The sequence below is a fragment of the Rhea pennata genome, chromosome 1 (genome assembly GCF_028389875.1).
Source record: "Rhea pennata isolate bPtePen1 chromosome 1, bPtePen1.pri, whole genome shotgun sequence".
NCBI classification, from domain to species: Eukaryota; Metazoa; Chordata; class Aves; order Rheiformes; family Rheidae; genus Rhea; species Rhea pennata.
The window spans coordinates 144,580,119-144,702,014 of record NC_084663.1 but is presented as its reverse complement, the minus strand read 5'-3'; the positions used below and the strand labels follow the sequence as shown (position 1 = coordinate 144,702,014).

Here is a 121,896-nt window from a genome sequence, read left to right as displayed (position 1 = left end):
TTAAAAAAAAAAAAAAAAAAAAAAAAAAAAAAAAAAAAGGGCAGGAAGCGTGCTCTCAAGCCTTATTTTGATTTTTTTTTTAATTTATTTTTATTTCTTGGTCTGGCTAGAAGCAGTTATAACCAGGTGAGGCATTTCATAAAGGTGGGTTAATCTACTCATGTATCTAGATGCTTTACTCCCTTAATTGAAATGGAGGAAAAAATAAGCCACTTTTGAAAAGGTGAAGTAAACACGTTGTAGGACTATGGTCTATTTAAAAGAAGTCTGTGGGACTCACTCATACACATGAAGGGGGGGGAGGAAGTGATCTTAAAATTCCTTTGCAGACCAGTAGTTTTACTGTATTAGAAACTGATTCTCTTATTGCTGACATTTAACCTGTAAGAATTACAGTTTAATCACATGAGGATTCATTATTTTTAAGTAGCTCTTAAAGCAGAAATCAGGCTTTATTAACCACTAACTGCAGTACCAAGCTTATGCCTCAGGTATATGAGATGTGTCTCTAACCCAATTATAGTCACTTAATTTGTTCATTTCCTTAATTGAAGCCCGAAAAAAGGGAAATGTTTGAGTGATTAAAAGTCAGGGTGGCAGACTGTTGTACAGAAAAAAAAGAAATGTTGCTAAAAACTCCGCAAAGCAGCATCTTCTAAAAGATAAATCTTGAAACAAAGCATGTGTGTTTCCCACTTCCACCTGGGTCCTACCTTCAGTGGCAGCCTTGCACATGCTCTCACCACAATGGAGACCCTTCCAGAAAGGCACCTCCCAAGCACAAAATCCTGGAAAAACTTGTGGTGGTGAAAGTTTGCTTACAGGCTGCCTGGCAAATCTCCACCCTCTTGTTTTGCTGAGGAATTTCATCTCATTTCTTCTCTTTCCTCAAGAGCTTTTCCCGCCCCACTCATACCTCTACATTCCTCATCTCCTGCTTACATCGCACCAGACACTCATTTCCACCCATTACAGGACTTACTTAATTCTCTTGGTTTGAAACCTTAAAAGAGTTGAACAGGAGAAAAGGAGATGCTAAAACCAAGCCATAAATTAGCATGAGGGAAGAAAGAAAAATCTGGTCCTCAAAGGGATGTGTCCATAGAATCACAGAATGGGTAAGGTTGGAAGGGACCTCTGGAGATCATCTAGTCCAACCTCCCTGCTCAAGCAGCGTCACCTAGAGCAAATTAGACAGGGTTGCATCCAGGCAGGCCTTGAAGATCTCCAGAGAAGGAGACTCCACAACCTCTCTGGGCAACCTGGTCCAGTGCTCTGTCACTCTCACAGGGAAGAAATTCCCCCTCACGGTCAGGCAGAACTTCCTGTGCTTCAATTTCTGCCCGTCACCTCTTGTCCTGTCAGTGTGTTCCTTGACAGTTTTGCACTGTACTGGTTAGAACATACCCAGAAATTCCACATCTTGGCTAAAACTTGTAATTAACTATCTGCATCTATTTAGCCCTTTTATCTGCATCTATTTAGCCCTTTTATCTTGGTTTTTGATAAGATAGTGACTAAGCTGTTTGTTAGGATCAACACAAAACTATACAACACCCTTGAAAAAAAATTCTGTAACAACCTGCAGTAAGAAAAACAAGAGGCCTTAAAGCTATTAGACTCTTACTATTTATGGCTGGACATGTGGCTTTAAAATGCAAGTTTCACAGTTGCAAAGTTTTCCAAACAATTTTACTGATGCAGTGTTCGCATAATACAGTAAGCGTAATTAAACAAAGTCTCCATAAGTAAATCATGATTAATCTCAGTAAAGTTTATGTTCTAGGATAGATTACACCTCTTCACTGTATTCAAGAATCTTCTAAGCAGGAACTTCTTATCACTTGTAAACACGTAATTTGGTACACAAGTATGTATTTCCAACCAAAAGATAAGTTATGGTATAAACGTTCTCATTAGGAAAAGGCAAAGAGACCCCATTCTGATCTATTAAATAATTAATTACTGCCTTTTAAAAAGCTCAGAATACTATCAGTTAAGTAATTTTAAAATGATCACTTTAATTAGCCTTCATTTCCATAATTACTGATAACATTACAATAGTTTTGCAAAGAGGAAAACAATTGACTACAAAAATTATTCACAAAGCACCAGCGGTGGAGTTTTTTTTTTTTTTCCTTTTTAATAAAGGCTAATTAAGCAATTAATGCTCTAATACAAACAATTAGGAATTGATTTCTAAAAAATTTTCTACAGAACCCAGTTTCTCATCCTCCATAGCTATTTTGATAGCCGAGGTGGAAAAAAATGCCAGTCCAGTCTGAAATGGCCACCTCAGTACAGGGAATGCAAAGAGATTTCAAAAACAAACCTTTTACATCTGCAAGTTTTTAATCAAAGTATATAAAATCTTAGTCTAGAAAAATAAGTACGGATTGTATACAGTTACTGTGCTTAGAGACTGAAAAGGGCAAAGCACCACTCAAATGGCACAGCTATACTGAAAAAGGCAGATGAGATTATTAAAACTTGGTTGGTTTTTTTTGATTTTTGTTCTTTTTTCCCCCTTTCTCAAACTTTTAGCCTAAATAGGTGCAAAACCCATTGTAATTAAAATAAAAAGTGAGAAGTCTAGTTGCTGGCCAGGGACTGATGAATAGGTGGCTGGAAGCAGCGCACATGTTCCACAGGTGTACTCTCTCCATCACCAGACTTCAAATACTTGTCCAAAATAGCAATTATTTCATCGTTCAGAATCTGGAACTTGCGAATTCTCTCCACCATTTTCTTCAAAGGCTGCAAAACATCAAAAAAACCCAGACAACTAGGAATTAACTTTAGAGAGAAAAAGCTTTAGACAAAAGAAGCACCAAATTCATTACCTCACCTCTCAAAATGTTGTTTCCCTTCTGCTGCTAATCTACTGAAAATCCAATGTAAAAAAAACCCTCAATGAGCATTTTGGTTTTTGATAGTGCTGCTTTTTGTACAAAAAAAGGGCAATTTAAAACAACCTTGTCCTATCTGAGTGTATGCATATGAGATGGGAGGTGTTAAGAAAAATATCTAAGAAATTAAAATCTTAACTGCCCAGTCTTCACACTCCAGCATTAACGCTTTACTTTTTTTCTTACAAACTCCAGTATTTTTAATTTCAACTTTTCATTCTAAAAAGTGATTGTTAAAGCTGCAATGCAGCTAAATACAAACAGGTCTTTTTTGTTGTTATTACAGTGAATATAAAACAGATGTTTTCAACATACCACATTCTTTATGACCTCATCTTTGCCATCATGCTTTTGGACTTTCAACAAGTGGTAGCAGAAATCCAGCACATCAAAGCGACGCTGCTGCCCTAAAAGCACAATGATCATACAGCCAGCCCAGTGCAAGCCATCTCCAAAGCACTGTCTGTAAGAGAAAACAGACCACAAGAAGTGCATATTTTACCTAATTTATTCAAAAGCCTATCTATAGGAAAAGTTGAATACATCAGCCATTATGCTAATACACATGTATTTTTATATATATGTGTGTGTGTGTGTGTGTGTGTATCACTCTAAAATGTCAGACATTAATCTGTAAAATCTCCCATAAATTAAGTTCTCTTTCTGCAGATACAAGTGCTACAAATGGATGCTTAACAAAAAACAGCCTCCCCCACCCAATTCTATATGACTTACTGTTACTCCAAAAATATTTACCTCCCATTGGTCTCCAGCAGTGTTACCATTACAAAAGAAAACAAAGTAGGAATTTATCACTACTATGCCCTTTTGGGCTGCAGAGATGAAAGGCAGTAGTAGTCCTACATTGTTGCCACCATAACTGGGCAATAAAAAGCACATTACAGCTCAATGTTTTTTCAAAAATAAGGATACTACTAAAAACTAATAAAACTTAGGACTGTATCATACTAACATCCAAGTGCTCATTTTTGCTCCTAATTCCCAGAAGAAAATATTTGTCATAAGTATGTGTCCACATGTTCAGCATCTGAAATGGTATCAATACCATTGAGACACACATGCCAGGAGATTTTTGTCAAGGGATTATTCATTATACCCTGGAAATATTAAAGCAGATGCTTTTTCCTTTAAGGATACAGTAGCATTTGTGTTCAGGCATTAAGGGCCCCTCCCACTGTTGGCAGCGCTTCTCCTTGTTTTTGCACTAAGCTATTGCAGATACAGGAACAAACGCCTCGACCGTGTTTTGCAACCCCCTTGCAGTTACAGGAAAAAACACCGAAGGGCTGCTGCACCCAGGTGCCTCACTGACAACCAGCAATACGTACTCCACAGTAAACTCGTGCGTCCCCACAGGGATGCAGTAGACAAACTGCATCGCGCTCCAGAGGCGGTGGAACTCCACGCACTCGTCCACGTGCATCACCCCGTTGCTGGGCAGGGGCCCGCGCCAGATGGGGTCGTCCAGGAAGGATCGGATCCTCGTCAGGATGACCTCAAACATGGACAGCCCACAGCAGAGGCGCTCTTTGGTCAGCAAGTCCCCTTCCCTTGCGATTGCGATTTGCTAAGGTTGAGAGGAAGAAGACAAAGCGTAAAATGTTGAAACACTGGTCACGCAAAGCGTGCTCTCTGTTTATAGGCCTTCTTCCAGGTCCACTTCTTTAAAAGGGACCCCTGTGAGCTAAGAAATCAGACAGAAGGAAAACACAGCACAGTTTACCTAGGCGCTCCTACTCTCATACTGCTCTCTGCTTTGGAGCACACTGACTGGGAAACCGTGCAGTGCGAGCTGCTCAAACGTGGCCTGATAATAGCCACTTGACCACGAGATTTAATTTTTCAAAAGACAAAAAGCATCCCCTGCATTTGGCAATTTCACTCATTTTATTCTATGAAAAGTTTCTCCTGGATTTAAATGAAGTCAGAGGCCTGTAGCCCTGAGTCCTCTGGGTTCAGTTCAGTGGGAGAAAAATTCAGAGGAAATTATAAAACACTTTTCAAAAAAGTAGTTTGGCCATTGCTCTAGTAGCGTACAACTACAACTGCAGTAACGCTAATCCTGGACTAGTCCCAAAGAAGTTTAAAGAATTCTTTGCCTGAATGGAGCCAGAAAACAAATCCCAAGTGTTCAGCTCTCTGCTGCTCGTGCAGGCAGTAGAGCGGCTCTTTCCTGCACTCTTCTCGCTGTCTCCCTGGGCTGCTCTTGTTGGAGACAGGTGCTGACTGAAGCTTTCCTAAGACCAGCAAATGGCAATGCCCAGATAGCACTTGCCCCAGCTTGTCACACTGCAAGCTCTCTCCTGCAGTGCAGCAGCACCTGCCTAGCTGCACCGCATACTACCGTAAAAGCCGTCTGAAGCCTTTGCTTCAGGGCACCTGGCGCTTAGTGTCTGATACTCAATTCAATCACTTGTCAACCGCTACCATTCACTGGGAGTTAATATACTCCTCCCACGGTGAGAAAGGAAAACAGCACTGAAGCTGCAAAGACAGTTCGCTAACAAATGCAGAGGAGAGGGAACGTTTTCTTTGGGCTTTATGTTTCCAGGGAACTCTATTCAAATGACAGCTCATTTTCAAAGAGTTTCTGATTTATTGTCCAAGAAAAAAAATCTTAAAAAAAATGATTGCACTACACACAGAGAAAACCGATTCCCTTTGGTGGATTTTGTGCTAGGAACTCACAGGCTGCCTCTTATTTTTTAGATAAGAGGAAATCACATAACAAACAAAAATTAACATTTCCCCCAAAACATACCACCTCAATCCCAGTCTCCAATATTCTAGAGTTCTGAGCTTTAGCAGCTTTACTGAATTCACATATCTAATCCTGTTGCATAAACAACTTTGCTGTGCAGGTTGAAGTTCTGACACAGGTAACAGCACTATGTGGAAGAACAGGGCTTTCAGGGCTCAGAAATTTCTTGAACTGCCTCATACACAAATGAGTAGTATTACCTGTGGTGTTCCTAATCTTTCAATCAGAGGTACTAGATGTAGCGGAGCATATTTTGATTCTAGTCTCTTCATTTTAGCATCAAGTCTTTCACCCTCTGAAAGGAAAAAAAGAAAAAAGAAAAAAGGAAAAGAGCTCTGTTTCATTTAATTGGTAGCTGACTTCATGATTTTATAAATTGGAATTAACAAAAAAAATCCTTATTTTAATACAATTTGTATTCCATACAAGATAAAACTTGGCAGGCTGTTATTTTAAGAGGTAATTTCAGTTCTAAGTAGTTGGTTAATCCTCAATATACTTTTAGAAAAAACAAGAGTTTGAAAAGTTATATTGTATGTTCAAACAAAAAGCAAGATTTGTCGTGGGATACATTAAATTAATTAACTGGATTCAAGACAGAAAATAATGTTCTGTTATGTTGTTCCTAACATATTTGACTCCCACTTGTACTAAGCCAACTAAATTATCCTAATCATACATGAAATGCTTGGCTCTAGAAGGTGGGCTATGAGGGTGGAATTTTGTATATAGCAAAAAGCTGCTTAAAAAAGCAGCTGGCACCCACTCATCACTGGCAAGCAGGAAATGTTCTCCAGTGAGGGGGAGAATACTATTTACAATGGTCTGGCTGCTTTTATGCACAGAGCAAGTAGCTACAGCGAGTCTGAAAAGCTCGAAGTCGTCTAGCTGCTGGGAATGCTGCGAGCTGAACAAACCAGCCGCTGCGGCAGTGAGAAAGGAGGGGAGAGGGAGAGCGGGAGGGGATCTCACTTTCTGATAACGAAGGATGAGAAATGCAGATACAGCAAGGAAGCAAGCCTGCAAACGTCCACCCCTGTATTCCCAATTGAGGGCGAAAGCATGTGAAAAGTAAGTCTACAAGGGATTGCTTGTGCTTGCTTAACCCGCTAACTCAGGAAGACAGTCATCGGACACCTTGCACAATCAAGTCTACCCAATTTAACCGAAAATTATGAGCGCTGAACAGCATCTTCTGAAAAGCCTCTCCCCATAGATACCTACTGCCCCAGGCACCCCCCACCTTGGCCCGTACCTTTGACGTGAACTCTCGGCAGAATGTTTTGGAAGGGCGCCGCGTGCAACAGGTCACACACTTCCTCTAGCGACTAGGACAGAACGGAAACGAGAGGTACTTAGGAACAAGAAATCTTCAAACCACAAGAAAAGCAGAAAGCAGGTTTCCAAAAGCCCGCTGACGCTACCGCGGAAACACCAGAGGGCAGCGAGCTCCGGTGCCAGCGCTGGTGCGGGACTGCTTCGAGCGCGCCCTTCACAAAATTCCTTCCAAAGACAGTTGGATCTCAGCAGGTTATCTTGGATTCACAACTAAACTCCTGCCCGGAACTGGCAGTTCTTAAAGGACGGGGTATTTATTAAAAAGACTAATTCAGAGAGAGTAATTTCAGTGTGAAAGGGGCAGACGGATCTCGTGCAGATAAACAGAACTGCGAAGATGACTCACCGCTTGGTTATTTTTTTTTTTTAACCAACACTATTGCCCCAAGCTGTTCGCATGTCAGGAACGATACCCAGCAAAAAAGGCTGGGACAGGTGACGGCAAAAGCGAACCACCTGTTAGGAACAATTTTACGTTTTTAAGTTCCCTCTCCCCTTCCTGGGGAAGGAAGGGAGAGATCTTTTGGCTCTTTGCTCAGGTATACGCCGAGAAAACACAAAAATGACTTTGTTGTGGTTCCCTGTTTATTTCTGCACCACAAGTCGTCATCCTCTGTAATCACCTAGTGGGCTGGAGACATTTGACGGCCATGCCCCTGGCCAGGCCGGGCACCACGGTCGGGGGGGCCACCCTCAGTCCGAGTCCTGATGTCACTGCAAGGCCCACCACCAGCAGAGACGCACAGCACGCGTAGCTTTGCGCAGGGGCAAAGTCTACTTTAGTTACGATACATGACTACCGTGGAAAAATACTGAAATGTGTGACAGGACCTCACGGCACCTTCTAGGACAAGAACAGGAGGCGCGTCAGCAAGCAGGGGCCTATTACTAGAAAGCGTCACCAAGACAGTGTGCAAAAGAAGGCAACTCCAACACTGGTGTCACTTCAGGACACCCTCAGGAGGTGTTGAGGGCTTTCACCTCCCTGACCTTTCACCATGTACCCTGTGAACTTCAAGCCCATACCAGTAATTGAGTTTCTTTTCAGTTTCAGTTATCCCGTTACTGAATATGGTGTCACATTGCCTGGCCCTCCTATTACTCACTAAACCTCAGGCAAGAGCTTCTGAAGCCGAGAAAAAGACTGAGGAACAGTATGTCTTCATTATCTTACCCAACGTTAACAGTTTTAATACTCCCTAGAGAAGAAGGAGTCTTACGTTCGGATTTATTTTGGTGCCAGAGCAGGGCCCCAGTCAGCCTGCTGAGGAAATGATGCAGCTGGCTCGCAGTCAGCACAGACGGACTCGGCGTGCCAGGCCGCCCAGGCAGCCCCAGCAGCAACGCGTGCCTGCACGGCACGGGCACAGGCACGGGCACGGGCGAGACTCCTACCCGAATCTTGAAAGGCATGACCCAGGCTGAGAAAGGGAAGACAGCATGCTTTTCTGGCCCACAGGCGATGCCCACCTTTCCCTTTACAAGCACAAGAAAAGCATGTGAACAGGAAATTACGGACCTGGCAGATTTGTTTGAACAGATTATAAAAAGGAGAAAGAAGCTTGAGAAAAGACAACGACGGGAAAGGCTAAATAGCAGTTGTACCACAGTGTCTCCAGCAGCAGGCTGCTTTGCATGCTGAAGGATAGAGGCTAGGTGTACAGGAAGTTTTAACAGCTTCATTCAAGCTCAGAGAGATGCTGGATGTTTGGCAGAGCAATCACCCCCGGGACTGTTTTAAAGAAACACATCATCTGAAGGAAGGCCTAAAAGGATAGAAAAAATACTCCACTCAAGAAGATGTAGGAGGGCCATCACTACAGACCAAGGACAAAACTACTGAAAAGCCAAATAGGGCTAGTCACTGGGGCTCCAGCTGCCACTGCAGCAGGCTATAAGCAAAGTCAGTGGTAGCTGACACCCACACCCTCACCACAACAACAACAAAAAAAAACCATTTCAACATAAAAACTTGTTGTTCCATCCTGACTGTGTGATTACTGCAATCTCAAGACACTTTCAGGGGAAGGTACTCAGATTCCTTGACAAGAGAAAATAAGAACAGAAGAAGAATCATTACTGCATAGAAATTGTACCAATTTCTAACAAAATATGTATGAAATATGTTACGTACTTGTGTTTTCACATTTAGCTACAATGGCTCATTCGCCTGATGTTAAGAGATAAGATGCACTACCATCACAGTAAATGAAACTGTGTAGATCAAGAAAGGATGCTGCAGGTCCAGTGAGGTTCTTCCCTGCATCTTGTCCAGTAGCTGACATTTCTATTTAGCTCTCTGCCCCCTCTGCATTGCCCTCCTGACACTACAGTGTAAAGACACTGCAAAAAAAGAAAACCATACAAAAACCTGTCCACTCACTTTGAGCCTATTTTGTGCACGTAACAGACAAAAGGAGGAGTGCAGAGGTGCTATTATTTAATTCTTCAAAGCCCAGATATATTTATTTCTCCATATTACAGGTGCCCAGCCTGCACTCTGTGGGCCATGTCTGGCCCTCCAGGACAATTAACCTGCCATTAGCTCCTGGCTACCCTTCCTTCCCAGGGCTTTTTCGACAAGGCACAGCCAACTGCATGGCAGCGAGAAGGCCAAGGAACCGGGGAAAGAGGTGGCTGGCAGGAGGCTGCAGCCTCTAGAAGAATTTATTTGGCCCCCAGCCCGCTCCCTGTTTCAGGAAAAGATGACTGCCAAGAAGCTCAAGGCTGCCCTCTTTCCTCTCCTGCAGACCCCTCAGACACAGGTAATCGCGCACTCTTGCGCTTCCCTCACACTCAGATCAGATCAGCTGCAATAGTCCAGTTACCGAAAGAGTCACAACATTCGATCCTCAGGCACCCTACAAGAGGCAACGGATCTCACCCAGCAAAGTCAGGCATCACTCACAGACATCAAAGCCCATGCAAGGCTGTAAGAGAATAAAGCAGGAACAATTTCTATACACCTGTACATCAGCTTTGGCAAACCTGAATATTTCAACCCTGTTATTCATGACATTAGTAACCAAAACTTGAGAGTACCTTATGAGACATAGATGGATTTTAAACCAGCACTGTAGGCACCTACCAGACTCTGTTCAATAAGTAGGCAAAAGAGCACAGCATTTCCTACTTCCCGCAAGTTCTGGAAACACACTGTCTTCAGTTCTGCATATTCAACAATGTCCTTCAACTGATGGTGAAAGAATTCCAAGATACCTGAAATCAAAACAGAAGTGGAAAAAAAAAAGAAAATCTTAGGAGCCAAAAAGTAAAAGTAATCCTTCTAGTGATTATTACACAGATGCATTTGCTAACTTGTAAATGCAGGAAAAAAAATTCTGGTCATATGCATAACACTTATATGGATTTGGACTACTTTTTCTTTCTGTCACAAAAACATATTTTTTTTAATTAATTTAATTATACAAAGTTTGCACTGAATATGCATAAGTATACTGTATCTCAGCACAACAAACCAAGGGTGTAAGTTTATAGTCCTCTCTTCATGTCCCAACACAAGATTTTTTTATTTACACACATGCATCCTACAGGAAATTGGATAGAGCAGTACTTAAATACATTAAAAATTAGAAGGTTATTAAATGTTAAGCCAGTGGTGTGCTGACCTTAGCAGCTTGATAAATCATGCAAAACGAAGTGCCTACGTTCTCGTTCCTAGCTCCCTGAAAGGGAGCTAGTGTAAGAGGTTAGAAAATAATTTCCAGAAGCAGGAAGACAAAATAGGGCCCTCGTTTGCTATTAAACCTGTTCCAGCCTCATATTCTTGATTCTATTTCTGTCTCACAACCTGCTGCACCACCCGACATACTCAATTCACAGCTGTTATTTTTCAAGCATGACAGAACCAGCAAGGAGCAGAGAGCTAAAGATAAAGAGAACAGGGGTGGCGTCAGGACGGGACTCTGTTAATACCACAGACGCCCAGAGACAATCCACAAAATATCCAAACAATTAAATACAAAAATCCCAAGGCAAATGCTGCCAGCAAAGAGATGTCAGATCCTGCTGTCAAGCACAGCAAGAACCTTATTTCAAAGTTCTCCCATTGTTAAAAACTAGCTACAATTATGTTTGCCAAAAACATGTAATTTTATGTACCATTGACTTTCTCCCAAACAACAGTGAAGCTTAAATCCACCCTGGTGGATTTTCAGCTCTACCTCCTCACCCTGCAAAGCAAGGTTACATAGACCATTGGTTACAAAAATCAAGCCCAGTAATGCCAAGGTGCAGGCAGCCTCTAGAGGGACATGAATTGGTCAGACATTGAGATTGAAGCGACGTGCGAGATGGACAAGAAGGACTAGAGAACTGCAGCAGGTCAGACAGCTCTCATGCTTTTTACAGCTTATTTCTATCAGTATTTACATGCATCTTCCATCTGTTTGCACAAGCCTGTCCCTTTTAAAAAGCAATACAAAACCTCAGAACTGTTGACAAAAGAAAAAACACAGTGCAAATTTATGAATGATACACTATACACAGCAGCTTCCATTGCATTGAATTAAGAAGTCCAATGGTTAAATCTCAACAGAATCACATTCAAAGCAGGGTCGTATTTAAAGCAATTTAGAGGAGAAAAGGAATGAAAAAGCACATATACCCCCCTTCCTTGGACTCAACTGATGGGCACTTTCTACACAGAAGATTAGACTTCTGTATTTACCCAACAAGGCAGTGGCTCAGAGGGAAACATAAACGTAAAATACAGGCTGGAGTGCACCTACGTCAAGGAAATCCTTCAAATTCAACAGTGGAACTTGGAAATTCACAACAAAGAAGGATCCATACAGCTAACCCACACACTTCTATAGAAAGCCACAAAACATTACATTTAGTAACGCAGAACATCAATAAAACTCATGGTAAGGGGATTCAGGGCTAACTTTGTAACCTCTAAAAGAACTATTTGTCAATAAAAAACTGTCAGCAAATGAGTGTTTCTATATGTATTCAGTGGAGATAAGTTTCAAACCCAACACTATTCAATAATTTACCTTACGTGACTCGATAGAAAAAACAGAACGGAAAAAATGATGGAGACAGGTCAGTTGTAATGTGTGCTTACTGACCCGACATACTGAAAGGAAACTGCATTGAAATGCAGCTAAAAGCAAGCAGGTCATACCAACACACCAGCATCTCCTCCCCCTAAGACTTAGGCAACAGAGTGAAAACCAACAGCTCTGGAAAACACTGTCAGCGTGACAAGACCAACTCCAGTTCAGTGCTGCAATCAAAAGGCCAACTGCAAGCCTTGGATGTTTCAGCAGGGGAGTGGTGGGCGCTTGTGCTTGTTGTTCAAGCTCTCTGGCTCACAGTGATGGCGACTCCAGAGATGCTGAAGTACTGAGTTCTGGCATTAAATACCCATGTTTTAAAGACGAGGTTAAAAAGGCAGACTGATAAAGCTGAAAAATTTTCACATGAATTATCTGCCGCTAGCAAGAAAGGAGGAGGCACGCTGAGAGAATTAGAGTTCAATTTGTTGAGTTTTCTCATGTACCCACGGTGTGTTTTAGTTACACTGCATAGGTATTTCCTCCTGTATTTTTCCCTCTATCAATGAAAGGTCTTCCAAACCTAGCAGGAAATGTCTTATAAGGGTCAGCTGCTAGAAGTGAAGTCAAATGCTCTCTCATACCAAGACTGGACGTCCGTCTGAACGCAAAAGTCCTGTATTTGAAAAGCTTTGCTTTTCAAAACTGCTATTTAAAAAACCTAGTAGACAAAGAAGTTAAGGTACTTTGTGTGCAGGGGGCGAGGAGGTGAGTTGGAAATGGGAAATCAGAAGCGAAGATGGAAAAGAAGGTAAGAAACAGACTCCAAACACTGAAAATTAAGTTCCTAATCCTGCAGACATTTAAGCAGTGGCCCAATTTGACTTGGAGTAACAGTTCTCTTGTCGTTCCCTTGAGAATGGTACAAAATCAGCATGTTCTTTTAAGATGTACACAAGCAGCACCCGGGTTTACCTATTAGAAATTTAAAATGCAGTTTTAAGCATTCTCCTAACCAAAAGAGAGAGAGAGAGAGAATCCATTAGTGTATTTAAAATCCAAGTCATTGTGGATTATTTTATATGTATATAAAAAATTTCCAAAACAACCTGCTCACGCACTCAAAAGAACATTTTCAGGAGTATCTGGGAATGGTTTATGAACAAAAATCTAATGGGCAGGTACAGCATGGCCCAGTGACAGTGGTCTGGTGAATATATCACACACTATGCGTTTTGATCACACTAAGTGGAGGTAGCAGTTTTCTGCTAGGAAAAATAATTTAAGTTCCTTCACTTCTTAACACAGTCAGTGTCTAAACTCTAAAATTCTTCTGAAAATTTCCTGATAGTACTATTAAACCATGCTTAAACTAGGGAACTATCCTTCCCTACTCACATTGGTCTTTCCCACAGCTACGGACCACCTTTGAGCAGAACACTGGTCTAGAGCCAAGATCTTTGATTATACTGGTTCAGACTATATTTGCTGAAGACAAGATATTAATTTCAGTAATTTGAAGATGATAAAATGGGAAGCAAAGAACAAGCAGCATATAGGTTAAGATAGATTACAAAGAGTTAAATTACAACAAATACAGGCTTGAGAAGGAAGGATACTGCTTGTAAACTGTGATTTCCTTTTTCCTCTGTGAAAAAAATGGGCAATGCTGAAAACCTTAAGAGCAGAGTAGTAGGTCTATCTGTAGCAGGAAGCAGGAGATGTCCTGAAAATCCTTTGTCTCACCATATGCTCTGTAGACATGGAAACCAAAGTAAAGAGTAGGAAAGTCGATAGGACAAAAGGCATTTTATATGGATGAGGAAAACGTCAGATTAAAGGAGCAAAGAGAAGGTGGTCCATTTTGCTCTTACTCCTAAAACCACTGCCATCATTGCTGTGTTATTGTTTAGAAAATCTGACACCCTGTTTACTGTGCAGTTGTTCCAAATGCCAATACCAATACTGCACTAACTCCCCTTAGATAAAATCCTTGATTTACTGGCAGAACAGACAAAAGTTTACAGAACTACCTAGGCAAGCTTTGAGGGAACAAAAATGACACTGGAAGCATGAACAGCTCTGCAGTGGAGCCCTGTGGCAGAAACACGTTGTCAAATTTTCATTAATGCTTGAGCAATGTCATCTCAGACTACACCTAGCTGTACTGTACTGAGTACAGATCTGTACTTTTGTGAAAAACTAAATACGCATAATAAAGCCTTGAAAAAAGAACAAGCATCTTAGAAAAGTTAATTAATTGTGTGTAGCCTTCCTCTTCCCCGTAATTGAATTTGTGGGTGAAATTTGTAAATGGCTGAATTACCTATATATGTATGGCATTCTGCAAGGTAAATTAATTAAGGCTTTTTCCTCCTCCTCCTGTCTCAGGAAGCAATTTTAATTAAATCCTTCTATTCCTGCAGATTGGATAAAGTTAGGTGTAAGAATAATCCAATATATAATCCTCGTTTCTGATTTGCACATCTCTCAATAAAAACAAATGCTCTTTATATAAATAGATCTAGTAAAGTATGGAAGATTAGTAAAGGATTACAACCCATCTCTGCTTCCACATCCTATCTTAATGGCACTCAAACAGCAGATGCCAAGTTTCAGCTGCGCAGTCTGTTTACTAATTAATTTAAGAAGTCAGATCAAATCAACACATGTGACATGAAACTATTTGGATCTCTTCACTTTGGTCACCTTTCATTTTCTATAAAACAATCTCAATTCAGACTTACATATTCAAATTAAACATGTTCCAGAGCTCAAAATGATTCCGATACCTAAAAGATTAGGACAAAAATTGGCTATTAATTGTAGACCTAAACTGCAGACTAATGACAAGCTTTATCTTGAAAAAAAAAAAATGTGTTATGACTTGTTTTCTGCAGTGTACTGATTTGACTATTATAAAGTGAAATCTGCACATTTGCCTCAGTAAAACTGCTCCCAAGAAACTGGGTACTGTAACGACCTTTAATGTATGTTCACTTTCATGCAAATCTTCAAATGCTAGCTACGATCATTTCTTTGGCTCACAAGACATCATTAAGTCTGTGTGCCAGCAGTCACGCCCTTCTTTTCAACAGAAACATTTGTAATATTTAAGCATATACCTGTACCTGGGTATGATGACCACAGGCCTTGTGCCTACTTTGCTAGAAAGAAATACACTACTGTTTTTCACAGCTAGTATGTTGTTTACTGCCCTTTTGAGATCATCTAGGTTTTTATGAAAACACCATTTAAACTTCAGCAGTGCTTCATCGACAGCAAATTAGGATTATTTCCATTTCCATTAAGTACAAACATCTGAGGGCTATCTCCAAAGCCACTGGCATTCCTCAGCTATATTTTTTGCAGCTGAGAGGCAAATTCCAAATACTAAAGCAGCTGGAAGTAAATATGGTATAGGAATCTTTAGAAAGTTTGGCTTTGGTGAGTAAGCCAATGTTAGATCTTAAAAGGGGGCTCCTTGTTTTTCTGCAACTCCCTCAATGGTCAACTGTGTTTTCCTGCTTTGTATCTCCCTTTACCCCCAAACTCTTTCAAATAGTCTGTGATTCCCTCCCAAATCTTTCCCCAAAGGACAGGTTCCAGAGCATCCTATGAACAAATCCCTTTCATATCCTTCCCCAAAAGGATTCAAGTCATAACCTCCCTTCCAACAAATTAGCTTATTTTTTTCTACAGATTCAAGTTCCTTCAAAAACCTGCACCAGAAGCATTAACAGCTCTTCTGCTATGCCCCAAGCTGCCCTTCCCCAGCAACCTCCAGCCACTGCCACCCTCCTCCTCCCTTCCCAGCCACGGCTGCCTCTGGTTCTCCTTAGACCCTGAACAGGGACATTACAGAAAAAGAAGGGGGAAGGTAGTTTTTTGTGGGGTCACTGCACTGGAAAAGCTCAGACGCTGTGGCCAGCAGCAGAATCAGCTCAAGGAGCAATGGGACCTAACTGGAACCACAGCTCCGGGAGAGCAGCGTGCTGGGAAACTTCCCCAAACTGCCGTAAACACACGCAATTTCAAGAGATCAGGGCCTGGTTTAGCATATGTTTTACCCTGCACCAGCCATTTGCTCGCTTTCCTTCAAAAAGGAGAAACTTTGACGATGCTGTACTTAAATTAGAAGAGAAAGGAGCCTGATTGCCTTTTGTTTGTTTGTTTATCTTGGTGAGCTCATGGATTTTCTTCTAAAACCTTCCTCTGTGGGGTGATGCAGCAATAACATCACCCCAAATCTCATCCTGACAAACTAATTTCCTCCCCACGTCCACAGACATTTCAGAATGACAGGACGTGAAATACTTCTGTGCATCAAAAGCAGCAAAGCTGTACTCAAACACTAGAACCATGCCAGAAGAGAACATTACCTTCGAGATGAAATTTCACGTTTAAATGTTTATAAACTAATATTCTTTTAAGCGCTTTAGAGCCTTTACAAGGTCCCTTTAAAAATCCTTACGTCTGAAGTATTTTTAGACAAATATTTTTATGATTACAAGATGAGCAAGTTCCGCATTACTTTAAGAATGTTTCTATGGAAACAAACCCACGGGTGCGCAGGAGTCCTGAACAACTCCAATACCACTATCTGCTCTCTGCACCTTTTAGCAAGACTAAATCACTGTTAAAAATCCACAAGTCCAGCAGGGTGATTACACAGGGCTGAAGGAATTACGATCAATGGGGTCCAAACAAAGCTCTCCAGACAAAGTCTGAAGCGCATGAAATAGCTAGAGGCTCACTGAGCATACTTAAATCACTTTGCACATGGAGAATGGACTCAGGAAGTCAATTCTGAATTGATAAATGCTATTACATCAAGTCAGTCAAGAACCTATGTATTTAATCTGTAGATCAGAATCAGCTTTGGTCTTTATGCTTACACAGTGGCAATTATAAAGCAGCGATTAAGTGATTTGGTGTGTATGAAAGAAAAGTGGCATGCAAACGCACCCCGTAACACTAAGGCTTACTACTAAGATATCACTTCTGCTGAAAGCTTTTGGAGGCGGAGGAGGGAAGAGACAACCGTGAGCGTGTATTTGCTTCAGTTTTTCAATGCGAAGCAAGTAAACAAGGACAAAGACTGCCATAGAGGAGAGCTTAGCACAGGAGAAAAAAATTAAGGAGGACAGCGAGGTAAGCAAGGCGTGAGTTAAAGCCCTCCTGCACAATGGCAGTTCCTTTAATATGCCAGATCAGGGCCACAATCTCCAGCTTGTCCCCATCAAAGAGAACATCTTCCTTCATCAGCCAGAGCTATGCCAAGTGCAGGCACCTCTGTGACAGGAAGGCTCCAGACACAGCAACACAACTCTTCAGTGATGTTAGAGGGATTAAAATGCCCTGGACTTCCACAGCTGTTTTCTTTTTAGTATCTTTAAAGGCTGGTTCTGCCATTTCTTGGAAGAGAATCTCTGGGGAGATGTTTAAGAATCGAAAAATATACATGCCAGGACAAAACCTCTGTCAGGAACAGAGGCAGTGGAGGAGGACAGAATGAGCTGGGGTTTGTTTTTGAGATCCATTCCAACTCTAATAAATATGATCTATCATAAAACCAAGAACTACTCTGACCTCTCAGTATAGTAGGCATCTAGCCATATGGGATTTCTTTTGTAATAGTAAATATAAGGCCCAAGTAGTTTGCAATCGTCACAAAACAGGAAAGTGATGAAGGATTTAAAAAGGTTTAGATCCTGCAGGAAGTTTTTCTCGGGTTTTTGGATCAGTTCTGTGAAGACTGCCATTGCATAAGTAAATTTTGCCTTTCCTGTAGGAGGGATTGCCTTACAACCTCAGGAGAAAGTATCTGCTTGGATCCCTGGGAATCTTCTGCCAAATGCTTACTCCTTACAGGTGAGAAGTCCTGGCAAGGGAATATGAGTTTCTAATTCTACCTGCAGCATCACTGTCCCTGATGATGCATAAAGTATATTTTAGAGTACCTATCGCTTTTGTGGTCAAACCTTAAAGGGCACCTGAAAACTTCAGACTGATTACTTTTATATGGCTAACCACCATGATTCATCCATTTCTATGCTTCAGGGAGAAAAACAGGAAGGAAACACTTAGTAAGACCTTGATTTCGTTTAACATTGGTAATGAACATCAAGCAAGCTGTAGGAAGCAGAAAAAACAACCTCATTCCTGTTGGAATAGCATTTAATAAACCTAAGAGACTCTAGGAAAAAAAAAAAGACACACTCAAGAGGTAGGTGGCACATGGAAGGATTAATTTGTGTTAATTAGAAGTTGTGGAGGAGGAATATCTGAAGGAGGGGGAGTAGTTTCGAAATTTCAGTGAATAATATGATAAATACTAATTAGCAATTATTTCTCCATAGTGGCAACCAGCTTTCAAAGACATTTCTTCTGTAACTGTCACACCTCCTGTTAAGTGGCTAAAATGCTCCCCACACAAGCCTCAGACATAACTCTTCTGGTAGGACCAGTTTGCTTCTCACTAGCAGTATCATTCCTTGTATCTTACATCTGATACCAGTAAAAGAAGAGGGAATAAAGGTTTTTCCATAGAAAAAAAACTATGATTACTTAAATTACAGAAATTTAAATAGAACTAGTATGAGAAGCTACCTTGCAGAGGGAAAGCTCAACATGGCTGTGAGAAAGACTAGAAAAAGAAACTGATGTGAAAATCCCAGCTCAAAATCAATTTGGGTCATAAAGCTGCATACACAGTGTCATCCTTTTATTTGCCCTAAGCACACCAAGTCTAAAAACTCTTTCCAGTCATTTATTAAGTACTTTCAAAGCCCAACATTCAATCATTCTTATTAAAAAATAAAGAAAAAAAAAGAAAGTGACTAAGTGCTAATTACATAGAGAGAGAGAAAGAGAGAAAGGGACAGAAAGAGGACACATGAGCCAGATGCCAGTAAATAATATCATCTTATTAAGGCTACCATGGTCACATCAAACATGAACTAACCTGGAGAACCATACTCATGTCTTGGTAACCTACAGATTTTAGGCATCACTTCCATTAGAGTCTTGACATACTGAAGAATCGTCCCTTGTAACTAAGAAAAAACAGATGTTTATTAAAACAGAATTATTGATCTCTGTAACTAAGAAAAAACAGATGTTTATTAAAATAGCATTATTTATCTCAGAAACTTTACAACAAATTGCATTCAAACTACCTGTGAATTGAACAAGCTCCTAAAGTCTTGCATATACCTTGCATATAACTCTGTCAAACTCCATCCTTAAAAGGGGAAACTGAAAAAGGAATTGTTGCATTTTACTTTGTACAGCACTAGCTGCCTTTTGGTACAGAAAAGTGGCACAACAACTAAGGCCAGGAGGGAAAAAGGAAATACAAGAAGCCATGTACTTTTCTTGCAGTTAAGATCCTCTCTATTGTCCAACTAACCTTTAACTTCGCTTTTGTCAAGAAAGTTGCATTTCAGTGTTTTCAAAAGCAACAGGACAAAAATCTCCAGCATTAGATATCCCTGTACCAGATTAAACTGGCTATTCTAGACACATTACTCAGGACACACACCAAGGTTATTGTCACAGTCTACCTTCCTTCCACCAGACACCCATTTCACACCGATTTTCCTACATCTAAGCATTTGTATCAGGCATCAGCCGAATACCTTTCTGCAGGCATTTCAGCTTCCTTTATAAATGTCAAGTATGCCAAATTTCCTTTAATGAATCAAGTTGATGTGCAAACGCCCCTTCTGCCAACCCAACCAAACAAACAGCCCTCCCGTCAAAAATCATTTAAAGTATCTGGGTTTGCATCTTCCCCTGAAGATTATAACATAGGGTCCCTTTAAGCAGGCCTCATCCTTTCTAGCATTTTAAAAATTTAATTAGAATATTGTGGGAACTACAATAAAATAGCTGCCAAATATGCCAAGTATGCCAATATGCTGAAGTAAGACTACTAATATTAGAGCTATAAAAGTTGGATTATTTTGCTCACATTTTCCTTACAGGGAATAGGGATAGGGAGGAAAAGACCATTTCTGCAGCTTAAATTGAATTATTAAGCTTAACTACAATGCATTATGACTGCATACATAGATAGTGATAATATAGTGAACAAACAGTCCCTCAACCTCCTCCTAAAAGCCCCTCCTCCTACAAAAGCCCATGTCTAAGACCAGATACACAGGCTACATAGATAACTTCTTCACCATCTGGTCTGAGCACTTTTCCAAATAAGTTTTATGCTACCCACTGCTAGATCAAGCATAGAGATTAAACCTTCCTTGTTATTAAGGGTCATCTGTCAATGACAGTATTAATGAAAACCGTAAAGTCAGAAGGCAGAAAACACCCCAGCTGTTCTCAAAAAAAAAAAAAAAAAAAAAAAAAAAAAATGCAGAGAAAGTAAATTAACAGTAAAACTTGTAAGTAGAAGTGAACTCATTTGAAACATTTATGCTTTTCCAGAGAAGTTTATCAAGGACCTACTAGCATAGCTCTCCACAAATTCAATTAATCTCCAAAACAGAAACTGAGATTTTCAAAACACTGCACAGATTATCAAGGTACATGCCCTACTGCTTTCAGAAGATACTGAGTGCTCTCAGACACAGCTTATATTGAACTTAATGGAAGTCATGTCTTAACTGGTATTATATAATGTCTTACTTTCCTTAGAAATCTTAATTTCACTTTACTTTTCATAAGACATTTCCTATCAGAAGCCACATGAAGAAGCAGAAAATGAAATACAATCACCATACCAGGCTCTTGACAACTTTCAACAACTCCTCCATCACGACAGCAATACCCTGATACCCAAGAAGTCTACAGATGACTTTAAAATGAGGGGGGCCAACAAAATTCCTGTAGTTGTTGTAGATGGTGGAATATGCCAGATTCAAAGCCTAAAAGGAGAGAAACAGATCTGATTAATAAAAATTTCATCTGATTGCATCCTTATAGTAATCTCACCACAACCAACATTTTAAATACGTTAAAAAATGAACAACAACTTTTATTTTGCTTTCAAAGGAAGTCAAAATACATAGCTTCCCCTTTTTAAGAAACTCCAACAAAAATCTCCATTTTAGCAAGAACAACTTCTAAATAATTTTTGCTCGTCAGGCATATTTCACTTACTATTTGTACAGCCATGAACGTTTCCTCTATTTCACATTCTTCTGCTTACAGAATGCGGAAGTAGAGAAGGATAAAAGTAGTCCATGCCAATGTTTATAGATTTCTAAATTTACAACACAGCTTCTACCCCTATTCAGTCCATTTTACGTACAAAACATCTTCAAAGAAATGACTTCACTTCTGATTTCATGACAGCCATTTCAGCTCTCTGAAGACTCAACTAAATAAAAATAGCCTTCTGCAGTTACTTCTCTTTTCAACTAATTAATAAGGATCTCGCCTGCTCAAACCCTTAGCTGTCCACGAGATCAAAGCAAACCTGAGTCCAGGAGGTAACCTCTTAGAAATTATTCTGGAGCTGCATATATAGGATCAGGTGCTTGGCCATATTATTGAGTATTTCTTCAAAGTGAATAGAACTGTACAGACTGATGTTGCATAGGGATTTAGAAAATGTCTGTTTAAATTGGGGATTAAAAGGGAGCTTGCCAATTTAACAGTCACTATTTGTATAAAGGGCTGTTTTCCAAAAATCCTGAAATTTAGTTTTAAAAAGGAATCTTGTCAACCTATCTTGTAGAAAGTACTATTCCCTTTCCTTCTCCACAGTTATCATTATCTCTAACACAAGTACACAAGGCTGCAAGACCTTCAACTTGGGAAGTCAGCTGTGACACACAAAATCTTCCTTCATCGGTATCTAGGGAGAAAAACACAGATTTTTCTCCCCAGTATAGGTCCTGCCCCAGTTATCCATGCAAGTCACTATTAGATATTGCAATACCTACCACCTGGCATTGCACAAAGCAACTACAAGGAATTTAAGTCATGAAATTCTACCAAGCTCTTAGACTACTTTTGTCTTATACAGGATTTATAATGTGTGCTTGAGGGCCAAGAACAGCAACTGTATCTCATTAGGAAGAGTGTTGCCAGCAGGTGGAGGGAGGTGATCCTGCCCCTCTCCTCAGCCCTGGGGAGGCCTCATCTCGAGTACTGTGTCCAGTTCTGGGCTCCTCACTACAAGAGAGACGTGGTCCTGTGGGACAAGCACAGCAAAGGGTCACAAAGGTGATTAAGGGACTGGAGTATCTCTCCCATGAAGAAAGGCTGAGAGAGATATGACTGTGCAGCCTAGAGGAGAGAAGACTGGGGGGGGATCTTATCAATGCATTTAAATATCTGAAGGAAGGGAGTACAGAGGATGGGGCCAGACTCAGTGACAGCATCAGAGGCAATGGGCACAAACTGAAGCACAGGAAGCTACATCTGAACAGGTGGAAAAACTTCTTTACTGTGAGGGTGACAGAGCACTGGACCAGGCTGCCCTGAGAGGCTGTAGAGTCTCCTTCTCCGCAGATACTCAAAACCTGCTTGGACATGGTCCTGGGCAACTTGCTCCAGGTGATCATGCCTGAGCAGGGGGGTTGGACTAGCTGATCTCCAGAGGCGCCTTCCTGCCTCAACCTTTCCGTTCTTCTATGAAAGTCTGTTCTAAGGATGGTGTATTTGTGTTGATTTTGCAGAGGAGCGTTGTTTCTCTGGGAATGCAAACTAAAATAGATGTTTGATTAACGATGAGAACCCATATGTGACGCTACAGCCTTGCTGTTAGATCAGAGCTGACTAAACAGCTAAATTCCAAACAAATATCACCTGGCTGACTGCCTAAAGCTGCAGTCCCTCAAGTACAACATAGGTATTTCTGTAGCTTTCTGTTTACAGAAAGGGATCTGGGATATTAAATGGGGAGAGAACTGGTAAAACTTGATGAAAACATGTCCAGACGAATGCCTGGATATACTGAGCATTTTGTAAAGTTACCTCTAAAAGGTGAGATTTCATCTTTTGCTTTTGATATTTCAACCAGGTAGTTCTAAACAACAAAACTATCCGAACTATCTACAGAAAAGTTACACTGTAAAGAGTATTTTATTTCAATAAAGTAAAGAAAGGTACTGCCATGAGTTCTTCTCACTCTAATATAACGTAGGTTAAGAGGAGGCAACAGCCCTTCAGACAGCAGAAACTTGTCATAGAAAAGCAAGCCCTGAAACCATTATTTCTGTACAACAAGCTCACCAAATATAACAATAAGTCAATCAATCTAAAAATACATCTTTCATTAAAGCAAAGTTATTGCGGAAGCACCTAAAATGGTCTACCTGTAAATGCTGGATTAGCGGAGTGTCATGAATAGTGACAAGGGATTTAGGAAACGCCACCACATCCCATCACCGCCTGCCCCCCGGGATAGACAGAAACATCAAACTCTTGGGGAAGAAGCCACTAACAGAGCTGGAGGGGAGCAAGGGAATGATAGAGAGAGGGAGGTGGTTATTTTTTAAGCTATGCTTTTGCTCCCTCCCCTATTTTAAAAAGAAAAAAAAAAGTTGCTAGTTGCTGATGTCACTGCAGTGCTAACATTAATCACTCGCAGCATCGCTGGTACACGCAGCAGAGCATGTACCAGGGGCGCTGAAGCAGCACGCTGTCCAGCAGGAGGTAAGTGAGGGAGGAGGAAAAACACATTATTTTCTCCTGTATTTTCTCTGAAAACCAAGGCAACAGCATCTTTAGGCAAGACGTGCTCCTGCGTGAATCTGAGCAGAAGGGACAAAGAAACGATGCCATCAGCAGCCTTGCAGGAGAAAAGCCTGAAAGAATTAAGCAATGAGAATTCAGTCGAAGGAATGCATGTGTGTGTGGGGGGGGGGCAATAATAAATCAAGCAAACTAGCAAACAGAGATCAAGAATGTGCAAAGGGACAGAAAATCTGGTGTTTATTCCATTTTCACGACATCACCGTATGAAAATTCTGTTCTGAACTGTGTATCAGGAAGTGAAGGTGAGTACTGACTTTATAATCTATAAAATACCAAATGTATTTCCCAAACATTAACATGCCATAATTACACATCCTCTAATAATTAATGTTTCATGATAAACAAAAAGTGTTATTGTTATTAATTTAAAATCCAGACACCCCCTAACTCTATTTACAAAATGCCATGAAGTTATTGTTTTTTAGACAGTAGCAGAAAGTTTTCTATAGAAAAAATGTACATATTTGTAAGTTTAAGTAATCAGGATCTCTCAGATAAGAAGAGAAAAACAAGCAAGTAGATGCTCTGGTCTACTAACGTGGCCCACTTAACATCTACAAAAGTTGGGCAGATGTCAAAACGTGTCCATCTAACAAGTTTATCTGACAGCAAACTCAATTCCTTTATATTGCTGCTGTATCAAGAAGGGTGCACTCCCCCATGATCAGACAGACAGCCTCTACCTAGATCACTCGTTTCTGAGATTTTATACTGTAATGAAAATGCACATGCATCTTTTTCTCACCACATCCCCGTAAGTATAATCCAAAAGCCATAAGCAACATTTTCATATATAAGTATCACAGAATTCTTATTATTAATACAACTATCAAGATCCCACTCAAGTAATACAGATTTTGCCAGCCTTCTTTCTAGTTAAAGTACACTAGAAGTGTTACAGAATAATTTCAGAATATGTTATGAGCAAATTTGATGAGCTCTCTTTATCAGAAAAATTTTCCATATTCAATTGTTAAGTCAGGAGATTTAACATCTTAATACTGAGCATAAAACCTCAAAAAATATAATAAGGTCATAAACAATAAAATACTGTGTTACTGTCGTAGGCATTTATATTCATTAAAAAAGGAATATTCACAGTGGAAAACACTTGCATAGTAGTAGTACTGGAATCTGAGAATTAAACCAAAGAGAATCAGATTAAATTGCTTATGTGCTTTTGAAAAAGTTACACTTGCAGCAAAAGCAAAAAAAGAAAAAAAAAACCCAACCCATTAAAAAAATCTACTGCTTCTTATTATGGGTTGTTTGTTTTGTTATCAAACAACCATTTTAATCAAAACATCTACTGAGGTTGAAGCTAACCTTTTATCTTGTGACGAAGATAGTCTTTAATAGAAGTGTTTAGAGCATTGCAGAAAATAGATATTTTCCTTGTACTGCTTATAGTGGTAACACAAACTGATAATCTCAAAATATTAATAATAAAATACTAACACTGAATTTATTATGAGGAGTATTAGACTAGTGTCTGAATTCAGGACAGATAAGACTTTGGAATTACATACAGTCTCTCAGCATAGAAAAGAGTATTAAAGACAGTTATATATATATTAAAAAAAAAAAAAAAAACACGAACACAAACATGATTTACCCAAAGGGTATGGTATCAAAAACCACCTAAAACTAATTTCAGAAAGCTTTTCGAAGAGACTGACTAGCAACAAGACGAGACACTGTTATTCCGATGCCAACAACGTACAGTCATCACAGACACTGCTTTGGATAGTGCTGGGTACAGATGTGCTTATTTTATTAGCAAAGAATGGAGAAAATCAAGGCATAAACTAACGTAAAAGGATATTGAGATAAAATAGTATCTGGCGATGCTTTCATACACTGCTTTGCTTTTTATTAATCTGGTCAAAAATCAAGAATTTATAGAGAATTTATCCCTCAGGATCGCACCCTTGCTGACCCTCACTTGCTGATTAAAGAAAGAAAATTCATTGCTCACAAAAGCAAGCTTTGAGATTATGGAGATTATTACACAAGTAAAATAAAATGCTAAGAATACTTGGACTTAAGACTGACTTAAGACTCAGATTTAAGCACAGAGAAAACACGTGTTTCTTTTGGAAAAAGGAAAGAAAAGAAACACTTTTCAACACACTCACTAGAAAGTATTCCTTGTGACAGGCAAAGAGTTAGTTAGTTGGATGGCTGGATACTTCTATCTGTCTTTAAATTAAAACCAAACTAGACAGTGTTTCAATACAGTTTAGAATTTAATGTCATTTTTTTCACGAGGGTTTGGCTCAAAATTATGTTAAATACTAAGTTTTCCTACCTAAAATGTTTATTCTACTAAACAAAATATTCCTACCTTGCTCCAAAGAGGACAGTATTTATTAATGCATCTCTTTAAACTTCTGACCATTTATTTTTCCCTGTTGGTGCAGGCGTATATCTCTCAGAAATACAAGGGACATTTATCTCTCTCCTTTATAATCCTGAAGAATTTTTTTTATTTCATTTAATGCTATCTACATGCAAATTTCTTAAAATAAAACCAGCCACTGACTTTATTCTAGGGTTTGTACCAAGATGACGAAGAGGCAAATCGGGGGTGGGCTGAGGGGGGCCAGCACAGCTCTGCTCCCCGCACGAAGGGCACGGCAGGTTCCGACAGATCTCTGCAAGCAGGCAGCTCCCCAGCTCCAAATTCTGCAAAGCGCACCGTCTCTCGTGGAGACGGGATGCATGCGGTCACCTTGCGAGGCAGTGGCGCCTGCTGAATTTCTCTAAGTATGTATTTAACCTTTTAATTTGGCAAAGAAGTATACTCCAAACTTCTGTGAACAGCCAGCTCCCCCTTTAACAGAGCAGTACCACATATAAAGCACACTGTTTCCTAATAATTTCCTTTTCTAAATTACAGACCACTACTGATAAAGACCCACACTGCATCCTCAGTGCTGAAACTTCTTCAGTGAAGCAGCAATCTCCTTTTTCCAAAGAGGTCACTGCTGGGAAAGAAAAACTACCTAAGCAACATCACGATGGGAATAACCATCCAAAACATCACAGGAAACACAGCAATGGTAATTTGGCCAAAAATGGCTAGCTGTGCCGACAGCTTTTACAGCGTCATGTACCACCCCAACTGGAACAGCATGCTATCGAGTTACTCACGGAAGAGCTTTCAGAAGGAGGAGAGAGTGCCCACGAGTCGGTCTTCGTTTGTGGTCGAAAACCTAACTCCACTAACAACATATATTCTGTGTGTGACCTGCCAGTCTGCAAACCCCTCCAGTGACCAGTGCAGAACTTTTCATACGCTGGAACAAGACCCAGCATCTGCAAGCAACACCAAGAAAGAGCTAGCGCTGGGCATCTGGCTCACCAGCAGCGTCCTACTGCTCATCATTGCTGGGATCCTCCTCTACGGCTGTCTCCATCTGCTGTGCCGTAAGAGACAGGAGCAGCAGGAAGGACAAAACAGGACCTCGGCAGGCAGCACCGGGGAGACGTGGACTAAAAGCACGGCACAGACCTCAGAGGAGTTTGGCAGGCAAAGCCAACTGATTCAGGACACCGAGGGAAAGAATCGAGGTGGCATCCAGCTGGCCACGATAATAGCGAATCCTTTAACTTGCAAGAAGCCCATCATGCAGACCTCCAAAAGCCAGGAACCAGTGCCAGTGCCAGGGCAGTATTCTGCTATGAATTAGAAATCTTTTATCAGGAAGCAGGATTACTACACACAACATCCAAACTACTTCAAACTCATCAAGCGCTTTATCCTTTCTCAGTTCATATCAAAAAGTTCTGGTTGCTCCCTGTAGCACTCCCATCTCCACCTTTAACCATCATGACCCTCTCCAACACCCACATACAACCAGAGGTACTCAGATACGACAGTTTAGACTCTCAGGAAGTGAGTACTCCAGCTGCACTTTGTTACTGAAAAACAGAGCAAGTAATTGCTTGCTATTTTGAGGGGATTTTTTTGGTTGCTTCTCTTCACTCCAAAACAGCAAATGAACATGAAACCAAATGAAAACTGTGGCCAGGAAAACATTTGCGCTAACACAAATGAAAACTGAGCTGAAATTTTCAGGTGGGAACCAGGCTGCTATTCTGTAGGCAGCTGAAAACTACCCTGAGGTACAACGGTTTTCTGATACGAATTTTATTCCCACGATTCAGATTGCTTGATCATGATGCTCTCGATAGTTCCCATTCTGAACTAGTTCAGTGACAGTATGTAAGCTAAACTCACCAATATTTTAATGGTGTACTTTTACCTGTCTTTGAATATTCCCTTTGAATATCTCAGTCTAAAAATAATATTCCAGATAATGACCCTCCAAGGACACTTCTAACTAAACTAAGGAAATAGTTTGGATTATCTTATTTTGCAGTCTTTCACATCCACCATGAGCCAGCTTCTGCACCACAGGGGAGCGAGTCCCTGCAGCAGACAGGGAGTCCAGGGAAGCAACTCCTGATCTTCCTCTCTTTCCTTTTCACTTGTAATGATAAAACTCACTCATCAGCCGCAAATTTCTATCCAGTTATGAAGTAAGTTTTGTATCATCAGGGACAAGGAAGTAAGAATACGTTAAAACACATTTTATTTTTGGAAGAAACTTGCTAATCATCTAACTTTGCCTTGAATTTTCTGACAAAGCACCAAGAAAGGCCCTGTTCACCCTCACAAAATGATGCATCTTGTCTGGTTCACACACATAAGACAACTCATTTTTAAGTGCATTTTTTCTTAGGTGCATTTGTATTCCGTAAATTTGTACTAACTCTTAGTATCACTGTATAATATGGTATTTCTAAAAAGAAAGATGCACTGTGACTGCATGCATTTTAAATTCCTATCAGTAAGAACAAATACTTAAAGTCAGGTCTTTTTGACCCAGCTCACTGCTAGTTAGGCACTTGCCGTCAATTTTCGTTGCATTCTGGAAACCAAAGTGCGTTGGTACAATTTTGGTAAGAGAGCACCTGCTGAAATACTTCATTCACAACACTGTCTTCGCAGCTACTGCATTTTAGCAGCATTTCCCACAATTTGTGACTAGCTTCAACTCTCACATAGTTGGAAATACATGAGCTCACGTTTGATGCGTTTTCATTATTTTTTTCTACCAGAATAGGTAAGACGCAGTGCGAGTATTCTTTTTAGGAAACACTTCAAAATGCGTTCAATTGGTTTAAGTTAGCGTTTCCTCCAGCTGCCCTCTGGGCAGGCTCTTCTGTTTTTTATATCCATCCTCAATAAACTGTAAAGATGAAAAGAGCTTACTGTGGTTTCAAACTAAGGTATCTCGTGCAATACACACTGAGGAGTTCTCTTCAGAACATGATGCTAACTCTACAATTTTACTTCCAAAGTGAGGGAGAGGAGAGAAAGACATAAAAAAAACACTTTTAAATGATCTTGCAATCTAATAAACTGTAACACTTCTCTGACTAGAAATTCATAAAAGAGAGAAAAGATTATTTTAATGTTAAAGGTATAGAATCAAGAGACCGATAAATTCCCATCTCTGCCAATACCTGGAAAAGATTATTCATTTTTCCTTATTTCTTATTGTGGGTTTTAAGTTAGTTCAATATATGCATTTACATGTTACACACACAAACATACATACCATACTGAGAAGCCAAGGAGCAGTTTGAGGCAATTCAGCTACTCGATTTTTTAGATTTTTTATAGACAAATGCATGTACAGAAACACATCTCCATACATCATACTGAGAAGGCAAAAAGCTACTGCAGAAGTGCTCCCAGGGACAAGACTTAGCTCATCTAAATATAAAGCTGAATTCCACCCAAGGAATTTACTGTGCACTACTTGGATAAATAATTGTATCATTTCACAAGCAATGATTGTCTTGAACTTGCTGCAAAATAGTGATATATAAAAAGTGTCATTTAAGGGCTTACATTAGTTTTGAAGAGCTCACGTGATTACACACACAAAACTACAAGAATCTTCTTCTCTTGCTCAGAAAGTTTTATGACAGGTTGACACAGGATTAGAATCAAGATTATTGAATTGTATCAAGCCTTTCAGTTAGCGTCCAATTTCAGGTTCATTTTGTCAATCCAGTGTTTCGGTTAGCTCACCCTCCAGTTTTAACCGATCTATTAAGGGGTAAGCATTTTAAGTGACTACTAATCTGGCAACAAGAGGCAACACAGTGCAAATTGATGCTAATACGTACACCAGTAATAGATAAAAATCAGTATATTTTCACTGAAAAGTAGTCTTTTGACTTTTTTCACAAAATGAGTTAGCATCAAAAATGCAGAAGACACCCAAACAGAAAAATGTTGTATAAGCCAGAAAGCAAGCTCTTAAATTGTTGGTCTACAAAACCTCAACAAAAATCAGGTACTTACTAACACGCAAATACAGTTTCAAATCTCCAGAAGAGACTCTTTCTTATACATACATTATGAACTATTTTATTCATCCATTCTGTGCTCCCTTCTTCTCTATAACCAAATTTCAAATCTCCTAACATTCATTTTATTAATCCTACAGATATTTCAACAGAGTAAAGGCACTTCAATGACCATTCTCAGAGAGCGTTCAAAAAATGCCAGCTCACTTAAAAGGCTGACAGACAGCTCCGCTCCAGAGTCAGCCAGGAGAAGTGAATTGCATCAGCTGCCTTCTGCTTCACTAAAAGGATAAAAATACTGCTTGGAAAATTTTAGATGCAGTAGAGAACATAGACACAACTGTCCATGCAGAACATGAATATAAATAAATACGGATCAGATGCCTTGACTCATTTAGAAATATCCCTTATTATGTGAAGTCTTTGAGATCAGAACTAAGCATTTCTTTAATTCCTCTTAAGTAAACACATTGCTTGTAAAAAATTCTGCAGACAGTGTTTAACCATTATAATCCAAAACAGTCATGTATGAGCGCACACATGTGCAGGAAACCACGATGCCTTCACCTTTACTAAAACAAGCACAATGGATTGTTTAAAAAAAACAAAATAAACGTATTTCCTGGATATATGATAGATACTAATGATCATCTATCCAATGACATATATACGATCAATACCTTGAATATCTCAAATAGTTCAAAACTTTAAAAAGACAATAAAAATATGTACATGTAACTACTCCATAATTCACTATTATCCTGTCACAAGGCAATTCAACATCAGAACAGTTAAAGGACTCAAATACTATAGAGAGGGGATATGCTCGGTGACGAGCCTGGGTATACAGTGCACAGAACAGTAATAACTCATGCTGGAATTTCTAGCCTTTGTCACATAAGAATTACAATTTGTTACTTGTTACATACAGTAAAAAAGTCCTCTTAAAATTCCATTCAGATATACTCAATTCCAAAATACACTAGATTCAAGTTTAAAAATTGACTTCTGTAAAATTTAAAAGCACAAAGAGTATTTAGTAATACAGAAATAGCTCGTTACAGAAGTTGCAAAAATGCATCTGGGAACAGATTGCTGCTGTTCATAGCAATATAAAAATAATCAGATTTCTGAAAACGTAGAGCTTGCAGAATAAAGGTTACTAAATTTATTTTAATAATGTAGCCTGAATGATGCAAAAAGGTTTCCCAGTTTATCTTCCCCCACTCACACTACTTAGATAAATTAAGTTAGCAATCTCTACTAATTTCTGTGGGGTTTTTTGCTCTTTACACTGCATCTGGTGAGTTCCTGAAAAAGTAAACTCTAATACTAAAGAGCTTTCTTATACTGTTCCCTAACTGTTGGAGAATTATATAAAACTCTAATCACAGTACCAGAAATAATTTGTTACCTTTCCACATAAAGAAATGTGAATCCTGATGACTAATGCCATTCTAGTAATTTCTATGAGTTGGCTCTGCCACAACAAGCAACTTTGCAATGCAGGCTGGTTGAAAGAAATAATTATTTTTAGCAGTGCCAAATAAGACATATCGTCTGACTAACCATTTGCACCTTGGCTGAAACATACAGTAATGTTCATAGTAAAGTCAGAAAAAAAAAGCATTTATTGAATTTAAGATACTCTCAAAATGTATTTAGGTCCATTCTTTGTAGTAACATTCATATCCCATAATCTCTATAATTAAAAAGACACCTTTAACGATGTGCAAGCCATAAACATAAAAGGAATAAAATCCAACCTTTGATCCATAGAGATACTGGGGCTGTGCATTAGGCTGCTTATCTCTCTGAAACTCCTGAGAAAAGGGTAGCACAGTTCGAACAAATCTATAAAAATAAAACAAAGAATTCATTAATTACACTTATGTTATTAGGCAGGTACATAATGCATCTAACCAGGTATAACAGTGCTTTTGTCTACATCTAAAATCAAAGCCCTTCACAGAATGGTCGAGGCTGCAAGGGACCTCTGGAGATCATCAGCTCAACTGGAGAAGGGAAAGCACATAAGTCTGCACTGCCCAAAAACCTGGGCACAAAACAGAATCCAACTTCTCATCACTTACTGGCACATCGTTCTTCCCAGCTGTATGCAGGGTCCAAAAATACTTCTCATCTCTAACCTAGCCCAGCCCAACCAAAGGAGAAACAACCAACAAAACAGTAGCCTGTCATAGCGAGTAAGCAAGTTCCTTGTGCTTCCAAACTTAAATGCTTAAGGATGAACTACCCCTACAAAAAGAAAGTGGTATCTCTAATGCTGCTCTGCAAAGAATTCATGACAGGAGATGCCTTCAGATTAATACCTGAACAAAATTAACATGAAGGGTATAATTCTACGAAAATTAGCGTTTGTAAAGTTTCACCATACTTTAGTGTGAGCACGTACCAACACAAACCATGTTTGGTGAACAGCTTTATACTGTCTAGTGTAAGAGACAGAAATGGGAACTATGAACATACGGAGTACTGCAAAAGATACGATCAAACAGCTCCCTCCAAATCGAGTTTGAGTCCAGACAACAACATTTGAGCAAAACTCTGCACCTCGTATTCTGTATTCTCATGAAAAGGATGTACCTATCTGGTTCTCTGATATTGCCAGTTAATCTTGTATTAATCTTGTATAATTTACTTTTCACTCTTCACCCAAACATGTAAAAATTGCACCAAAATTACAGTTGTTTACAATTAGGTCCACTGCGCTTTAAGACATTATTCTTTCAAGATTCTACAGCTTCAAGATTTGTTTAAGTTGCTCAAAAGCAGATATACCAACAGTTTCAGCTATCATTTATAGGCATTTTAACCATTTTATCCATGTCTTCAAGATAATTGGTTCTTTTTAATCAGTGTTGATGAACCCACAGCAATTTATCTGTTGTAATCAGTGTGGGCTGTAAGCCAAGAAGATTAAGTAGATGAAAAAGCCTGCTGGCTAACCACAGTTTCGCAACAGTAACTGCTAAAACACAGCACCAGCCCCAAAACAAGAATTTTGGAGATCAAATCAAATATGTCAGTGCTTCTGTAATGTTGTTTGTCAGGAAGGAGATAACAGTGAATCAGAAAAATCACAGAATGGTTGAGGTCAGAAGGTATCTCTGGAGATCATCTAGTCCAACCCTCCTGCTCAGAGCAGGGTAACCTAGAGCACATTTCTAGCAGGTTTTGAATATCTTCAGAGAAGGAGACTCCACAGCCTCTCTGGGCAACCTGGTCCAGTGCTCCGTCACTCTCACAGGGAAGCAGCTTTTCCTCCTGTTCAGGCGGAAATTCCTGTGTTTCAGTTTGTGCCCGTTGCCTCTCGTTCTGTCACTGGGCACCACTGAAAAGAATCTGGTCCCTTCAGACACTTGCGCACATTGATAAGCTCCCCCCTCAGTCTTCTCTTCCCCAGGCTAAACAGGCCCAGCTCTTCCTCATGTGAGAGATGCTCCAGCCCTCTGATCATCTTCATACCCCTTCACTGGACTCTCTCCAGTAGCTCCATGTCTCTCTTGTCCTGGGGAGCCCAGAACTACACATAGTACTCCAGATGAGGCCTCACCAGGGCTGAGGAGAGGGGCAGGATCACCTCCCTCAACCTGCTGGCAACACGCTTCCTAATGCACCCCAGGAGACCATTGGCCTTCTTGGCCACAAGGGCACATTGCTGGCTCCTGGTCAACTTGTCGTCCACCAGCACTCCCAGGTCCTTCTCTGCAGAGCTGCTCTCCAGAAGGTCAGCCCCCAGCTTGGACTGATGCATGTGGTTATTCCTCCCTAGGTGCAGGACTCTGCACATGCCCTTGTGGAACTTCATGAGGTTCCTCTCCGCCCAACTCTCCAGCCTGTCCAGGTCTCTCTGAATGGCAGCACAGCCCTCAGCGGTATCAGCCACTCCTCCCTGCTTGGTAGCATCAAACCTGCTGAGGACGCACTCTGTCCCCTCATCCAGGTCATTGAGGAATAAGTTGAACAGGATGGGACCCAGTACTGAGCACTGGGGAACTCCACTAGCCACAGGCCTCCAACTAGACTCCATGCCACTGATGACACCCCTCTGGGCTCTGCCTTTCAGCCAGTTCTCAATCCACCTCACAGTCCACTCATCTAACCCACACTTCCAGAGCTTCTCTAGGAGGATGTTATGGGAGACAGTGTCAAAAGCCTTGCTGAAGTCAAGGCAAACAACATCCACTGCTCTCCCCTCATCTGCCCAGCCAGTCACGCCATTCTAGAAGGCTATCAGGTTGGTTAAGCATGATTTCCCCTTTGCAAAATCTATGCTGACTACTCTTGATCACCTTCTTTTCCTCCATATGCTTGGAGATCACATGCAGAATGAGCTGTTCCATCACTTTTCCAGGGATGGAGGTGAGGCTGACTAGCCTGTAGTTCCCTGGGTCCTCCTTCTTGCCCTTTTCAAAGGCTGGAGTGACAATGGCTTTCTTCCATTCTTCAGGCACCTCCCCTGACCATCATGACCTTTCAAAGAAGATCAAGAGTGGCCTAGCAGTGACATCTGCCAGCTCCCTCAGCACTCATAGGTGCATCCCATTAGGGCCCATGGATTTGTGGGTGTCAAGTTTGCCTCAATGATCCCTAACTCAATTCTCCTCCACCAAGGGAAAGCCTTCCTTTCTCCAAACTCTCTCTCTTGTCTCCAGGGTCTGTGATTCCTGAGGGCTGGTCTTAGCAGTAAAGACCGAAGGAAAGTATAAGAGATATATATGATACAAGAGACATGTGTAGTGTGAGAACTGGCATGTAACGGCTTCAAGATAAACTAAAAAGAGATACTTCTTCATGGAGTACACAGCTCTACTGCAAACTCCTCAACTACAGGATGTCACAAATGCCAACACTTTACATAGCTTTAAAAAAGGACTAAATACAGTAATGGGAAAAAAATACATAAAAGGTCAAAAACGCATTAAAATCTCATCATTTTTGTTTACAGGAACAATTTGATCATTGCTAGAGGTTGGCAGTGTTTCCTCAGAGAAGTATCACCACAAATCTGCCTTGCTGTAAGGGTCAGGATGCTGGACTGGACAGGCCTTTGGCCTGATCTGCTACAGCAGTGTTTGCACTCATGCTATTATCCACAAGTTTGTTCTCTTTCTTTCCTGGTCTACAACAGATACATTAAAAAAAAAATATTGGATTTCACTGCTAACTCACATCTGCTGAAGTCCTCTCGCCCATCTCCTAATTCCTTCTCTGCAAACTGTCTTGCTAGCAGCTATGCTTGTGTTTGGACATGGTTGCACAGTTAGCTTTGGGTCATGAGACAAAAACTCAGAAAATAAGCAACTGCAATTATTAAATTGTTAAATCCACTTTTAATAGCGGCCTCTTTCATGGTTTAATCTCAATACATTATCAGATACAAAAAAATTACTGAGTCTCAAATAATTAAACATGCAGCACGTTTCAGTACTTATGCAGGAAATAACCTCAGCCTCTGAACCAAACCTGAAAGTTCTGTAAATGCCTGAATCGTTACAAATTTGTAAACAGTTAAACATAGAGATAGTTTATCAATTTAAAGCTCACACCTTGCACTTTAACAGCAGTTACCTTTCTCAAGGCAGCAATCTATACAACAAATATGCTTAAGAACTGCATACAGACCATCTTTCCTCTTCCAGCAAAAAAATTGATGGGGACCATATGGTGGGCGTACAAATACATAATCCTCTCATGATGCTGCTGTTTTTAAGTGCGTCAGGAACCCACTTTTGATTGAAACCTGAGCAATTCTGTGATGAAAAACGTCAGGCCGCACACATGGTGCAGATGTTGCCTAAGATCTGCCTCGTTTTACCATCTCTTAAATTAATTATCCTGAATTAATTATCCCACAAGCTTGAAGATCAGCCTAACTCAATTTGAGCATGCACCTTCTGGTGCATCATCATGATGGTGAAACATCAACATTTGATTGAGATTTTTGTTTAATATTATGCTTAGGTGATTCTTAATACAATCACACTCTACATACATTAACAATACTCAACATGTACAGTGGCCTCCTCAAAAATGTGCAGACAGATTCACGTAATAAAAGCTTTTTAGCAAGAACTTTACCACACAAAGTCATGCTTTTTTGCAGACAAAATCTGAGATCTAAAATGCAACATAACCATCACAAATCATGTAAGACAGGGAAAACTGTCCAAGAAGGCAGTGAAAGATGAGAACATGGTTCCTCCTCTTCCTACAGTCCAATATTCAATACCACTTTACTGTCTCTTCAAGATGATTTTATTGTAACAATGTTTTAACCAAAATCCAAGCAAAAGCTACATGCAGCACAAACCCTTGAAACAGAGCACAAAGCAGGAAGTCCAGAAATATAAAGTGCCAGTACTGTGCCTTCCACTGATTCAAATTTTAGATTCTCACTCTCTCCTCCTATTTCCATTACTTCCTCTCCTTAAACGCTGCAACAGTAGGAATGAAGGCTACCTGGAACAAAACTGTTTTTGCTGATACGCTATAGCTTTCTGCTAACATCAGCCAAATGACACAAGCAAAGCTTTACATTGAAAAGACAAAGTTTCAAATACAGCACAACCATCTGAGGAAAAGAATGACATACAATATAATTTATGGTTTCACTGAATGATCACTGCAGATCTATGACAAGTCTCCTTTGTGCCAAAAAAGAGGGGACACACTTTGAAGTCACACTTGCCCTTCCCTAGCTAATGAAGGCTCAGTAAAAAACTGATAGATGTGAGAGAGCCAGAAGATCTAGAGACTCGGAAGACAGCAGCAATGCAAATAAAATCTTATTCAACACACACTGACCACTTCCCTTATCCAGTAAGCCATCCTTTTTCTTCACATTAACACAGAACCAAGGGATATAATTTTATTTCCATCTCTCACACCTGAAGCTCTTGTTTACTAATACTTGTTTATTTCTTGATATGCAGCTTGCTGTGTTTTTGGATACACTATTTTTTAGCATATGATAGCTAAAGTATTAAAATAGCATAGCATTTTGAGGATCAAGTTACATTAGACTTCTACAGTAGACAAATAATAGGCTTTCATACATTTGACAGTACTTAGCAAACTGACTCATTCTTCTTTGTTTCAGGTAAAGCTAAGAGGTGGAAAATATACTAAATGAACAGAGATGGCCTTTCTCAGCATTTATTAGGAAAGAAGTTGCAGGCAAGTCAGAACTGTTGCAAACAAAAGGCTGCCATGCTAACCTGTTAGTGGATCCGTTGTAGCAGTAGTTTGGAAGGAAATCATAATTGAGTTCCCAAAAGACGTGAAGGGTGATTCTTCCATAAGGGGCTGACACATTGTGATTAGCTTCTCTGAACATGGCATCAAAGCTGTCCAAGGTCATATACCTACTCAGAAGCTTGTGAGTCATTTTGTTTATCTCTATCAAGCCATCTAACTCCTGCAAAAGAAAAAAAAAACAGTGAAGAACCAAAACTAAGTACATAAATAACCTTGACCAAATAGGAGGCTAGAAAGAACTCAAAAATAACATTTGATTGTTCCTCAGTCTGTTACTTTAGTGTCACATCTGTTCTTAGTATTGTTTTAATCTGCCACCACAACCCTTCAAGACTTCAGGGATATTCATTAGGATCTGTCTGCACTGCAGATGGGTCTCTGCCAAACGCAGAGTGGGGCCAGCTCTTTTTTCATGGAGCGAAAGTTAAAACCTCAACATTTAAGCAGGCTCGGAAACAGGCTAAGGAACAGCTTCTGCATTTCTTGTTTTACAGACTATCACAAAGTAATTCCTGCTGGGCAGGGCAACCGGTGATCTAACTTTTGCAGTAGCAGTAGTACTAGTAGGGACAAGGTCACATTTACCATAAATCCTTTTCATAGTTTCCGCTTTCTTAAGAATATACTAAGATTCAGTGCAAGACTAGACATTTGCAGAGATAATAAAAATCACATTCAAACAGATAATAAAAATCTCAGAATCACTAGTCACCAGCTACAGACTAGTATATACATATAAATGTATATAGGCACTGCTTATCACAACATATCTCCTCTTGACAAGACATTTCTTAGTGTGGTTTATTGCACTTTCCTATAGAATAAGAACTACCTATTTCTGATATCAGCCACTGAAAACAGCAGTAATTGGAAACAGTATACTGGACAGGTTAATGATCTGACTTGGTCTTGCACTTCCAAGGCAACTCACACTATGGCATTTAACCAGTACGTTCCCAAAAGAAAATAAGACGAAACAAAGAATCCCCAAATCCTCACAAAAAACAAATTTTGCTATTAAAAATAGTTGTACAATGACATTATTAAAGAATTGAGTCTGATCTGAGGGCAAAAATAGCTCATTTTTTAACTACCTTCATATAATTTGAAAAGTAGTTGAAATTATTTTTCAGTTAAGCTATTAGTATCAGTATCCCATGGAGGAAAATAAGCAGTTTTTAGCAGGAATGATTTTGCTTTTTCAAAAAAAAAAAAAAGAGCCAAGGAAAACGGAAGATTAAGAAAACCCTGCACATTACAAAGAAAAACTACTTTTAAGTACTTCAAAAGGCAAACATCAAGGACTGAAAACTCATGAAGAGCCAGACTCCTGCCCACCTCCGTATGCCAGTATTTGTATTATGTTCAGTAAGGAATGAAATTAATACGGACACTTAAAGTAGTTACTGCATTACAAAACCCCCGCAGGTAAAAGACATATTAGAGTAAGGCCAATGGTAAATGTTCTTGCTCAACTTTTGTTTTTTTCAGTCACACTGAACTGAATGTGACTGATCTTTTTCCTTGTTGAATGCGTATTTATTTGTCAAATACACACTGTCTGAAATCAAATTTGTTCATTAACATTTTAATCAGGAAATTAACTCAAAAAGACACTATGGCATTACACAGATGCTCTCCTTCCACAGGCATGAGTCAGATCTCATTCCTTTACAAAAAAATTGCCAGCATTTTGTCAGTTCTAGAAAATCAAGCTGTCTTGTTAAATAAACTCATTTCAATTCTACCAGGCATAGGGTTGTCCTGTTTTCGTCTGTAATTTATATATAAGCCTAGATATAAATGGACTTAAAAAAAAAAAAAAAATGTTAGTCACAAGAATACTCATTTTCCCTGTTTTTTCATAGCTCCTAGTACAAGCCTTCTCTATGGCTGCTGTTTACACCTGAATACTCCCAAGGCTCTGGCCTGCAACTCATTTGGACGAGAAAAAAGCTCAAACATCCTCAGTCTCAACAGGACTAGGACTTGCACAGTCCCACATACTGCATCAGGTCAGATCAGGTCAGGTCAAAGCACTGATTGAATGAAATTACAGGTTAAGGTATGGGGGGAAAGGGGAGGAATTCATAGCATCCCAGAACCAATAAAACCCACAACATACTACAAAGGCAAGAGAGGATTTGCCAGGATTTGCTGCTACAATGTAGCTGGAGCTGGTTCACTACACTACAAAAGAATGCCTTTTGTCAGAATTAGCTACTTCTTCAGTAAAGGGTGATGTCAGTCTCAGCTTCATAAATGAGACAAACTTCAACCATACTACTTGATTTCACAGTTAAGGAAAAACAAAAAGCAAACATCAGAGAATTTTTTTTAATAAGATTGCTTGAATTCTTTTCCATTTGTATTTATTAAACTAGCTTTTGGACAAAACAAGTTGGCAGGTTAGTCATTCAGCCTCTTCTCCTGTCAGGAGAAGGGGGGAATGACTGTACAACTATTCACTCAGGGAATATCAAGAGGACTTCTAGCAAAACCTGATAAAACTTGATAACACTGCTTTATAATTTAAAAAAAAAAAAAGTCTAGATGTCAATCAGTCTCATTTCAGACAAAATCTTGTAGTCAAGTACGAAAGAAAAGAACCAGCACTCCACAGCCCTACTTTCACTGTCGGCTCCCTGGGAGGACTGCAGCACAGCACTCACCACAATGGAAGTCAAATCCTCGCTTTCAAAGCGACCAATTGCCAGCTCCATCGATCTGTACATGGCTGCTGAAATCCGCTGAGTGATTAGTCGGTTCAAGTCTATTGACCTACCAAGAAGCTGAAGAAAAAACATTTCTGAAGTTTTGAACCGGATGGCAAATTACGAGACTAGCCGTACAAAGATTATCAGATTTCACATATTAGCAGTCTCAAACATAGTGAAATTGTATTTCAAGCACACAGAAACAACAGCTGGATAAAACTTCTAAATCCACGAATAAGTTACGTTTTACATTCGAATTCTTACAAAATGGAAGAAGTAAAATTACATGTTGCGTTTACATCTAAGTATTTACATTAGCATTTTATACTTCTCCAGCATTGTGCTGACAACTTTTTAGAACGCTGGTTGTAAAAAAACAAAAAATGAAAAAAACCACACATTATCAGGTAGCCAATATTACCACATATGATGTTCCTATTTGGCTTGTGTTTGCTTAACTACAAAAGATATTTGAATTAGAATAGGATCTTTTCAGTTTATTGTTAGTTTACTCCTTCATAAGATAAAAAACCCTATGCCAAATGTCAGTTATGCTACTTAGATCATCGAATATAAAGAACACAGTCTTGCTTATTTACATAAATCAACACCACTGAAAAACTGCAAAGCAACTCAAATACAACAGAATGGAAAGTTTACTCACCTGGACATGCCTTTGTTTCAGCAGTGTTTCGTAGCGGTTGGACTGTAGTAACTGAAGGGTTGCTCCTTGATTCTTGCATTCTGAACGCAATCGTTTATCTAGAAGCAGGCTGTTAAGAAAGGCAGAAAGTGCTTAAATTACATCAAATGGGCAAAGAAATGCACAAATAGAAGTTCTCACTACAGTAATAGTTACCTGCCAGCCATTGCCTTGTAGTATGCAAATATTTGGTCCGCCAGCTTGTAGACAAATTGGTCAAAACATAGGTTTACCTTAGGGGGAAAAAAGAAAGGAACTTTATAGGTACTTAACACTAAAAGAGGAAAGCTTATTTAAGATGCTCCATTGCTTACCAAAAATAACTAAGAAAGCTAACACATACAAATTTTCTAGCCCCTCACAAGGGATGATGACATTCAGTCTTGAGCATTAATGAAAGAGGTTTTGCACAGATCTACCTATTTCCTTACAATGCATCACCTAGAGTTACCAGTCTTTTGTCTTTCCTCCCATTTTTTTTCCTTTATCACCATCAGCTCTGAATCTCTCACAATAGGTCTCTGACTTTAGCATGGTTTTCACATTGAAGTACAGACTGTTTTCCTCCAGTAGGTAAGGTTACTTTACCTCTGCCTCAATCTCGTCATAGAGGAACTGCTTCTTAAACTTGGTAAGAGCATAATGAGCACTGTCATTATAAAGGTCCAAAGAATACAGAACATACCTGAATGAAAAAGAATTTAAAAAGTTACACATCCACAGAAACTATGGTTCTTCAAGATGCTGCAGTCAACAAATTGTGAGCTTGTTGTGAGCTACATGTTTCATGCAAACAGGATCATTTTGTGGTTTGAGTTCACAAAAAAAAATCGCTTTCGCTCCTTTAAAAAAGTCCTTAGTTAGTTCAAGAATCTGTGTAGATGACTTGTAGTCTGAAACTTGTTTTCCAGTAGTTTTCCATCAAAATGGAAATATGCCCTTACTATTATGGATTATACTTAATATCTTTGAGTTTGTAAGGAGATGTACTGAAAAATAAGCCTTGAAGAACTCATCCAAGGAACAATGTATTTGGCTGGTACAATGACTCTTATATCAAAGACTTACTATTCCAATCATCTACTTAAAAAAAAAAAAAAAAAAAAAAAAAAAAAAAAAAAGGTGGAAAATTCTAGAAGTCAGCAAATGTAAGTTTAGAATACTTTGAGTGACAGCTTGTTGAAACCAACTAAAGTAGTAACACTATAATATGGAGTGGCAGAATCATGCAGAATAATTGTTCAGTGGAAGAGCACAAGTAGGTCTTACTCCATCATTGATGCCTCTTTGGTCTCCAAAATATGGTCCGTCAGAATCCAAGGCATGGACATCTCAATGGGAAATTGGATTCTTCTGCCCATGGTCAGTTCTAAGAAGAACTCTCTGAACCACAACTGGGACAGATCACAGCATTGCTGCAAGGTTTCTTTGAGAAAAGATAAGGCAGAATTAGAGTTTTTGTATAAGTACATTAAGAACAATACAACTGTGATTTTGATGATGCAACATGAAATAAAAAAGCAGGCGTGAATCACTAGAGCTAAACGTAGGCCAAAAGTGTAAACTAAATTCAAAATGTAAAGCCCATGAGATATTCAACTGAGTTCCATGCTGGCCCCGAAAGCAGTGCCTTATTACAGAAAATACTGTGTTAAGTGGATGAGGCCACCAGTTATGCGTAAAAAACTGCATATACCATCACAAGGGGATTTCTAGCTTAATTTCTCAGCTTGGGGCTGTAAAAGCTGTACATTGAGCTTGTGGGGTAGCAAGCTTAGGAGACAAAATTTGCTGGAACCATCAGTACTATCTATCCTTCAAAAGGACTGAATCACTCCATACGTTCCTGTTGATTAGATGGGCAGGAAACGAGATACAGATGCAGGAAGAAGGAATTAGAACAAGACGTTTCTAAGGGCACTGTCAAGGATGCAGAAATATTCTTCCCATCTCTACTAGTAAACACTCAATACAAGCCTTCTTTTGCAGAAGGCTTGAGAATTAAAACAGAAATGAACTTTTTTCATTAAGATCTTCTGAAGACCAAAGTGCTGTTCCCAAGTAGCATTATAACTGAAATTAAAAGGCTCCCCTTCTTTGAAGGTAAAGGAGTCCAGTAATAAAACAAAAATGAAAGACAACACAGCATGGTGATGACAACGACTAGACACATTCAATGTCAGTAGGTGAATTCTTTAGGACAGCATGTTTCCGATTACAATTAACTGAATAGTAAGAGTGGTGAAATGACAAATTTATCACAACAGAGAATTTGTTTCCTCTGTACTTAAAACAAAAAAAATCCCCTAAAAAACAAAACACAAACTGTTTCCTTTTAAAATTTTCAATGTATATGAGCTTATCTGTCCCTCGTTTATATAAATACATGCATTAAAATATATTAAAAAAGGAGGTAACAATATGAAATTCGACCCACTATAAACAAACATATAAAAAATCAAAATAAATTCCCATCACAATATTGAATATCATGGCTCAGAAAAAGTTTGGACAGACCCAGATTTTTTGATAAGTAAACCAAAGGTAAGTTGACTTAGGCAATCGGAAACATTTTCCAGGTCGTGTTAGAGGTGTTAGGACATGCTAAGCTGGACACTGATCATCTACATATCTTACCACTGAAATTTATCAAATGAGTGTAGAAGAAAGACTCGCGATGGAATTTTTCTATGTCCAATATGGTGGGTCCCTCAAGGCTACTTCTCAAGGTTTTCTTGGAACCACTTTTGTCAGCAATGAGGGACTCTAACATAGTTCTCACCATGTAAAGCTGTATCATTAAAGGAAACAATTGTGGTGGAAAGGGGGGAAAAAAAACAGGAAAATACATATGGTACATTAGTTGAGCGACACCGAGAATTACTATCAGTAAGCGACTGCTCCACTTCAAATTGTAAATTGGCACCATGTCGGTAAGAGCCTTTGAGGCGAAAGGAACAGATGCAACGCTAGCCTACGCACCAGCACAAACGCCTACCCATGCCAAGGGGATCTCCACCGATACTTGGAAGCAAAAAGCAAACCATTTGCAGTGGAACAGTTCACATCACCACAAAAGTAAAAATAATAAGTAATGTCTTACCACCAAAGTTTAAAAGAGGTGGATAGATGTAGGACTGCCTCAGAAACTTGTGTGTCACATGCAATAGCTTTTCCATTCCCAGAGACTTGAGCTGCTTCAACAGCTCGGCAGAGTTTAAGGACTCTGTCATAGTGCGAACCATGTAGAGCTAAAAACCAACAGACAGGGGCAAGCAGGGGAGAGAGAATCCGTTAATAACAACACATGGGTAAATAAGGAACGGGAAACAGAAGCAGAAAAAAATGTGTTAGTTTGTTAAAAATGAGAAGTAGTATAGTAAGCGTGCAGAGGAGGATACACACTCCTAAACTAGGAAGGTTTCTTCCCGCAGAGTAATCATTCCAATGCAGCGCTCTTTCAAGTGCATGGAAAAGGTCCCACTGATTTCAGAAGATGCTGAATCCAGCTCTCAGCCACTAGCTTCTCAAACTACTTCAAGAACATTTCCAAGTATGACCAATTCATAAATAGCCATTTTAGAACCGCAGGAAACTGAGAAAAATGTATCTAACATCGATATGTTTGACCTCCCTTCCTCCTCTCAGCCCAGACAGACAACCGTGCCAGCCCAAGAGCAGAAAACCAAGGCAGAACTGTGCATTCCAGACAGCTTGTAGCAGCCAGTGAAACAAAGCCCTTACACATACCAAGGACAGGAGAAACACATTGGTGGTGACATTAAGGAAAAAAAAAAAAGGCTTTTTACACAAAATTCAAATCAAAGTATTTTTTCCGATTCCAAACCCAGTATCTTCATTATACCCATCTTAGTACAATTCAAGCAATGCTATTACTCAAGATTATTATCCAGTATGTCCACTCCCCCATATATTTAGGTATTACAATATCTTATTTACAAATCACAGTTGCCTTCAATTTCCACCCAAACTGTTTAATCTCTTATTTTCCCAGTTAAACTTCAAATATAGGACCATACACTTGCCAAACTTAAAAAGAAAATAAAAAAAGGAATTATACAGAGGAAATAAGAACGAACATCTAAGTACAGGATTTCAATGATTATTTTAGAAAACAAACTTGAAACACCTGAGGAGAAAATTAAACAGATTTTTAGGAGCAGTTTCTTCATTCATTACTGACCAATAAGAGGGACTGTGTCAGAACTCAAATATGCTCCCATATTTTATAGACACGAATTTATATTTAAAATCTAATTTAAAATTAAGTAGACATCTTTTATTTTCGGGATATAAACAAAAACAATCCACCAGACACCCTCCGACATACACGCAGGAAATCAGCCTAGAAATAATTCAAATAGTTCCAAAAATTACTTTTAAAAAACACGAGTAGCTCAATATATTTCTTCTGAGTGAACCAAATTTAAGAGATGGAACACTTGTAAAAATTATGCATTGTAGTACAAAGTGACAGCAATTCAGACAGGATTTTGGTTAAGCATATATAACTTCATAAATATAAATCTAATCAAAATAGATTTTGAACATTCCTCCAAAAACTTGTGTTTTTAAAATAGTTCAAGTCACAAAAAAATGCAATAATCATTGACAGCTATCACAACCATCAGACAGGAAAGTACCTGAGTACTGGAAGGTCCCACCGCACGTCTTGGAACTTTGATGTCAAAACCACTTTTGGGGTCTTTTTCTCCCCTTAGAGCTGGGTCGTTGAATGGTTCATGACCTGCTTCCCAGTCACAGACTGTCTTTCTGATGGCCTGTAAAACACTGAACACAATCCACACTACTCAGCGCTTGTACTCATCCAAGTGTATTGATAAGAGTATTTTATTTTAAGCATAAAAAAGAGCAGAAACTTCGCATCAACATGCTGAACTCAGGGTAACTAACAGAAATCACGAATTATTTCACCAACAGCTTCTAAAATGCTACGTCCATATAATGATAATGATCACTGTATACTATTTCAGCTAAAGGACAGTCCGAAATCCTCCTCCTCCATCAGTAAGAAGCTGATCTCTGGGACTGGTTCAAAGGCAAAATTTACTTGTCATGAATTCACCCTCTAGAATCCTTAGCAAGTGCATCAGGTCATTTTGTACTCCTATACCACAAAAAGTAGATTATTTAATCAAAATAGAAAGAAGATTTGGGATTAAAATGAAAAACAACAGTAGAATTTCTTAACAGCTGGAATTTATAAAAACAACATCATACTTATAACTCCAAGTATGGAGCCAGACTTCAGATACTTGTCAATAACACAGCCAGTCACATCCTGCGGTGTGCTGAATGATCAAGCAATGTCTTGTACCAAATCCAAACAGATATGAAGGAAGTATTTTCCTATTGCATCAAACCCCCTCTTCCATATCCACAAGACTCCAGACCACAATGAATTTGTATTAAAAAAAAAAAAAAAAAAAAAAAGGACAACAGTGAAAAGGCTTTCCTCAAAAACTTAATAGTCTGGAATAATTTGTTTATCTTAAGTTTATGATGCCATTTTTGTGGCACTCAGAGAATTTAGCAATAGTCTAATAGTCAAGGATGTTTAACTCTAAGAGCCTTGCAAAGAAACACAGAATTAAACTAATGCTAAGCACATCAAAATTAAAAGCAAACAGTTGGGGACACAAAAATAATGTCAAGAATGACACCAACCAGTGTGGGAAGGCCAAGCACTTGGAAGAAAAGTATCAGGCTGATGAGCCAAAATTGGCAGCAAAAGTTGAGAAACAAGGTGGGATGCCCAATGAACAAAGGTAAGATCGTGGGATGGAAATTAAACATAGGCTACAAGGAGAGGAAACACTTAAATCATAAGAGGTGGACAACACCACCATTCTTTGAAATAAAAATACTATTCTTTCCTGAAATACTACAGTACTTATCTTTTCTTAGAATCAAAATAAGTAACATGCCACACAAAAGTTCCTGGGGGGGGATATGTTATGAGGCTCAAGACTACCCAGATTCTCTTACAGTAACCATCTTGGCAATCATATATTTTTGACTCCAGACTTCAGACTTTTTAGACTTCCAGTACACATTCAAGAAAGACTCCAAATATCAGACAGACTAATGATGGAGGATGGATCAAGAGGCAAAATTTAACGAATGTGCAATACGGCACCAAGCTTAGTAAGATATGGGGCACAGAATACAGGGGAAGACGAAAATGACAACATTACCTCTGAATGACATTTTTCTTCTTTTTAATGGCTTGTCTCAATGGCTCTCTAAGTGTGACTTGGGCAAAGTCCTGAAGAGCTGCATAAATGGTATGGCGAATGGCATGATTGAAGACACTTTCCATCCTTCCCATCAGCACCTGAAGACCTTTGATCATGGCAATCACCTGGAAAAAAAGAAGCATATGTTTGTAACATTTGTTCAGAAGTCTTTACCTAAATGCAGAAAATTAGAAAAAGGGAATTTAACAAGTTCAAAAAGATAAAGGATAAAGTCAGTCTAAGGTGACCTTCTATACTGTATGTAGCATAATACGCTCTTTTCAAAGTCAGTACAGCACACACTACCTTCTTCCACTGGATACAGAAAATGATTACAGAGATTGTTCTCCATTACATAGCATAACCATTTGGAAAATCCCTGTAAGAAAAAGATTTATCTTACCTCAACCAAAGCAAACTTCTCCTCACTAGTATAATTGTATCTTGTTGCTCTTTCATACTCCTCTGCGTTGTCAGGACAATCTTTATTAGAATATTTGTCAGTTGGGTGTACCAGCTTCCACGAATACTGCAGTTCATACAGCAAAATGGGGAGAAAAAAAGAAAAAAGAAGAAAGACTACTGAGAAACACAAAAACACTCACATAGTATACCTTCTATGCAAAATAGCGTTCTTATTATAATTTCCAACATTGTCAAGAATATCTGAAAAGTGAGATCCAGGAGTACTCTCAGAAAGTTAGAAAACTACTATCTAATATAAATGTCAGGCTCAATCATTTGCCTAACAAATCTTCCTGAAAGATAGCTACCCTGTACTAGCTCAAAAACTGTAATTCACACTAAGTAATGCTCTTCAGGGTATCTTTTCCTGAGGTAATGCTGTTGTGGGCAAGAGTCTCTTTTTTGCTTCAGCCATGGAAAATAGAGAGAAACCTCAGAGCACAACAAAAACAATCCATTCCCCCCCCCCCCAAAAAAAGAAAAAAAAAAAAAAAAAAAAAAAAAGGAGCTTCCCATGTCCGAATGTATTCTATTCAGATTTAGAATTCGAAAGACAATTAGGAAACTACATAAGTTTTTTAATGTTTCCTAGGAAGTGGAAATGCCTGTGTTATCTGTGACAATAGCAGCCGCACTGTGTAAGTTTCTTCTTTAAACAGTGCATTTTTAGTTACTGCAAGCACAACTCAAGATGTTCCTATGTAGTGTCAGGTTGATCTAATATCCACTGAACTACATCTAATGAAAAATTCCTGTCATATTCAAAAACAATTTTCGCAAAATTTTAGTTCAACAAATGTTAGATGCTGGCTGATACCTTTGTGTACATGCTAGATTACACAGCAATATAAATTTGCCTATTATAATGGATTAATATGGTACAAATTTACCTAAGACTACACATGGCAATGAACATCACATCTTACAATGTAAGTGGTACAAAGAGGATACTGGGAAAAATATTAAACAAAGATCCTGTTTTAGGGGGAGATTAAGTTTGCAGGGTTAAGTTAGACACAAAATGCTTGGCAAAACTTTTTATCTGGACATCATGCTCATGTAATAAGGCTCATAGATACTGAGTGAACAGGGAAGAACAGTAAAGAAGTGGAACACTCCAGGTCAGAATAAATTCTCAGTGGGAGGATAGGGAAAAAGTATTTGAGAAGTATTTGAGGGAACTAAACAAATCGGAGATGAAGACAAGCAAAGATATAATGAGTATCAATAACAGATCCTAGTATAAAATAAAAAGGGGCGGGGGGACAAGCCCTCAAAGAAAGTCTGTTCTAGAACACAGAGGATAAAAGCAGAGCCAAAAACTGTATCTTGTTATAAAGATACACTAAACTAGAAAATTGTGACTGAAGTGAGTCTGAATACAGTAATTTGTAAAGAGAAAAACAAGAGGAGTGGGATTGGGAATTGCAGAGGCCAGAAACAGATGGCAGCAACCCCTCTTAATAAGCAAAAAAAGGAGAACAAGATGTTCACCATAAAATACACTGTTGATTGAAACAGCAAAAACTATGACTCATCTGCTAGCTTTTAAAACAAGCAGTTAAGAACACAGAACAGAAAGAAAACTAGGTCTCTATCTAGTCATGCCCTCTGTGACTATAGGGATTGATGCACTGCAAATGGCTTGGGGCTCCCCCAGATGCCAGAGGCAAAGGAGGAGGAGGTCTGGCTTCTGTCTCGACCTCTTCTAGATCATATTTTGGTGCAGGTTTGAAATGCTGCATTTATCTAAGTGCCCTAAACATAAAAAGGACTCTTGTGTCATCTTTTTCAGTTTAAGTCTTAAGCAGTTGCATACGTAAAATAAATAAATAAATAAAATCAGGCACTTTTCTAACTCTCTTGTTTTTAAAACAGACTATTAAAATACACAGAATTGTCTCAGGAGATTCTTTATTTCCTCTCCCTGATCTCTGCTTTGTTTTTGTTTTCCCATATTTAATTTCCTTATGACTAGTCAAATTTCAAGCCAATGGGAGATTTTCCATCTATTTTTGTGGGCTTTGGTTAAGACCTTATGCACTTCAACTTAATAAGCAAAGATGTCTAAACATAGTCATTTGCACGTTACTACATCATCTCCTGACTGTGTGTTCATATGTGTACTTCTAACAGAATATAATTTAAAACAACGTTTTAGGGGAAAATAAATTAAGTCCTCTATCTACAAAATGAATGGTTCAAGAGCTCAGGATCAGAATAAAAATATCTGGCCAAGGTTCACAGAGGATCACCTAATATAACAGGTTGAATATACAGCTTGAGGTTGTGCATGCTACCGTTTCCAAAACAGCAATACTATTCCTAGCACTTCACAATTTACTTGTCTTCCTCGGAGAATATGGGCTGGAGCAATGAGAGGAGTGAAGAAAGAGTGAAATTAAGCGAACAAAACACAGTATTCTTTTTCTTTAAAGCAAAGCCTGTCCAAGCTCACCACCCAGTTTCTCTTTCATCTAGTTTTATTCCCAAGAAAACATACCACTTCCATGACATGCGCACTCCACTGAGAGAGAAGCTGCAGGCCTTGAAGGGAGAGATCAAAGAGCTTCCGATACTCTGCATCTGTTTTCTGAGCTTCCTGACGACCAGACCCAGTCACCACCTAGGACGTTATTCAATAAAAAAAAAAAATTAGAACACGCTGTGTCCTGCATCTACAGCCAAACCTCTCCATAGATTTCTTCCAAATATTGAAACAGCATCATATCAATACTCACTTACAATACATTAGTATCAGCTTTCTCTTCAAAAAATTCATATAGTTAATATTTCACAGATTTTGGTCAAGAGATCAAAACCACCAGTATTCTTGATCAACAAAATATTATTGCAGTCTAAATCAAGACACCATTTATATACTATATGTATTACTTGTGCGTGTTTATGTGCGCGCATGTGCGTGCACGAGTATACACATACACAGATTTTAATTTTCTTAAAGGCAACCAAGTGTTAAGAGATCAGTTAAAGCATTACAAGCACACACTTGGACTAAAGGCTAGACAGCCTATTACAAAAGGGTCATGAGAGAAGCTCTGGGATATATAAGTACAGGAATATTGCATGATGTACTAAAGATTAATATTTTAAATTGAAATAGCGTGAAAATCATGCAGAGACTGGGTGCCAACTTTGCAGTCAGCTCTTCTTGATTCAAGTGATCAAGAGTTGTTGTTTACCTGCTCTTCAGATATTTAATAACAGCTGCTTATCAGCCAAGCACAATATGCAGAAATAGCTCTAATCCCACACACCTCACTGTTGCTGTAACGAGCCAGTTCTGAAATGAAACGCATATGGTCCTCTCTGATTTGGATCATCTGCTCGCATATATTATATTGGGGACTGCTGCTGGAAGATGTGCATGTCCATCTGTTTCAGAAGATGGAAAAAAAGATGACTTAAGTGAGTTTAGGCAATAAGCAGTACAACTGACACCACAAAACAGGAACTACATTTTTTTTTTAATTCTCCTCCTCCATTTGAGGCCTTTCCTCTAACTTTGTACCTGCACAAGGAAAATTAGTGATGCATTGCTTTTCTGAGTCCAAAGAGTACTTCTTCCAAATCATTTTTTTTTAACTGCTGCTATTCAGTATAAACCATCATATCTCTTCAGGAGCATATAGGTAGGGACATGGAGAAGTACTGAAAGGCAGGGTAGAAAGATTTGTATAGGCCCTAAGACATATTTACCTTCAGATTCTTTTTCTTTATTCCTGTTTAATTACGAATAACCTATAATATACTCCCAAGTATAAAAAGGTATTATTAAATACTATTTGTATGTTATCAAGAGGGACACAAAAGACATGCTACCAAGAGCATCATGCTAAATAGCCTTATGCTTTTAGTAGGTCAGTAGGCCCACTGTTGCTTTTTTTCCTCTTAGCAATTACATGCAGGTTATGTATTTTTTCTGCAGGAATGCACTATTTTCTAAATTCATGTAACTGCATGAATGGAAGGTCTCAAAGGAGCACAGAAACATTCACTAAAACAAAGCAATAACCAGAGACCATGGAACTATTTCTGTAAAGACTGTCTGCATTTTCCAGCCATTCTGTTGTGTTGAACACCTACCAGAAAAAAAAAAAAAGGGGGGGGGGGAGACAAGCTAAGTTGCTGCTCCATAAACAATATATACATGCCTATTTTCCCATCACCAGTGCTCACCTTGGTTAGTACAATCCTTCATTTCTTTTAAAGAAAGTTTCACATTTAAAGGAAAAAATTAAATTAAATTAGTAAAAGATAAAATTCATTTCCTCCATCACAGGTGATAATGCCACAGATGCAAGAATAAGGTCAGTAGCATAGAAAGGTCTTTTAAAAAGCTGTCCCTTTAGTTGTATCTATTATGCGAAGTACATTAACAGCGAAATGTACTTAAAGACCCACATCAGTAAGTAGACCAATGCGATAACCCTGTTAGAAGCACACCTACAGACTATAGGCAGTTTATGAAAATATATCCCAAAGGTCTGACTTTCCCCCTCCCAGACTCTCACAGTATCTCTTTGCTTCCTTCCTCCCCCTTACCTGGATTTATTTTCCTCATAGTGGGCACTGGTCTTAATGTATCTCGCAAGTTCAATCTGCATGTCACCAAAAAGGGGGACAACCTGTAACTGCTGTACACAGGGAATAAAGCAGATTAGATGTGTTATTAAATACAAATCTTTGTGAAAGGAAACTCTTAATTTATTCATATGAAAGTTTACAATGTTTGCATATTATTTAGTAATATAAAACTGTATATTTAAAATGCAAGGGGAGTTACCTTTAAAATTACATATTAAGAAATGCCTCTCTTAACCAACCTTAAAAAACTTGTCTATCTTGGCTAAATTTATCCTCTTTTTTGCATCCAGCTTATAGATGTTACTGACACTTCCATCCATCAGGTACAATCCAAAGCCCATAACCTGGAAAAGAAGGAAAACAAATCTCTGCAAAACAAACTCAGAGGTTAAAAACTGGTGCAATAAGACTATTCTTTGTGTCATTAAGAAAAGTAATAGTTTAAAAACAATCCTGAAACACCTACTTCCCTTCCAAAAGAAGGTAATTTCAAACTTCCTACTCAGGAAAAACATAAACTTCATTCAAATACATACATTTTTATAGTGCTGTTCATTATATGTACGTTAATAGTATAAACACTATTTATTTGTATAAAGGTCCAGTACACCAAGAAAAAAAAAATCCCACTGAAACTAGGGTGTAGCTGTTTTAAGGTAGTTCTTCACACTTCAATTTTAATAAAATAGTGTGTGCACAAACTGATCTTTAAGAGCAGCTCAGCTCTAACATCTCTAAACACTTACTTCTTCTGGCCTTCAGCATACCTCTGAATTATACATACAAAAACTCATAAGCATTCAAAAACATTCCTTTTTTTTCAAGTTATTAAGTAACATAAAGCCATAATGCATTATTTACAATTACAAGAGCTGAGCCAGCAACTTAATTTGTTCTAAGCACACATTTCCTGAACAAAAGGTCTAAATATGAAAGTCACTGACACTCCTAGAGGAGGACGCTAATGTTTTATAGCTCAGGTACTGTTTCCATATGCTTCAGTTCAATCATCATAAACATAGTTCTTTAGAAGTTAAATACTGAAGCGCTTCAAAATATTTGTCATAGAACTAATTTTCAATTTTTAATCTATGCATTTTCTTTCATTACAGAAGAATACAGCTGATAACACCAATCACACTTCATATTCCCCAGTACTCTTACTACATTTATTCTAGCTAAATTTATCTACTTATTAACCATCATCATAAGCTATTTGGTCCCTGAAAGCTCTGGCACACAGTCCTATCCCCAAAAACCCCTTTATACAAACTTGCCATATATCTAAAATAAAATGCAGTAGTTCCTTTTTGTTGCTACTTCATAGAAACAAAATTCCGTAGAAGCAGTTTCCTAACAAGGCTGCACTTCAACTGGGTCAACTTCAATTTATGAAAATTAAAAATGGATTAGAAACTTTCTGAAAAGCTTTAGCGTGTAATATAATGAAAGAAAAAAATGTCAATTGAGGCAAAAAAAATTACAAAATCTAGTACAAGAATAGTAATCTTTTGAGTTATCTGGTAATCTGGTTCTGGGAAAGAAAAAAAAAACACAGAAGGTATTCAAACATCTGCCTCAACCCCTCCTTTTTAATGTTTTAAAGCAACATACTTTTAAAAGCATGTGTTTCTCGCTGGGCGTGAGGTACATTTTGTTTTCATAGTAATCCACACACAAATTCACAATATCTGCAAGCAGCTCCTCATAGCCAACAATCACTTCCAACTGCTGCTGTAAAGACTGAAAAAAAAAAGGAAGAAGGAAAAAAAAGAGGACATTAGTCAAATTAGTCAATTTGTTACACCTCAAGGCAGGGGGGAGGTCCAACATCTACCACAGCACTTAAGGGGTCTTCTTTCAATACTTTTTCCAAAGTATGAGGTATTTTACAAACAGACAGCTAATGCTTACCTGGGTTATCTTGTTGTGGTTAGCAAGGAACATGGAAAGATTCTGGGATTCTTGAATGGATTGAGGATCAGCCATTTTACGTAGAAATTGAGCAGCTCTTTGAAAACAGAAGAAAAACAAGAGTACTTCCTTTCAGCAGGACTGCTTCTCAACAGAAACAGACTTGCTACCAGACTCCACTTCTGGTGCAGCTCCAGGCAGGCTAGGAACTGTCAGCAGATCTTTAACAGTCAGACCACTGGCATATCACTCATTACTCATACCAGAGAGTCAACATCAGCGCATCTACCATCTCCAAACTTCTGGATCAAGTAGAAAGAGAATTTAACAAGACATGGCCAATATTTTTTGACATAGCTTTACAAAAATGGGTTACCCAAACACAGGCTATGAATTCTACAAAACTGTGTCAAGAGCTGATTTTGTAAAACATCAGCTTTAGAAGCTTTAGAAGAATTTTGGCCACCACACCTGAAAAGAAAGATGAAAGTTCACTAATAAGAAAGCTATGAACTTAAATTATCCCTGAACAAATTTTTAATCCCAAATCCCCCATTGTGTTCTAGTTAAAAAATACACAATCCAGTCCAAGCAGAAATCCCTCAGGTAGATTTCTCAACTGAGGCAGGTGAGAAGGGCTCTACAGACCCCAGCCATCTAGCAAATCAAGAAAAGTCAGTCCTCCAGAAAATAGTCTGTCCCCTCAAATTACACCTCCAAAGGGGAAAAACAACAAAAACAGGCAAACCAAGTAAGTTTTAAGTGGTTTTCAGCCACAGCAATTACAGAATGCAATAATCTGCAGAGGTAAAAATAAAATCTTACGTAAGTGGAAGCAGCACAGATAAAATTGGCTAGTCATTGCCTCAATGATTATCTTCCTGGATGATCTGACACACACTTCTCTGAAAGACCACAGATGCTAGAGTTGGCACAAAGATGCTCTTCCCCTTCTGCACCAACCACTGACACCTTCTGGCAGTGCTGGCACAAAACCCAGCCACCAACGTTCCTCCCTTCGTCCCTCCTTGCTACACCTGCAGTCACAACAACCTCTTACAGCAATGCTGAAATACCTTAAGAACTGTAACAATTCTCAGCTGCACATACAAATTGAACACTAAAAATAGCAGCAGCACAAGTGAGCAGAAAGACCGTTTCTTCTCAAAGTTAAAAAGAGAAGCTTCATTGAGCAATGTATATTTATAGCGTTTAGTGTACACCAACACAGAGGAATTTGATAGTTTTGCGTTAAAAGACCAAAGAACCTTTTCTTGTTGGAAGAACAGCATAAAGAAAATAGATTTACTCAATCATTTAAATGCAGTCGGTGCACCTATATATTCAAGATTATCTGCTGGACACTTAAAGAGACTTTTTTGGAAGAAAGAGCTGCCACAAGAAGAGCAGCTGCTGCCATCTTGAGGGAGGTTTCTATTTAGGCAGCAGTAACCATAAGTCGTTTTTTTGTTACAGCTTACCGCTTATAGGCAGAATGGTCATTCTTCACACTGCACTTCATATTCTTCAGCTCATCTAATACTGCAAACATGTTGATGAATTTGCCCAGCGTGATCAGATATGCCTCTGATACAAAGTCCTTTCTCCTCTCCGCGTGGCACAAGCGTCTTACCTCGCCACAAAATCGTTCAATTGCATTTCTCTAATGAAAAAAAAAGGGGAAGAAAAGGGACATAAAAGCCATGTTTCCATGAAAAAAGTTTCATCACACAACTTAGGCTTTGACATCTGTGTTCTCCCCTCTAGGTAGGCTCTCACTTTACACCAGTGGCAACTATGTGCTCCAATGAAAAGCACCACTAGAAAGTATTTTTAAGCTTTCAAACACACAAGGCTAATGAAGCACCTGTCCAGTCTTTGCAGCGCCATTCCTGCATGCTCACAGTGTGCTTCAAGTGACAGCTCTGATCTCTGCCACAGAACTTGCCTGCCACGACAGGCAAGATACTTCTTTGCAAATTGAAGTCAATAAAATTGAAAAACAAATGGTTTCATATTCTTCAGTGAGGAAGAACATATGCATTAAAAGGCAGATTATTGGTATTTTCTCAAAAAAAAAGAAAGACAAGACCCAGGACACTGGTTAGCAGCAGAACACACTAACTTGCACAAAGATCTTGCCACACATTCATAAGTGTATGAAGAGCAGAAATTTCTAATAGAAATGCGAATTTGTTCTGAGGTTTTTACAACACTTTGATCTCCTTCAATGAAAGGAAATTGTCTGCAGTCAGTAAAATCCACCAGTTTTGGAAGATGACAGGAAACACTACGTCTCCTTCAGTCTCCTCTTCCTATGTGCTCTGGGGGCCACGGCTGCCTCCGAATAAAGCCTGGAAGCATGCTTAGTCTATTAAATAAGATGGCAAATGGTCAGCATGGGCGAGAAGGCAACACAGGCTGCTGTCCCCTAGTGCCCGGTTAGCTTGAGTGTCTGATAGGTCAGAGTAACTGGGTTAGCTTGCCTCAATTATGAATTTTTGCAGCAAAGTCGCAGCTGGTGATACAATATCCAGAGTTGTGGCTCCCCCATCCCCCAACAAGTAGTTTCTGTGCTCAGATGCTCCTAGGTATACATGTGAAACGTATTGTTTCTGTTTCCTTTTTTTCCTAAAGCGCTAGAGCTTTCCCTATGCACTGTGCAAGGACCATAAGCAACTACCCTGCACTGGATGCTGGGAGTTGTAATGGATGTAACCTGAAGTTTAAGGTACACATTAGAAATTCTGCCCTTCTGTGAGATTTTTTTTTTCTCCAAAGCTTTATAACTAGGTTCAGCATCTGAGCACAAAATACCAAGTATATAAAATAGGAATACAAATATACATGACTACTGTCAAAGTTCTTTTTCACACTCCTTTTACCTGAAAATACATAAAATTCATCAGCTTTGTGACTTCTGGCTCCAGAACTTCCACAGTTTTCTCATAAATTTCTACTCTGTTAGGCTGCTCATTACACTTGACCTGAGGACAATTAAAGATATCATTATAATTAGATTTCTCCCTGATAAAATCTGAGAAACTAAAATCCTAAATGACAACTTGAGAAAATCTATTATAGTGCTAAAAATCTAAGGCATAAAATGTTGCTGTCAATAACTTTAGTCTAGTTCTCTAAAAATATCTGTGTGTAAAAAGAAAAAAAAAGAAAGAAAAAAATCTAAGTTTTTCCTCTATATTACATATAATTCAGTTTTCAAAGACTTCTGTAAGGCAAGAACAATATTCTTTCCACATTATTAAGCAATCTGCTCAAAGTCACATGCTAAAATAGCAGCAGAAGTAGAATTAAAACAGATTACCCGATTTTTATTCCAAGTATTTAAACCACAGGATAAGCCTTCCTTTCATTTCAGTACAAGAATAGTTACACTACAAACTCCTTAAAAAGCAAGCAGATGTCAACTCATGGTCACAATTTCGTTGTTTCCTGTGGCATCTTAACATTCCCCACCACCACCCTTGTACAATCATCCCTAGTCACCTGAGGCTGCCAGTGGACTTGTCACCTATTTGCAAGAATATATTTTCACATATAAATCAAGAAAACACTGGATAGCTCTGACATTTAGAAAATGCAAGATGTCTATAAACTTTAAGTTCTTCCTGGAGGTTATTTATTACTTATCATGTCACTTGTTAAACCTCTTTTGAATTTAAGTTCTTGTTTGTATTATTTTTTCTTTTTTGCATTCTCTTGAATGAAAGGAGGGATTTGATCTCAAACATACACTACAATCAAAAACTTACCTCCAGAGCAAATTACCTCTGTATTTCTCCTGAACCAGTTAGAGAAACACAAAACCCATGAAGTATTTCTGTAGTCACTTTATCCAACAACAACAAAAAAAAATCTCAAGCGCTGAAAAACACTATTCCACGGCATGCCCAGCTTGCTGATTTGGGAGTCAAAGCAGGCTAAATTTCAGGTTCATTAATAAAGTTATATTCATGTAATCCCAGACAAAAAAAAAAAAAAAAAAAAAAAAGTTCATACTCTGTGTAACAAGTTTAATTTTGCTCCTTTACCTGAGGAATGGCTCTTGAGCAGCTTCTCCATGTGTATAACATGACAGCATATTCCTGACCCTCTTCCAACATTTCATTCTGTAAGAAAGACACTCAACATAAGTAAGGCATTATAACAACTCCAGAAATTACACCTATCTAATGACAAAATTCACTATGTGCCTGGAGTAAACTGTCTTTTGTTTCATTCTTTTCACTCCAAATAAAATATACTTGGATCTATAAATAAAACTGATAATCTGGAAAAAGGTTTATGTTTCAGAGGGGGTGTGTTTCAAAAAAAAATAGGGACACAGATAGATTGTTCAGAAAATGAAGATTCAGCACATACACTGCAACATCATCTTTTACTTGCCAATGAAGATGACGAACAACATGCAAAAACAAAAAACAGATAACAAGTCACCAGATAATTTTAACAACAGGCTGGTTTACATTCACATAATTTGTGAGTGGCATCTAATCAAGTGTTTAACCCATCTGGTCCACAGTTTGTGTACTGGCTTCTAGAACTACAGCACGTATTATTCCTCAGTTTCCAAGATGCCATGAAACAATCAATTCAGTACCTACTAGCATTTAAAACGTGCAAGTTCTCCTCCACTCCAACACTGCCATAGCATCAGCAGAGAGGTGTTAATGGTATGAAGTCTTTATCTCATATCATGAAACTGTTAAAAGCCACAGAAGACCTTACACAAAAGCGTGCCAATAAACCATTAACACGCTTTCAGAGAAAGCCAACAGAAACCCTTCAAAACCACAAAACTGACAGAGAAGCAGTCAGAATTTGTGAGGACAGAAGGTCCTTCAAAACAGAGCTTCCTTCAAGTTACAGGAACCAGCTGTCACTACAACTGTCAACACAAATAATTCATCATACTGGAAAAACACTTAATGAAAGAGAGATTAGGTTGACTAAGATCAAGAAGATAGAATTCTAAAATTGTAAAGAAGCATAGTTAAGAAAAAAAAGCCACACTTTTTCACCTTATTGCCTCCTGGAAGTGTTGTAGGCAACAGTTTCCTGCTTTCTGTGACCAACATTCTTATAATGAAGTGCACAAAGACACATTCCTCTCCTTTTATTCCAGAAAAGTAAATATCTGAACATCTACTTACCATGCTAGAATGAACTGTAGCTTGCTCAATATATCTTGCAATGCCAGTGACAAATGCATTTCTGTCTTCAAAGTTAGTGTTGAAGTTTGGCTGCAGAGAAAGTAAAATGTAAAATTAAATCCTTTGTAGGGAAAAGAAACTATATATACTGTAAATATCAACAAGGGTTTGCAGGGTTTTTTGTTTTAATTTATTTATATATTTTTAAGAGCACACACTCTTTTTTCCTAACAACAATGGGAACTGCAAAAACTCTTTTCTACAAGGACAACATACCTGGTAAAGCAAGGATGATGGTGGAGGTTCAATACATGGCTGCTGATCTGGCAACGGTAATTCTTCCAGGAGATCCACGTTGGACAAGGCATCCTCCAGTGTTACTTGAGCAGTCATTTTGCATCTGTGGTTAAAAACACACATAGGGATATATCCATACATATATAACCTAGTTTTATATATAAATACACACACACACACACACACACACACTCAAAACAAACACAGGGAACTATTAGTGTTGTGAGAAACACACAGACTCCCCTCAACAAAGATATTCCTTAGAGACCATAATGGAAGGGGAACAATCAAACTGAAACCCAACTGGCTTCAGCATTCAAAATTTAGTAAGTATTTATTAAATGTGCTCAATATTTAATAAATATTTTTAGGACTAACATCCTCCTGCTTGCTTTCAACATCTGAGAAATGTTTCTCTTCCCCCATTGCTGTGTTGCTGAAGCAGACCAAAAATAGAGGAAACAATGACATCTGATGCACAGTAAAAAGAAAAGTGCAGAGGGGAAAGATTGTTATACAACTTTTCTGGTGAAACCAAAAGGAAAATTATTCTGTGGTCTTCTTCAGTTACAATAGACAGAGGAAAATTCGCTAATAAGCACAGTTACAAAACTTTCCAGTAAAATATGAGTTCTGTACTAAAAAGGTCTTCAAATTTCTTTGCAAATACTATTATCAGCCCAACTACTATCTGGTTGTCAACAAGGTAGCAGAAGCCTCCAACGTCCCATATATCAGGTCATCCAGATCTGCTTTTAGTATTAATAGAGAGGCCTAAAAACCCTCAAGGCCGCCGTGAGCTCGGAACATTCCCCAACTGCTGTCATTGGCGGCGGTCCAGAACCGAGAACAGCAACGAGAAGAAATTTTAGGAAGAAAACCTGGAGCAAAGAACGACAACTTAATCGGCCACTTTTGTATAATACACTACTCTTCCCAACAGCTGTAGTTAGAAATCCTTCACTCTTATCATAGCACCTCTAATTTATCCAATATTTTTCTTTTTTTCTGTGAAGCTTTATCAGTTACCAAAAGGTCACCGTGTGAGTCAAAGCAGCCGGAGATGCCCTGACTCACCACTCTTCAGCCACCTGGCTCAACCATCTCCTCACTTGCTCCTACTTACTCACGGTTTCCGGGGGAGACGCACGCAGAAACAAAAAAAGCTGCATCTTCAAGGAGGAGTTCAGCTGACAAAGAAAAAACAACACAAATGGAAGGAAAACTCTCAAGAGTTGATCAGCTACCTGCTTTCAGAGGGCAACCACTGCAAAACCAAGGTTTTCACCCAGTATCATCTTGCCTACTGTGTACATGTTCGGGAACACGCACTGTACGGGCCCCAAGAGTTCACACGGGCACTGGTCTGTGCCCAACTATTCCCCCAGGCCCGAAAAAGGAGACGTGAAGAAGTGGCACAAATGAGCATCCCCCTGATCTAAAGCTGCCGAGCCCTCACACCCCAATCACCGAGATTACTTTTCTGGGTGTCTTTATCTACAGATGCAGACTTTTCAGTGGGGCCAGAACAGAGATTTTAGGTTGAAGATAACAAGAAAACAGGGAAGGCATCAGAGAGGAAAGATCAAAGTCAAAAGACTGCGGGCTGGTGGCTAACCACTCTCCCCCCCATCACGAGGATGGAAGGGGAACATAGAGACGGCAGCGTAATACCAACACATCTCATACAAAAAGACTTCACTGACGGTTTCAAACAGCAACCACCGAAAAAATCCACAGGTCTGTTACTCCTTGAGATACCAGATCAAACCTTGCTCCAGCTCAAGCATACGAGGTTTCATCACAACGAACAAATACAAAAATAAATAACACCCTTATTGCCCTATTGCCTGCAGAAAAATGATGAAGGACTGGACCGACAAGAGCGCTCACTGGCAGAGCTGCTCCACGAAGCCTGCCTAACACCTGCCTACACCTAGTTCAAGCTCTTTCACGAGAACAATATTTATGCCCACACTAGAGACAAACAAAAACTAGGGTATTTTCCTTCAATAAATAAACAAGCACCAAAAAATTCAATGCCTGGGCAAGAATTCTGTGAGTAGATACAGTTTTAGCCTAAGGGAATGGGAACGGAGTTCATAAAAAGTCAGACTGCTTCAAAGAAATATTTTAATTTTTGTTTTTAAGTATTTAAAGATCCAGCTTTAACCAGTGTGTCCTTAGTACCATAAAAAAATACATCCTGAAAGTAAAGCCCTTAATCTCCGTATGTGCCATTCCAGAAAGCACATGTGCATCATTTTTGCCACTCATGGGTTTCTTCTGCAGTTATTCTCCAGCATCGGTTTTCTCAAACTAATAGACATTAGGCTACCGGTGGATTTTTTTTGGTTGTTTTTAGTAAGAGATATTGGAGATGTACTTTAAAACTAGAAAGCAAAACACAAGCAAAACCAAAATCCCATCTTATAACGCCATCCATAAAACAGTACACTTCTGAGAAACTCCCGTTACCAGGACAGACATGGGGGGGGAGAAGCTTCCTGCTGCCTCTGGATCGCAAAAAGAAATGTGGGAAGGCACATTTTCCAAGCCCCTCAACACAATTGCACAAAGACAGATCAACCTGTTTGAGCCAGGAAAACACAAGCAACTGGGCTCAGACTGTTTTTTTTTTATAATAATAATAAAAAAAAGGCTTTACTGTTCTAAGGCTACTGACAGTTTCACTTTGTAATTTTGTCAGAAGTGTTCAAATGCTTGGTGGTTTTTTGGCCAAGTTATGATTTCAAGGCTTCTTTCTTCGGATTTTTATTTTATTATCATGCAAGATGTGAAAGAGGAACAAGTCTCCTTCCTGCCTAGCTTTTATACGCTTGCAAATTTTGTGAGGGAATGATTCATACTTCCCCTCTACCACTCACCAGCTGAGCAGCAGAGGTTTGACAACGAGAGGAGCTGCACCACGAAACCCTGCCAGGACGGCCAGAAGACAAAAGTCCCACAGTCATGTCACAGCGTCACATGGGCTTTGCCACAGGCACTCCTGACCTAGAAGCCATGGGACTAGCACAGACAAGATTGTTTTGAATTCTTCTTTTTCTTTTTGTTGTTGTTAATAAAACCAACTCCGAAAGGCACAGATTATTTCTAACATACGAAGATGAAAGGCTGGCAAAAATAGGATTCCCCCCCCCCTTTTTTTTTCTAAGTTGCAGAAAAATTAATTTCTGAAAGCTAAAATTCCCCAGATACAGAGTTGGATGGTTTTGCCTCTTTAAGATGCTTAGAGCTCTCTCACTGAGTTCATACAGCTGCAATTACCTGGCAAAAGCACTGATATTTTAACAGATTCCCTCTTGACAGGGAACATGAGAAACTTCAAAGACCTACTTTAAACATTCAGAAACCACTGTCTGATTAGCAGTTTACCTAAATGGGAACAAATTAAAATGCTGTAGTTACGCTGACAGTTACATCGTTATAGTTGTGCTAGTAAATGTACCCTAACTGTGAGAATTACTTTCTTACTAAATTCCTATAATGCCATGTTTTCAGCTTTGCAGTGGCTTGAGATCTCCCAGGACAGATATTCTCACGTAGAAGACATGCAAGGATTACTTTTAAAATAATGCCTTTTTTTCTTGCTGTCCTACTTGTATCCTGGCCCCATCATTAAAGTACTAAAGTCAAAACGCAGTCCAAAAATGGGTTTTCCTGGATGTAGGAAATCAAAAGCCACTCCAGGCTGAGAGAATGGACTCATGTTACACGTGATGCAATGAGAAATGAGCACCCAGCTTTCTAAGCAAAAGACAGCAGTGGGTGTGTGCTGATTTTCAGCTCCTACAAGGACTTTTTCTGAATTTTAAAGCCAGCACACAAGAAATCCCCATCTCCTGCACAGACAAGCTTCAGTCTTACAGTGCAAAGCCCCACTGTGTTCGAGGATCCAGTCTATCAATCAGTTTTTATCCCAGAATTTTAGGCAAACTTTTGGGTATGTTACGTTAGTGTGAGGCCACTGACCAGGTTAAATTAGGATATTCATCTTTTTCCTCATTTCTAAAGCACTGGACAGGCCTGACCTGCTCACAAAAGCTTATGCTGCAGAAAAGCTTATTGAGCCATCCCTATAATATTTTGCCCATAAGAAAAACAAATCAAAATAATATAGTAGATCTTGAAGCTCCTTTAAGCGTTATTTACTTGTTTCCAGCCTTGTATCTGTGTGGCATGCAATGCCCTGCTCACAACACTGCTCTGGTGTTTAGAGGAGATGACTGTCATGAGTAGAGACATCCTGTTTCCACATCTCCATCCTTACAGATTAATGTTGAATGCTCTGCAGAAGGTCTATCCTCCTAAGTCCAAGGGTACCAGAAAATGCCCAGCATGCTACAGCCTTGCTCTTTCAAGCCTACTGAGGCTTCAGACTATTTGAAAAAAAAGGGAAGAGCATCATCACAAAGGTAAGTGATTAAAAAAAAAGAAGAAGAAGGATAAGAAGCAAATAATAATTAAAAAAAAAAAAAAAAAAAAAAAGGAAGGCAAGGCCTGAGAAAGCAAAGAAAAAAGCATTAACTTCAGGACTACCAAACCACTCTTCAGCTCTCAAGGCCAAAGCTTAAAAAATAATTCTCCTAAATTCTAGGGAACTGAGAAACTTCTGAGTTCTAGAGATTTCTTGCAGTGACAAACTTAAGCAGGTCAAATTATTTATCAAAATTTTATCAAATTTATCAAAAAGAAAATCTAAAGACAACTCAGGCATAGCCTATAAATACCTCAAACAGGAAAATGCTAGATGACAGGAAAATGCTAGATGACAGGAGATAGTGCGTAAATGTATTCAGCAAAGGCACCCAAAATCCAACGGATGTAAACTGTAGCTAGTAACCAAGTCTTAAGAAAAGCGGATAAAGCAAATGAACTTAGGTAACTGCAAAGGCTTCTCAGACCTTTTTAAAAACACTGAAATTCCCAAGCAGTTCCTCTTTAGCCTCTGCACAAATCATTTACTCAAGACTTCCTCAAAAATGGCCTCTGATAGCCTTAAGAGTCCACTAAGCAGAGCTTTAAAGAGACATTTATTCTTAATGTGAAAAGTTCAAACTCAAATAGCTGGGCTTGATACCATCTACTTACAGATGAAAAATAAAGTCCCCACTGCAAGAATTATCCGATGAAATTCTATGGCTGTGTTACATAAGGCCAATGTAGATGAAGGAGATGATATAAGACATTTTTAAAAATCAAAAATTATATTAGGAATATAGGGAAAGAATGAAAAGCAACTCCTTATAGAGATACAAGTGGCACTTAAATACTATGCATATTGGCAGTGTCCCCAGGCTAGGATTTGCAAGCTGTAATTCCCATAGAAAACAGGTAAATTGTAATTTTCAATCCTTCAGTTAAAAATACATACAGCAGCAAGTTAGGGTGAAAGCGACCTTTCTTCAGATTACACAAGAAGAAGAGACATTCCGTATGAAGTAGAGACTTCACCGCAAGTTGTTGTCTTCTTCTGGAAAAAGGAATAACGACGTCTCAAACCTCCCTCAAATAAAATAAAAATAATTAAACCCTAAATCCCCGTTTACAGGCTTGTTCTTTTTTGCATCGCTCAAAGATTTCAGGGTGCTCCACGCTCCCAGAACAGCCCGAAATCCTGAAGGATTTGTCCTCGCAAAGCTACCGGAGAGGCAAGCCAGTGGTCTCCCTGCTTTGAAAACGGCGAGCTGCAGCAGAGCACGACCTGGGTACAGTAGCACCAGCCAGGCAGTTGCTACTGTCGGGTCCTTACAGCAAATCTCTTGCCATACCTGCACAGCGGAAGGAGCAGCCCACGGGACAGCCAGGGCAGAGCGATCCGGAGCTTCGTACCACAGCAAGAGAGGTTGGAGGTGTGAATGCAGCCTTGATTTTCTCGAGGCTTCTCTTCCCTTCCAGCTAGGGCCAAGGGTTCTTTCCCTTCACCCCAAACTAACGCTTACTTTCTCTCTTCTGCTATTGTGTTACACCTACATCAACAGCCTAATGGGGATTCTTGCAGGATGAGGAAGTCCATAACTTCTCTGCTCAACCAGACAGCAGCATAACGCTTGCAAGAATTTGCAGTGACTGTCAAATTAGGGGAAAAAAAAGAAATTATCTCCCCAAAATACTGTGGATTTTAAAAATGAGACTTCTGCTTGTGCCTATACAGTTAGCACCCACATCCACAGGCAAACACAATTTAGGTTCTTACTTCAGTGGCTTTTCACAATATTGATTCAAAAACCATCTTAAAACACCTGGGCCTAAAATTACAGATCAACTATATAATCTTAAATAGAGTTGAATAGTCAGTGTTTTTCAGATAGATGAATCTTTGCTTGTAACAAGTGAACCCTCAGAAGCATAACAACCTCAAACTTGATGCTTTATTCTGTTAAAAACAAACCCTTTCACAGTAGTTGAAATTGAGATAATTGAGGAAATTGGAAAGCTTTGAGGAGGCTGTCTCATTTTTCCTGTCTCCATCACAACACTCTCCAATTCTCTACTTAGGCCATCCCCACAGCAGAGGCAGCAGAGCAAATCTGTCCTGAGGTCCCATCCTCACCAGACGGCTCATCCCTTACCTAGCAAAGCTTTCTCTTTGAAAGGACCTGCTTTCCCCCCCCCCCCCCCCCCCCACTGCAAACACACAGAACAACCCCCTTATGGCACTTTGCTTGATAGATGGGAAAAGCCAAATGGGCAGAGTTGAGCCACAGGCTGAGAAATGCAAGGATATCACAGATGCCACAAAAGCACAGAAGTATCAGCATGTAGTAACTGCTGTGGTGCATATTCAGAAACACAATCACTTCTTGCAACAAGTAGGATTTTGACATCACTTCCATGCTTGGTCAAAACTAAACCAAGCCACTTACTGTGGCTTGGTTTTGTGCATCAGTATGTTCACAAACAGCATCTCTTAGTTTTGGCAAACCATACCAGTCAGACCACAAGGATTCATCTACGTCACCATTTTTGGACACTAGCATTTTAAATACGCATCTTAAAAAAACAAGTGTAAGAAATTGTCCAAAGTACATATTTTTATTTGTTTAACCATGAGTTCCAAGCATACTTAAACTTTTAAAAGAAGCATAAAGTCATTACAAATGCAGTCAAGTTACAGTTCAAACAACTTGAGAGCTATGAGATCCATAAATGCATTTTTAAAGGGAAGTGGTACAAACACTGACTTCAGGAAAAATATATTCCATGATTACCATAACTTCAGAGCAAGTTCCCACTGCTCAAGAGGAGCATGTGGGGCCTCCCATTCACAAAAGGCTGGATCAGCAGTTTGCAACTGCAGCTTGCAGTTAGGAGCAGGACATACTGCACACATCTGGGATCAGCAAAGCCTGATCAGCTCAAACAGCTTCTCTCTGCTCCTCCACTCACAGAGAAATGGCAGCAAGTATCACAGTATGTTCAGCAACATGCCAGTGCAACTCCACAGCTGAGCACACTGCCATAGCGCGGGCTCTATCCATTTCTTTTTCTCCTGTCTCCTGCAAATAAATAAATAAATAAGCACAAACACAGATATCTGCAGATTCCGATGCTTGGGACAGGCAGGAGGGACTACAGTTCACCCTACCGACCGCATCACAGAACATACCACAGTTGTACCTGGTGTTATACAAGCTCTTAAAACTTGCATAAATCCAAAAGCGAATAAACGCATACAAATAAGAGCAACAGAACACAGGTCAAGAAAGCAGAGATGTTTGGGGATATTCAAGGAATTGTTTTTGATAGGCCGTGTCTTACATAACCCAGAAAGACCCCAAACACTGAAATCTTTAAGAGAAAACATTATTTCTTACCCCTCCCCTAAAAAAAGAATCATTCCAAAGTCTCAGATATTTGTGTTTAAATGACATATCAGAAATACTGCCTGATCACAGAAGTTCTAGAATATTTAATTACTCTGTAGATGAGAACACTGTCTGAGCTGACTGAAAACAGGTGTTGGGAGGGGTTGCCCTGTACCTTTTCACAGTCTACTGGAAACGTTTTTTTTTTTTGCTGTTGTTGTTGTTGTTGTTCCATTTTTTAAATGGATGCACTTGATCTCCCAAGTGTTTGTGCACATCCCCTGGCTCAAAATAAGATAAAGAAGAAGTCTCTCAGTGTTTTAAATAATATTTCCTTTGACATTGACCCTCTTCTAAGTCTGCAAAAGCATCTCTGAATTTTAAATTAAGCAAAAATCTCAGACCTAGGACATATAGTGAAAATTACAATTGCAGAGCAATTCATGAATTTAAAGATGTATGTAGATGGCTTGTCTTGCCTTTTAAAAGCAGTCTTAAAAAAAAAAAAAAAAAAAAACTTGCTTCACTTTACAGGACAGGATATGATGATGAAAATCAGAAAAAATTTGCTTGTAGCAAATAAAGAGGAGGAAAAGAAGCATATCCTTCACAAAGGAGGAACAAAGATGTTCAGCAGCCCATCCATAGCATAGTAGAGAGAAATTAAAACAGGGACAACTTTTAAGAGCTGACCGAACGGTCTGCTGAACTGGGGCCTACGGCAGCAATCTCAGCAACCTCTGTCGGAATTAATGACAACATCCCACTGGAATAGGCTTGGTCCACGTAGCAGAGTAACCCCGCTTCATTAGAAAGTTAAGTTTTATCCCCGAGCAACACAACATTTTCACGTTCCCTCTGTTCCACTGCGTCATTCTTCTGTAGTACTGGCTTACAGAAAATAGATCAATTAAGGCATTTTTCTGTGAAGAATTAGTTGATTCAATATTCCCAATAGAGTTCCTCCTCATTAGAGAGCAGTTAAGCTGTTGAGACTCTGATCACAAAAGGCTCTTACGAAGACCAGAGCTCCAGGAACAGATTTTCTCTTCAAAGAACAGAACAGCAACGACTGTAACAGCCAGTGCTCTGTCAAACTTCCAGATCTCCCTCAATTTTCACTTAAATGTAATTTCCATCCTGTTTTAAATTAATTAAATCTTAACAGCACCAGCTGATCAGCTACGTTCCTATCAATTCAGATTGAACTGACAGCATTTTAACAAAACAGTGACCCAAGAGCTTCAGAGAACGGTAGTACGCTGTATATTCTCCCTTTGAATGCTCTTTTTCAGTGCCTCGGATGACAGAATCTGCCTTTTTGTAAAGAGGATTAATTTAACATATTCTTTTCAGGATTTAAGCTTTTCTTAGTTTCTAAGCAACAGATTTGCATACGCTGAAACAACAAAGAAAAATGCTTTTTACATAATTTATCAACCTACATGATTAAAGTAGAAGACAGAAGAAAGCAAACAGCAACTGATGGCCCTTTGTGCAGCAGATTTGACATCCAGTGGAGCTTTCAAAAATAAGCCTGTAATTGTAACAAAAGGGCTCAACAGGCGTAAAAGGAAAAACAAGTTATAGCACTGAATTACACCTTTCCAGCAGCCTAGCAAAACCCAAAAGAATAGTTACATAATGGAGAAAAATCATTCATCCTACTGTGGGATAGCACGGCTCACATTAACTGCTCTGCCCTGGCACAGGAAGGGTCTAGCAGAAACAGCAGACTTCAGGAAGCAGATGCAGATTTGAAGGAAAGCATAAAGCACAGAAAAAAGAAAAAAAAAAAAAACTTTGGGGGGAAATAGCAACTCCCCAAACTAAAAGTGCTCCACACACAGTCACAAATGGACTTTTTTACACGACTTTATTCATTAGGATCAGCTTACATTACTACCTATCCATTTTCTGTACACTGCAGATAAATGTCACACAAAACAGTTATTTAGGTAAATGTCACACAAAACAGAGTTATTTACACCTACACAGACACACTTCTTTAAACGAGCAACATCTACAACATAAGTATCCAATCCAGGTTCAAATTCCCGGTGATGCAGCCATCTAATCACCTCCAAAGCTGGACTCTGTGCAGTACCAGGTACTTTGGCAGACAATTAAAGCACTATTTACATTACCCCAAAGCTCTGCTTTCATGAACCAGTATTGTTACTCCCTCCCTCCCACACCATAAGGGCGGTCAGGAGGACACATCGCTGCCAACACTGCTTTCCTTTAGATAAAATGGTTAGCTGACACACCAACCACCAGCAGTCAGCTGAAAATCGGTCACGCTTGCCAAGTAGTTAAGGGCATTGTTCCATTTCAACATCCTCAACAAATTCAAGCACATTTTTATTTACTGGGAGGATATATACCCTATTATCATCACAGCAGTTCATGAATGGGAATGCTTAAGGCTTTCTGGCAAAAACCTGTATTGCAATTGGTGAGCCAAGGTAGGACAGAATGTTCTTTCCTGAAGGCTGCAACTAGGCACAAGTTTAATAGCTACTTTTAAAAAATATCTATAGATAAACTCCTCTATATTACAGTGTCTTAGGACATTCCTGTATTACCTCTAGGGCATCCTACATCATCTCCCAAAATTAAAGAACAATCCTGCAACTGCAGCAGTTCTGTATCTCAGCACGTTATTGGAATCACTGTAATCTCGCCAGCAGATTTCTGTAAGAGTGGGTTTACTTTCTTACACTCTGCTAGCAGCCAGCTCTAGCATGTAGATGAGTAGTATGGATGAAGCCTACATCCTAGTTCGATAGCGGTAATTATGCAGTGGATGATGCACTAAGTCATCACAAGGTATTTCAGTATGCAGCCTGGCTACAACTACATGCAGTATCTTTCCACAGCTTGACGTTCTGGGAGGGGGGAGATGCAACACTGACAATAAAACCTAAGTCAGGCACTATCCCTATGCAGGAATATCATGTGCAATGTGACATACACGTTTTAGAAATGGGGAACTGACTCTGCTCGCCTCCACTCCTTTTGTTTGAGAATCCGTCTCAAGGAGATGGCAGAAGCTTAACGCCGAACAGCTCTATCGAAAGGAATCCCACGCATGCGAACAAGGAGGGAGAGCCGGTAACTGCAGCTTAGTCAGCAGAACACAATTCCCCCTGCAACGGCACTGGTGCTCCAAGAATTTAGGAGGGTGGAGTATTTTGTTAAATCTGTGTAGCTAAGCTTGAAGCCAAAAGCGTAATTCTCTGGTATCAAAAAAGATCTGCCATTGGTAGGGCCTGATGGCTGTGGTGGTTCGCACTGATTTGCTAATTAATTTTTAGAGAGCTGCACTGACCTTCTTTTCTTCTCACTCCCTTTGCTCCTCCTCTCCCCTGCTGCTTTGGTCCTCTCTTCTCACTTCGCTTCTTTCACCACTTTGCAGTCCTGCTGCACTATCTCCTCCAGCTGTCCTCAGAGGATGCTTCTTCCACATTTCTGTTTGAGAGTCCTCCTGCTACTGCTCTGCCACACACGTACACCAGGAACCAACGCAGCATGGCATCACTTTGGGCAAGCCCAAAACGTTGAGACTGATCAGGTCTGACCTACAGCTTCACTTTATAGAGTACTTGCTCATGTAGATACTATTTTTTCTGGAAAGCTTATTAGCTAACACTGCTGTGTGCACAGAATTTATGGCATGTTCAACAGGGTGCAAAAAGCTTACTTGGTTGCCAGCAAGGACAAGATTACCAATTTCAGGATTCTGCAAAAATACAGAAAAAAGCAGCAAGAAAAATAACAACCCCAGGAAGAAGGAGGGGAAACATGGGCACACAGCATTAATCTGCTATTCCTCAGATGATAACCTGGAAAAAAAAATACTACTATGACAGGTTGCTCATGTACTACCTATCTCTCAAACACAGGTTTGGAACAGCATCAGTCTGTCACGTTACAAATGAGAGAAAGAGACAGTGAGATTGGGAGAAAGGCAAATTTTTGGCATCCTTAAATTTCAACCCAACAATAATAAACCCCCTCTGCTTTAGACATGCTGCTTACTTAAGCATGGAAATTTGAGTTATAATTTTGTTTTTTAAAAATAAAGTCAGAAAGTGCTTTTGTCTCGGGGGGTTTCCATTTGTCCTTCCGAGCAAATGGAGGTGGTCGCCCCGCGCCTTGCGGCTTCTTGGCGGAGCTCCCCCCAGGCTGCCGGCAGCGGCTCGGCCAGCAGCTGCCGGCGAGGGACAGGCTGCCTCGACCCACAGCAGCTGAGAATTTCAGCTGTACAGGGCCTTCGCGTTGTGCGCCAACGTGCAGCCCCAGCTGACAGGGCAGAGATCAATGTTATCCGGTTCTACTCAATGCAAACCTGTGGTTGAAACCCTGGCTTCAGCACCAACTTATTCAAGGGTTTAAAAAACAAATAAGGTCTTTAATAATGACTATTTTAAAAGACTGCACACTGTCATTCTCTCTCCTTCTTCCCGCCTGTAAGTATTTATTAAATCAACACTGCAATACATTGGATGACCTCCATTTAAGCAACAAAAAATTTACACTGCTCTGTCTGAAAAATAAAATGGAAGATATTTCAGTCAAATTGGTGCATTTATGATTTAAAATCCAATGCAGTACAAAAAATAACAAAAAAATAAGATAATAAGTTATAATTGAATCCTTCCTGTAAAACAAAATAAGGAAATACTATAGCACAGGGTGGAGGAGAAAGAGGAAATAAACAATTTTTACCAGTGCATTAAGCTTTCATTCTCCTCTAAATAAGCTCATGATCCATAACGTTTTATCCTTTCATTTGTATACAATAAACAAAAATACGCAGCTTAAGTGAAAATTCTTCAAAGGTTTTTCTTCCCGGTAAGCATCCGTACCTACTTAGCCTGAGCAGCGTATCATGACAGTCTACCTGAACTTTACACTCACAACACAAAATTCAGCACGCTCTCCTTACCGCTTTAATACACGCCAGCGAATTCTTAAAGCAATGAGAACCCTAAGACAAGACGACAAGGCAGTTTCAGGTCTGCTCTGCTCTCACCTTTGCTTCCTTCGGGAGAGCGCTGCAGCGGCCTAACGCCGCCAACCGTTCGTAGAAGCGCAGCCACCGAGCAAGCAAAAGTCTCTGCGCTCTCTGAAGTCTTAGGATGCCTTTTGGGGAAGGGGGGAGGGGAGGAGAAAAGCCAGCTCTGTTCCAAGTCAGCAGTGCTTGACTCTGAAAGTCAAAATATTTAACGGCAATTTTACATTATTTTTTTCCATACTGCGTGGAACTTTAAATCGCCACCTACTTTCAAACGCAGAAAGAGTACCAGTTTGACTAAAATACCTTCCAATTTATTTTTCAGATAGAGCACTGTACGTGTTTTTTTTTTTTTTTTTTTTTTTGTTGTTGTTGTTGTTGTTGTTGTTGTTGTTGTTGTTCAATGGACTTTAAGTGACCTTGTTTGGTCATCTCATTTCCTCCTGATCAACACTCCCGCAAAGCCGGCCTGTGGAAACCAATCCCACGACAGGCCCGCCGACACACACACACTATTAAACTGGGAAAACCTTACTATATATTACGATTAAACCGGGAAAACCCACCTCCCAGCGTCTGGCCCACCCACGCACCTGCACCCCACGCCACGTAACCGGCCGCTCAGGCAGGGGCACGCGCTAATCGGGGGCGAGGGGACCCCGCAGCCTGGGCGCACGCGTCGCACGGGCGCAAAACCAGAGGTGCCGCCTCCCCGCAAGCCGCTGTTAGGCCACTGCTTGAAATAAGAACAGCGTTAAGGTTGAAAGGAGCGGTAACTTCCTTCCTAGGGTTTAGCAGCACCCACTCTCCGGGCAAGGGGAGCCGCTCTAAATCGCTAAAGACACCTAAATGTCTAAAGACACCTCCCGCGGCAGGGCGCCCAACCCAGAAACGCGCGCGTGGAGCCCCGCAAGCACTGCCCAGCTCAAGTCACGTCCACGTCTCCCAGGCTATGGGGACAGGTCCAACGAGGACCTCGTTGCAGGATGCCAAGGACCCGACGCTGGCTGAAGCCAGATGTGCAAGCACCGCGCGAGTGCCGCTCTTCGCACGGTCCCCCAGCAGACCATGCCCCCCAAAAGGGGACCACCACCTCCCGCCGGGTGCTGCAGAGCTGGGGCCTCCCCAGCTACCTTTGCACCCAGCTCCACTGCAGGTGATTTTAAATCACCTCCCTACTATGGTCTTTTCCTAGGAGGGCTACACAGCTATAAAATCACTTGTTATTCTGCTGATGGTCAGCCCAGCGCGTGTGTAAGCATCCATCATGGAGCCGTTTTTCTGTAGAGATGACAAACAGCCTAGCAATTATTCGTACCACATCCATTTTTACCATGACCCTACTTTTTCCAGATAGCAGAAACCTCAGACTGTCCTATTTCCCCCCAAAACAGAGTTGTTTGAAGCCAGCATCTTTTCTACAATGCAAATATTTATGAATCTGCATATATTTATACATGTAACACAAGTAAACAGCAAAAAGTACATACTGACATTGAGGAAAGTCTTTTCAGTCCTGTAAAGAAAAATGAACTTCAAGTTTTTTCTGTGGGTGTGTTTAAGAAAGACAAGAAGCAACTTCCCAAAAGATTAGTTACAGCATTTCTTGGTGCCAACAGATGGAAAGATTATCTGTCAGTTTGCACCTTCTGCCTTCCTCAAGAAAGTTTCATCAACGCATCATATGTTCATTTTACTACTAGAAATTTAGTAATCTGTAATAGAAATTACAGATGATGTGGATTAACTCAAGTATATTTAAAGCAAGCAGACCAACACACATTCTCACCTACCAGCACCACACAGCAAAGTGTACCCTTGAACCCCACAAATGTCAGCTTTTAAGGCCAAATATACTAAAGAAGCCACATAAATTGATTAGTAGTTAGCTTTAGATTAGCAGATTTGGTAGTCAGATTAGTTTAGTAGTTTAAAATATAAGTATCATTAACTAAATTCTCAGTAAGATTTGTGGGTAAATAATCATATTTCATTATTTTAAAGTGCCTATCTTCCTCGCTACTGTGTCAGAGCTACCTACATGCACAAAGAGAGACCAATATACATGGCCTTATTTGTTATGTATTGAAATAACAATGTAGTGAAACACTGTAAAACCCACTGAGAGAATAAGGCAGTTTAGACCGTCAGAAGTCACTTAGAACAAGTCCCCTGTTACAAATACCAATAGTTTTGAAATCTGTTTTCTTTCCTGTTTGCTCTTAAATTATAGACTAATACAATTGAGGGTTCTGAGGTATCTCAGAACCATTTAAATGAATCATATTCCCAAGTGCATCCATTTATTCCTCCGACCCGTTTCCACTGGCCATTCATACATAGCTTGTGTCAAGTTTCTCCAGCATCCCCTATAGGAAAACAAGCACTTAACCTGGTTCAAGAATAATCACTTACTTGGCTGGAACTTGCCATGGTAACCATAGCTATTTAAAAATATATAAACAATAAAAATTCAGAAATCCACACTATCACAGTTTCAACAGAAGCCAAATCAACCATATGATTGACTTCCGATTCCCTATGGTGTAACACGCTGCCTGACATCAAAGTTTACTTTACTTGTTGGTGCAGTAATCGAACCACATTAAGAAATTACTCTCAAAATGCAGAGGAATGACTGTAAAATGAAACTATCTTGACTCACCACAAAAGGATATCTGGAAATTATCCTAGAACTATTTTTCTGCTGTACAGCACTGCAAGTTATTCTAGCAACTTTCACGCAAAGGATGAATAAAAGTGAATGCGAGAGAACAAAACCCTTCACAAAACTCCTTTTATCTTACATAACTTCATAACCCCAATCCAACTGCTCAGATGTTTTCATCCTTTAAGCAAGCCTTAGTCTGAATATCTTTAAAAGCTTTGAGAAATTAAACAAAAAATAAAAGTCAGCTGATTCTGAAAACAGAGTTCTAAGAAGATTTTGAATCCTGCTCTAGGGAACTGAAGTCACCTTCCAAGCCACCTTTCCTCTCAGGAAGGATAAACAAAGCAGTAACCAAAATAAGGTGGATCTCAGACAAATTTCTAACATAAAACACACAGTTAAAATAGGTATCTGTTCATTCTTTAATGACATTTTAAGGTATATATAGAGGGTCGAGAGAGTTTGTGGGTTCAAGCCACGGGGCAGATTTCTACCTCAAGAAAATCAAAAAAAGAAAGAACATTTTTGATATTACATGTACGTAAGTATATTAAATAACTACACATTTTTGTAAAGTCAAACAGCAAAGAGTTAAGAAATTAAGAGTTTGGATTGTTTGTGGAACATTCATTTTCTCTTAGTACAGACTTATTACAATTTATGCAGTTCAGCTCCTCTTAGTAGATACTGCAATATTTAAACCTCAGAAATTTTATGTTAACTCTACTAAACACATGTCAAATGCTACTTCTCTACCCTCTCTCATGATCATAACCCTCAGCAGTAATCAACCAAATCCAAGGTCAGTGAACAAAATGCACAAGGTCTTTTTAAACTTCAGTACTGGAGTTTTGTCCATTTTGTCTGTTTTTCTTAAGATTCTGGGCTTTTACTTCCTTCTAAATAATAGTAACACTAATAATAATTCAGGTCTAACAATCTGAAAGCCACAAAAGTACAACTGCGATTTTTTAATCAACCACATCATTGTCCTTACAAGAAAAAAAAATCCAAGGTGCTTTTACAGAGAAATATTACTGTAAATTTCTTAGTAGACAAGATGAGTGAGCTTTAATGATACTGCAATTAAGCCTTCCAACTGTACCCTGAATTTTCCAAATACCTCCTCCCCCCTCCTGGGAACTAGGGAAAGAACGGCTGCCTAGACCAGCTAGACTTCACAGGCAAGTTAATTTGAAATGCTTAAAGAGCCTTTTATATAAGGTCAGGAGGAACTGTGTTAAAAAAAATATATATATAGTTTTTAAAGGGGCAAAAGTAGGACTTAGATAAATCCAAGAACTAGACAGGATGTTGCTGTGAGGACCAACAACATAGGTTCAAGCCTACAGCTCAGAGATGCTCAGCCTGAGCATAAAACAGTTTGTAAATATGCAATTAATATAAACATAAACCAAAAACTGTGAAGTTATGTCATGGTATTATTAAAGTCTCCATTTGAAAAACATACTGACCAATAACACTGTATGCATAAATTTTCAGTAAGTTTACTGTAATAAAGCTTTGGCAAATAAGGAAACAAAATGCATTAAGGACCAGAGATGCTCATTAGAGAACCTAAACTTTACATCTCCCAGTTGGTGTTGGACCTTCTAATTAAGGAAAAATTCTTCTAGACACCTTTCCTCTCCCCTCCAACGTGTGTGCTCCAGCATCCACTTCAGGCAGATCCACTATGTTTCACAACGACGACTACTGCCTTGTGATATGCTTCCCTGACACAAATGACGATTTACATGTCTAAACACTACTCAAACCCATCACCAAAAGGTGCAAGAATAAAAATTAAGGCAGTGAGAGCTAGAAAGGTAAAAACTATTAACAGGCTGCCTGATGAACTAGGGAAACATATGAAATGCCATTTCAGTGTTAATCTGTTTGTTCATCATAGACACATACAGAAGGTGCAGGGTTACCAGAATGCCTACCAAGGAGTTACGTACTTACATTGCTACTCTCGCTACAATGTAGTTATTTTAATTAGAGAATACTCAACTTCCTCAAAAGTCCTACTCCAGTTATTTAGATGCTCCGTCACCTTCTTCAACTGAGATGTGGGATGAATTTGCACAAGGATTCTTATTATTTTCCACCTAATCTGCTGCTGAATGCCGGACCACACTGGAAGCGAAGCTCTAACAAATCCCTGTATTGCAAACAAACACACGGGCTCCATGCGAGAGGACAACTAAAACCCCACACAACAAACAGACTTAAAACCACCCTCAAGTAATTCGCTACGAGGATTTACACGCTTTTTTGGCCCATCCCCGAAGCGGCAGCCTGCCTGCCCGCTGCGGGTTTGCAGTTCCCCGTCAGGGCAGTGCCGCATCTTCTCCCCCAGACCCTGCCGTGGGCCCGCGGCGGAGGGGCGTCTCTCGGGGCGTGAATCAGCACACGCTCCTCGGGGCCATATACATACATAGAGATATATATATACACACACATATATATGTAGGCACACACATATACATACATATCTGTATCCACTATACATACGTACGCATATCCACGAATACATACAAACCCACTATATACACACATCCATAAATATATACACGTCTTCTCTCTCTATATATATACACACACATTATACATATATATATATATGTACACACGCACGTCCACGAATATATACACATATCCTCTATGTATACGCACATTATATGCACACTATACACACAGCCGAGTGCACCTCACCACGCAGCCAGCAGCACGGATTTACCATCTCCAGCACCCAGAGAACAGCAGGCGCTTCTGCCGCCTCCCAGGAGGCGCCCGACAGCCCCGGAGCCGCGGCCGCTCACGCGAGCGGCTTCACGCGCGCCCCACGCACACGCAGGCGGCGGCGGCACCGCGCCGGCTTCCAGCAAGGCCCGCGCGCAGCCCCCGGGCCCGCGCGCGCCCCGCCGCCCGCGCCACCCGCGCCCGCGCCCGCGGAGCCGCCGCTCACCCGCTGCCCGCCGGCCGCCCGCCGACGAGGGGCTCGGCTCGGCTCGGCTCGGCTCGGCTCGGCTCGGCTCGGCTCGCCGCGGCCCGGGCTGGGTTCGGCCCGGCGGCGCCTCTGCCTGGGCCGCGCCTGGCCGGGAGTTTCCTGTCTGAGTCACTTCGCCTGGGAACTGCGCAGGGAAACACCCTTCCTGCCGCCGCCGCCGCCGCCGCCGCGCCAGCTCCTCCTCCCGCCGCCCCATCCCAGACCTGCCGCCGCCCCAGGCTCCCGCCCGGCCCCGCCGCCGCCGCCTCCCGCCGCGCTGCAGGCGCGGGGCGGCCGCGGGCACCTCGGCTGCCGCCGGGCGATGTCTCTCCCCCTCCCCACATACACCCTTTTTTTTCTCGCTACAGCGCCGTAGGCGCTAGGTGTAAATACAGAGCGAAGCAGAGGGCGGCGACTCCTTACCTGCGTGCGAAGCCAGAGCGGGCCTGGCTTGGTGCTCCGCCACATGCGAGGGACTCGCCGGAAAACCCTTTAAAACGTTACCTCGGGACGGTGCTCGCGTGCGCCTCTTCCCTAGGCGAAACGCCACTGCTAAGTGAAGCTAAAAATAGACAAAAAGGCTGACTTGACTCTGAACAACCTCCGAATTTTGTTTTTTCCGAAAAACAGCATCATGTATATGCTTGTCTGTTTTTAAATGTACTTACCCTTTTCACATTTTCCTTTTATTTCACTCTGTTTTTGTTCTGTTTCTTAAATTAAGCTTCATCTACTTTACATTGTACCACAAAAGCAAACAACTTCTTCATTTAAGTTTGTCATTGAAACTGGTCCTCCTATCTACTATTCTACTATCTACCCTATCACCTAGGGATTACGATCAATTCAAAATACGGAAAAAGTTAGAATTTTTTGGAAGCTTCCTGAAAGCTTATTTTCTTGCTCATTTCACTACTTTAAGTTGCATTCAATATTTTACCTTCTTTTGAAAATCCTCCTTGCTCATTAGCAACCTGCATAATTCTGCTGTTGCAAGCAATTTTGTCATCTCTGTTTTCAACAGCTGTTGGTGAGACAGTGTGCTATTAATGCTTTCTGTGCTGAGAACAGAATAATTATTCCTTTTCTTGATCTATTGTTTTTGTCAAACAATTTGCCACTGTATTAGATTTCCCTAAAGAAACATTTTGTAATAGCATCTACAAGAAAGCCTTTGGGAAGTGGGAATACGTTGCTAAACTCACTAATTCTCATGACTTCAAGTACTGCTTTATCAGTCTATTCCACCCCTTCTACACCCTCAAGAATTGCAGCAGCTCAGGGAGAAACTATACACCATTTAAAAATGCTGTCATTACTATCTCATCATATTGATGACATACCTTCACAGTCTTTTTCTTTCTTTCTTTCCCTTTTTTTTTTTTTTTTTAACAGTGCTGCAGTTGAACTCATTGGTATATGAAACACTTTTGCTTCTAGGAGGCGGCTGGTTATTCTTCTCTGACTGCTTGTGCACATGCATAATGTATTTTGAGTACATACATCAAATGAATGAATTTCATCCATCACAGTTCCTTATCATCTTAGCCTCTAAATCCAGGTCAAGTGAAAACCGTGAAAGACTACCACAGCTGGATCCTTCAAGTTTCTGAAATGACAGCTGACGCTGTTCAGTGCAATCCCTCATATGCTCTCTTCCACAAATGGTGCTTGGAGCAATCAGGTCACTAAAGTGAAGAGTAATTCATTAAGAAGAACTTGCCTTCGTAAGATAGGATTGGGCATGTTTGCTTGTCCTGGATTAGTGCAACCTCACAGCAGCTTTATCTTAATGCAGCCACTTGGCCTAGCTCAGCAGCAAGACCTCAGTTATCAAGCCACAACAGAGCCCCCCAGGGAGGCTTGAAGCACACTGAATTTCTGCAAGGCCTGGGCAGGGGGTTGCCCCAATCAGAGCTACAAAATCTGATCAACAGCAGCTTGTCCCCACGGGAGTGTTTCTTGGCGCTCTGCGTGGGACTCCTGTACTTGCAAGAAGCCATCCAGTGCTGCTTTGCACAAAGGTCAGACGCTGCCAAGCAGCACCAGACTGCCCTAACAGTAACAACTTCTACGACTGCCTGATGGCCCAGGGTCTTGCCATGTTCCTTCTAAAGGAACAGAGAGGGCGTAGGAACTATTGCCCACTACTGGGGCAACCTGCCTTCTACTGACAATCCTGTACTCAAGTTTATAGCTACCCATAAGGTCAGAATAAAAATATTGATAATTAAGCAGCTAGTCAAGACTTACATCACTTTTCTGTTGTTTGGTATTGGCATTAAAGGACAATCACATTAAGAGAATTGGTTGTGTATGTTCTCCCATAACAGTAAGATTTGCTCATCAGAATTAATTTGGAAAGAGTCTTCACAGCATTTCAGCCAGACTCAGTTCTGAAATGCCCTACAACTGCCTTCTCATTCCACTTTTGTGCAATTTAAATACTGGGATAACAGTACTGGATTAAAGGGCTAAAATATACAGGTCTCCATGACCCACTTCTGCCATTACTTTTTCTTTCTTCTGGGCCTGACTTTGAACGCTCTTATTCACTCTTGCTACATTGAATGTGTGCTTCTTCTGGGCCTAGTTAAAGACATAAGTATCTATACATACCTGATCAAGCCATTAACTGACTTTCTATCCACTGGAAGATGGCTGTGGTTTTTATGAGGCCAGTAACTAGAATTAGAATCTCAACAGCACTTTCTGGATGATGAAAATACTTATTTTAACCTAGTATTCGAGCCCACATTGTCAGTTATCTATAGTGAGATCCATAGCATTAATGTATCGTGCTGTTGACAATTTGTGTACCCTACACCTAAACCAGATGTACATCAGATGATATGGTGGTATCAAGCTTGATCCAGTTCTTGGTTGATTAGATAAAGCCCCTGTTCAGGGCACTACAATAGATACAGATACCCCTGAGACTGTTTCCTGAATTCCTGCTATCTTCATTCCATTTGGATTTCTTTAATTGGGCTTTACAGTATTTATGCAAAATTTATGAAAGAAGAGCTTCCATAGGAATCTTTAGGTCCTGCCACTAGCTGTTTGCTATATGTAAGATGATTGTGTACTGTCTGGTTTCACATCTTTCCACTCAGATATTTTAGTGATGAGGCTTAATAGCTTATTTATACTTCCTTTACTTTTAATTCAACAGAGATCTTTTCATCCTCATAAAGGAGGTAAGACGACACAGGAAACTGTCATGACTCAATACACAAAGCCATTCATGAAGCCATGATCAGCCACGGCTGCAGTGGACCCAACAGTTGGAAACCATGCAGTGCTGCAAGCAAAGAAAATAGGTAATTGTGTAAAAATTAGTTAAAAACCAAAACCATACCTCTGGCAACATGTCAGCCACCTGTTCATACTCTGAAGGCCTGGGCAGGATTTTGGCAGAAAAAGTCAGCACAAACTTCATTTTGTATCAGATGTGGCCAATGGTTTAAAGCACAGCAAGACCACAAAAACATTATACATTCCCACACTACATACAACAAAACTTCTTGTATGCTCTCAGCAAGAGATAATCGTGTGTACAGGGCACAGTATGCAGAGAGCTTAAGCAGAAGAGACCAAGTAGCAAGCAACAGCTGTCTCGAAGAAATCTCAATGAGCAGACAGCTCAGAAAGCGAAAATCTGCCTATGGCGGGAAGCCTGGCCAGCTTACGACAAATATTAGTAACACTCCTTCCAAAAACAGACTACAGCCAAGAGCTTTCTGCTTCACAAGGCCTTATGCACATAAAAACTGATCTGGTCACCCACATCTATCTTTAACACCCCCCCCCCCCAAAAAAAAAAAAAAAAAAAAAGTTTTCATCCCCTGAGAGCACGTCACCAGTAGCACAGCTGCCAATAAAATTATGTTGCACATTTGTAATTACCACCAGCACATGATGAAATATGCTACTATCTTGATTTTCTTCCTAGTGCTGAATGCCACCATTTAAAATGGATATGAGTTTCCTAGTCCTGCTTTCCAATGCTAGACAAAAATACCATCCTCCTGTTCAGTCTCTTCTGTTGCTCCCTGCCAGCTCTGAAGGCTTGAACACTCTCCCTCTGTACAATGGGCCCATGTGCACCCACTCCGCTTTCCACGAACGCTGCATGCTGAGCTGCCAAGCACACTAGAGTCCATCCACCAACTCCCTGACAGGCATGTATGAGTATAAATCCCTCCTTGACTCTATCAGAACTTACTTTCATTTTGATCATGCAAGAAATCTGTATAGAAGACTATATAACGTGTTTGGTACTCATGATTAAAATGATGCAACTCATCATTATAACTGCCTGTTAATAGCTCAGCTAGAAGAGCAGTAGACTGAAGATCTAAAGATCCCTGGTTCAAGCCCAGGCTTCAGCAAAGGGGGTTCTTGTTGCTGCAACCCTGTCTAACATGCTCTAGGTAACCCTGCTTGAGCAGGGAGGTTGGACTAGATGATCTCCAGAGGTCCCTTCCAACCTTACCAATTCTATGATTCAATACAATCTTTAAAAGATTGTGAAAGATTGTCTTTAACTTTCTAGTCTATACAAATCATTATCAAGGCAGACAGCACTCTATTATGGATTTAGCATTGCAAGATATAGCTTGCCTTGCCCCAAATAGTTACATTCTTCCAGCTTCACAGTGTCAGGAAGTAGCATTAACAGCATCAATACACAGATCTTTTACTAGCCTGTAAATCTTTAAAAGTCTTTTAAGATTGAAAAGCAGCTCGACTGAAGGAAGGATTGTTATTATCATTATTTTTAATCAGCCTAGGATTTGGAGATGCTATCTTTAATCTATGCTACTACGGAAAACATACAATCCACAACTACTTTTTATATTTCTTGATTATACCAATAGCTTGACACAAGCAAGGGTCCTCAAGGACACTAGTTAGATAGAAGGTGACCTAGTGGTTAATTTGAGGTTATTAAAACTAAAGAACAAAGCAAGCACTAGAGAATTTTTGAAATTTTTGATAAAATTTGGCCCACAGATGACAGAAGTTTATAGGAAAGAAAGGAGAACAAAGAGAAGAACCAGACAGAGAAGAGGCTCTCTCTTAGGACTTTTATGACAGAATGAACCCAGAGTTAAAGGAAGCAAATAAATATGGAGATGATGTCTAGATGAAACTGTGACAAGATCCAATAATGCAGTATGTTCCTTCCCAAATATTTTTAGAACATCAGACATAATACCATACCTTGAATATTAGAATCGTTTCTAATACATCTAACTAAATCTTATTTTTAAGTACCCAGATCTGTGCTTGCTCTCCCCCAAAATCAGTGCTTTTATGAAAACATTTACTCTTCTCATGTACATCATTTCAAATTTTTTTTTTATCATTTTTCAAAATCCCATGCAAAGCTTTTTATGCCTTAGTATAAAGTAGGAAAATGTGGCTGAGAGCAGGACCTAAACAGTTTTTTTCTCCATCTTTTCAGGTCTTCTTGGATCAGAATATTTTATGTATGCCAATAAGCCTGATTATCTTCTTTTTCCTCTAATAATTCCTCAAAATCTTTCTCCTCATAATCATTCAAAGAATGATTTTTTAAAACTATAAAATATAATTAATTGTTTTTTATACTTTCTAGATCAGAAGCATATGAGTCAAACGACATACCTTTCCTCATTTAATATCAAAAGGCAGTCAATATTTATGACAGCTACAACCATGAGCTCAGAAAAAGATCAACTAATAATAATAATAAAAAAAAGGAAATTTTAAAAATCTGCCACCTAGTGGACTTCTTTTAAACATAATTTCGAATTAGAAGATACCTCTTAAAAGCTTAGAATGTTCAGTTTTAACATGCTTTGCTGAGTATTTTTTTTACACTTTCATTTAGCTAGACTTGATCAGATAGGAAACAAGAGACTATGACAGAGCCCACTTAAATCTATTAACACGTGCAATAAATCATACATGTTTTTCTCTAACATCTACAACGTTGCTAATTTGAAATTCCAGATGTAGGAGAAAAGCACACGCAAACATTAGGTCTCTTCCACCAAAGAGGAGACAGTCCCAAAGTCAAGATTCAAGTAAACTCAGAGATAACTGATAAAAATAGGAATTTGAAAACAGGGTAAGAAAATGGCTAGAAATAACAGACACAGAACAAAATCCAAGCAATGACACTGCTCTTTGAAGAAATCAAAAAATGTTACACAGAAATTTGAGTGAACGAATAGCTAAAATGCTCCAAAACAAAATCCTGCTTTTTCTGACTAGGGAAATGGCCATTTTAACTAATGCCAAGGAGCTGATGAAAAAGTCTTGGTGGCATCACAGGCGATACACAACAAAAGAAGGATTTATTCTTCCAAGGTTTCAAGGAAGGAGGGAGAGAGGCTGCAAGAGAGAGTCAAAGACATTCAGCAGCTGAGTCTTACTGCCCCACAAAAAGCTAAGCACCAAGGACATCCGTGACCAGAATCAGCCAGCACTGCCAGAGCCAGATTTTCCATTCTACTTTTGTGACCACGGAAGAGCAAACAAATATTGGAGGTTGGCTGAGAACCAGCATGCAGGCATCAGCAACCTCCAAGGTATATAGAAGTCTCTCTACATAAAGCAAGGTTTATTCCTAAGCAAGAATTTGGGTAAAACAGTAGAGTCCTTCACTAGCATGGGGTTCCTTCTAGCAAAATAAGTAGTTAGAACCTGTAAAGGGGTTTACTAGGAATTAGTGTTTCACCAGCATGAAGGATTTTTTCCTATCTAGCTAATATTACCCAAAGCAGGTTTTTAAAGAACAGTAATTTCACTGAAAGTAAGGTAACCACTGTACAGAAAGAAGGGGGGGGGCAGAAGCAACCACTCGTTAGATTTTTAGAAGTATATAGTACAGAATTTATATATATACTCAAAAAGTAATGAATCAGTGCAATCAAGTACTGAACTTCATAGCACAAATACACCTTTTAAAACTATTAGCTTTGAATTGAATGAGCAAGAAGCATTTAATGAAGAACATACATTGTCTGTACATGTAATAAACAACATGGAATCTCAACCAAAAGCAGTTATGGTAAACTGAAAGTGCAATTACTTCTGGTAATAGTGGTCCACCTATCACTAAAAGCATCCATTTGGAAAACTACATCATGTGATAGCAAGGATTATATAAATACAATGTTCTCTAAAACAAAACCTTCACTCAGTCAAACAAAAAGGAACATGCTACAGCGCAGTAGAAAGTTTCCCAATGCTGTACATTTTTTAAAAAATATTTTTGTTTTCCCGAAAAAGCTTTAAGTATGCAAGTTGGGAGGACCTCCTGAGATCATCAGATCACATAAGAATCCCAACATTCATTTTCATAGAAAGCAATTTGTACACAACTGTAAAAAATAGTTTCAAATTGTGAGCCGAAGTCTCATAGTTTGGCAGTAAGACATTCCACTTAAGTAGGAGAAACATTTCAAAAGCTTTATACATTCCCAACGAAATTTCAGCAGAAACACATGCACAACAGTGAGATGCCAGTTAGCAAAACTTTTATTTATTCAAATAAATAAAGAGGAAAAGAGCTACGATTCTTTTTAATGCAGGTATACTGATGCCAGAATTACAGAGGAATTTCAACAGGGAGGAGGCAGGACAAGCCATCTCATGCAAACAGGCTCCACAAAACTTTTCTAAACGTATACCCTCTTCTGTATTATGATCTACCTCTCTACAGGAAATTACTTATTAAAAGCACACCGATGAAAGGTTTAGTTGCAGAAGGTTAGAAGCAGGAAAAGGGTCAAGCCATGTCTGACAACCTTTGAAATACATCAGCAATCCAATACTTAATATATTGCGTGTTCCTGATCCAGCTTAAACTGACAAGAGTTTACCACTAAAATTAGTAGTTATTTGATGATTTTACATCAAAAGTATGAGTATTTTATGGTCTGCAACAATTCATTTTTGTAAGTTATTCTTGGGGGTTTTTTACATCAGCTTATCAGAACTTATCAGAACTGAACATTCTGAAGTCAGAATTGTTCCCAGAGAGTTCTTAAGAATCATTAAGTGAATAAAAAGAAGCCTCTCATTCTTTATTTAGCGGAAAAAGATGAACTCAAACCAGCTTTTCAGGTAATAATAAGAATTCAGTCACACCACTTCACACTACTCTGTGGCCTCTCCAAAAGCTGTGAAGTTAATGGAATCTGTAGATCATCTGCAAATCCTCCTAACGACAATAAATCCCTTTTCACAAGATGAAATACATTTTATGTATTTTCAAATCAGATTGTTTTACACAGCATGAATTTTACACTGCACATGATTTTTGAAAATAAAACACACAAAGAAAAATACAGCTACTAACGATACACTTAAATACCTGTACATCATTTACATATTAAAATATTTTACATTGCTTCAAATTTTGTCACTTAACTATGCACATTTCAAAACAAAGTGTAAAATGCTTATTTTTTTTTTTTTTTTTTTTAACAAAGAGCAGAAAGTAAATGCTTCTTTCAAGTTTCTTAGTAATTCAATTGAGATTCAGATGTTAACTTTGTTCCATGCCAGCCATCAGGGATAAAGCTAAAGATTCCACTGTGAACCAAATCATTAAAAAGACAAACTGTTAATATTTACATTTACCTTAGTCTGCAAAAATTCACTGCAGCACTCAACTTTGTACTTTAAACAGAAGACACACTTATTTGAACTGTAAAATCTAAGGTTTTAAGATTATCAGGTATTTTACGAATCTCTGATATTTCCAACAACACTTTACCATTTCCCTCACTGCCTGAAATAACTAAGGGATAACTGAAAAGAACTGAGCTCCTTTGTGTGAAATCCTAATTGCAGTAAATGGAAAAAAATTAGTTTTTTTTTTTTTTAATGTGGTAAGCTATACTCACAGATGATTCTTGTAGATTGAATAACAGTGATCTGAGATAATACCTCTTCTAGAAGTCCATCTTACTTCCCGATGGAGGTTACTGCTCTCAAACCAGAAATCGATGAAGATGCATCTTAGTCACAAGCTAACCCCATTCAAAATTTAGCACCATAGCTCAAAGTGCCAGCGATTAGCAATTAAAGCTAATACGTCAGGCTGCAAGTAGGTTACTGAGGCAGCAACTGCCAGCAGAAGGGTAGAGCCAAGAACTCTGGCAGTTTCAGCTGAAATATCATAATATTTACTGTACTAAAGTTCTAGATGTTAGTGATGTATCACAGCTGTTAGACAACAACAAGAATACTTTTTATGCTCTATAGGAACATAGAGCTTTATAAAATCAAAAAAACACCCCAATAATAAATTTCTAGACAGAATTTAGTTTATTTGTTCAGAAAACTACTAATCATTTTCCTGGCTACATTAGTCATCCTGTCCCAAAACAAACAGGTAAACTGTAAATAGCTGTCCATTTAAAATAATAATAATAAAAGCATGGCACAAATACCCTAAAAAGTGATGGAGTTAGCTTACTAAGAGGTAAGTAAAGCTTCATGTCTGTGAATACCTCATTTAGTATTTTTTAAAAATGAGATTCTTTAAGATGCACTGACAAACATTAAAATGGATTAACATAAGTACATTCCTATAAAGCCTGTGTTCCAGTAAATGTAGATATATGAAAATTCTTATATACTTACAATGAGGAAAAGAGCCTCGACAAACAGCTTTGTTCAGAATAGTTACAAGAAACATGTGACAGTTCTTAAAATCAGATTCCATCTTCTCTATGGATTCCATCCTAAGAAACATTTAAATATAAGTATGCTTAACAGACTAGTAAGTATGTTATCTTCAAAATATGACCAAAATTTCTTAATGACAAAAAAGCTCCCTGTACATTGTAAATTCAAGCCAGAATGCTATTTCAGTTATGTCTGTGTACACCATTTCTAGAAAATTAGAGTAATTTTAACAGAAATGTCTGGGTACTATCACAATACTACCAATAATGATTTTCTCTATTTCTTAACTTAGCAGTTAGTAGGAGGAACTGTGTGGTTCTGACAAGAACTATTATTCCCACATAGTTTTATGCTTTAAGACAGCCATTCCCAGGGCCTATTGCTTCAGAGTTCCTTGGGGTAAATCTGCACTGATAAATAAAAAGGGGTTAAAAAGCAGGTTAAGCACTGGATCCCTGATCACCACATTGCTTAGATATTCACTGACTCTTTAGCTCCCCTTTGGACTGTGCCAACTTGTCTTCCCCAGAGAAACAAGACTGGATAGTTCACACTAATCACTTCTTCCCTTTTTCTCCTCTCCCAAAAGACAATACACATGAAACTACATCAAGTGTAACTCTTAGCTTTGGCTGTCATGCCACATCTGAAAGCATGCAACCTCAGATGTAATTTCAGGCTGTATAAACACTGCTATGCCAGTTTATAGCCCAGCCTTCACAAATATTTCAGATATATTTTAGAACTGGAAAAACACCCCAGAACAATAACTTCCTAGTGCCACTGAACACGAAGGTCCAAGTCCTGCATAGCAGAAACATGACCAGGCTGTGCCAAAAGGAATTACTTCTGAAAAAAATGGATGTGAGCCAGTCTAGGTCAGGTGGCCTCAGGGCCACAGGTCAGTCATTGACTCTTAGACGTAGCCTTGGGGACCTGCTCACTATCATTCATCATTTGAGCAGCAGGTTTTATAAGCCAAACACAGATCTTATTTTTAATCTAGGTTAAAGATTGCCTAAAGAAGGACAACCAATTCACAGATGAACACATGAATCTTATCTGGGAAATTACAGGTAGGAGTCTTCAATTATAGCCTTAAAGCATTCATCATTTTTAAAAACCCAACTCTGACAGCTGTCCCTACGGAATAGGGAAAGGACAAACGAAAAAAACTTCCAATTTTACCAAAAATATAAGATCCTAGCATGTCAGCAAAGGGAGTCAAACATTCTTCATGAAAATCTTGACTCCACCAAAGACAATGGAAGAAATTTCATAGGCTTCAACAGTTTCATGTTTTTAATCTTAAGATTTTGACAAAGGCTTTATAATTTGGATTGTCTATATTAAGGAAAAAAAAAAAAAGTTCTGTACTTTTTCGTTCTGCCTCCCAGAACAAAAGCCAAACTAGGTAATTCCATTTTCATAAACCAGTTAATGACTGCCAGCTACTACCCACCTACAATTTTAAATTATAGCCAGAAAACATGATTACAAACCCAATCTATGACTCTCTTATTTTACCACTACTAACAAATAGAAAGGAAAAGAAAACCCTCTTTATTGCTAAGCTCAATAATTTTTTCAGAATCTTCAGAATTACATATTGGCCACTCTTTTCCACTAGAAAGTATTTATTATACCAACATAAGTGGATGAAACTTGTTAAGTTCTACCTAAAATAAATTTCATTTTGGTTAAGAAATACTGTTTAGCCTCTGGAATCTGCCATTAAACATTCAGCAAAGTCCTGTTGTTTCGTATACAAAAGATCTCAAAAAATATTCATAGCTCAGAGCTTTGAAATTATGACAATGCAGAATTTTAGGTATGTATACTTACTTCCACGCTCCCAAACCAGCCTGCCAACGATCTGCAAACATCAATACTAAATTTAACACTTTCATTATTGCTTCTTTCACAAAGCTCACCTAAAATAACAATTAAAATAAAAGCAGTAATAGTCAACAATTCCTTGTTAATCATCATCATTTTCAATATTAAACTCCAAGGCAACAATATTCTAATGCCATTTAATCTGATCTGTGAAAACAATCTCCTAAGTATAGGAGATTGTTCTAAATTCAAGAATTGTCTAAATTCCAAATATCTTCTGTAACTGTACTTGCTCTCTGATTGATTCAAGAAATTCTAAATTCAAGGAATTGTCTAAATTCAAAATATCTTTTGTAACTGTACCTGCTCTCTGATTAATTTGATGGCTGACTATTTTGATGAAGATTAGCACAGAGAGTATTCAGATAAAGGACTACATGCTATGCAAGTATCTAAAATGCCAACATAGTAGAGCTATTACAGATAATGTATAATCACTGTATTTCCAAATATTGGTTTGTTCAAAGTCCAACATCTATTAAAAACAAATTAATCATGTAAAATCTGATGTAAATAATTTCAGTTTATCCCCTTTTTTGAGGTAAGACTTGCAATTCAAAACAAATCTCAATGTTAACCCTGTAAAAGTTACTGCGCCCTCAAGAGTACCTACATACTGCTGTGCAGGAACTGCAAAACAGACAACTTAGTACTGAATTAGTTTCTCTCCTGCTAAACTCAATATATCAAATATTCTTTTTTTTTAACCCACCTTTTCTCTCAATAGGCAGCGATCATGGATTGTAGATAGATATCTATAATGAATTTTTATCAACTGATCCAAATCTTTGGCTTCTTCTACCTGATGTTGAAACTCCAAGCCTGTACTGTGAAGAATCTTAAAGAAAAGACCATAGTAATTAAATTCTGTTGTATAGCAGTGCTTACTGCTCTCTCCCAAGACTTTTTCTGGAGCCTGAAATTGCTCAATTAATTCACTCTTCCTTTTTCCAATCCAAGTTTTTACGCTCAGCATCCCAGCTACCATCCTCCCAGCTACCATCAATATAGCTTAACTTTGAACTCTTCATAATTGAAAAGTGACATTCTTCATATAAATGGGGATGCTGCCATTGCACAATGGACAGATTATACTATTTCTATAGAAGTTGATTCGGATCACATTAATTTTGTTAGGGACTTTTTAGAATGCAGAAGAATTCAACTAGAAATAGAACACAGCTCATCTTTCAGGATACAGAAATGCAAAACACTATCATGACAAACGAACATCCGCCAACTCCTCTTCTCAAAACAGCAACATAGTAACACAACTAATTCTTTTTGCCAAAAAAGGCAAAAAAAAAAACAAAAAGAAAAACTATTAGCATCTGTAGATCAATTATATGCATGTAGAAATTCTAAAATATTTTTTGATTTACTGATTACAGATGTCTGAATTAAAACTGATAAATATTTTTAGCTCAAATTCAACGAGTAGCTTGAGCATTAGACTAAGATTCTGCTTTCTAATTGCATCTATTTGATCCAGATTGTTTTAAATGAAATTGCATCTATGACTACACATTCTTAATATAAATGAAATTATAAGACTAACCCTCGTCATGATATAGTTGTGCAGACTGTTAACAAAATGCATAAGTTTCACTCTTAAAAGGAACATGCGATGTATTTGTTGTTTTATACATTCTGTTTGCATTCCAAACAGAGGAAGCGTTCCTTGTTCTAATAAAGTTCCTTCCTTAAGCTGTGGATTTTCTGCAGCACAGAGTAGCTCTGAAAAAAAAAAGGAAAAGGTATTAAAATGAATGGTATGTGAAAAAAATGTAGCTAAAATGTTACTTAAATTTGATATTAGTTATTTCTTATTATTCTAAACAGAAAAAAGATTACATCAGTTTATTAATTCAGATGATTTATTAAGATATACAAGTAATATAGTGAAATAGTTTGACAATATATGTACAATATAATTTGATAAATACTTGAGTAGGAAATGCTATATAGGAACTAAGTGAACTGAGATACTAAGAGATCTCTTTCTAGAACCCCCAAATACTTAAACTGCAACTTAAAGTATGTATTCTGAATGATGTCCCTTAATGTTTTGATCTCAACTGCAGCATATTTTTAACCTCTTTTCTTAACTTGTTTTCAAAATATTCTTGCAAAATCATGAATAAACACTGCTATTCTTCAAATTAAAGATACACCGAAAAAATGCCCTGAGTAATGTAACTGATTCTGAGAGCTAAGAGATGGAGATCTATTTTATAAAACAAGTCAGAATCCAAACTGTTCTATATACTAATTACTGTAGAAATCAGCAGACTATATATATCCTTAGAGTACAAACCAAGATTTTAGAATATCTGTCATTCAAGCAGTTTCTTACCATCAAATCGTAAAACATCTAGGCTATACTTGGCCCACTTTATCTGTAGTAAGAGCAGAAAAACTTGATTGTAAATTTTTTGACATTCTAAGCTTATAACTATGTCCACAGGCCAGGGAACCTATGAAAGAGAGAGCATAATCAGCAGAAAAAAAGGTAAGTAACTGTAATAAAACATTTCAAATCTGTTCTAAAACAGCAGCAGTAACTTGTAATTACAGTTTACCTTATAACTCAATGTCAGACCATCTAAGGTGTGGACAGGGAGTTTCTTCTTCGCTGTATCAACATTTTCAAATGATATAGACAACCTAAGACAAGACACAAGTGCTTTTATTGGTGATAATAAAATTAAATTAGTGGTTACCTTCCTTAAAGGTTTTTAATTTCTCATTGCAAAATATCAGCTTGTCAGATTTAACATGGTAGAGGAGAGTAGAAAAGACGACAATGGTTCAAAACTTCATTAAAAACAGATTTTTGTAATGAATGTGCACGAACTAGTATTGCACTATACAAGTTAAGTATTTTAATAGAGCTAGCTGTGAAGGAAACAGTACTGTATTTTGCAGGATTTTGCATTTTACCTTGAACTATCCTCTGGATAGCGTTGCCCAACTGCTTCTTGAAGTTGAACATTTAAGAAAGCAATATTCTGCCAAGTTTCTTTTTCTCTAATTTTGTCAAAAATGGATGTATAGAAATCATACATAGTATCTCCAGCTTCAAGTAAGAAAAAGTTTCTCATTGCCTGCAAGTATTCTACCAGCCTAATTGGGGAACAAAAATATAGACACTTCCTCAATCTTCATCATACAACTAGGATCAAATACAACTTTTATAAAAACAAAACCTTAAAAAGACTCTTCATTACAAGAACTCAAAACTGAACACATTAGACTTATTGAAGTCTACCCTGAATCCTTTGTTTATCCTTCAGATAGCCTCCACATATGTTCAGCTAAAACAAAATAATCTGCCCATGTTTTGCTGTAAGCCTGCATAGCCCCACTGACTTCGACAGAATTGCTTATGGGATTCAGTCATCTTCTGGGTTGGAAAATTCACAAAAATAGCTTAGAACTGAGGAATCCTGTCCCTCTTTCTAAACAGAATTTAGGAAAGAAGTTGTAATTTCAGGGAGAATTCTGTGTAAGGAAGGATTTTAATATGAAGCCCCAGAAAACAATACTGATTCTTCCTCTGATAAAGAGGAAAACTATCTCCTCATCTGTCACAAGAACCATGAAGGAAGATATATTAAGTACATGTAGTTCTTATATAATGTGGCATTGGAGAGCACTAGTACTTTAGGTAGATTAAAAGCATGGTGACTTTGTGACAACCTAAAAGGTAAAGGAATGGGCCATTTTACTCTTTGTAATACAAAAATATCTCAAAATAATGTTTTGTGTATTATGCATTTTATAGTATCATAACAAAATCTCATCTTAAATAAGTAATTCTGGTTTTCTAAAATTTCTCTTGCAGTTTCAAATGACAAGACTATTAAAAATATCATCAGAAACAATTTCTCTATTGGATGTCCACTGAAAACAGGTAATAGCTTTACTCTCAATTCAATCTACACAGAGGTTTCACAAAGGATTCTATCATGTATCTCCTTTTTTTCTTCAATGTTTTTGCTGTTGTTTATCAAGTTGGAGTAGAAACACAACACACTTTGAAGTTTTTTAATAAAATCTTTAAAAGAAAATTCCTGTTTTTATTATATGGCATGCCATTGGTTTTTTTTTTTTTTTTTTTTTTTTTTAAGTAAAAGCATAGTTAATTTCTTACCTATAATCCTTCTTTAAAGTTTGCATTAGATTACCACAGCATTCCACGTATTGCTTGTCTATATGAGGATAAAGGCAAGACCTTAATGTCAGTTCAAAAGTCTGGCAGGTCACTGATTCTGAGGATCTATCCACACAAACATCCCCACCAGTAAACTTCTCATGGAAGTCATTTTGTTCCAAATATAATCTTCAAAATAAAACACATTACTTAGTGGAGAAGGCATTTAATTCATACAACACATAAAAGAAAGATGTCATACCTTCAAAGTTTTAATCAAACTTTGATCTTCTGCTCCAAAAAGTATGTTGCAGAATAACAGCTGTTTCATAACTATAGCACTCTTAATTCATTAGTTTCATAACATAACAAGTCTATTAAGTGATCTTCACACTGTTTTTGTATGACCAAGCATAAGAGCATTGAAAGGGATGACATACTGTAATCATCCAGTTGCTCAAAGAGTAATTCAGAAAAATAATACCAAGCTCAAACACTATATAGCTTAATAAAGAAAACCTTTATCATAAGATCTTTTAAAACTATATTGTGCATCAACAAAACGCTGGTGAGATAAACTTCTTAGAACAAGAAAAAACAAAGCTGAAAAAAGACAAAAAAAGAAAAAATAGAATAAGAAGCACCTTAAATATGGATTTATATATTATCTGTAATATTATACCTCAGGAAGAGAGTTTCTGTGGGCATTCCACATTTAGTAAGCTTAATTATTTTGTCATAGGAAGAATTGAAACAGTATAACTTGTAAAAAGCTACTCAGTAGTTTAATCCATTATAAGAGCAAGCCCTATTTTTTTTAAATCACTTCCATCATTGAATTAATCATGCTATCAACTTTAATGAATAGGGTGGTCTCTACCGACAAGGGAAGTAGTCTTATCTACTATTAATTAAATTCCTTTGTAACAAATGGTGCCTTTAGACATATCTTAGGAAAAACCTTCTGACTTTAATTGTTTAGAGTCTGATCTTTACAATAAAAGCCTTTAATTACAACTGTAGGACAAAAGACACCATTAGAGATCACCAGCATTTTTAAGAAACTGAAAAAACTTAGATCCCAAATAAGCATTCATGAAAAAAAAAAAAGTGGCTACTTGTTATTTGTAACTAAGTAAGATTTTTAGAGTTACAACCTTTCCTGCTAATTCTCAAAACATTTATAACCTCTACAATACCTTCCTTCACTATGAAGCAAGGAGAATCTTTATGCAATTAACATGAATTCTGGAAGGCTTTTAGAGCACAACCAAAGCTGTATTTTTCAAATAATATTCTTGGTATAAATCAAAGACATTTTGTACAATCCCAAGTAAGCACATTAAAAAGTTTGAATTTTACGAGAGCGTTCATTATTAAAACACACTTTATTTATTTGATAAAAATCCATTATGATAAAGACCATTCCATTTCCTATGCTAAAGGATGCTACTAGCAGAAATTTGCAAAAAGTTCTTTACTGTTTGTTTGGTTTTTTTTTTAAGTTAGCACAAGGGTTATGTTTACTCAGCTTCTGTCACTGATTATCAGCGCTGCTCTTTATTCTGTGCTTGCTTATTTTAAGCAGCAGCAACTAAAATTTGGTTTACCAAATGTCATCAAGCAGAATATGGCTTTCCACAACACAGCAATAAGATCATTCATCTAGAGGTTATTTATTTACCTGGCAAAATTAATAGCCAGCAGTGGGTCATGGACATCATCCAGTTCTAAGTGTCTTTCTGCTATAGACTGCATCTTTATCAGGCTTTGTTTTGTAGCCTGTTGTTCTGTAATAATATCTGGAACAGATTCTTCCCCATGCCGCAGGCGAGACTGCACGGATTCCAGGAACAGTGTATACAAACTCTTTCTCTCAGCATCTGAATTGGGTAAGACATTTCAGGGTAAGCTTTGTTCCAAGAAAAAGCATCATTTGAACTATAACAATAAGAATTGTACAATCTAACATTTACTTGATATGTTTTAACACACTACATTTAGGCCAGTATTTAGCAAACTGCTGAAGTACATAAATGAAGCACTGCTGAACCAGCAGGGGTAGTCCAGTGCTTAAAAACAGACATATGTTCAAATGCATTGCTGAATAGGTATCTGAAATACGAAATATTTCAGAAAATGTTAGAAAGTTTTCTCCTTCAGGTGCAAAGGCAATCAATTATTCACACCTGAAACAGCCTGCAGTTTTCACTAGAATATTCTCATCCAAATGGGGAAACAAACCTAGAGAGATTCCAAAATAATTCAAACTATTTCTAAACATAAAGAAACAGGAAAAAATATTTTGCCTCCTATGGAAAAAACAGAAAATAATTAGACTGTTCTATGTTTTACTATCTCTTGAGATAAATATCCTAAATATTCAAATCTATAAAAATGTCAACATTTTTCATCTAATTATCAGTAAGCTTTCTTTAGCAGTCCTATATGCTGTCTTAAAATTATTCAACCACTTATTAGAGGAAAACAACTACTTAATAAAACCAAAAAGAACTATGCTTGGCATATATAAATTGTTTCTGTTTGTCTCATAACAAATGGAAAACATTTGCAAGCTTATTAAAACAAAGTTTAAGAACAACTTAACAATTCAGACCAATAAAAACTGAATATTCAATCTTTATTCACTTAGTTCTTCGCATTTGTTTGCATTGGAAAAATAACTTCAATCAGGTGCGAAGTCACAAACCACACTATTGAAGTGTGACTAGGAAAGTATATCATTCTAAAAAAATGGATACAATACATGTCTGTACTGTTAGGTATGCTAAGGACTAGTATTATACAAACTGACATCTCACCTCTTGACGCAGCTTGCTGAGGAGAACCATCTTTGCACTGAAGATTCTTCAACAACTGCATGGATTTTCCAGCCATGATGATTTGCTTTAGAACTGGCTTCAGAAAAGACACCATAGTATGTTGCCTGCTTGAAGGGGCCTGATCACTACCAGAACTGGCACTGGCATTATCACTCATCTTCTCTTCATTCTCTGTCTTTTCTGACACACTATATAATGTGTAAGTAGCATACCAAAAATCTCTGTGATTAACTGGAACATTTTTGTTTCTACAAGGAAATAAGAAAGTTGTTAAATATTTTTATTTTTGCAAGATGAATCTTCCTTACTACATAATATAAACTATCCCTTTTCCTATATTTTGCCTTTCATTTATACTAATCAAAAAGCACTTTCAAAATTGTATAAAATAAGCTCATTCACATATCAAACTATCTAGACATCTCCAGAATGGTGGATAGTTTTAGCAGGATAAAGAACCATCTCACAGTAGATACAGAAAATTTTATAGCCAAGTAAAACCCAAAATAAGGACAAATTAGACTAATAATAATAAACTTTATGCAGGAAGTTAATTATGCATAGGGCTGTTCATCCTTAGTAACAAATGGTTAGTGTGATTAGTGATTGATTTAGATTAATTACTTAGTATATCAAAACTACAATGAAGAAAATACTGCTGAGAAAGCAAAAAAAAAATCTGTGTCTATATAGAATTATAATCACTTTTCATTTCAAACTGGAAAAAAGCAAGCAGCAAGACATAAGATACACATTTCCTAAATATTATTTGTCTGATTATTTCTGTTGTATGTAATTCATATGTAATGAATTCATTCAACACTAACTCGTACTGCAAGTCTGAAACAGTAAGTATTTAAATTCTAAATAGTATTTGATTTATATAAACAACAAAATAACTGAAAAGTAATTTTAGAAATTTTCCAAGTATCTTTATTTTTAAAAAAATGATTAACAGCTTTAAAAAGTCAGCACACACAGAGTCGGATTGCCTATTTTATATTATAGATAGGGAAGTTAAAAGCAATTCATTTCTATTCCAAAAAAATACTCGATAGGGCTCAGCATCTAATGCAATTTTCCTAGCAGGCTGAGACAAGTCTAAGAGAATGATTCAGAAATTAATTCTACTTAAATAAAACAACTAACATGAAAACCTACTGCCATTGTCACTATTTACTTCCTACATTCTGCAGCAACTGTTATGCATTTCATAACACTTGCATTGCATTTTGTTCATCCAGTATCAGTATCCCTACCTCTGAATGATAAATTCCTTTGCAGGATCAAACAAATTACCATGGACTATCCACTCATCCACTGTTTGTAAATATGGCCTCACTGTTTCAACCCAGAGAGAAAACAAAAGGGACACCTGAATTAAAAAAAAAAAAAAAAAAAAAAAAAAAAAAAAAAAAAAAGAGAGAGAGAGAGAGAAAAGTGGCTTTTTTTAAGTATTAGATGAAATACAGCAGTCTAATAAATTATTTTTACACAAGGAACAGATAAGAGGTATTAACTATACCTAAAGGTTTTTTAAAGATAAACATTGAACTAAAAATTACAGCACATATTGTGCATGCTTCCCTTTTTTCATTGCAATCAATCCCAAAAGCAACATTCCTTATTTTCATTCTTACATCCCTTAAGCAGAAACTGTTAATCATAGAACATTTTGTAGTTTCATAACGTAGAAAAGTGAAAAACGGGAGGACAAGATAGCATTTACTATATTTTTACTAGTATAAGCAATAGGTAACTGTAAAAACAAAAGTACATTTCAGCATTAATTGAATTATGCACCCATGCACAAGAGTTACTAAAAAGCTTTCTCTTTCATAACAGTCTTCTTGCCTCTTGATTTCCCACAGATGCTCCCTCCTCAGTCCTAACATTTGCTGCTAATGTCCTTGCAAATCTGATTTTATCCAAGCTAAATTAAGGTACAAATAACTCATGTCAAAATAAATAATTTATGGCAATCAAATTTGTTCTCAACCTTCAACTGACTAGCTGAAGGCTAGTGTACTCAGTCACCGTATCATAGAGAAGTTTCATTCATCAAGTATTCTAGTATGTATTCTATTAAAGACTATTTGATTTCCCCTACCGTTTGCTCAGATGCTTCTCCAACACTGTCATATTCAAGAATAGCTTTGTAGAGAGTATTAAGCAGATGAGATGCTCGTACAACATTTCTCGTGTCGGGTGGTACTTCCGCTACTCCTGTGCTGAAGACTTTGTGAAGCACCTTCAGCTGTGCCAGTCGGGGAGATAACTTATCTATTACTATTGAAAGTGTGACTGTTTTATCTGGAAAAAAAAAGACAAAAACATATAATGTCTAACAGAAAACAAAATTTTAGCAGTATTATTCATGAATTTTTAAAAAGTAGCATAGCATCTTTTATAGTTTCAAAATTTGTACAATGTCTTGCATGCTTCCCTCTTGTAAGAATTCCTGTGCCTCCCTCCTGTAAAATTTCCCTTGCACTGTACCTTTGTTGATTATGCATTTTTCAATTTCAGTAAGTTCTTCTTTAAAGCTAATGAAATATTTATACAAGGCCCACATAAAAGCTTGGTAGGTTCTGAATGGGGCTTCAGTAGTTTTCTTTGGAGTAGAAACAGTTCCATGCACTATGTTTTCCGGGCTGTGTCCCATCACTTCATCAATAAACTTCTGTAGTCTAAACACAACTTGACCATATGCTGCTATCTGCTCCAATACAGATCTTAGGCAATTCTAGAAAAAATATAGAATTTAGAATTTTTAGAATAATCTAGTGAAAATGTTTATTTTGTAACACCTAAAAATAAAATTACAGAATATTTTTATTTTCTTGAAACTTAAATATAAGAAAATTTTGCTATCGCTTAATTACGTTCTCATATACGAGAATAGCCCAATGAGTTTTATTAAATCAAATGTGTTTTGATCAACTTAAGAACAATTACAGAAACATTATTTTTCCACAAGAAGTTGAATTTCCTATTTGCAAAAGATTAAATCTTTCTGACGGCAGATACATCCAGCTGAGATCCACTAAACAACTTACATGGGTTAAATGAGTCACAATAATATCATTCCGCACGGCTACTTTTCCATCATTCAGTTGAAATATAAAAAGTTTTTTCACTCCTGATAATAACCTAGCAAAGAAACAAAAGGAGTAATACATTTTTTTTCTTAATGGACTCATCATAATTTTATAATTAATACAAAAATTAGCTCTTGCTTGCCTAAATGTTTATTTTCTTCAAATAAAAGACCAGCTATGATGCTATTGGTAGTACAAGTTGTTGCCAGAACAAGAGCATTAAAACATGGGCAGCAGGCAAACATCCTCTAAACTTCCTTTCTAGTCGAGATAACTTCAAAATATAGTATGATTCAAAACTACTTTTTGAAATTGCACACTTGTTAAACTATATTTTTCTTTGTGAACCTGAACAATTAAACATAAATTATCAGCAGCTTTATTATCAGGAATAGTGTAAACTGAAGAAAGCTCAATAATAATTAGTTCTGAAATACAATGATACATATCTTACCTCCTTGACTCAGGATACTAAAATAAAAGTTAAAATTCAAGCTTTTTTGACATTTCTGCTTACCAAAGAGTTTCCCGTATAACCTGAGTTTCAGTGACTAATGTTCTTTCTTCTGGCACATATAAAGGATTACTGGTGTACAAGTGGTGGTCCCTTAGAAAAAGAAAATGAAAACACTTTAATGATTGAAATCACAGCTGACTCACTTGCCTGTATCTTAAGGCTCAGTTTCCCTCTACTTACAGCTGAGTAGCTCCAACAGATCAAGGGGATATTTGAAAAATATAAACACGAGCAAAGATTGTTTTTGTATTGTTAAGCAAAATAGTATGGAAAAAGCATTCAAATTTCACGTAGTCACATACAACTTGACAAGCAGTTACGTAGCAAATACTGAAGTACTGAATTTGGTTTTTTTTAATTCCTTGACCTTTGATTATTTAATATTTCCTATTCAATACTGTGAAAAGTTACAATTACTTTTTCTGTTCAGAATATTAAACTTAGAGATAAAATATGAATTTGCCTAACTAATATCAACAAATTCATACCTTATCCCAGAAGTTTTGACTTATTAATATCATCAGTGGCAATATTATATCACCACATTTAAAATTCAAAAAATCCAAATTAAGTACTAATGGTTACACCATATATCTGCAAACTTAAGTTGGAACTCACAAGAGAGACAGTATAGTTTTATTTGTTACTGATATCCTAATGTTTCCTGTAAATTTTGATTCATAACTAGCTAAGTAACTATCTGACTCTAAAACAGATTTACTCCTCCATTGAGAAATGCATTAAATTAAGGAATCAAATACAAATCTCATGAACTGTATTAGTACAGCACTGATACTTCAGAATTTTGGAAGAGGAGGTGGGGGAAAACAAATACAGACACAGGTTTTTTTATTAAACTTCTCACTTTACTTCCAGCACCACAGAGGATTGTGATGAAGTACTTCTGTATGTACCTTTCCTGCATAAAACCTGAGCTTAATTCTAACTTCATACAGGAAATACCAACAAGCACACAAAAAAGTTAAATTTTAGGAAATTATTTTCAGGACTACTTTCAACTCATCTACATTAGTTCCTCAGAGACCTATAGAAGGTTTAACCTAAATAAAATTAAACACTGAGAAAGATTTGCTTCTTGAAACAAGGAAATCAATCTCTCTCTCTGTCCTTCTCCCTCTAACATAATAAAAACTATTTTAAGAAGCAGTAGTTAATAAAAGGAACTCTTGCTTCCTAATCTTTTTCATTTGTACCCATTTAACACTAAATTCTGTTTTTACTAAAACAGTAATAACTATAATAGCTTTATAAGCAGTATTAAAGACAGTCAATAAAGTCATTATTTAGCATTATAGAATGCTGATAAAAATACACAAGTGATCTTGTTTTCTCACCAGACTGTAGCTATGTTGGAATGCAGGTGCAAACTATGCGAAAAGCGAGGAGCTCTTCCTGTCCAATATTGAGGAACTACATGCTGTTCCAGCCAGCTGCGGGCATCAGGTTCACCAACTGCAAAAACGTGATAGTAACTGAGGTATTTTTATTTATTTAGGAAATACTTACAAAAAAAAAGAAGAGGAAGTTATTAATGAGCCTATTCACTCAGGTTTAAAAGTACAGCTCTTATTAATAACTCAGGACTTACAACTATTTACTCTTTATTGCACTCATATGTATGATAATATCACAAACAAATTAATTTATATGTACATGTCCCCTCTCCTATAAGTTTCTAAGTCCTAAAAAATAAGCTTGGAGATGTACTTAGATTTTAATTCTTCCTCCAGGAACATGCTTCTATTTCAGGTAATTCTCAGACAATATATACAAAATAGAGGAGACTTAAAAAAATACATTGCCAAATATCATTACTTTGTCACTTTCAACTATATGTTCAGTCCATTAATTTTTTTTTCCTTCAAACAAGATTACCATGAAAACTTTATCTAATCCCAGTTAGCTAGCTGCTTTTTGCATGATGTATCTGTATCATGCTGTCTTCTTATAGAAGATATCTTGTACCCTATACTACTCTGTGCAAAAGCATATAGCTAGCTAACACTGTCTGAAGCTATTCAGAAGCCACTGGTGTTTTAATTATATAAAAGCATTTTTCTCAAAAAATGTTTCATACACAGAACTTGTTCAACTGTTCCTCATCACCCAATTTTATTTCAGCATTCTGATATTTAATGATAAAGAGATCCATAAAACTATGTTACACGTACTGAATATATTTTAATTCCTGTATTGAAATATTCAGGCACACTTTCACCACAGAAGTTTGTTTCTAGAAATAAATAGAAGTCTTCTCCATTTACATCAACAAAAATCAGACTGAGCCTGCCATTCTACTGCTTTCTTACTGCTAAAAATTAAACAAGCAGTTGTGAACAGTAAGGCACATCTTTGAACCATACCTGTAGTTCCAAAAACATAATACCTCACTAAAAAAATAAATAAAGCAGCATTAGATTGCTAAAACTTGAGTATGTATGATTATATTAAAAAATGACAGCTCTTGGAAACTCTCAGAAGAAAATTCTAACCTTTCCAGGAAACATTAGGTACTGTTTTCTTGTTTGGATCTTGGTCCTCCAAAGGTGTCCTGTCTACCTGGATACCCGAGTCCTCCCTGCTCAAAGGCTGAGTGTCTTCCTCTTCTTCACTTTCTTCAGACAAATCCTATGAAGTGTAACAAAAAGCAGTATGTCTCAATGCAATGTAACAGATCTATATTTAGTTCCTCTTGACTAGAAGATGAGTGTTTCTTCCACTGTAAAGGCAGTTCACAAATTAAGATTAACATTTCTGTCTACCAGGGACTGAACTGGTTTAAGTTAAGTAAAATATTAAAATTCAAAGTTTTCAGAGCAAGAGTATTTATCTGTAAAGGACCTAGCACAATTGTATTTAGGTGTAGAATAAAGCATAAGCTACTGAATTTTTAAAATATATTTCAAAAACACATATTCACATAATACATGAAGTTCTGAGGATAGTATGCTGTTCAAAGTTTTCAATACAATTTCTCCTTCTCAGGTTCAAAAATATAATTTAAACTCCTGAGCTTTCATTACTCCTTACATACTGCCATATTGATAACTTCTCACAATATTAACAGTCTGCTAAATTATTTGTTTTGCAAAGTTTTCAGAGTCACATGCTAGGACGATCTGGGAAATCTACATGCATTCTATTAACTTTAATTGATACAGTGAAATTGCTACTTTGAAATGTGTTGTCTTCTTAATCTCCTTTTGTCATTATGCATCCTACCTTGAGCTAAAAATTTGTCATATCCTTTTAGACCAGGGACAACAATCAGAAATCTTATCATTCAGCTATTAAGTAGGAAAGAGGTTAGAACAGTATACTGTCTGCCAAAGGAAAATACTTCTTTTCCTTCAAATCTTTCAAGTGAACTTGAAAGTGGAAATGTATTCAAGTGAACAAATGAGAGAACTGGTCACAGAAATAGAGAATCAGAATAGATTCGGATTACAGAATCACAGAATTGGTAAGGTTGGAAGGGACCTCCGGAGGTCATCTAGTCCAACCCTCCTGCTCAGCAGGGTCACCTAGAGCATGTTAGACAGGGTTGCATCCAGGCGGGCCTTGAAGATCTCCAGAGAAGGAGACTCCACAACCTCTCTGGGCAACCTGTTCAGGGCTCTGTCACTCTCACAGGGAAGCAATTGCCCCTCACCTTCAGGTGGAACTTCCTATGCTTCAGTTTCTGCCCATTGCCTCTTGTCCTGTCACACTGGGCAACTGAAAAGAGTTTGTCCCTGTCCCCTTGACACCCTCCCTTCAGCTACTTCTACACATTGACAAGTTCCCCGCTCAGTCTTCTCTTCCCAGGCTACACAGGCCCAGCTCTTCCTCATGTGAGAGATGCTCCAGCTCTCTGATCATCTTCATAGCCCTTCACTGGACTCTCTCCAGTAGCTCCATGTCTCTCTGGTCCTGGGGAGCCGAGAACTGTTCCAGTTCTCGAGATGAGGCCTCCCCAGGGCTGAGGAGAGCAGCAGGATCACCTCTCTCCACCTGCTGGCAACACTCTTCCTAATGCACCCCAGGAGACCATAGGCCTTCTTGGCCACGAGGGCACATTGCTGGCTCACAATCAACTTGTCGTCCACCAGCACTCCCAGGTCTTTCTCTGCAGAGCTGCTCTCCAGCAGCTCAGCCCCCACCTTGTACTGGTGCCTAGGGTTATTTTCCCCTAGGTGCAGGACTCTGCACTTGCCCTTGTTGAACCTCAGGAGGTTCCTGTCTGCCCAGCTTTCCAGCCTGTCCAGGTCTCTCCAAATGGCAGCACAGCCCTCAGCTGTGTTAGACACTCCTCCCTGCTTGGTAGCATCCGCAAACTTGCTGAGGACGCACTCTGTCCCCTCATCCAGGTCGTTGATGAAGAAGTCAAGCAGGATGGGACCCAGTACTGAGCCCTGGGGAAGGTCAGTAGCCACAGGCCTTCAACTAGACTCCATGCCACTGATGAGACCCCTCTGAGCTCTGCCTTTCAGCCAGTTCTCAATCCACCTCACTGTCCACTCGTCTAACCCACACTTCCTGAGCTTCTCTAGGAGGATGTTCTGGGAGACAGTGTCAAAAGCCTTGCTGAAGTCAAGGTAGACAACATTCACTGCTTAGGAGCAGGCAGAAGTCAGCAGAAGAAGCCAGTTTAACCATAGGACTTGTCAAGTTAAAACATGGTGAAGAACAAAAGCACTTTGTATTACCATTATTCTCATTTGGGCCTGTATGTTCATGGTACTAAGTAAGGAAGTAAGCAACATACTAGGGAATCCAAGGAGGATCAACACAACAGAGTATACAGACCAGGGGAACTCAGCCAGATCTATAACATGTTTTGAACCAGAGTATACAGTTATTTTCTTTCACTTTAAGAAATTACTTACTGGTGTATCTACGCCAGGGCCAAAATAAATTTCTTCTCCTTCCATCAAATACTTTCCCCAATCATAGTCTTCTTCCTTTTCTAAGAGAAGCATAAATACAAAAATGCTGAGTCTCATTTAACTCTGATTTCCTTTTCCTCTAAAGACATTTCCAAAGTAAAAAATATCTTGGTACTCTATATCTTTACAATAAAAGGCATTCTCTTCCACTTAAGATCATGTCATCGTTCCTTTAGCAAAGTTATCCATTTTGCACATGAAATGTAAATGGTCGCTGTATATTGCTTACTATTCTTCAGTTTTGTTGCTAACACATTCAAAATATGCAATGTAGTGAGCTATCAGCATATTAATCTGTATTACACTATTTTAAGCTTCAAAACGGAGAAAACATGCAAGGATGCAACATATTACTTGTTATGACTAACTCCATTTAGCTCAGTGGAAACATTCTAAACATATAATTTACATATGCATACAGATCCTAGACTGTAAACAAAACAAAGAATCGATTTATTCTCCAGAAAAGACACCACACATCCATGATGCTATGTGTAATAGGTCAAATAACAATGAAACTTACAATATATTATATCTTAAACATGAAGCTTACTCAACTGTAATTAGTGGTGTTTGAGATAACCTCTTCATATTCACATTCCTGGAATGGGCTGAAAGTGCATTCAAAACACCGCCGAGGGAATGTGCAGAGATCATTCAAAAAGGAATCTTAAGATGCAAGATTTTCTTTAGGTTAGTCTGAAATATTCTTCTTTTAGTCTATGATACAACACTGTAAACAAATGGGGGAGGGCATCCACTCAAACTTAAGCACAAGCCTAGCTTTTAGGCACTGAGTGAAACAGTAGTCTTTTCTAAATTAGACAAGTGGGATCTCCCTCTGGAAGTTTTCAAAGGTATTGATCTTTCCATGACTACAAGGGAACAGCAATTTACATTACTGGAGCTGTTTCAATAGACCTCCAACTGAGGTGCTAGATAGCTGCTGAGGATAGAAACCATTTGTCTTTGAGCTTATAAGTGCTGCTGAACAGGTGAAGAATTTTAGTAACTGATAGCAGTAGATGTCAAAAAGCATTATCAAGAAAACTTCATTGGCCAGAAAACTTCATTGGCTTACGTAACAGAAATGGGACCACAAAAGGTTTGCAGGGTGTTTTAAGTGTATAAATCATACAGCAGAATCATTAAAGCACCCTGAAGGAGATAATAAAACAGAGGAAAAATGTCTTTCTTATCAGATTGCATTAACTGATTGTATCTGCTATTAGCAACACAAAAATCTTGCAAACTTACCCACTTCTTTATCACTTGGTTTTTCCACATAGTTGGTGTTGGATGGAGAATCAGATAAACATAACAGAAGAGACAGTATGGAATAGTGTGTATCTGTCTTTAAAACATGTAAAAGAAATAAGTTAGTAAATGCCTTAAAAGATTTTAGTTAGGAATAAATGAAGTTGTTATATGTACGAATGCTCAGCATTAACTCTCATTCCTCAGCCTCAAAATAAGAAAAAATCTGAAATGCCAGATCAGATGTTATCTGTTTTCTTAGGACTGCTCACTAGCCAATCAATACTCAAATACTTCAAAATCAGCCATCGCATAAGCTGCCTCTTTCTAAGCTGTCAATAAGAGGATATGGAAGAGATACAAGGAACCCAGAAGTTCAATGATGGTACAAAGTCATCAAGCAACAAGGGATAAAGATGCATCTTTAACTCTGATATTGTTTCACAGCTGCATTCAAGGCCTTCAATCTGGCTACAATACTGTTACCAAGGTTGGTATGCTCCAGAGATTTGTGTCATGATCTGCTTCCTCATATCTGCTTAGAGCACAACAATTTCTTACTGAAGTAAAATCTTTCTTCAGCCTCATTCTGACTTTCTGCAGCATATAATTCACTGAGTATGTATTTTTCAATATAATGGTCCTATTTAATATTATTGACTCTACAGGAATTTGTCCAAGAACAAAGTATGTTTTGACAGAATCACACATGTGAGCTAAAGCTTCACTTACAGTCATAAAACTCAGTCTTTCCAAGTTACATGCTATTGCTAAAACCTAAATGTAGCTTAATATCCCAAATGTGAAAGACTACATTCCACTTGCATTTTCAAAGGAAAAACACTGTTTCAATTCTTAGGATAGCTGCAACATTCAAGTATAAAGTGCTTGTTTGGAGGTTTTGAGGGGCTTTATTTTACTTAACTCTCAAAACAAGCACAGCTAGAGCTTTTTATTCAAAAGTTTCCAAAGCACAGTATAACAACGCATGATGTAAAAGCCATTGAGGGTTCTTCAGTTTCTCACAACAAATTATAGGAAAACTAAAAACAATCCAAAGAAAGGTATGTATCATTTCAGCGAGAAGCAGGATGAGACTACAACTCAGAACAAACAGCCCTATTAAAGAATGACATTGCCACCAGTCAAATCATAATTCACAACAGCAGGAACTTTCAGTTTGCAAAGGTAAATTTAAATATAACACTGTCATACTAGAACCATGTGAAAGTGTCTGAGTGAGTCAAATTTTGTTTTCATTCATCCAATGCCCTAAACTGATTTGACTTACATGACGGAATGACTGGCTGGGCAGATGAGGGTAGAGCAATGGACATTGTCTACCTTGACTTCAGCAAGGCTTTTGACACTGTCTCCCAGAACATCCTCCTAGAGAAGCTCAGGAAGTGTGGGTTAGACGAGTGGACAGTGAGGTGGATTGAGAACTGGCTGAAAGGCAGAGCTCAGAGGGGTCTCATCAGTGGCATGGAGTCTAGTTGAAGGCCTGTGGCTACTGACCTTCCCCAGGGCTCAGTACTGGGTCCCATCCTGCTTGACTTCTTCATCAACGACCTGGATGAGGGGACAGAGTGCGTCCTCAGCAAGTTTGCGGATGCTACCAAGCAGGGAGGAGTGTCTAACACAGCTGAGGGCTGTGCTGCCATTTGGAGAGACCTGGACAGGCTGGAAAGCTGGGCAGACAGGAACCTCCTGAGGTTCAACAAGGGCAAGTGCAGAGTCCTGCACCTAGGGGAAAATAACCCTAGGCACCAGTACAAGGTGGGGGCTGAGCTGCTGGAGAGCAGCTCTGCAGAGAAAGACCTGGGAGTGCTGGTGGACGACAAGTTGATTGTGAGCCAGCAATGTGCCCTCGTGGCCAAGAAGGCCTATGGTCTCCTGGGGTGCATTAGGAAGAGTGTTGCCAGCAGGTGGAGAGAGGTGATCCTGCTGCTCTCCTCAGCCCTGGTGAGGCCTCATCTCGAGTACTGTGTCCAGTTCTCGGCTCCCCAGGACCAGAGAGACATGGAGCTACTGGAGAGAGTCCAGTGAAGGGCTATGAAGATGATCAGAGGGCTGGAGCATCTGCCTTAAGAGGAACAGCTGCGAGAGCTGGGCCTCTTCAGCCTAGAGAAGACTGAGCGGGGATCTTATCAATGTGTAGAAGTAGCTGAAGGGAGGGTGTCAAGGGGACAGGGACAAACTCTTTTCAGTTGCCCAGTGTGACAGGACAAGAGGCAATGGGCAGAAACTGAAGCATAGGAAGTTCCACCTGAAGGTGAGGGGCAATTGCTTCCCTGTGAGAGTGACAGAGCCCTGAACAGGTTGCCCAGAGAGGTTGTGGAGTCCCCTTCTCTGGAGATCTTCAAGGCCCGCCTGGATGCAACCCTGTCTAACATGCTCTAGGTGACCCTGCTGAGCAGGAGGGTTGGACTAGATGACCTCCGGAGGTCCCTTCCAACCTTACTAATTCTACGATTCTATGACTCAGAATGCAAAGATGAAACATATACATAGTCCCAATAATGAAAACTACAGCATAATTGTGCTCCATTTGGAAATATATTAAAATGCCCAGACACATCATCTGCCATAGGGTAAAAAATCTAAGTAAAAAATAAGAACTTCTGTTCAGCTAGCTATTGTTTTAGAACAGAGAGGAATCTAGTTACAACATTTGTACAATGTTGACTCTAAAACATCTCTGCAAAGAGAAAACATAATTTAAGTCTTGAAACAGTGCATGCTGAAACCCTGAAAAGACAGGAAACATCTCTAAAATAAATGGAGAAACTACAGAATAGAGCCCTGAAAACCCATGACATAAACAGCAACTGCAAACATCACAGCTAAAATCATCTATAACTTCCCATACAACATCACTATACAATCCCTATCATCATGCAAGAGCGCCGGAAAAAGGAACTACCAAAATATATATATATATATACACTATACATACCTTTGTTTCTTCAATGCCTGGGAGTGGTGAGTTCAGAAATTTTTGCGTTAACCTTCTCCAGCTTGCAGCTTTTCCAAGGTCAGAATGAACTACCAATTTTTCATGTATTCTAATTAAAAAAAAAAAAGTATCAACAAATGCTCCAAAAAGATAACTAACCATTATTAATTCATGAGCATAAAACTTACCCATTTATCGTCCTCTCCACTTTGTGACTGTTCACATCAAGAAAACGGTGAAATCTGTGTGAGAAATATGTATTAGAAAATGTTTGAAAAGAAAATTTAAGTGAGGAAAAGAATAAACTTGATTTGCATATATGATGACAGCATTGTCAGTAACAGGTTTTTTGGTTAATAACGCATGATTAATTCAGCAACATCATTAAACAGCAACAAAAATCAATCTTCGTATCTCTTATCTCAAGGAGGATTAACTACAATTAACTTTAAAGATGGGAAAATGTAGGTAAGTTACATTTGACTAGCAATTTAAACTGAATGGAAAAATAACACTGTAGTGGCAAACCAAGCAATTAAAGTAAATGTTCAGTTACAGAAAATGAAGTGAGGAACTCAAGAACATGTTTGTCAAGAGATTACAAGCACAGGGAAAATATCCATATGGAAAGGCCTCTAAATCCAAATGAACATCCTTTAAAAATACTAAAGAATAGTGTCAGAAAGGAAAATGAAATCAAGAAAGATGAACTACAGAAAGTAATGCATGTAAGGACAAAGTAAGAACTGATGAATGATAAGTTAGACTTTACAAAGGAAATTAGAGTAGGAAAAAGCCTCTTCAGTTATACATAGAGGAAAACTTGGAAATGTGATAGGACAGCAGTCTGGATTAGATCAAGATTCAAGATACTTTATATGTAGCCCTCAAAGTCAACCCAGTATATTGCCTGAGCTTTCAGCAACAACTGCATAAAACAAGGTTACACACATCACATGACTAAAAGGTGAAAAAAAGAGAACTACTACATTTGAACTAGGAGCATAAGCTAGGTTTAAAGGATTGAATTTGGAGAGGCAGTCATCTCCATGTCAAAGTAACGAGCTAGAAAATGAAACTTCAAGCCAAGTAGCAAAGATTTTTAATAAGCATCACTGGAGGATAAAGACATGCCTATATTTAAGAAACAAACAAAAAAAAAAACCAATCTGGTTAACTACAGACCTATAGTCTAATCTCAGCTGTGTGTAAGGCTTTGGAATACATGTTGAAAAGAATAACTAAGAGATGAAAGTAAATGGAAAGTATGATAAAATGTAACATTAACTAGTAGCAGATATTCAGGCTATCTCCTCTATTTCAGCATATTAGCTCACATCGGAAATCATTAGTTCAACAGAAATTGGTGATAAGTACAAGAACTGGAAGATAAATAAGAATAGACTGGAAAGATAACCCCAACAAAGCTGCATGGAAAGGGAAATGCATAAAGGAATGTTATTAGTGAAATTCTTTTAGCCTATTTAGCCCTGTTTAATACTTTAATTAATGGCCTTAACACAAATAAAATAAACATTTTTATGCAAGTTCAGAGAATCATCTAGAGAAAATGACCTACATATTGCAAAGAAAGAATTAGATGAATCTGAAAACTACAGTATAGAAACATCATTGAATCTAATAATACAAATCACAAGTTTCACAAACTTGAAACTAAAGAGAATTTCCATTGCTATCTAAGGTGGCTCGTAAGTTGGAAACACCAGATTTCAGACTGAAGTTTCTGGTTTCTTGGACAGCAACACTGGCATAGACACATTCCTCTTCCCAACTCTCCCACTCCAAACTGTTTATTGTCAACACTGCATTGCCTCCCCTGTTTTTCTGCCAGGTTGTTTGTCAAAAACCAACCCACTAGTTCCCCAGTTTGGAAGAGCACACAGCAACACAAGCAACTGTGTCACTGAAACAGAAGGATTAGTGTCAAGTTAGGAGACAGAAGACAGGGCTTATTTAACCAAGCTCAAGAAACCCAGCTAACATTACAAAGCTGCAGACTGAGGATAATTACTATTGCAAGCAACTACTTTGATGCAGCTGCAAAACCAGCAAATACAATTCTATCATGGATTAAGCCAAAATACTTCTGGTAAATACAAGAAACACAGGAGACAGCAGCTGCAATAACATATTCCTACTTTCCCAGTGAATACCACTAGCCTCCCTTGACATTCAGCAAAGTGCTGAACCTGTCAAAACTCAAGCTAGAACTCACACTCAGCTCTACAACATCTCAAACTCACACCAGACAATGACCAATGGATATTTAGTTATTGTTTCATGTAAAATGGTCTTACTTGAGTATATTATAGGCACAGGTTTCACAACTCTACTCAGTACTGCAATGCAGTAAATGCTATTGCTCACCTAGAAATTGGATTTAAGCAGCATGAGAAACGTAAATATTATTGAGTTTAAATCGATTAGGCATTTACTGCATGAAGTTAAGCAACTACGTAAGTCTGTGTAGAGGTAGCAATTAACTGATAGTACGGGGAACTGGAAATAGATTATGTGAAAACTGCCAGGAGACACTTGCTATGATAATTATGATAATTGAGAAAAGCAGCATGTGCAAGCTGAGTATGAACATTTCAGATAGTGTAACGTATGTTAATTGTATCCCTTTAATTTTATGACTGGTTAATAAAGACTGCATCAGACACATCCATCTTTGCAGACTGATACCCTTTCACATAAGCAGTATCCATGGTCAGGATATCTTGATTTGGTGGAGTTTTGTTCATTTGTTTATTTGCTATAATGATTATTCCTTTATTTTCCTCTTCCAGACATTAAGTTTCTGGACGACTCAATGAGAATGCCAAGTCACCTTTTTAGGAAGCAAGAGAAGAAAAAAACCTAAAACACTGAGATTTAAAAGTGCCGGAGTAACAGCCACCGGTGCCCCGGCGAGACCTTGCAAGCAGCCGCCCGGACACCGGGCACCGCCGCAGCCCCGCGGCCAGCAAACGCGCTCGCCGCGGCCAGGCCAGGAGGCGAGAGAGGCGCGTGGGCCCGACCGCGCCGCCGCGAGAGGGGCCGGGCACCGGCGGCAGCGGGCGGAGGCCGGCGCGGGCACCGGCCGGGCGCCGCCACAGCGGGCTGGCGGATGCCACGAGGGTGGCGGCGCTGCCGCAGCGGCGGGCGCTGACCTGAAGTTGGACCAGGCGAAATTCAGCGCCATCTGGAACCGGCCGCCGCCGCCGGGCTCCTGCTCCTCCTCCTCCTCCGGGAGGCCGGTCACGCGGCGGACCAACGCGCGGACGTCGCGCTCCTGCTCCTGCTCGAAGCGGCTCCGGGGCCCCGACGAGAGCGGCGGCGCCGCCATGGCAGCGCCGCTGCGGGAGCGGCCCCGCGGGGATGGGCGGGGGGGGGGGGCGCCACCCGCCCCGCGCGCCGCTTCCAACGGCCTCTCGCGAGACGCCTCCGCTGCTCCCTCCGCCGTTGGCGGGGAAGGCGCGCGTGCGCGCATGTGCGCGGCGGGAAGAGCAGCGGCGAGCCGTTTGCGGTGACGTGAGCAACGGCGGCTCCGGCTGCTGCTGCGGCGGCAGCCCGCGCCTGCCCAGGAAATGGCAGCTGTGTTCGGAAACGCTGCCGCGGAGGCGCCATCGCTCAGGATGTCCCAGCCCAAACGAGTAATTAGCTATTCTGTTGTGACTCAAATAAGGCCCGAGGTTGCGCAGTTCACTCCGGCAGACCGGAATGTAGTGCGTGTCTGGATGGTGAAGATCTGAAGTCAGCCTGGGCGAGGCGCTCTATCTTTGGACATTTTTTCCTAGAGCTCTGTGCTTTTTGTGGCACCATCTCTCCCCCCCCCCCCCCCCCACGTCATCCTTCGTAGTGCTTGAATAAGAAACGGCATTTCACCTTCTTGTCGGGACCATCGCGCCCACCACAGCCGTGCTGCTGCTAAGCCATTCTGCAGCGGTTGGGTGTGCTTCCCCCTGGCTAAACCGCTACTTCTGCTCAGTGAAATAAAATGCTGCTGGCGGGTACTCTGTAAGAGGTATGCGACTAGTGTAGCTAATGAGGAGTAAGAAACCAATTCAGCCTTGTCCTCGGCTGTCAGATGTTCACAGTTAGGACACAGAGCGACTTCAAATGCTTTTATGTAGTTTTACTGTGTGGCAGTAACAACATCCTGACAGTGATCTTCCTTGTAGAAAGAAATTGCCCAAAGCAGTGGAAAATACTGTTACTATTTGATAGATTTCTCTAACAGTCCGTGCTCTGCTGCAGTTGTCGTATCTTTTTCTTAGGCTTTGTCTTGCTTTTTTGATTTTGCCAACAAATACTGAATTGCAATCCCCCCTTCCCAATAATCTTTTATTCTCTCTCACTATAAAAATGCTTATATTGGCACAACTGAAGAAGCAGCCAGTGGATCTGAAAGAGCAGTAGAAACAAAGGCCACAGAAAGAAATGTCCTTTTTGAGTCACTTCTAAATATACCTCATCCATCACTTAGAATGGCAAGGGATGAACATGAATTGCAGTTTCCCTCAGACCTGATAAATTCAAGCAGCCCAGATGCAGAGACACTTCAAGTTTACCTGTTTTGATTAATTTGTGATAACTTCTCCATATCTTCACTTTTGATTGCAATTTACATCAATTCAAAATCTCTGCAGTGAGAAATACTGAAGCAACATTATACTTATTTTTCTCATCGTCAGATTAACTCTTTGCTGTTGTATGTTCAGTATGTTCAGTGGCAATACTGGCTTAGTTTATTCTTAGCTTTCTATATGTCCATGTCCTTACTCATGCAACAGTGCAGCAGTGGGATAAGAGCCCCAAAAGGCAGAGGGACAAGGACAGATTAATTCCATACAGCAAACAAGAAATAATTTCCAAAAATGTGGAGTCAGACTGTTCAGAAAGTATTTTTAGGCTTAAATCTTAAGTCAATTATATATAAAACCTGGGCAACTTTTAATGGTTTCCAACCACTATATTATATACTACACTATATATTTTTTTGAAAACAAATGTTTTATTATATACAATTTCATTCCATACAATTCAAAAAAGCAGCTCCAGGCCAAAAAAAAAAAAAAAAAAACTCTAAGCTTACTCTGAAAGAAATTATCTGAAAAAAATTTTAAAACATATTAAATGTACCAGCATTATGTAAAACACATGTTAAAATACAGTAGTAATATAATTTTATAATCCTAACAGTAATAATACCAAAATTCTTACAAATTTTAATAAGGAACACTAGTATGCTTTCATATTGGTAGGCTAAATCATACCTTAAGCTTCATGTATAAAACTGCAAGGAAGTGCCTATCTGCATGCACGTGCAGCTGGGAAACAGCATGAACATGAGCTCACAGGGGCACTGCTTCAGAGGTATTACTTACAAAGACTTTAATAAGCATTAAAAAAAAGTCTATAAAATTTTAGTGATATTTCTATATCTCCAATATTCTTTGTATATGCTTTTTAGATTAGAAACAGTCTTTTTACTCTGTATTTGAATAGTATTTAGCCACATACAGTTTTGGGTCATGACTTGTTGTAATAGGTTTTACTAAAGGTTTATGCAGTAAACATTGCAACAGTGTAAGCCATAGTAATCAATAGTTGGAATACCATGAATGGCATTTAAACTAAGTTATTTGATATTAAAGCTTGAAGTGTTCTTTGCATAATGTTGCTGCAGTTTTTATCCTATCACTTCTGTATACTTCACCATACATGTGCCATCACTTTGCTCTTCAGAGAACAAGTTCCGTGTTTTATAGCACGATGGTCGCATGTGTGTATCATCTGAGCCCTTCATGGTGTGAGAAGCATTGCAGCCACCCATTTCAGGATTTTTACAGTAGGAAAGATACCAGATCTTAATAGCTGTGTTGTGGCAAGCAGCGTTCCATGAAACATAGGCTTTAATGACGATGCTGTCTGAAAGATTTCCTGTGTCCAGGCTCTATCCAAGTCCTTTTCCTCTCACACCACACCCACAGTTGTGCTGTTTATGAGGCCGCACAATGAACTTAATCAGGGAATTGATTCAGATTAAAAATAATATTTTCTTCCTATTTTGCAAGTTTTTTTATTCCAGATCAGTTCACTGATCCGTTTTACTGGAAGTATCAAGAAGTGAGGAGAGAACCCCGTACACTGAAGCCTAAATGAAAGAACAGTGTCATTGGCTGGTGAGTCAGAAATCTCTGGCCAATTTTCAAAACAGGATATAAGGGCTGGGACAAATTCCTGACGTCTGTGGTCCCAGTGTCTTGAAAGGCTTTAACTCTGCTAATCACTTTTTTTTTTCATCATAAGCCTTATTTTACCTTTGTCTTCCTCAGTAGCAAAGCTTGGTATTTGGTTTCAATACAAAAGTTGGTAGACATCTGTTTTAAAGACAGCATACTTCCTTGATGAAGATAGAAATAAATAAAATTGTGGTCATTGGGATAAGAAAATAGAACAATATAATACAGCAGTAATTCCACAACATTGCATTTTCCTCCTACAGCCATAGTTCTGCCTCTCTCCAACCTAATACTCAGCAGTTTTGTCTTCTTCCTGATCTTCCTGATCTTCTTCCTGCTTCTCCGACTTGTAGTATACTATCACTAGCCCAGATATGTACCACTGCTATTGGCATTGCTGTGTGTCTGAAAGAAAGACAGCACCACAGACCTTAGGAACAGAGATCTGAGACCCAGAGAAGAAGCTGAAATTGAGATGCTTCAAGAGAAGCAGTCAGTTCAGGCATGAAAGAAGGAACTCTGCGAAGGGGGTGGACACAAAGGCTGGAGCTGACAAAAATTATAACCAGTGATAAATGTTTTTTGTCTGTCAAATAGATTCAAACTATCAAATTTTTAGCAAAACTACAGTTCAATGCTGGAGCTTAATACTTTAATTTATATTCCATGGGTGGGGTTTTTTTGATTTTTTTTTTTTTTGGTGGTGGTAACTGTCACTTCTCACCCAGCTGTCCTTCCAGGCCACACTGCTATGAACTAGCTGTATCTCAGCCAAGATCTGCCTTGGCCACAGAATTAGGTTCTATGTGGAACACGTGTGTATAATGTCATATAAATGTTTAGATCCGGTCACATGTTGAAGAGGAATTACAGTGCAAGTCTTTCACTGAGCAGTGCATTTTTATTGAGATTACTCTGAGCATGTTATCTCCAAACTCCTTCCTGCATCTCAGGTTCATTTGACAAGCCCATTTGATGAGCGGGGTTGCAGAGCAGAAGGAATACATGAGATGAAATATGTAAGATGAAGGCCTGGTTACAACGAACCTTTAGACAAGTCAGCTACATGAGGTGCATACTTAATGCGTATGACAAATCAGATCTCCCATCACGTTCTTTAGTCTCGTCTGTTGCCAGCAGAGCACAGGATACATTCCACAGGACTGATGGAATATATTTAAAATATTGTGTGTAAAGAAGTATTTAGGATTTTTGGTGTATATTTTATTATTATTTCAAGAATATTGGTAGAAATAATTCTTTAATACTGAAGGGGGCTACAGAAAACTGGTATTTATTATATTGTGGGTATACATCCAGTTTATACTAAATACAGAATATATGACACTAATCTGAGTGCTGAGGCATAAATAAAGAGTAACATTTGTCTTCAAGATGTAGCAAGGAATCAATATAGATAACTTTGAATACCAAAGGAGACTGCAAAATCTTGGAACTTACTTGATGATTTACATCAGAAGTTAAAAAAAAAAGTCTAAGAAAGGCAACAGGAAGATGATACACCTGATCTTTATCCTTAACAGGAAGGAGATCATCTGATAACTTTCTGCTATAATAGCTCTTGAAGTACACCACTTTTTGCTTAAGGATTAGCTTCTTACTCTCAGTTCTTCATCTGGTGGAGTTTCACAACTGAATATAATGTAAGATAGAAAACTACTGAAGCTGACTTTTTTTAAGATTGCAGTTTATAAGCGTTTACACTCCCTGTTACTTGGATATGTATTTAAATAGAATTTTCATCCCATTAACAAGAGAATTATTAATTGCAGACCCAACAAGCATTTGTGCTACATTGATAAAGAAAGATTTGGTGTAGTCCTAATTGAAAAAAAAATGTTTTGTGAGTTTAAGCAATCACGAAAAGATAGATGAGTAATGAGAAGGAAATTGTAAGGGTACCAAACTAACTAAAAAAACAACAGTAGGACTAATTTGAAGAATTTCCTGTTGTATTAAAGTCCTGTTAGTATCCAGTCTTAAAAATCAGTATTAAATATGCAAAGCTAAGTTTCTATTCAAGCATATATTGTTTTCCTATTGAAAAGAACGCATACTGCCAATCTTCTAACTAAACTGTTTTCATCAGTTTCCACAAAGGTCATGCTTTTGCATCTGTGTGTTCCTTGGAATGGTACCTAAAACATTATTACATTATTTCTGACTACAGAATAGAATTTTAGATAAAATTCTGACTGTAATTAAATTTTTCTTACAGACCCTGGAGCACAACAGGGACCAACAGTCACTCTTTGAGAAACATATTGCTGAAACCAAATCAGGTGACTCATAGAGTTGTTTTTTTTTTTTTTTTTTTTTTTTTAACAAACCACCAAAAAGTATGCAAACTTGTGTCACATAGTGGGTAAAGCAAGAGTTAGAAAACAGGTACTGGGCTTATTGGAGATGTTAAGGAATGCAAACAGTGCAGAAGAAACAATGAAAACTTGAGCTTGATAGAAGGCTTATTTCAGAAGAACAAGCAAGAGATGTATAATATTTGTAAAATACTACAGATTAAATAAAACCACGGCTAACAGACTGTGAGATTCAGTTTGTATTTCTGTGTACGGTCAGCCCATCCATTCCATAAGGGCAGTAGTGGTAGCACTGTAATACCTTATACTAGTTTATTTTATGGAAGACATAGTCACAGAATATAGAAATCGTGTTTTAAGTCACTGTCCCACTGTCAAAAGCAAAATCTTGCTAGAATATTGAGATATTTCTAGTGTTACTGAATAATTATACCTCCACAGTTATACTGTAGCTTAGGAAAAATGGTTCGATGGAAAATTTCTTGGCCAAAATAACAACTCTGTATTCTAGATTTTTATTTGTGTATAATATCTTTTTTGTTCGGTAACATAACTCCCAAAGGTCAATGGAGTTGCCTTTCTTACCTGTTTGTGGATTAGGTCGAGGCACAGTTCTTCTAATCCTCTATGGGAACAGGGCTTGACCTTTACAAATGCTAATCAGTATTCCAATTTGCACAGCCTGTCACATCCATTTATATTCATGTTTTGCTTTCTTCTCTTTTCCTACTCATTAAGCCTTCAAACCTTCTTAGAGAATTTTACCATATATTGCTTTTCTTTGTTACTTTTTCCAGATAAAAATACTATGTTCTTCTACAGCTTTCTTGATATTTCTTTTCATTGTTAATGCCTTAAGTTTCCTTCCATATCAGATCCTTCTGTGGGGAATGTTGTCGGTCTGTTCCTATGTGCAGAGATGGTGCAACTTGGGTAGTAGTATGCTTGTGGTTTTGTGAGCTGAAGTGATGTGTGATCTCTTTATCTAGTAGGAAAACAAGAGTGTGATCGTGATTTCTTCCCCCAGTACAGAAAAAAATGTCTTTTGCCTGGGCTTTCCACACAATTCACATATCGTATGTCTGCTCAGATTTAAATGCAGGCTTCTCTGGTTTACATAGGGACCTGGTCACAGACTCTTTCTTTGTAGAACTCTTTAGTATATAAAATAATAGAGCATCCAGCCTTCCAAGTTCCTTGATCAAAAGTTTCTTCAGACATGTACATACTGTAGTCTCTATCTACCACTGGCTCTGAGCAAATTTCTGTCTGGGAGTGCTATTCACAGAGTTCACTAGACTTTTTCCATATCAGCACAGATTTTACTTTCACTGCTGGTACTGCAGCACTGTGTATGGGGGCGTGCGTCATGGCAGAAAAAGGGCATTCATTCACATGGGAAGAAAAAACCGAGAGAGATCTTCAAATGCTATAAGTTGCATCCATGATCCTAACAGGTCACTATTAGCCCAAGAGCTGATACCAAGTCCTTGATTGCTGCCATATGGTAGACCAGTCTGAAATGAAGAGCATGTGTCAGCTTTTGGAATTCTCTGCATTTAAAATGAATCTAAGAGCAAATGAAGAAAACCGATAAAAGGAATAGGAGTGGATATTGTGGCACTGCTGAGAGCTCGCTGCTCTATTTGAAAGAAAAGAGCTGTGTCGGTCCTGGTACCCAAACACACTTCAGTCTCTAGGACCAAATTCTCTACTGCCGTCCACCTTGTGTAGTCATTTGCAATGGAATAAAGGGGAGCTATATGCTATCAGGTTCCCATTGACTTGAATGGCCTGTGGTCAAAAAAGCTATAGGAAAAAAGCTATAGGTTTAATTTTAAAACTATGTACAAAGACAAATATGAAACTTCAAGTAAAAAAAAAAAAATCAAAACCCAGCAACTACCATCTTCTATTTGTTACACGCAGTAGTTGTCTTACACTCCTTGATAACCTCAGAAGTTTTCCAAATTACCTTTTCAAGGGCTTCTTTTTGAACTTCTTACCTCTCTGGAAAACTCCATACAGTTTTCAATTATTTCCAGACACTATGATTAGGTGAATCTATTAGTAACTCCTGGATGCACAAGTAATCAGCAAATCTGAAACCATTTCACAGTTCTGTGCTGAAATGAGAAATGCTTTGTCTATTTTTTCTGGAGCTATTTCTCATGTCAAGCTGTGACAAAATGAGTATCATTAAGGGCATTTCTTTTTATTCAGCTGAGTAATGGAATTGTGGTGTGTAGTAGAGGCTTTTTTTTAACTGATTTGCAGGCATAGAATGGAGACAAATATTATGAAGATTACATTCAAGAATAAATAAAGTATGAAGAAATAATTTACACTTACCCTTGAGCTGCAAATTTCTAATGATTATATAGCAAATGACATAATTGCTATGTAATAGGCTGAATTGTGAAACATTTTGTTTGTGAGACCACTAGTAATTTAATATGATTACAAATTGGATTAAAGCAAGTAGAAATAATCAGAAGTAACCTTCATTTTTCAAGTGAGAGATTTGCAAAAAAATAACAAACTCCTGGCAGCTGAGATTAAGGAAGTCTTCATACCCAAAACACAGGTAATATCCCTGCCTAAAAGGAAGAAAAATGTAGCTGCTCAGAAGTTTCTCAGAAATTACCATGGTCTTTACTAAGAACAAAATGTTTTGATCCAGTGGCATCTGTGAGGATGGGAGACAGCCCAGAGGTGGAATAGGTAAACAGAACTCAGAGCAGTCTAAACAAACATGTTAGTATGAGACCAAGAAGTCTTCATGAGATACTGAGTGAAAAGGAAATTGGTGAGAAAAACTATCTCAACTTGACTGATTCTCTGTACCTTCAGAAAAGCTGAACTTTCTACATTCTTGTTAGTGTAGAGCACTGTTCTGGAGACAAGGCTCGTCGTGATTTTTCTTTTTAAATAGACTTATCTGCACAAGTATACACTTTTAGTTATCCACTTGGGCCAAAAATGTAGTTTAATGTGGCGTCAATTCCACGCTCATATACTGCATGAACCTTTTGCAATCAGTGGATATGAAATAGATGGATGAATGCAATTTAGCAAGCAGTTTAGCCCCATAGCTAATGCAGTTAACACATCACTGTATGTAAAGGAGTATATGAATTGGATCATGACTGCAGTTTTACAGGCAAATTAGGATTTTCTTTATGCCTTACAATGGGGCTAGCTTGCACATTTTGCTGGCATTATTCTGAGTTAACAAGCACACGCTTTTGGGGATGCTAAATAAGAACTGCCTTTGGAGATGAAGTATGTAGGTTTTTACAAACCCCTTAGTTTTTATCCATGTGGTCTGGGAATTTTTATCTAGACAGTCTATGGCACAGATACAAAAACTGTGGAAGTTTTAAAGGGGAAGGGCTGTTTGTCTAGTTACTGATGTAATTATTCATGAGAGTTACTGGACTAACCAGAATGTACACAGCGTTCCCAAAAGTGCACAGTCAAAGAAGGAGGATTTAAAAGTTAAGAATAGCACTTGTTCAGGTTATCATTCCCAAGCGTTTCACCCTAGGTAGCCTTGTAGCTAGAGAGGCCTTAAATTTTTGTCTTTACCGGCACCTCTAGCCTGAAAAGATTTCCCATTACACAGGACATGTCTTAATGGTGAAACATGTACTGGGAGCCAAGCTACCACGCAGTTAGCCTGAACAAGAGATCAACCTAATCTGAAGAAAGTGATGGATTTTTGCCAAAATACAGAAGACAGCCAGGCCCTGTAAAGTCCTTTAGACCAAGTCATTAATCAAAATT

The 121,896-nt window shown here is 38.7% G+C and overlaps 3 protein-coding genes across 4 annotated transcripts; 1 reads left to right on the top strand and 2 right to left on the bottom strand.

The window, feature by feature from the left end:
- Positions 1-1,611: 1,611 nt before the first annotated feature.
- Positions 1,612-78,229, bottom strand: CYFIP1 (cytoplasmic FMR1 interacting protein 1). The gene is made up of 31 exons (XM_062601565.1): positions 78,120-78,229; positions 59,602-59,725; positions 59,326-59,415; positions 58,204-58,281; positions 57,037-57,138; positions 55,633-55,814; positions 54,152-54,248; positions 53,852-53,980; positions 52,477-52,581; positions 52,196-52,287; positions 50,908-51,025; positions 50,133-50,255; positions 47,568-47,693; positions 47,123-47,289; positions 45,548-45,695; positions 43,521-43,674; positions 42,153-42,309; positions 41,472-41,568; positions 41,040-41,116; positions 40,845-40,953; positions 40,136-40,255; positions 37,424-37,623; positions 31,946-32,033; positions 20,801-20,944; positions 19,021-19,111; positions 10,118-10,248; positions 6,947-7,019; positions 5,892-5,986; positions 4,259-4,497; positions 3,225-3,372; positions 1,612-2,757 (listed from the first exon to the last, which is right to left on the bottom strand). Exons 2-31 carry the CDS (start codon positions 59,716-59,718, stop codon positions 2,593-2,595), a joined length of 3,762 nt encoding a protein of 1,253 aa, XP_062457549.1. The 5' UTR covers positions 59,719-59,725; positions 78,120-78,229; the 3' UTR covers positions 1,612-2,592.
- On the top strand, positions 26,810-27,481 carry LOC134140080 (fibronectin type III domain-containing protein 9-like). The gene has a single exon (XM_062574945.1). The coding sequence runs from the start codon at positions 26,810-26,812 to the stop codon at positions 27,479-27,481; it is 672 nt and encodes a 223-aa protein (XP_062430929.1).
- A 7,429-nt stretch (positions 78,230-85,658) lies between the features above and the next one.
- Positions 85,659-112,869, bottom strand: TUBGCP5 (tubulin gamma complex component 5). Of its 2 annotated transcripts, XM_062574930.1 has the most exons (24): positions 112,694-112,869; positions 109,706-109,759; positions 109,518-109,626; positions 106,559-106,655; positions 105,860-105,970; positions 105,242-105,321; positions 102,866-103,001; positions 101,708-101,825; positions 100,353-100,442; positions 99,794-99,887; positions 99,234-99,480; positions 98,845-99,047; positions 97,994-98,109; positions 96,714-96,982; positions 95,576-95,774; positions 93,892-94,080; positions 92,679-92,861; positions 92,318-92,402; positions 92,092-92,212; positions 91,294-91,472; positions 90,448-90,573; positions 89,682-89,770; positions 87,792-87,892; positions 85,659-86,735 (listed from the first exon to the last, which is right to left on the bottom strand). In XM_062574930.1, exons 1-24 carry the CDS (start codon positions 112,867-112,869, stop codon positions 86,689-86,691), a joined length of 3,219 nt encoding a protein of 1,072 aa, XP_062430914.1. In that variant the 3' UTR covers positions 85,659-86,688. The 2 variants fall into 2 exon arrangements, with proteins under 2 accessions (XP_062430914.1, XP_062430920.1); XM_062574936.1 differs by lacking the exon at positions 105,860-105,970.
- Between the last annotated feature and the right edge of the window lie 9,027 nt (positions 112,870-121,896).

Coding starts and splice junctions, on each gene's coding strand:
- LOC134140080 (XM_062574945.1), top strand. CDS start 26,810: ATGGGAATAACCATCCAAAACATCACAGGAAACACAGCAATGGTAATT.
- CYFIP1 (XM_062601565.1), bottom strand. CDS start 59,718: ATGACTGCTCAAGTAACACTGGAGGATGCCTTGTCCAACGTGGATCTC. Junction 43,675..45,547: donor TGGGACCTTCCAGTACTCAG/GTACTTTCCTGT, acceptor TTAATGATACAG/CTTTACATGGTGAGAACTAT. Junction 20,945..31,945: donor AGTATCTCTATGGATCAAAG/GTTGGATTTTAT, acceptor CTCTCCTTTTAG/GCTTTGAATCTGGCATATTC.
- TUBGCP5 (XM_062574930.1), bottom strand. CDS start 112,869: ATGGCGGCGCCGCCGCTCTCGTCGGGGCCCCGGAGCCGCTTCGAGCAG. Junction 99,048..99,233: donor AAAATGCATAATCAACAAAG/GTACAGTGCAAG, acceptor TTTTTTTTCCAG/ATAAAACAGTCACACTTTCA. Junction 92,862..93,891: donor ACTTTAAAGAAGGATTATAG/GTAAGAAATTAA, acceptor TTCCCCAATTAG/GCTGGTAGAATACTTGCAGG.